General features: G+C 37.0%; 6 protein-coding genes and 1 pseudogene across 6 annotated transcripts; 5 read left to right on the top strand and 2 right to left on the bottom strand.

Annotated features, from left to right (window-relative positions):
* Positions 1-873: 873 nt before the first annotated feature.
* Positions 874-3,766, top strand: LOC100367958 (solute carrier organic anion transporter family member 4C1-like). Its single transcript, XM_006811855.2, has 5 exons — positions 874-1,582; positions 2,361-2,457; positions 2,906-3,027; positions 3,181-3,444; positions 3,564-3,766. Exons 1-5 carry the CDS (start codon positions 874-876, stop codon positions 3,764-3,766), a joined length of 1,395 nt encoding a protein of 464 aa, XP_006811918.2.
* A 2,646-nt stretch (positions 3,767-6,412) lies between these two features.
* LOC146734574 (uncharacterized) lies at positions 6,413-12,883 on the bottom strand. Its single transcript, XM_085507532.1, has one exon. The coding sequence runs from the start codon at positions 12,881-12,883 to the stop codon at positions 6,413-6,415; it is 6,471 nt and encodes a 2,156-aa protein (XP_085363658.1).
* A 13,120-nt stretch (positions 12,884-26,003) lies between these two features.
* Positions 26,004-31,090, top strand: LOC144354840 (solute carrier organic anion transporter family member 4C1-like; annotated as a pseudogene).
* Positions 31,091-35,700: 4,610 nt separating this feature from the next.
* On the top strand, positions 35,701-48,876 carry LOC100367651 (uncharacterized). Its single transcript, XM_085507531.1, is given in 18 exon segments — positions 35,701-36,406; positions 36,773-36,869; positions 37,971-38,092; positions 38,313-38,576; positions 38,678-38,891; positions 39,368-39,518; positions 40,838-41,013; positions 41,126-41,190; positions 41,356-41,671; positions 43,836-44,551; positions 45,351-45,447; positions 45,750-45,871; positions 46,629-46,895; positions 47,008-47,221; positions 47,557-47,707; positions 47,982-48,157; positions 48,269-48,333; positions 48,494-48,876. Coding segments are annotated over 18 exon segments (4,302 nt in total).
* A 5,954-nt stretch (positions 48,877-54,830) lies between these two features.
* LOC100367497 (solute carrier organic anion transporter family member 4C1-like) lies at positions 54,831-61,550 on the top strand. Its single transcript, XM_085507529.1, is given in 9 exon segments — positions 54,831-55,518; positions 55,856-55,952; positions 56,807-56,928; positions 57,076-57,339; positions 57,554-57,785; positions 58,581-58,731; positions 58,985-59,160; positions 60,321-60,385; positions 61,168-61,550. Coding segments are annotated over 9 exon segments (2,178 nt in total).
* A 5,001-nt stretch (positions 61,551-66,551) lies between these two features.
* LOC100367344 (solute carrier organic anion transporter family member 4C1-like) lies at positions 66,552-72,867 on the top strand. The gene is made up of 9 exons (XM_002731012.3): positions 66,552-67,221; positions 67,424-67,520; positions 67,796-67,917; positions 68,438-68,701; positions 68,953-69,151; positions 70,588-70,744; positions 70,841-71,013; positions 71,247-71,311; positions 72,169-72,867. The coding sequence occupies exons 1-9, from the start codon at positions 66,552-66,554 to the stop codon at positions 72,423-72,425; spliced, it is 2,004 nt and encodes a 667-aa protein (XP_002731058.1). The 3' UTR covers positions 72,426-72,867.
* Positions 72,868-73,352: 485 nt separating this feature from the next.
* On the bottom strand, positions 73,353-82,800 carry LOC100367193 (C-type mannose receptor 2-like). The gene is made up of 16 exons (XM_078010405.1): positions 82,729-82,800; positions 82,491-82,509; positions 81,891-82,254; positions 81,176-81,258; positions 80,448-80,498; positions 80,167-80,328; positions 79,332-79,373; positions 78,594-78,761; positions 77,471-77,600; positions 76,758-76,858; positions 76,437-76,616; positions 76,022-76,157; positions 75,171-75,445; positions 74,722-74,848; positions 73,599-73,621; positions 73,353-73,405 (listed from the first exon to the last, which is right to left on the bottom strand). Exons 1-16 carry the CDS (start codon positions 82,798-82,800, stop codon positions 73,353-73,355), a joined length of 1,986 nt encoding a protein of 661 aa, XP_077866531.1.
* Between the last annotated feature and the right edge of the window lie 39,096 nt (positions 82,801-121,896).

Here is a 121,896-nt window from a genome sequence, read left to right as displayed (position 1 = left end):
TTGTGAATTATATTTTGTAAGAGTGTGGGCATATTTGTGGTTTGGTCGCCTTTCCAAACCTTTATTACATACAGTTATGGCTCACCCCACCGTGGTTATCGGCATATTACATCTCCGGTGTCACGTAAACCTTGACATGCTTTGTGTTTGTATAATACATACATAATGTATATATAGCTTCAGCGAGTCGAATAGTGCGTCCTCCATTCGTTAGGTTTGCTTAAATGTGCAAATGTAATTTTATCATAAAATATACGTATATAACAGTAAACATTGAAGGCAAACTTTATTTAGCGGGTTCTTCATACAACAGAGGACGTAATAGCTTGCTCGATTCTTGTACGTGAGGACTGCAGCTACGGTTTTCACACATGCCGTTTTCACAAAAAGGGCGACATGACCGAGTCTTGTGCTGCTCGGAACGCGTGTCGGGAGTAGTGCGGAAGGCGCTACATTGTTTGTTGCACCTGTACGTGGCTGTCAAGGGTGTTTAACGCCTTGGACGTAAATCGCTTTGAATATAAATTAGAATGCGCTGCCACCGATATAAGACATGTCTTCCTTGAAGTTGCATTCATACTTTGGAAATATGTAATACTGTCAAACAACTTTTTAAAAACTAAACTAAAAATATGAATAAATTTAGTTTTTTGCCTACAAATATATATTATATTGTAGTAAAAGTAGATATTATTCCATAACCTCACAACACATTTCGTTCTGCAGTAATTGATGTTCTTATTCCGTAGACATACTATGCACTCGAGCTAATGTTTTATTTCTCCATTCACAATCCAAAACTCTTGTAGCGTATACAGTGGTCATGCTATTTTATTACTATGTATTCCCTTTCATCAGTTCCTCTCTATAACAATGTCTGAGACCGAGATGACGAGAAAAGATTCCGGTGAGAACAGAGACGACAATGTGGACAAGGGGAGTATTGACAAAAGCACACGTGGTTCTGTTTCTTCGGAAATAAGTAGCTTCCAGATTGAGACAGAATCTCTACTTTGTGGATGGCTCAGCCTGCGACCAAAATGTCTGCAACCCTGTGCGACTTCCAATTGGTTAACAGCGGTACTGGGAACTTTAATGTTCATACAGGGGTTTGCCATCAGCGGGATTTTGTACATGAGTTTATCGAGCATTGAGATTCGGTTCGGTTTTAGCAGCACGGCGATAGGCATCATAGCGGCCACATATGATGTTACCATTATGGTTCTCATTGGCTTCGTGTCGTACTTCGGAGCCACGAGAAATAAACCGAACATACTTGGCTTTGGAGCTGTGATCATGGGGTGTGGATCTTTAATGTGGGCTGTCCCACACTTCACCAGTGGCCTGTACGATTACGACGCTGCGTACGGAGACGAAGACACTCTATGCGTGCCTGGTAGAAATACTTCTAAAATAATACATGATTGCATAGAGGAAGGGGGCGAGGGAGACCTGTCATATTATTTTTTCGTCTTCCTATTCGCCCAGATACTCCATGGAATTGGTGCATCACCCATTTACACGGTTGGCTATGCATTTTCTGATGAGAATGCTTCACACAGAAAAGCGTCCTGGTACTTAGGTAATGTCACTAAATCTTTGAATCATGCCCTCACAATATTAAGTGTCAATAAACGGCTTTATTCCAGTAAACATGTCTAAAATTTATTATTCCGGTGACAGCCTATGAATATGCTAATAACATGTCACCCCTTACACCTATTAGACAGTTCAAATCGTGTTTAATTCCGACTTTTTTATAATTCTGGCTTAGTATTCAACACAGTACGGTATATGCAGTAACTATCTAAGTACATGATTTACATGATGAAGCCATGTCTGGTCTTAATTAATAATTTTTCATTTTGCTGATCCACAAACTGAAATAGACATGACAGAAACATGATTCTCCAATTTATTATTGTTAAGAATTTTGGTGGGTTTTTTTTCGTGGCGTGATACAATTCTCTTAAAATGGCGACCGTGTTTTTTAGTCTTACTTGTATATTGGGTGTTACACAATTTTACTGTGAATGTACTCTATTAGACCTGTCCTTATTATGGACTTAGCTGTAGATATTGAAATGCCATAGAAATTTAGTTTCAACGTATTTTTTGGATATGACACAAACACGTTACAGATTTGTTTTGCTGTTGTCACAAACTTGCCATTTCTGGCTAAAATTATATGTTGTACTTGGGTGTATGTGTCGAAACCACACTTAAAAACATGGTCATAAAAGTGGTCGGCGATTGTCATAATATACATCTATGGACAAAACAATTGTTTGTTTTTTCAACTACTTCACGCATGCTGTTTATTCCTTAATAGCATAATATTATTGTGATTACTCTTACAGGTATACTGAGTGCACTCTCAATATTTGGACCTACCATTGGATATCTGGTCGGTGCATACTTCCTCACTATTTATGTGGACCCACTACACCAAGACGAGTGAGTAACGTGTTTCTTTCCACTGGCACATGCAGCTGAGCAATAAATATTTATTTATTTATTTCTGACATTTCAACATTTTGTCTTCACTGAGGACAAACTCATTACACTTCACAGACCATAGAAACTTTCGTAAAGCATGCTACAACTAATAGTTGCTACGTGTACGCTGCGAGGCGTGGGCACGTCTAAGCTATAAGAAATGCCCGTGAGTTTAATATTTACAGGCATGTCTCATTTCGGCATGTCTCATTTCAGAGGCAGCGCCTTGTGATTCCAAAACAACAAACAATACATTCCTTGAGTGTGTGCTTGGCAAGCATTCCTACAGTCAGCGCACACATAATAAAAACACCACGCTATTAATTCCTCAGTTGTATCACGCATACCGCAACACTCTTCATAAAAAAAATACGAATTATGCTAATATAATATGCATTTATTATAGTGTGACGATTGATAATACAGATCCTGGTTGGGTTGGTGCCTGGTGGATCGGCTTCGTATTGTCATGGATTCTAGCCTGGCTCATAGCCATACCGATTGGGGCGTTTCCTCCAGAATTACCAGGTATACTATAAAAGTCATCCACTCATTAATATCAGCACGTAGGACTATAAATGCAACCACGTCATGCGAACAACCAATACATTTAACGTATTTATACACCGGTATATCACATTTTCTTTTTTCCTTTTTTTTCCTTTTTCCTGTTTCACCCAGGAACGAAAGACATTCAGAATGAGCGTCAGTCGCAGGCACACCACAGTGACGACGCCGAATTAGTACAAGCAAATACAGACTTTGGAAAAGGATGGAACGACCTGTGGCCATCAACTAAAATGCTTTTAAAGAACCCCTATTATTGTTTTATGACCATCAGTAAAACAGCTTTAACATTTGTGATAGTCGGGTTTCTTCCTTTTATCCTCAAGTTTATTGAAAACCAATTCGGCCTTACATCGTCACAGGCTGGTCTGATATTAGGTGAGTTCATTTTGACTATTGTCCCCCTATTGTAACACCAGTAGTGAGAGTGTAAACGTATTTCCCAACACGAAAAAAAAGTTTCGTGTATGGCGGTAATAACTTGTTTCATTTTTCAGCTGTGACGTCCATACCTGGCGCTGCTGGAGGAACTTTACTTGGTGGATGGATAATAAACAAGTTTAACTGGAAAGTCGTAGGCATGACGCGTTTCTATCTAGGTGCGTCGTTAATAACGACGTGTCTGTATCCAGTATTTTATCTACAGTGTCCGGAACAACAAGTAGCGGGCGTCATCACATCTTACAACAGTTCAGAGTAAGTTTTCTTATGTCTAATGTTTTCAAGGACAAAATGATAAACCGGAAGTGTAGCAGTCTTCAGGTGAGTTCTTCTTACTGGTTAAATATGCCACGTGATGACGAGCGCGAATTGTGTTGGTTTCGACTACTCAAAACTATCGTTGTTATCCCGTCAAGTCAAAACGCGGTGACACATAACAAAACTTAAATATCGAGATCACGTTGCGAGCGACAGAACCACCTGCACAAGCCCTTCAAATAGTGTGCCATTTTCTGCCGTAATTGCGCCATATCTTCTACTGATCCATGGTAACAGTGAAATCAATAACGGGAGAGAATAGAACGTTACTTACTTACGTTGGCGGCCAATATCGCTAATCAATATAGATGCTAAAATTGGTTCTCTTTGTATTGCAAAGCGGATGGAAAAGATTTTACCAAAACTTATTCACTATACACAATCAGCTTTCGTTAAGGGGAGGGACGTCACGGATTTAATTAGGTTAATTGAGGAGGTACTCCTTAGTACTGATGAGAATAATATCCCAGGTATTTTAGTTGCCATTGATTTTGAGAAGGCTTTCGATTCTTTAGAGTGGCCTTTTTTGTTTGATTGCCTGAAAACTTTTAATTTTGGTCCATCATTAATTCGTTGGGTGAAATCGTATTACTGTAACGTGGAAAGTTCGATTATCAATAATGGTTTTACCACGGGTTATTTTAAAGTTCAGAAGGGGGTCAGACAGGGAGACCCTTTGTCCCCTACATTGTTTATTCTGGCGCTGGAAGTGTTTTTAATCTCCATGCGGGCAAATCCAAATATTCAAGGTATTAAGTTGGGTGATGAACTTGTAACAGATGTAACATTTGCTGATGACCTATCATGTTTCCTGCAAGATGAATGTTCTGTAATACATTTGTTTAAGCTTTTGAATTGCTTCCAAAAAGTATCAGGGTTAAAAGTAAACACAGAAAAAACTGAAGCTCTTTGGCTTGGGCCCTGGAAAGGTCGAAAAGACACACCTTTTGGTATTAAATGGCCTAAGGAGCCAATCAAGATTGTTGGTGTTTATGTTTCCTATGATACAAATTGGGCTGCTACTTTAAATTACGCCAAGCCAATGGAAAATTTACAGTTAACCTTGAATCTGTGGAAGCAAAGAAATTTAACTTTAATTGGTAGAATACAGATTGTGAAGAGCTTTGCTATATCAAAGTTTGTGTATCTTATGAGAATGGTCTCTGTACCAAAGAAAGTTTTACTTGAGGTAAATAGAAAGTGTTTCAATTTTATTTGGCAAGGTCATGACCGGGTGGCCCGCAATGTTATGATTGCAGACATAGGAGAAGGTGGCTTGAAAGCCCCTGATATCTTTACAATGTACGATACATTTCGTATAATGTGGTTGAAAAGGTACTTTGACCCTTCAGTGACCCATGCATGGAAACAATTATTCTTAAAAAGGTTAAAGCCTGTTGGAGGCAACTTAATATTTAGTTGTAACTACGGACTTGAATATTTGAAAATCAACCTGTCCGAATTTTATCGTGAAGCCTTGGTAGCTTGGTCTACTCTTCAAAATTTAGATGTTAAAAATCAAATATCACATCATATAATTTGGAACAACAAGGATATCCTAATTGATAACAAATCTGTGTTTTTCCCTACAATTGCCAATAAGGGTATCAGTTGCATTGGTGATTTATTTCCAAATAACACACCTGTAGGCATCACAAGCTCCCACAGGTATTACAGTCTTACGCCACCAACTAGAAACGCGTACTCTGGTTATATCGTATATTTATTCCATATGGTCAATCGTTACGGAATCAAAACAAGTTAGTACATCTCCAGAATATGGTTCTAAAATATACAAAACAAAATAGGGAAACTATAATATTCGAAGTAAATCAAACAATTCTTATCATAAAATGTACAGTAAATTAAATATACATTTCTCTTAAAATGTGCAGAAAGTCGAGCGATACAACCAATAAATATACGGCAAATAAAATATGTAACAATAAATAACAATGCTAACTGAAATATTTGTCAACCATCTTGACGAGCCAAAGCACACATTGCATACCATGTGCTCTATTAAACGTGCAGCTGACCACATGTACGCAATGTGTTTGGGCACAAAAAATGGGTGGCAAATAGTACAAATAACAAAACAATTTTCAAGAAATAAGTCTTAACGAATACTAACGAATACTAACATTTACAGACTTGCAATAATAACCCAAAGTACGAGTGATAAAATCGAGTTCATACGAGTACTCAAACTTGTAACAAATCACTGCCAATAATTTCATGCCAATGATGCCAACAATGAAAAGAAAACCTTCCTTACCTCATTTAGTGGCACCTTCCCGGACCGGTGTACAAATGTTAGCAAACCTAGCAAGTTTCAGAAAACCCAATGCGGCAGGGCAATTCAGAGCAGACACAGAGACGTCTTCACTCTTCAGAAGCACATGCTGAACTGAAGACAATAGCCTGCCTAGCCCAGAGTTCACCACAGGTCAAACAGGTGAAACAAAGGAATCTAACTATGTAATCAATAACCAATCAGAGGGGAGGTTTGCACAACTTACACACCGCCCCCAAAAGGCGCACGTCACGAGGAGCCTTTCTAAATTTAAAGTTGCAGAACCGACAACTAATTGAATCGTGTACATGAAAAGAAAAAATCATTGTTCTGTTCAACAAAGGTTCCTTGTTCTATATTCTTCTTGTGATGTAGTCTTTTACTACGACGTGGCATCGAATGATCACATCCATCTACTTGTTCATGTATTTCCTTGGTGTCTTCTGCACCGATCTCTGCTGCTCTAGTTACTCCATCTTGTCTTTCCATCACAGTCTTGTGATCCTTGTTGCCTTCCAATAAACAGAGCTTGCGCACATCTCTCCGTAAACATTCAGTGGAAGTCTTCACAAGAACATGACGAGTTGTACCAAATCGATCAGCAAAGGTCTGTTCGACTTTTCCCAAAGGCCATTCACCTCGAGGAATATTTTCATTGACAACAAGTACCAAATCACCAATGGATAGGTTCCTTTTCGGCCTGCACCATTTCTGCCTTTCTTGTAGAGTTGGCAAGTACTCACGTACCCACAGTTTCCAAAACTCAGTTGCAAGATGTTGAGTTTCGGTTCTTCTTCTGTGATGACCATTTTCTTCTATGATTTCACTCACCGACGTACAAGGATTTGGGCGTAGCAAAAGTAAATTGTTTGGTGTGAGTGGTTCAAGATCATCTGGATCATCAGATAAATGTGTTAGTGGTCGATTATTAAGAATCTTCTTCACTTCTGTAGTGAAAGTGAGTAGCGTTTCATCATCCACTAACCTGTTCCCTAATAAAGATCGAAGAATCTTTCTTATCGAACGAATCATCCGTTCCCAGACTCCACCTGCATGACTTGCTGCTGGTGGATTAAAATGCCATTGAATATTTCTTCTGCTAAGTTTACCGTTAATAAAAGCTTGGTTCCATTTAGCAAGCATCTGTTTCAGCTCAGTCTCGGCTCCCCGGAAATTGGTACCATTATCACTGTAGAGATGTGTAGGTGGTCCACGCCGACTAATAAATCTCCACACAGATTGTATAAAGGAATCTGTGGATAAATCATGGGCCACTTCGATATGAACAGCCCGAATGGCCAGGCAGGTGAACACGCATCCATATCGTTTAATGGTACCTCTTCTGTACTTAACATACAGTGGTCCAAAATAATCTATCCCGACATGGGAGAATGGTGGCTCACCTGGTGTCACTCTAGCTGCAGGAAGTGGAGCCATTTTTTGATTCCCGGGTTGTGCATTCCATCGACGACACTTAATACACCTACCAATCACACGCTTTACAGTAGCTAGTCCATGAACAATGCAGAACTTCTGTCGTATCTCTGACAACACTTGGTTTGGGCCAACATGTCCTTGTTGTTCATGGTAATGTTGAACGATCAACTCAGTCACATGATGATTGCGAGGTAATATAATTGGATGTCTAGCTTGCTGACTAATGGGTGCGTTCACTAGTCGTCCTCCGACGTGTAGGACTCCATTTTCTAATTTAGGGTTTAACTTTCGCAGTGGACTGACATAACTTTCAGAGTCGGGTTTCTCACTCAGAATCTTTTGCGGTGAAGCAAACTCTCTTGGAAATGAACTTCGTTGGACAATTCTGCAAATGTCAGTGGTAGCAATGGAAAGTTCATGAACTGTTAACGGGCCTATTTTCAATAAGGCAGATCTTCTCAAGTACATCTTAAACCGGATGAGCCATGCAACACTCACTTGTAATTTATACCAAGAGGAGTATTGATGGAGCAAACGACTCCAAACATCTGTACCCATTGTATTGCACTGGGTAATGGTTGTTGCTTGGACCTTCCTTCTCAGCTCTTTGTCGTCACGATCAATTTCTGGTAGGTCAGTAGGTTGGCCTGGCCATTCTGATTCAGGTTGCCATAGAAATGCTGCACCATGGAACCATGTGGTTATTGCTGCCTCATTAGAACCATTCAATTTTATTCCTCGTGATGCATGGTCTGCTGGATTGAACTCTGAACTGACATGGTACCATTGTGATGGAGATGAAGCATCGTGAATAATCTGGAGGCGGTTAGAGACAAAGGTTTGGAATCGTGTTGCCATGTTGCGAATATATTGGATGACTATTGTTGAATCTGTCCAAAATAGGGTTCTCTGGATTGGGAGTTGAAGTTCATCTTGAATTTGTCTGCTGACCTTAACTGCAACTGTAGCTGCTGTTAGTTCAAGCCTCGGTACTGTCATGGCTTTGAGCGGAGCGACCCTGGACTTTCCCATCAGCAAACTGCAATGAATTGTACCATTTGTATCTATCAGCCGCAGGTAAGATGCAACCCCATAACCTCCTAAGGAGGCATCAGAGAAATTATGGAGTTCCACTGTTTGTATTTGACTGAAACCAGTTGGTTTGTAGCATCTAGGTATAGCTAGTGTCATCAAAGTAGGTAGTTTTTTCCTCCATTCTCTCCAATTCGACAGTTGATCTTCTGGTACCTTTTCATCCCATCCATATCCAACACGACATAATTTTTGTAAGATTCGTTTTGCCGGTAAAACTAAGGGGGCAGCGAATCCAAGTGGGTCATAGACTGAAGCCACGAATGATAACATCTCCCTGCGTGTCTCTTCTTTCAGTCTGTCGCCAATTCTGAAGTTAAAGGCATCCTTTTCAACATCCCATTGGATGCCAAGAGCTCTGTCAATCGGCAAGTTCTCCATATCTAGATTCATCACTGAAGAAGCACGCTCAGCTTCTGGGATCAGTGCTAAGATTTCCTGACAGTTGGATATCCATTTTGTTAGATGAAAACCTCCTTTAGCTAACATTTCAGGCAACAGTTTCACCAGTTCCTTGGCTTCTTCAACACTAGCAACAGACTTCAGACAATCATCGACGTAGAAGTTTCTATAAACAGTATCCACAATATGAGTGTCATAATTACTTCTGTTGTCATCTGCAGTTCTCTTCAGAGCATATGCTGCACAGCTTGGTGAAGATGTGGCACCAAATGGATGCACCAACATTTGATGATCGGCTGGATCTTTAGATAAATCTCCTTCCGGCCACCATAAGAATCTTAGTGCATCGCAGTCCGCCTTCTTCACCTTAACTTGATGGAACATTTGCTTGATGTCAGCGACAATGGCAACTGGCTCTTTTCGAAATTGAAGAAGTACTCCCACAAGGGTATTATTTAGATCAGGACCTTGCAGAAGCTGATCATTAAGAGATGTGCCTTGGTATTTGGCAGCGCAGTCAAAAACAACTCTCACCTTCTCTGGTTTATTCGAGTGGATTACTGGATGATGAGGTAAATACCAAGTAGAGCCAGACTTCGTTGCTGATGAATCCACATTGGGCATTCTTCTTGCATGACCCTGGGCGATGTAACCATCCAATGTGTCTTTATATTTCTTCATAAGTGCAGGATCTTTCAATAGACGCCTCTTCAGTAGCTTCAACCTCTTTAGAGCAGACCATTTGTTGTTGGGTAAGCAGGGATCATCATATCGCCAAGGAAGAGCCAGCTGGTAGTGACCCTCAATCAGACAAACTGAACTGTCCATGATCGCCTTTGCTCTTCTATCTTCCAGCGACATACATGCCTTGGTATCAAACAAGGACTCTGTGAAATCTGCATTGTACATGCGATGAAGCTGAGAAGTTATAGGTTCGAGACACTGAATTGGGGAATCAGAGTCCAAGACTTGGTCAACATTAATAAAATTGATGCTGTTACCTCCACGCTTCTTTCTGCCCATTGGTCCAATGAATGTCCAACCAAGTAGTGTTCGAATACCATATGGTTGCTTCCTTTCACCACGACGCTCCTCAAGAACCCAATGTGCCTCGGGGACATCGTTCCCAATGAGGAGAGTAACATCTTTAACTTCTATCTCTGGCAATTCTATATCATTCAGGTGAGACCATCCTTTTATATCCAACTTGGTCGGAATACTGTCAGCTGCTATCGGTAATCTATCCGTTGTCCAAACTTTATCCAGTCGCACACCATTGACCAAATTCAGACCTCTTACATCCATCTGTAATTCATGACCATTAATCTGCCTCTCTGCATTCAGTGTGGACAATGTATAATTGACAGGTTTACCTGTAATACCTAATTTATCAGCAAGGCTGTAAAGGCAGATAGACGAATCAGAACCACTGTCGAGAAATGCATAGGTTTCAATCTCTTGGCCTCCATCTACCCCACTGACACGAACAGGAATCACCTGCAAACTTATGCGTGGTTGATTGGCTTGTGTAGCACTACATTGCGCCTTGCTTCCAATGACATTACTATGTCTCTCATTTTGAGCTGTGGCGGGAGCTTTCAGATTACTGTTGCTGAATGTCTTGGGAGTTGCAGATGTTTGATATGCTGAGTCTGATGTTGCAGGATGAAGCAAAGGATGATGTCTTTTACCACAGCCTACGATAGGGCAAATACGGCCACTTCTACAATTCCTAGCCAAGTGAGGAGGTCTTGCTTCTAGGCAACAGTCACAGAGCCTGTGTTCCCTGATGAAGTCTTTTCTCTCTTGGAATGGTTTGAACGTAAATTTTCGACAATGTTCAAATGCATGGCTACCAATGCAAAACAGACAACCTCTCCTGCCATTAACTTCGATCATGGAAGTATCATCAGCACCAACATCATTGGAGGCAAACTTGGAAGGAAGATTTATGGGAGGCGTGTCAGCTACATGTGTAGCCAATGTAGTAGCTTTACTTGGCTTTTGTCTTGATCTGGCATTTGAAACTTTTTCTCCATCAGGCTTAGATCCTACCAATTTACCAAATCTTGTATTTGCAATTGCTGATCTGTTCTCCAGAAAGTGGGTAAGGTGCAGGAATTCAGGTTCAGTGCCCACACTGATCAACTTGCCAGCTTGCTTGGCCCAATCTGATTGCAAGTATGATGGTAACCGCCTAACCACCTTTTCCAGGGTATCCATTGAATTGATGTCAGCATGGAAATTCATTTGCTCAGAACTGAGGTGGCAATTCTTCATATCACGAGCCAATTTCTGAAGCTTATCCACTTCATATGCCTTTATCTGAGGGCCTTTCACCACTTTGTCAATTGTAGCATGCACTATGACGTGTTTCTGACCAAAGCTTGTAGAAAGGATCTTCCGGGCTTCTGTATATCCTCGCTCTGGAGGGAGAATTACACAGCTTCTGATTGCTTCCTTAGCTGCACCAGTACAGTGTTGGATAAGATATGATAGTTTGACAGTATCATCCTTGACTAATTGTTCTATGTTCACCTCAAAGTTTTTGATAAAGGTTGGATATGCGACTGGGTCACCATCGAAGGTATGAAACTCGTGTTTTGGTAGACTCAAGTTAATGGCTAATGCTTTGGTAGTCTCCAGCTGATTCTGCACAATGCATTCCATTGTCTTCTGTTGACTTTCTAACAGTTTCTGTAATTGGAACGTTTCAGAGAGAGCAGCACCATTACCTGACTTCTTAGTGGTCATCTGCTTCCCTATAGGCCCACCTCTGTCATCACGATATTGTTCGCTGGTACCATGTGCATTATCAACAAAGCTTTTATGTTGTGGACTTGACGCCCCTGTAGTCCTGAATTGACTATTGGCTGGACTGCACGACGGTATATACGATTGGAAATAATTGCTCATCATTTCTTGTTGGGTCTGCCTCTGCAAACCAGGGAGTATATCAGACTTCTGGTCAGATTCAATTTCTTCATCTATAAAGTCTACTTCTACCTTGGCTTGTCTTACCCGATTTTGAGCTTGCATAATTTCCATTTCTGCTTCCTGCTGCTCCCTCTCTTGACGCATCTGAAGCAGACGTTTTTCTGTTTCTTCTCGAAGCTGCAACTCTTTTATGCGTTGCTTTATCTGTTTTTCAACTTTGAGTTGGTCTAACTCACACCGGGCTAAAGCAAGTTTCCTCCTCGCTTCCCTAGACACACGACTTGTCTTTGTATTGGAGTTAGAACCTATTCTACCATCCTCAATATCCACATCCAAAAATTCTTCCTTGCCAGTATCCCATGGATTTGTCTTGTTTTCTTGTGGGAGTTGAGGCCAAGATGAAGTGTGAGAATCTACCGAGGCATTTGGCTCTGTGGTTAGAGTTGGCATGTGGACTTTCCTTTCCAAGAGAAATCCATGTTCCAATGCGTCTTCCATTTGGTCGTCAATCCTTTCCTTTGGGCCAGGAGACTCCATTGTTTTGAATACCCATTCTCTGTGTCTCTGATCAAAATACTCCTTTCTTTCAAGCTCAACCTCGTATTCACTTTCGACAGCACCTCTTGCCATTGGAGGTAGACACTGCATATATTCGCGACAAGTTTTTTTATACGAGTTGAATATTTTCTCAAGAGCACATCTTTTCTTGCTTACTTCTTGGTATGCTGCTTTTGTGGACATCATACTGTCTATCTCAGTGTAGACTCTGGTAAGATGACCGCCATATGAAGCTGTTGATTTCTTCAAACGATGTATCTTATCAAGTTGCATACTGGCTCGGTCCAGGTCGAATAACGTGTCCCTATTTTGCGAATATCTTTGATTCAGACTCATTTCCCCGTCTTGCACGGGTTTATGATCTAGGATATGACATTCACAGCACGATATTCACTTGACTGACAGCAGTATTACCAGTATGTACAAGGTATGAAGGCAACACAAAATTATTATCTTCAGCGAAGGTTAAATGAGAACTATGTAGGCATCACAAGCTCCCACAGGTATTACAGTCTTACGCCACCAACTAGAAACGCGTACTCTGGTTATATCGTATATTTATTCCATATGGTCAATCGTTACGGAATCAAAACAAGTTAGTACATCTCCAGAATATGGTTCTAAAATATACAAAACAAAATAGGGAAACTATAATATTCGAAGTAAATCAAACAATTCTTATCATAAAATGTACAGTAAATTAAATATACATTTCTCTTAAAATGTGCAGAAAGTCGAGCGATACAACCAATAAATATACGGCAAATAAAATATGTAACAATAAATAACAATGCTAACTGAAATATTTGTCAACCATCTTGACGAGCCAAAGCACACATTGCATACCATGTGCTCTATTAAACGTGCAGCTGACCACATGTACGCAATGTGTTTGGGCACAAAAAATGGGTGGCAAATAGTACAAATAACAAAACAATTTTCAAGAAATAAGTCTTAACGAATACTAACGAATACTAACATTTACAGACTTGCAATAATAACCCAAAGTACGAGTGATAAAATCGAGTTCATACGAGTACTCAAACTTGTAACAAATCACTGCCAATAATTTCATGCCAATGATGCCAACAATGAAAAGAAAACCTTCCTTACCTCATTTAGTGGCACCTTCCCGGACCGGTGTACAAATGTTAGCAAACCTAGCAAGTTTCAGAAAACCCAATGCGGCAGGGCAATTCAGAGCAGACACAGAGACGTCTTCACTCTTCAGAAGCACATGCTGAACTGAAGACAATAGCCTGCCTAGCCCAGAGTTCACCACAGGTCAAACAGGTGAAACAAAGGAATCTAACTATGTAATCAATAACCAATCAGAGGGGAGGTTTGCACAACTTACAACACCCGTTAGTATTGCTGTCTTATCTGCTAAACATAACCTAACCAGACTTGAAATATATCTTGTGGGTTGTGTTTTTAATGCAATTAAAAAAACCACGAGGGAAGCTTGGTCACATGTTTCCTATCCTATCCGAAGGTTTTCGTATGATTCAGTGCCAAATATTTGTATTGATGGTAAGAATATACTGGCATCAGTGCTAAGTAAAAATTGTATAAAAAATAACTTTCTTCGTGCAAAGACTATTCATCCAAATAGTTCAGAGTATTTTATAAAAGATTTTAAACTCAATTTTGCTGAAATGTCTAAATATTACGATTTACCATTTAGGACAGCAATCGACACGAAATCAAGAGAATTTCAATTTAAGTTACTACATAAAATTTTGTTTACTAATTATGATCTTTTTAAAATGAAATCATCAAAGGTTAGTAGTCCGAATTGTTCGTTCTGTCATCAGGAAACGGAAACTACTTACCATCTTTTTTATTATTGTAAATATACAAAAAAATGTTGGTTTGCCTTTAGTGATGTATTTAAAAACATCTTTGGTCCAGATGCTCTTTCCCTCAGGCAGATAATTTTAGGTTGTACTGATTTTTCAGTGTTGGCGAATTAATTGTTACTTTTAGGGAAGCAATATATTTATAATTGTAAAATGAGTAAGAGTCTACCGAGTGATGTATATTTTCATAAAGTGGTAACTGAAGCATGCGAGATTGAAAAGCATATAGCTATATCTAAAAACAAATTGGAATTACATTTACGGAAGTGGTCTATTATCTCTGATAGTGTGTAAATTTTGTTGATTTCAGTGTACTAGCAATTATTTTGTTTTTGTTTTATTTTTTTACTCTTGTTTGCTTGTTTTTGTCGTTTTGTATTATGTAATTATAGTTTACTGTAATGTTTGTAATCAAATGAAATAAAATTGTGTAAAGAGAAAAAAAAAGAACGTTACTTACAACGAGATCTTGGCCGCCATAAAACACCTCAACATAGTATCTTACACTAGTGCTAGTATTTATACAAACTTGATATTTTGCAAATAAAATTTCTTTTCAAGATGTCAGGGAATCATAATTTTTAGTGATTGAAATTCACTTCTTTAAATTATGCGTAAAGTACCATCTGATCAAGAAACTAAATTATGCATGAACGTGTTAGCACCGTGTTAGCATATCGTTGTGAACCTGTGCTTAACTGATATATACAAGCTTCCCTGACGCGCATGTCACATTCCCATATGTCATGGCATTGTAAGCCATTATAAGGTCGCCGCACTATTCATTGCTTCGCGATACCATGGCTCGGATGGGAATGTTCTCTTGATTTTATATGATTTACGATTTGTCATTAAATAGTTTGAATTGAATTCCCATTTCAATGAAAAACAAACACTTGAACAGATCCTCTTTATGACGACTCGAAGATAATCAGTAAAACAATTATTGTTTCAGTACGAGTGACCTTGACGTAATAAATCTTAATCATCCATGTAACTCTGTGTGTGGTTGTGCTGGTACTGAGACCTACGATCCAGTCTGTGGAACCAATAATCTGTTATATTTTGATGCATGCTATGCTGGTTGCCTGGATACCCCGGATGATGGAGAGGTAGGCATTATCAACATCGACACAGTAACCATATTATATCTTGTTAAGATCTCAAATCACTTGTTACATAGATCCTACATGCTATACATAAATCAATGTGCTTCATGGTTCTCAGCAAAATTAATGTAAATCTGTTTTTATACCATCTTCCGTTAATTAAAATATGAGGGCAAATGTCACGTAGCTGCTATATTAATCATTACTTAACTTAGTAGCCCATATCCAGTGTTGCTTTTAGTCTGTCTTGACTCCCAGAAGTGTCGGAAATAGACTATTCCGAGGTGTTTGAAAATAAAAGAGCAATATGGCCACCAAATCACGTGAGCGGAAGAGCTTATCCGAGAAGTTATCCGAGACAGAAAGTTACTAGACCTAGATCCTACAACAGTATGAATAATTGAGTATACCCAGGTGTATAAAATCCACGTCGGCGGGCGATACACTTGACCACTTGGGTTGATATCAGAATAGAATGACCCATGCAAGTTATTTATATGGGCTAATAGTTATTTTTATACATGTGTTTCTTAGACTTATTACAACTGCAGTTGCATCTTTTCGGAAAACGAAAGTGGTGACTCACCGGAAGCTGTATCTGGGAAGTGCACATACGATGATTGCTGGCAACTACCGGTGTTTATTGTAGGGTTTTTCTTCATTTTGCTGACAATGTTCTTGTTGATTGCTCCAAGTAATATTTTACCAATGAGGTCAGTGTGTAATGTTGCTCCGAATTATCTTAGTATGTTGATCACTAATGTTTCGATAAACGCCTGAAAAAGGTAAATTATAATTACAGGTGTAAGAAAGATACATATACGTTTTAAATTTCTTTAGGTGTGTACCAGATAAGCAAAGGTCACATGCCCTTGGACTTTGCTCGATCAGCTTCCGGCTTTTTGGTGAGTACATTGGCATCAGTTTAATCAAGAAGAAAATATGTAATTTGTCGTTTGTCCAGCAATTAATTATCACAATTGAATGTAATGTATGTCATATATTGAGGTAGTTGAGTGATTCATTTGTTTAACAGTGTTTAACTTAATCTAATTCCACAGGAGCTATTCCAGGGCCAATTGTGATGGGTATAGTGGTAGACAGTGCATGCGTAATGTGGCAAGAGGACTGTGGAGATACTGGCACATGCTGGATATATGATAACCACGGTTTTGCCATGAGATTCGTCGTTTTCGGAGCAGCTTTCACTGGCCTTGCTATGCTTTGCTCCCTGGGTGCTCTCTTGACCTACAAGCCTCCACCAGAGCCATCTAATGAAGAAAAGATCGATTCAACCAACACGGAACCCATATCGACTATTGGAAACTCAACAACAACCTTAGATAAACAAAAGGAGAGAAGCACAGTGTCACTTCTTGGATACACGAAAACAGATCCGAGTAATGAGATCAGCGGAACCATACTAGAAAACAAGATATAGCCTGAAAACTTGAAAAAAAAACAATTTTAATTGATAACAATGCTACGCGATTTTCCTTCATTAGAATCACATTTTTCACCCATATTTAGGATGATCGAACCTTTCTTGCTTCATTCAATTAATCACTCAGTCTGACATCAACACTCAACTTGGCGCAACTTGACAGATTCTTAAGTATTAAAACCCCTGATGCTTAAAAAATAGTCAATTATTTGACTGATTCATTTCAGTGAGTTTGACATTTTCTGTGCCTAATATTTTGCCAATGAACTGATAATAACTAAAATAGACCCCTTTTATTAAAAATGATGTTTACTACTGTATTATTTGTGATATGTAGATACTTTATGTTGATTCCTATCAAAATTGTTCATTTCTATTGAGGGTTTGATGTATATATTTTGTCATTTTGAGAACTGTTTCATAAACTTTTCGAAAAACAATTGCTTTGACGTTGATATTCCATCGACCAGCTCCGTTTTGAAAGTGTATCTGTTTATTGTCAACTTCTTTTAAACGGCCGGGCAGGATATTCCATGGCATTGGCTAAAGATTCTTTTTTAAATATACATTTCACTGACACGATGTCTGATTACAAGTTCAATACTAAACAAGTTTCCATTATCCAATAGTGAAGCTAGAAATATCGAAATTCTTGTGTTTTTGTGATATTTGCATTCGGTAAATTTACCAATCCTGAGCACTCCGATTAGTTTCCGAGTATATTACATTTCTATGTTATCCAGTTTATATTCGAGTACAAATTATTTATCTGTATCTGTAACGCTTTTCCTACCTATTTAGTGAGATTTTAATTTAATGTGAACCCAATAATGTACAAAGTTACCAAAAAAAACAACAACAATTAAAAGTAGATTAAAAGTCACAGTATTATCATGAACGGTACAGTGACCTCTATACAAAGTGAGATGTCCTTTGTTGTCGCTAAAGATAACCCTTGTCCCATGTCACTCCAGATATGTAGATACAGAGATTTGTAGTTAGTGCAGACATAATGAACAGACGAGTAATATTTGGTGTTTTGATTGCATGAGAAGTACTTCTTACAAACGAGACGAGGTTTCATTGAATTATTCCCCTCCCAAAATCCACTTGTTCAATTATTTGATTTGTATGAATGAGCCATTGAAAATTAGTCTGCGTACCTTATATCAATCTTTTGGTATTCACAATAACTTTGCGAACAAAAGTCACACACGAGGGAATTTACACCATCTGGCAACCACAAAGGGTAAAAATAAAAGTTGTCGGGTGAGAACTAAGATACTTACGGGCAACAAAGTGGGGGTAAATCATGAAGTAGCTATAATTTTATTACATAAGAATCTGTCAGACGAATGGTAAAATTTGGAATATTTGTAGATACCAGCCGCCACATTGATGAATAAGCAGAGTACTAATGTCGAGAATATTTAAAAAAACACACAAGAAAGCACTTGAATTGAAACCACCACGTCGAGGGCACACTTCATTGCAAGACAGTTAAACCACCTCTCATATGGCTGACCAACAAGACACACTTTGGTGTCTTATTGAGGGCACCATATACATATGCTCGTAATAACGACTATGATTACATTTAAAATCAGAGAATATATGTGTGGAAAAGCTCTTGGTAGAAAAAAAAGAAGCAAACACATATTACTGATATCACATACATAATATTTTCGAATAATTTTCGTATGAGCAACTGTAATATTAGTGGTGTCTAGTTGTTTTTGCTGCAGCAATGTGTAGCGGTAATTGGTCCACACAACGCAATGACTTTTGACCCATGTTAATTGGTAACCGACAAAGCGCAACATCTCTCTCCTACAACGTTGCGACTCTCTTTGTAATAACACATGTAATCACATTGTCAATATTTCACTCTTTGTCAGCAATTATCCAATACTAAATGTGGAGTCAGACAGATACATGTATAGTGTTATATAAATTTTCATGTTTACAAATATAATGTTTGGTATGGATATTCTAATTACATATGGATATTCAAAACTATTTGCATATGTAACATTACAGAATGAAATTTTCTTAAGTTATTTGCTTGTTTTACATATAGATGTCACCAGTAATTTCGCATAGTATAATTATTATTCGGCTTTTGGGAGTAGATAAGGCAATGTACATTGTTGTTTTATTATATTAAGTCTATATATTTCTTTTTTTTTTCATCTTTTGTGTATGTTTTCAAAAACATAATGCAATAGCCAATATTTGGTTGGTTGTTACCAAACGCTTCAGCGTGGTATTAAGAGTTTGTTTTCAGGCTTGGGTGGTACCATTGTGGAAAATGGTTGCACATATGGGGGGTAATTCCTGGAATTGCAATAGAGAGGGTTCAGGTCGAAATACATATATATAGTGTTTCCATGTTTCGTCTGATATTTCTGTGGTATTCTGCTGCTGTAAATAATGCAAGATTTGTTCCGAAATTCAGTGTGTTGTGTGCACTCCAGGGTTATTCGTTTTTTTGGTCAAAACACCCCTATTTTTTAATGGCAGAGTCGAATAGTTTCACTCCTACTGGGAAATCCGCATTGTTACTTGAATGAGAGCTAACTAAACACATTTTCCAGACCGGCGAAAGTGTATGCAACAGCCAATTTTAACAGCCTGTCACGTGATTTTAGTCTGAATGTCAACATCAAAAGAGGCTAGTCCATTTACGCAGGTATAACTGGGAATAGAATATGTGAGGGATTGTATCAACAGAGATGTGTATAATGAAAAGTAACATCTATCCTTCTTTTGCATCGCTGAGCATTTCTGTTTTAGTATACTGGTTTAAAAATGTTGAATTTGCATGATTTGCAATGTGTTTTTTTTACTGAAACTCCCCTATTGATCGAATCCCGGGTTTGAAAGAGAACGGCACACCACGTGATTCGTTTGAATACAATGGTGAAGGCACGCAAGCATGACCTACGTTGTCAGCAGTAGTCGCTGAGCTTCACGCTACAACTTCACTTGTGATGTTGCTTGTTAGCCGTGGATTGAATTAATCTTGATTACGGTTAAAATGTTGCTTATTTGGCGTTGGTGATCTTTATTTGGAACTGGGTAACGTCGCCAGCAGAAACCTCCTGGGATTTTGATGTTGATGGTTGCGCCTCCATGGCAATCGCTAATTTTACTGCGGGTGGATCTTCCAAGAGCCCTTCGGGGTTTATAAAACTCATTCAACATACATAAAGTTCTCTCAATCGTAGTAGTCCATGTGATGTACACCTAATATGCCAAACATGTTGCTGAACGATTTTGCCAATGAAAACAAGCCGGTTGGCGATCCACTCCACTAAAAAAAAAACTAGCAATATGTTTTCGGCTGTTGCCATGGTAGGACATGAACGTGAAGCTAACGTCGGTTTATAACTAAAACCGGGCACCGTATACAAAGTTCGCAAAAAAACATTCAGTCCTTAGAAGTCATTTTATTTTATTGCTAGGACGTATGCTGTTGTTAGGGATTGGTCAGTTACTTCGGCCTGGGGGTGGATCAGTAGGGGGTTACCCTGTTTTTGATTTTGCGAATGGGGGGGGGGATCACCCTGTTTTCCACAATTCACACACGCGCTTATTCATATATTTTTTTAAATTTTATTTCAGAACAATAGATTAAAAAGTTAATCGTACAAATGTGTTCTTAATAATAACTATTACCCATATTGCCTATAAATTTGTTGATGCAAAAAATGTTATAAGCTAAATATTTTGGGGTTGAAGTTGACAAATAACTAACAGATTATGCAATGCGGCAGAGCCCCATGCAATTATACAGTTAAGTTTTGAACACATCCCAAGTCCATGTGATATCAGATTATTTTATTTAAAGTCTGAAGTCACCATTGTATAAGATATTTACTGGATTTATCCAATTGTAGCTGGAGACGGAAAAACACAGCAATTAGTACAAAGAGCAGTGACAGTTTTTGTTCAGCAAATCAAAAAAGTTAAATGAATTCATGTATATAAATAAATATTTTTTTTGTTTTTTTTTTAACTTTTAAATATGCATATTTTGCTCTGTAAAATACCAAAATCCAACACAAATTTATACAAAAATCAAAGTGTCCTTTGTTTTCATAAGCACAGACTGTGCTTCAGGTGTAAAGCTTTCTCTGGTCTATAAGATATGAAAGATATATTAAATCCAAATTAGTTTTCAAACCGCCTAGATTCAAATCCTCTTTTCCTATCTTATAAGGGCGTTTATCAAGTGAGTACTCCACAGCTTTGTTTTTATTTACTATCTTTAGCAGCATAGATTTCCCTACTTCCTGCAGCCTTTTCTGTAGTCGGTTTTTGGCTTTATGCTTCCCCTCCCCTCCTAAGGTGACTGGTCTATTAAATGCAAACACTAAAAATTACGGCAAACCACGATATTTTCAATGCACGTCATACATTTTGTAATCATATCAGAGCCAAAACTGTTAATGTTTCTTTGTTTTTCGGGGGGGGGGGTCAGTATGTTTTAAAATATGAATGTTAGGGGGTCGCCCACTTTTTTGTTGTTGATAGGGGTGGGTCAACTGAGATTTACAGCTGACAAAATGGAATCTGCCGACCCCCCCCCAGGCCAGAGTAACTGAACAATCCCTTAAATTTATTATTTCCAACCGATAGTATTTTCTAGATTGCAGGCAGCATTTACAGTTCATTCAAAGTTCAAAGTTGCGTCGGGATTACGTTGATACACTGTAACAATGTCGGCGTCAGTGATCTCTTACCGGTGTGCAACGTAGCCAAAATAAAAGGCATGAATACAAGACTAGTGGGAGGTAATAAATTTGGGGTCGAAAGTATTCAAAAAACAGTTTTTGGCTGTTGCCATGGTAGCTGTGGACCAGGATTGTTTTGCCAATTAGTGACGGTACGACCTGCCTGTCAATTATAAACAAAATTAGCCAAGCCAAAAAAAATCTCAGTAAATTGTTGCCCACACTCAAGCGGATTAGAATGAGCTACGTCCATGCTTTTTAATCATAGAAATGTAGGGTGTGATACATTTGGCGTGAAGGTATTAAAAAATTCAGTTGTTGGCTGTTTCCATGGAAACGGTGGTCAGAATTTGTTTTCAGATTTTACCAATAGTAACTTTGTGCCCACACTCAAGCTGAGCAAAATGAGCTATGCCTGAGGTGTTGTATCCAAAATTTGTAGGAGATACATTTCCTGATAACTAGGGTGAAGGTGTGACCTACCTGCTAAGTTTGAGCGAAATCGGCCAAGCCAAACAAATCACAGAAGAATTAATACGTGAAAACACTAGAAATCACACACACACACACACACAGATACACAAAATTAAAGTGATTTTAAGGGCAATCCAAGTGGAGCGAATCGCCAATACAATGTTCATTTGCATATTGACCGTGAAAATACCAAAAACATCATTGCACGGGTGATATGCAAATTAGTTTTAGTCAAAATAAGTTACTGCTTAGAAGTACCATTACTGTTGTTCAAATTTCATTTCACTCGGCAAATATATTCATGTACCCAAACGTAAAGTATCGTACTTCTAAATATTGTGTATTTCTGCTATGTTTCGAAAAACGCTACTCTTGAACGGACTACTTTATTCGCTCTCAGACCTCATTTGCATATGGGGTGTGGAAGTACCGATTTTGATTTCAGGGACGAATCAAAATAAACTGCAGTATATATGTAATAATGTGGAATACTACCTTTCACTGTGAACATTTTTCCGCTAAAATAAATTCCAGTGAAAATGCCATTTCCCTCATACTCTATTGAGACTTGACACAGCACAGTGAAAATTTGATTCACACCGTATGCTTGAAAACTTTTCATCGAAAATAAATTAAGTGAAATTCTGTGTGATTTCATGAGAGTTGAAAATGAAAAAAATATATGACACCCAACCCTACCACTCCATACACAATGTAACCACACCTCAAAAACATCCTTTCACCAGTGTATTCTATTTGAATTCAGGAGAAATTTAAATAAACAAATTATATGACAACGAACTTAATTATAATTTCAACCTCTAGTTCAGCACTGATTAAATAAACTACCTCGTCTTTATGCCAACTTGAAGTTATTCAATGCCTACACCAGTGACTTCAAAATCTATGTTTCAATTCCAGGAATTTCACTTGCTATTAATTGTATGGGGGTGCCAGTCTTTTATTTTCTATTGTAATGTCAATTTCTTGTGATTACTCGGAAAATGAAGCTGTAACCACAGACCACAGTGCTGCAACTAAATCCTGGTATAAGCACCGGTTAGGCAGTCTTGAACTATGCATGTGAAGCCAGCTGAGAGGTATATCCAATCCTATAGATTTCTCATTGTTTGGTAACTATTTGCTGCAAATGCAACAAAAATCAATATAAAAATATTACCCACACAGCATTCTACAGGTTACTTGTTTGGAGAAGTGGTTGGTTAATTGGAGATTGAATAATAGAAACACCTCTATCATTGAACAAAACGTGATGTTCAGATAGAAGGTACAACAGGATTAATTTTTAAACAAACCACATGGGGTGTGATTCCAAGTGATCAGCTGGTCATGAACGTACCGTATCTCTCCATCAGCGCGTGTCCCACAGATTAAATAGATAAAGTGACTAATGTCGCACATCATGAAAATCTAATGTTACGTTCACACATCACTTGGAAGGTTGGGAAGAAGACTGAAATGTGTCTGCAAGATGGGAAAACTGCATTAGAAGATAGAAAAAGTAAACGAAAAGTCACAAAAGTAGTTGCAAGTTTAGAAAGTCACTTCAGAAGGGGGAACGAAAACAAAACCCACTGTAAAGTTAAAAAAAAAATTGAATACAAGAATGTTGCCTGAACTTTAATTATCTGCAAGGATGGGACAATTGCTTTTAAAGGCGTGACGTTGGTTCTTGAAAAATATCTGTAAATTGAAAAAAAAATGTGTATGGTAGGTTGGAAACTTTTGTTAAAAGTTACAATATTAAAGCTGTCTGAAAAGATTAAACTATAATTTTTTAAGGGGAAAAGGTTGTCTGGCAACTCACAAAAACGATCTGTTATGCTTGAAATGTCAATAGAAGATATGAAATGTTGTGTTGTCTGAAATATTGTGACAGCCAGCAATAATTTTCACAAATTCATCTTGCAACACGAGAAAGTAGCCTGAACGGTAAAGTAGCCATCCACAGGACATAAAAGGCGTGATGATTTTTGTGTTTTCTTTCTATATAGCTGTGGTATATTTTTTGAACCACACTTCAGGGATCGGAGTTTCACTAACAATAATACGGTTTCATCTGGTAAGAATCTGCATACAATTTGCTAAATCCTAGGAAACCCACATTTTAAAATAAACAACCTTAATTCAAAATAGGTCTTGTATACTGACTATCCCTAGTCACGCACGCGTGGATGACATACGTTTCTACACTCCCCTTGCATAAGAAACGAATATCACGTCAAATACAAACAATATAAAAGTAGGTGAGGTCGTGGTAGTACATTGCACGTAAAGGATCAAATAACCTCTGACCCATATACAGGAAAAGACGCCCTCAGCTGTTACTGGTGATAACGCTCGTCACGTGTCTAAACAAGACCACTGACACAACCAAGAAGACAACGTAGCAAATCCGGTGGCACTCCAGGTATGTAAATTTGATACTAAATCAATGGTTTGTGAACAATTTCGATACAATGAATGAACTTTTTAATCATACGACGTAAAAGATGATTTTTAACGAATGACACAAAAGTAACTTCATTAAATGAAGGACGGTTCATCGAAGGTATAACCCAAAGTCCGATTGTCCGCTGTTTGTAATTGATTACATGGGAGATTCCGCTGTTTTTTGTTTTTGTTTTGTCGGTTTTCTCTGGTATTTTTAATGTTAAAAACAGAGATTTGCAATGATATTTGTATCCAATTTGGAATCACCTGGCCCTCATGAAAAGAATGAATTAACCATGATTGGACAATTGAATTGCTGAGCCACACAATCGGGGTATCGTCGTTGAAGTTCGCCTGCGAAATCTGTAATGATGCTGCAACCATTCACACGGTTTGGCAATGTACGAGCTAACGAACATGCTTATCTGCGTGTCTATTACAGTAACGCATGTTATTCATCGTGCAAACCATGTGTTACTGAAATCATTGATGTCCTTCTAAAATTTGATGATGTATCAAGTAGCTTACAAGTGACATGATCACGATGCGCTTTTTGACTGCCAGTATGTGGTTATTGTGTTTCATAATGGTTTCCAAGAACGTTCTGGCATGCTCGAGTACGGAGCCTTGAATTAAGACTAAACATAGCTCAATGTAAATATTTTGACCTGGCACATGGTGAATTTAGCGCGCTCACAGTGAAACTTCATTGACAACTTTTATCTCAGTATTAAATGCTATTCATCATGTTGCGTCCTCGTCCTTTCTCGTGCCCACCACATAAATTTATAGGTCCATACGACTACTTGAACCAATTTGTTTTGAGTATAAATTACGGATATTTGTACATAAAAAGTCAACAATGTTCAGCTCAAACATCCCTCCTCCACACACATTTGCACAACGTTCGTTCGAATTTCATTTTGAGACAATCATTTCACACTAAGAGAATTGAGCTTGGTTTAATTCAGTCGATTAAAAACTTGGTAAGTAATGAGAAACCAACAGAATACTCTAATCGAATTATCGTTCACACCAAACTACTCGTGCAGAGGCAAAATAACGAGTTTTAAGAATGCTACAATGCAACTTAGAGCTGTAGAGTTCTACAGTAAACCTATTTATAATGATGTTCTTGTCATGTGCAGCAAATCTGAAATTCTAAAGAATATACCTAAAACATTAGTTTTCAGAAAAAGTAGTGAGCCCGATTTCATTCTGATAGAATTGATGATACATTATCGGCTCCAAATAGTTACACTTGATGAACGTCTCCATACGTACTGTACAATCATTTACTGATATATTCTAATTTCAGTTTGCTGCTGACAATGACTGAGACAGATACGACGAGAAAGAATTCCGGTCCTAAAAATGCAGATGTCAATATTGATAAAGGAAACTCCGGTAAAAGTCCACGTGGTTCTGTTTCTTTGGCTAACAACGGACGTCGAGATTGAGTTAAATTCGCTACTTTGTGGATGGCTTACCATACGGCCTCTATGGGTTCAACGCTTCAGAACATCTAACTGGCTAGTAGGGGTACTTGGAACATTAATGTTCATACAGGGCTTTGTCATCAACGGGATAGTGTATATCAGTTTATCAAGCATTGAAATCCGATTTGGACTCAGCAGCTTGGCTCTGGGTATCATCGTGGCCACTTACGATTTTACAGTCATGGTTCTCATTGTATTCGTCTCGTACTTCGGTGCCACGAGGAATAAACCCAGAGTACTTGGCATTGGAGCTGTAATCATGGGGTGCGGATCCTTAACGTGGGCTATCCCACACTTTACTACTGGTCTGTACGATTACGACTCTGCGTACGGGGACGAGGACACTCTCTGTGTGCCTGGTAGAAACACTTCACAAATAATAAGTGACTGCAAAGAAGAGGAGCGGGGAGACCTGTCATATTATTTTTTCGTTTTTCTCATTGCTCAGGTGCTCCATCGAATTGGTGCATCACCTATATATACGGTGGGATACGTATTTTCTGATGAGAATACATCCCACAGCAGATCGGCTTGGTTCTTAGGTAATGTCATAAACCATACATACGAATCAAATCGATGCAAACACATTATGTTAGCTGTTATTACTGCTTTGCGAGGCAATGCTTACTTCCAGTATTTTGTTGTGCGTGTTAGGAAAAGAATCCGTTTGAAAAATTTATTGTGATTTAGAATGTATTTTAAGTTTGCTGAAAACTTAGAAATCATTGTAATTGTTCGCCAGATACATTTATGAGTTTGTACATAAGTGGGCATAGGTTAAAGGGCGGTGATCGTCGTTGCGACCTATTCGATATGGGACTCATTGCGACGTATACTACGCGTGTAAAATACATTATTTATTTACACAAGCTTCGATCCTGCGCTTCGTGATAACCACCGCATTTTATGGTTTATATTCATCTACGGCTAAGCGCCCTCTGGAATGGCATACCCAGCGATAAAAATGAGTAATTAGGGACGACGTCAAAAGATCGATGTCGGATAAAAAACTTAATTCCTTTAGTTTTTTTCCAAACCCCCCTATCCCCCACTGAAACTTAATTGATAAATATTGGTCATGGCGTCAGACTACATTTACCATTAAATACAAATTGATAATCGGACAGTAGTATAGCATAGCAGTTGGTTGTCGGGTGGGTGTAAAAAGATTTTACAAATGCACCTCATTTGACGCACATATTTACACTCAAACCAAACCATTTTTCTGTTTTTTTCCCTTTTCGGTTATTTCTGTCCATGCTTGGATAGAAAAAAAACGAACTACAAATACTCCAAGACTTTTTTGACTTCGGTAAAAAATAAAATCGTTTTTGTAGGATGGAAACTTTTTGAGGTCAAAACCCCCCACTCCCAAACTAAAGGAAATAAGTTTTTTATCCGACATCGATCTTTTGACGTCGTCCCTTATCACAACCGATTTAAAACACAAAAATGAGTGTAATGTCAGAATAAATGACGTTCTTGGACACTGAACCCGAACAAACACTCGGTTAATATGCTGTTTATTCCCACAGGTATATTGAGTGCATGCTCCGTGTTTGGCCCTACCATTGGATTCCTGGTTGGTTCTTATTTTCTCACCAAGACGAGTAAGTAGGGTATTGCGTTCTATACATGTATTACAATATAATACACGCACATGAATACATATAATTATAGATGATCGGCAGCATTTAGCAATTGTATGTGTCAGACATGATACTTGCATGAAGGGACTATAAGTACTAATAAGTATAATATTGAAGTATGTTCCATCTCCTCAACTAACGGTCACCTATCAGCGAAACCCTGTATTCTCGGGTTGGCTGTAACTACTACTCATGGTGATAGGCTTCCCTGGTGAACTACCGACTCATATTTCAAACATATAGCATAAGAGGAACATACAATTTTTTTATAGTTTGACGATAGATAATTCAGATCCTAACTGGGTCGGTGCATGGTGAATTGGCTTTATATTGGGTTGGATCGCAGCATGGATCATAGCATCACCCACTGGCGCATTTCCTCCAGAATTACCAGGTGTAGTATACACGTCATCAAAGTTTAAGTATTCTCTCATGCAGCTGAAAAAAAGAAATTGCGTTGCGAATTCAATTAAAATTAAACTAAGGTTTTATGTTTTCTCCTAGGAACAAAACATATCCAGGATGAACGCCAGTCACAGGCCCACCACAATGACGACACTGAATTACTTCAAACAAGAGCCTCGTTCGGAGAAGGATGGAAAGACATGTGGCCAGCTACCAAAATGCTTTTCAAAAACCCGTTTTTCAATTTCGTACTCGTTAGTAAAACGGCTATGACATTTGTCTTGGTTGGATTACTTCCTTTTATTATTAAGTTCTTTGAGAATCAGTTTGGTCTAACAGCGTCTGAAGCTGGTCTGGTTATCGGTGAGTATAATTTGAGTTCGATTGCTCATGTTCGAATATTCTGAATAAGTTTCGTTTAACGGTGCGAATTATTTCCATTTTTCAAGGGTTGACAGCCTTGCCGAGCGCTGCTGGAGGAACTTTGCTCGGTTGATGGATCGTGAAGAAATTTAGCCTAAAAATCATAGGTGCAACAAGACTCTGTCTAGTTGCGGCAGTAGTGGTATTTTGTCTGTTCCCAATATTCATGCTGCAGTGTCCGGAACAACAAATAGCTGGAGTAATCGCATCACACAATAGTTCAGAGTAAGTTTGTTACGTGTGGTCCATTTGAATCAGTTGAATGGGGTATATCATATATTGACCTGTCTAAATTACTCCCCCCAGCCATGCTGGAAACGTAATGGGACATCAATACAAATCCCAGGTCAATTCATTAAACTGGTTTAATATACAAAATCAACTGTAAGCCTAGTTACCTCATTTTCTGAAAGAAGCAAATGTTGAACATAACGCTAACGCTAATATATATTGGCTGTATAATATTTTCAGCACGGGTGATATTGAAAAAGTCAACCTTAACCATCCATGTAATTGTATGTGTGGTTGTGCTGGTACTGAGACTTACGATCCAGTCTGTGGAACCAATAATCTGTTATATTTTGATGCGTGCTATGCTGGTTGCCTGGATACGCCGGATGGTGATGAGGGAATCCTTTCAAAAAATAATGAGGCTACATGAAGCGTTTTTTTTCCAGACATTTATATGCTCACCAGATAGCCCTAACACGGGATTCATAACAACTAGGATTTAAGTATAAAAAGTAAAAGTCTATTTCGTTTACTTAAACACAAACGAATGTGACTAAAAGAGACAGATGAAAACGACTATGACACTGATAAATCTATTCAAAAGTACGTGAATAATATGAGGTTATTTCGAGGATACCTCAAAGTATGCACGAAGACAGTACAGCTGTAGTATCGACCGACGCGCAGCGGAGGTCGATGCGCGGCGTACTGTCTGAGTATATTATTATACATATTTTCCTTCCAAGGACACATCATGGGAATGCCGAAATTCAAAATGTTTAGAACAGAATCAGTGAACTTCTTTGTGTGGAGTCCGGTCAACCTCTGGTGGCAGCCATGTCTGTGTTTATTATTAGAGAATGCTTACTCACGTAATCATATTCCATATTTGGAATTCGCATTTCCTAATATGGTAGGGTGAAAATACCCCGTAAAATTCCAGAAAATTACGGCACCTTGTAACTTATGGCGTTAGGGTGACATACGTATAATAATATTAACTAGGTTACAACTATTATCAGCACTTTTATATTCCATCAATACTGTTAGTAACATAACGCAATTCTGTCACCTTTTTTTTTATTAAGTACTCAGATGCATCTGAAAGACGTTGTCCTGAGATGCCTTGTTATTTGGCACTTTTACAGATGTAAAAATGTTATGTTAGCTTGTAAGTTTGGTTTAGTGACACGGACAAACTATATGAGTTGTGTCTAACCTAACACAATATAAATAGCAACCAATAACAGCCTAAGACTCATAATTCAGTGATATTGTACTTAAACATTTTCTACAAGAGGTAGTTTTATAATATATAATTAGGCGTACACCGAGTTATGTTTGAGTAACGAATTGTTGTTTATTGTTTGTATATACACTTTTTTCTTAGACATATTACAACTGCTCTTGCATTTCTTCTGACAACGGAAGTGCTGATTCACCGGAAGCTGTATCGGGAACGTGCGAAGCCGAATGTTGGCAACTTCCTGTGTTTATTGTAGGGTTCTTTATCATTTTGCTGATGGGTTTTCTGATGCTGGCTCCAAGTTCAATTCTGACTCTGAGGTGAGTATCTCTTTTATGATGTTGCCTTTCTTGCGGCGGATTACAAACATGTTTTTCTCTGGTAATTGTAGGAGTAAATGAATTAACTAATGCCGAATTCATTCTAAAATTGTCAGATGTGTACCAGATCGGCAGAGATCGCACGCGCTAGGAGTATCTTCAATTTGTTATCGATGTTTTGGTAAGTTATCATAACTAAGTTTGTACACAAACAACATATTCGATTAGACGTAGTTCTATAACACTGACGATGCGGTCTACCATTGCCACATGGTTGAGCTCATGTTCAAGACTGCAGTGTAATAAACACGCTGTATAACTCGATTTCACAGGATCAATTCCAGGACCAATTGTGATCGGTACAGTGATTGACAGTTTCTGTCTGGTGTGGCAAGAGGTCTGTGGCGATACGGGAATATGCTGGATCTACGATAACCACACGTTCGGGTTGAAATTTGTAACTGTTGGATTAGCCGTTGGCATAGCCGTACTTGCAATTATAGGATCTCTAATAGTGTACAAACCTCCACCAGAGACGTCGACGAAAGAACTTGTAAAGTCAGAACCGATATCGACCATGGAAAGAGAGGCAGCGTCAGCTATTTCAAGAGATAAGAGTACCGTATCGCTTCTTGGATTTAAACGAAAGGAACCAGAAAGTGACCATGCTCGTATACCCCGCGAATAGTTTTATATGAATTATTTTGTCAATGTCATTCTCTTTATATGGAAACCCATTTTGCATCGTAATTATACTCTATTCTGCTTTAGATTTATTTCAAATCTCAGTCCTGTTATGTGTCTCAGACTGGACCTTACTTCGAACGTGACAGATAATTAGTGCAACGTCTCAGATGAACCATTCAAAACATTGTAAAATGTCATGACTGGGTCGGTTATAAGTATTCAACACGTTCACTTGACCATGTATATATATAAATAGATTTGAAGAACTATTTTAGTAAATATTTTACTATACGGAAAGACATGTTATCAGTGACATGAATGAATGTCATATATTCACATATGAAATAGCATTGTATTTGACAGAAACATTATTAACGATTTTCAGTTTCCCATATTCCATAAGTAATGAAACATAACGATATGTTATATTGCATATATGTAGATTAATACCCATTATATGTAAATTATGAACTAAAATGTGGAGTGTTATGTTCTTTACATTATAGCAGCATGTACTCGTAAATTCTAAATAATAAAACATGTCATACATGAAAACACTACATTTTATTTACACCAATTTATAGATGTTTACTTGCGTCATGATATACATATGTCATATTGCAAATTTCCACGGGGTAAACATTTTGTTTCTTGGTCTACGTGTCGGAACTCAAAGGTAATTGAAATATTGCACTAGGCAATTAAACAAATTATTACTACGTCATCAACAGTATATAGGGTTTATTGCTAACCAATTAATGCAAACCATTATTGAACAATTCTTTGTGAGCTCTATTAAACTAATATCGATGAATAAAATAAGTCCAGTTGACAAACTTTAAATGAACTTGCCAATACACGTTCCGTAATTTACTTACAACCAACGAGATTAAAACCAGTGTGTATATGGTGATTTTTGTTAGACAGTATTTTTTCTGTCTGCACAAGAACAACAAGAAGGTAAAATTGTCGAAATACATAACAAATGAAATAAATCAAAGTAATACATATTATACAGTTCATTGAATCAAATATAATTAAAATAGGTATTTTCTATCAATAGATGGCTGCTCACCTATATAATCGGGAAAATATGGGCACACAAATTACATGTATTGTCGTGATTACATTGCGGCAATACCAAAAAACCGTCAGTCATAATAAATAATAATCTATTCTTGGTTTATCTATTGCTCTGTTTTTAGTTTGTAACTAAAATTTCTTTATGGCATTCCCAATCGGTAAAGTATTTTCCCGCTATACTTTAAACATACTTTCGAACGAGCAAATTCTTTCGTAACGGTTCGTAAAGTCGCTAAACCTAACGGTAATTGCCGTTATATCGTGTACCCAGCGCTGGTCAGGTGATCACACGTCTACGCTAAATTAATCACATGACATTGTTATGGAACGAACGCGCTCTAATGGAATGGCTTGAGCTAGGTCTATTCGTCGACAAATACATACACACGGCTTTATGTGGGTTATGATTTATATGCTATGTAAAACCGTCGTGAAAGTAAATGACAAATCAGTTGTTAACTTAGAACGAAAGCACGGGTGTGATGCTTCCACAAGTAGATTGATGGTTTGCTAAAATGTTAGGAGGGCGCTGATTGGTGTATTTCTATGCTACGGAATACTCCAATGAAGGTCTACTTTACCGCGGCTTTCTTATGGTAACCAACAGTACTTGACGTCATTATTTAGTTGTTAGACTGTCATTACTATTAAAACTATCAATTTGGTTTGAATTCAAGTGACGGGTTTATTTGTACTCGTTAAAATATCCTTTTTTGAATATCACAATAGCTAACCTCTTTGCTAATTAGAGAGGGATTATGACAAATCGATCTATTCGGAAGTAGTTTAAGTCTGACCAAAGCCTTTCAGTCATTGGAGCACGTTCCAATTTAGTTCTTAACACAGTTTTCACATGCGTTGTACTATACGTCACAAGGGACTCGTGTAATCAAACACAGTATTTCTATTTTATGACTATGATTACCGTAGAAAAAAGTTGAGAAGCTTTAGGTGACATGAAATGTAACAAATTTAATAAAACGAGATGTACGTTGGGTATATAGCAGCGATTCTTCAAAAAAATAACCTTTGACCATGGACACCCACGTCGCGACCTCAACTGAACCATAGCCATTGGTGACACTGAATATACACCGTTGGTATCTCTGATCTGTCTGCGATATTGCAGGTTTGTTACATTCTACTACTACTAATCATAATTTACGAGTGTTTTTGATTGTCTGGGGATTGATGAACAACGACGAAGTGCCCAAGTACTGTCAGGTGTTATGATTGGATGACACAGCGAGTCATTCCAACAAATGACATGCCCATATGACACGAATGAACTGTGTTTATCCGCTGTTGTTTTTAAAAGTGCAAACGAACTACAAAACCAGTCTGTCGACGCAGTATCTCCTTTAGATGTTACACCGTTGTTATTGTGTCTAAAACAGTTGCTTTCATATGATAATATAAAATGAGTGGTTTTAACCAGTAAATGCATGGTTTTATAGTGACTCGCGAGTTAATCTTTGACTAGATAGGGAAGTATATCTGTGTTGCCAAGCAACGCTGTCACCTTTTGGTAGGTTTCAAAACATAATTAACCCTAGTTAATTATTCATTGTGGGGGCGCAAAGCGTGGTTGTGATGCTTCGTACCTAAAAACAATACAGAATATAAATATGCTTTGTGTTCGCGCCGTGTCAGATTAAACAATAGAGGTGGCAAATACTGCATACAGCTCGTGCTACCAGATATACTTATTGTACTTTCCTAAACCGGAAAAGAAACAGAAAGCGAAATGTTAAAATGACCCTTACAAGCAAAAAACAACCAAAAGGAGCCATATATGTTTATTAAACGAATATAAAATCACACTTATCAATAACAAATAAATAAATATAAATACTAGTAGTCAGACACTGAAATTATATTTCGTAATTCGTCCGTGCCATCTCTTTACAATTACGTAACTTGAATAAAAAGTACGCAATCCTCAACAACCGCCTTGTTGCCATGCATTTCTGACAAGTGTTTGTAATGCTTACAGTGTATCTGACTTAGTAACCATTATGTCCATGTCGATAATTGTTATTATTGAATACTTTATTCTGTCATTCAATACATCGTGTTTTTTTTCCATGAACAAAGCAGGATTTAAACTTGAACTCCACACTAAATTTGAACTAAGAAAACATTGCATAATTGTTGTTGACCAATCATAGTGTTGTATTTTGTATCCAACTATATCACTTAATGTCGTTCGTGAGTACCAAATATAAGTTAGTTTGTTCCAAAAGTATTGCATAATTGATTGCTGATTAAGATAGAAGTTTCCAAGTGTTGTGTTTTTTTACCAAGTGCAAAATATTGTTTTTATTTATTCATTGGCCTGTTTGTATCGTTGGGTATGGTTGCTCGTCTCGTTTTAGGATAATTTAAACATTTCGTTTTCCGGTTCCGTTTTTCACTTTCGCAAAATATAATAATCAAGGATATTTCATCAGTGAACTTCCACTATTAGACTTATTAAACGAGTGTAGTTATTTTCATTAAATTACTGCACGAGTTTAATTAATCTGATACTGCATGATCACTGATTTAATCCTGTTTATCACATGTGTCCATTTTGCAGCCTCGAAAGGCTAACAAACTAACGCAGTTATCGTAATTAGTGAGCGCCTGTTCAATACATTCCAACGCGCCGTAGATCTTTTACATAAATGATCACCGAACGTGAACGCCGATTTTTGTTATGTCAGCCTAATGCGATTAAAAACTATAAATGTTTCGGAACGGTCACTATGTTTACTACTTCAGGGATACATTGGTAGCATAATTGCTTATTTGAAGTCAATTCAAAGCTGCAATCCGTCAAAAATATCGGCATTGGATATTGCTAAATCAAAGTCGGGGCTGGAGGAATTCGAAAAATGAGGTCGCAAATATACTGTACTTAATACCATGTACGCTTTTTACCTATCTGGAACTATCAACAATTTTCCAATTAATATACAAATTTAAAGTAAAAACCGAGAATATGAAAAAAAAAACAAAAAAAAAACGATCAAATTTGCAATCTACTAACTCAGGAATTCCAAATCCTTTTCCAATTGTTTTAGAATAAACATTCAATATCTTATGTCTATGAAATTCTCAAAATTAAATCAATACGTAAATAAAATGGCTGTGGTAAAAAACCGCCGCTCGTCATCTTTGAAGCAAGGTCCATCATTATATTGACCGGCCCTTGATATATTCCACATGACTATACAAACTGCCATATTTTGTAAAGGGTCATATAAAGAAGATTGTAAGTTGAAAATGAAAAGTAATATTTTGGTAAATATATTAAATAATCAGTATAGGATATTTTCTATTTTTCAGAATCGTCTTCATTAACGTACCAGGTTTGAATTTAAACAGATTTATCATAAAAAAAATACGATTATTCAGACATTCGTTTTTTTTTTCAAATACCTGTCTTAAATTTGAAGATGAACGGGGTTTATAGACAACAAACCGCATATTCAATCACCATATATATAATTCACGTTAACTTTATTTAGATCATCCTCAACAATGACTGAGACTGGGGTGACGAGAAGGGATTCTGATGGGAACGAAGACGACAATGTTGATAACAGGGACATTGAAAATGACCACCGTGGCTCTGTTTCATCGGAAATAAGTAAAACCGACACTGAGTTAAATTCATTTCTATGTGGGTGGTGCAGCCTGCGACCGACGTGGATGCAACGATTCAGGACGTCTAACTGGTTAGCGGGGATACTGTCATCTCTCATGTTTGTACAGGGATTTGCCATTATTGGGATTGTGTACATGAGTTTATCGAGCATTGAGATTCGATTCGGACTCAGCAGTTTGGCGATAGGTATTATCGTGGCAACATATGACTTGACAGTCACGTTGCTCATTGTATTCGTCTCGTACTTCGGTGCCACGAGGAATAAACCCAGACTACTTGGCATTGGTGCTGTGATCATGGGGTGTGGATCCTTAACGTGGGCTATCCCGCACTTCACTACTGGTTTGTACGATTACGATGCTGCGTATGGGGACGAGGACACTCTCTGTGTGCCTGGTAGAAACACTTCACAAATAATAAGTGACTGCAAGGAAGAGGAATGGGGAGACCTGTCATATTATTTTTTCGTCTTCGTATTTGCTCAAGTGCTTCATGGAATTGGTGCATCACCTATATATACAGTTGGATTCGCATTTGCCGATGAGAATGCTTCGCACAGAAGATCGGCCTGGTACTTAGGTAAACACACCATCCATCAATATATAAAACAAACATTAAGAGAAAGTGTGAGCTTAAAACACGTGGTTTGGTACGTGTTACAACTCTCATATATGAAATTGGGAGTGTGCTGTACCGTTGCATTGAATGCGTCAGCATAATAACAGTGTAAACGTATACAAAATATAAGCCTATAAAACGTTTTTTTTGAAAGATTGTACTTACATGCGAAACACACATTGTTATAGGGAACATATTTTTTATTACAACTCGTTTTTTTATGCACCATGTATATGAAAAAAATAGTATCAAACCCGGCTGTAGTAAGTCATATTTTGGAAGACTCGGGAAAAAAAATAACCAAATATATTGTGTATAATTCAACAGCTATTATGAGTACATGCTCCGTGTTTAGTCCTACGCTTGGATTTCTGGTTGGTTCATACTTCCTTACTATATATGTAGACCCACTGCACCAAGACGAGTAAGTAGGCTGTATATATTTTCAGGGAAGGTCGTTTTTATATTGTACTTGCTCCTGCGTTCTAAACGTGCATTCACTAGAGTTTGCCATAGAATTATTCGTGTTTTATTTTCCTCATCTGTCAGGTGAAGAATGAAAATTTGTGACAATGATTATCAGTTAACCACTGCATTATAATTACGAGGCAGTCAATAAGTAATGAATTATTTCCATTCCAACGACCAACAGTATAAGCTACCCAGACATTCGCACGATTCTGTGGCATGCATTGGCACGACTCGAGTGCCAGTGCGCAAACTAGTCGTAAACTGGCATGAAGTGTGCGTAAACCCGTCGTAACTGCGTGCCTTGTCGGGACGAGAACATTGAAATGTTCAAAATTTTGGTCGTGAACTATGCGCAAACTGTTCGTGACCTCGCCGTGAACTCGTCGGGGGGATGCGTGCCAGTGCGTGGCAGTGCGCGCCATGCCACGACTGTCACGAGCTGCCACGAATAGTTCACGAACAGCTCACGTCCGAATTGCGCAAACTCGTCGTGCCATGCGTAAACTATGGGTTAACCATGCGTGAACTCGTCGTGCCAGCTCGTGTCAATGCTGACACTGATGGGCACGCATTCGTGAACTATTCGTGAACTCGTCGTCAACTAGTGGTGTACTAGTCGTGAACAGTGCGGGAGCCTCCCAGTTCGTGCCCCAAAATGGCACGACTTGCCATTACCTAAATTGTGGCCAAAACTCGTGTCAGGGTGGATATAATCGTTGTGCGCGTTTATTCAGTCTGATTAAAATGGCATGGATGCCTATACTCTGCAGCTGGTCATCGATCGTCGGGATCAATTGCATCTAGACACATCTGAACATCTACTAAAAGCATGTTGCATTCGGATTCCAGAGGATCAGTCAACAATCAGAAATTGTGTTGCAGTTCATTTCGGATGAAACATCTTCTCTGGAAGGTGATTGGTTGCAACATCTATAAGTAGTTGGTCAGATGTGGCTGAAGTCTATAGTTTCAGCATCGATTAGAATTACAAGCGACTTGATCATCGTCTAATTACATAACATTTATTAAGCATAATGCGTATTTGTTTTTATAGTTTGACGATAGATAACTCGGATCCTAGCTGGGTTGGTGCGTGGTGGATCGGTTTCTTATTGGCATGGATCTTAGCATGGATGGTAGCCGCGCCGACTGGTGCATTTCCTCCCGAATTACCAGGTACTATTTCAACGTCCGTATACTTTACGGAGAATCATACCATAGAAAAATGCAATTTTAAAAATATGTAACAAATTATGTAATACCAAATTTGATGTTGAATATGCCTTAGTGGCCACCAAAATCCCGTTGAAAACGAGATTTGATTTCGCTGCTTAAATGGTATTGTTTTTATCAACGAGATTTGAGCAGCCATTAATGTCTAATCTGTTTTCTCCAGGAACCAAGCATATTCAACATGAACGCCAGTCACAGGCACACCACAATGACGACACTGAACTACTAAATACGAGGTCCTCCTTTGGGGAAGGATGGAAAGACATGTGGCCTGCTACAAAAATGCTTTTTAAAAACCCTTTCTATTGTTGCATCGTTGTCTATAAAACAGCCTTAACATTTATCGTATATGGATTCCTTCCTTTTATTGTGAAGTTCATTGAAAATCAGTTCGGTTTAACAGCGTCGGAAGCTGGTCTGCTTTTAGGTGAGAGTATTCGCAGTTTCGTATCGTCAGTTTATTTCAGTGCTTGTAATATTTGTAATATTATTTTAAATAATAATGTGATAAGTTCTTTTATTTCACAGCGGCGACGTCCATGCCTGGTGCTGCTGGGGGTACGTTACTGGGAGGATGGGTTATAAAGAAATTCAATTTAAAAGTCATAGGAACCACGCGATTCTGCATATTTGCGACGATCGTGACGATGTGCCTCTTTCCAATATTTCTTTTACAATGTCCAGAACAACAAATAGCTGGGGTAGTTACATCGTACAACAGTTCAGAGTAAGTATGTTTGTTGTCAACTATGTATTTTTTGAAACTTTTGAAAAAATTGATGTCTTCAAACTTGAACAGAAAATGTTATGCAAAAGATTTGTAATATTTGTAATTTAATCAATATTCTCTACGGAAACATAATTTTGAGAATGTTTCATGGCAATATTTCAAAAGGCGGTGGTCGTCGCGTCGCGCATGTGCGACATTTGTGTTGATAAACAATGATTTCCCCACAATCCAATGCGCTCTTCAAAAGGAAATCACGAGTACGTGTTTTGATCAAGACGCAACGTACACTAATTACCTCTGGTGACTTCTTCGATACCTCCCAATCACCAAAGAAATTACATAGCTCAGCAACGTCTCAGTTTGTACTCGTTGGTCTGTGCAACAGTCAAAGTCGCCATGTTTGTTCACATGAGTCCCATATCTTGCGCATGCGTGGCGCGACGACCACCACCCTTTTAAATCAACATTACAATTGTTTTCAGTACGAGTGATCTTGACGAAGTCAATCTTAACCATCCATGTAACTCTGTGTGCGGTTGTGCTGGTACTGAGACATTTGATCCAGTCTGTGGAACCAATAATCTGCTATATTTTGATGCGTGCTATGCCGGTTGCCTGGATACGCCGGATGGTGGAGAGGTAGGTACATCATGAGACGTGGCATCCGACCGTGATATTATATCACAAATAACATAATAAAAATTAAAAAAAATATTAAGACATATACAAAGAATAATAGAAAACTCTCGTAATATAAAAAACAATTAGAGGTTAAATGAATCGAGGGCAAGCTGTAGCGATAACTATTTTTTACATTTCTCTACGTAATGACGTGATAATCGAAACGCACCACAAAATACCCTGTTTTAGAACTCCATTCTATCATATTAATGATATTAACGCACAATAATTTCTCACGAGCAAAGTTGTTTAGAGTTCTTCAACTAACTAACTAACTAACTAACTATTCCATCTGCCCTTTTGGTGGTTTGATTCCTTCAACAATGTACTTTGTTTAACAGGATCAGCCCAAATTCGTTCGATTAATATCGACAACTTGCCCCAAAATTGAACATGGCAAAAGATGTGTCTAGCACCATGCAAAAAATAAGAAGAGGCAGAAAAACAATGCATTAAATCACAAATCAGTAAAACCGTACATTCAATTTATGAATACAGTAAACAAAGTAGAACGTATCTCATGTATAGACTCAGTCTGGTGGTCGGGAAATAACATTTTCTTACATCATCTTTTAGTCGTACAATATAATTATAGGCAAGCAAATAACACCGAATAAACGGCAAGGTAAAGACTATGTCTAATTATAGTAAACACGTATTGCGTGCGTGACTCGAACCGGCGCTCGCGTACGGCACCTAATCGCCTAGCTTCACGCCACTACACGTCTTCCCCTCGGCCACCGGGCATCCCCAATAAAGGATGCTTAATAACCGAGCTTATTACGTGCAGAGAACATGAAACCAGTCCACGCGATCCGCGCCACACAGCGTGGCCAGAATGCGGCAAAGGCCTTCAGATCTGGCTGTAGTAGGGTGGTGAAAGTAATGGTACAGCATTGTAACAGTGAATAAGTACTGAGAAATAATTTTAAACTCATAGTTGCTGTCGACATAGGAAGTAAAGTAAGCAAATAACACCGAATAAACGGCAAGGTAAAGACTATGTCTAATTATAGTAAACACGTACTGCGTGCGTGACTCGAACCGGCGCTCGCGTACGGCACCTAGCATATTGTGAACATATACCCACGCAGCACACACAATTTACTACGCAACACAAACTGTCTTCCAATAGATGGTTCGCAATAGTGTGTTTAAAACGTAAACATACATTTACTAGATTGACATGCAAATCCCAAGTTGGTATTGCGTATTTAATGTACTTTTAATATAGACTTTCATTCACTAAAATGTATTGATACTTTGTCTACCTACAGACGTATTATAACTGCAGTTGCATCTCGTCGGACGCGGGAAGTGTCGACTCACCGGAAGCTGTATCCGGCAAATGTGAAGTCGAATGCTGGCAACTTCCGGTGTTTGCTGTAGGGTTTTTTATCATTCTACTGCTAGCATTCCTTATACTGACTCCAAGTACAATTTTGACTATGAGGTCAGTTCACGTTTCTTCGTATTCATCTGCATAGGTATTTTTTCTGTTTAATATGTAATACCGATAATCGTAGACTGATCTAATAATGTATGGCATCCTACAATATTTCTAGGTGTGTACCAGATCAGCAGAGGTCACATGCCCTCGGTATATCTTCCATCATATGTCGGTGTCTTGGTAAGTACATTGATACTATCGAGATGTCATTTGGACGAAACGTGTATCACTTAATTTTACTCAGTATCAATCTTTTTAGTTGAACATATTCTCTAAACTCGAAACAATCACAACATCATAATGTTTTAACTGACTGCATTCATATATCACAATTCCGTTACACAGGGGCAATCCCAGGACCAATTCTGATTGGTGCAGCGATTGACAGTTCGTGCCTTGTATGGCAAGAGGTCTGCGGCGATACCGGGACTTGTTGGATCTACGATAACCACACGTTTGGTTTGAAATTCGTTGTTATAGGCACAGTAGTTGCCGGCATTGGCCTCATTGGTTGTATTGTTGCCCTTCTAGTCTATAAACCTCCACCCGAGGAAATTATTAATGACCAAATCGACTCAACAAGTACAAATCCGGTATCGACTATGGCAAATGAGACAACGTCTGCTATCAAAAAAGAGACAAGCACCGCATCACTACTAGGGTACAATCGACAAGACCATAATGATGAAATCGACATCACCGATAACTTACCTGAAAACAACATATAACCAATGTTCGCAATATATGTACTGTTTATTCTATATATTGATAATGTGTTTCGTAATATATGTATTTTTTATCCTTTTTCACGAGATTCTTATTATTTTTGGTTACATGAAACAGAGTTGGTTACCTAAATAAATAAACAGACATATCGCTACATTTTAGCGACTTTGGCTAACTGACCAAATATATATTACATATTTTGTCGATGCCTATGTGTTCCTGCGCCTTGACATATCCATTATTAAACACATAACTTGTAGATTCTGGATGATAAACTGGACGCCCCAGCGTCATACATACATGAAAACAATATATAGTACAGATATGTGTACCATATATTTCACTGTGTGTCGGAATATACGTAATACTCTGTAAGACAGAGTCGAGTTATGTCGCTTTTTGAAACCTAGTTGTTCTTTCATCATTATCACTGAGCCTGAAATCGACATTGATTCAACTCGTCATCCAAGCTATTCAAAATATAGAGCATATTAGGACAACCATTTAAATAATTCAGAATGTCTTTAATACCCAGAAATTGTTTCTTCCTGTGGCGGGACACAGTGATTTGAGTGAAAAATATTACATAAATAAGAATAAATCAACAGGTAATTATCATGGCAAGATTTAAGATTTAAAAAAACAATTCATAAAAAATAAATATATAATCAGGAAACTACTAACATGCGGTAACTCTTGTTGAACCCTGCCTAAGCACAAAATGACATGATTACATAACTATAGAATTGGCTTCAAACCAAATGACCGACTGAGAAAATAACTTGTATATTTATGGTCAGTTTCCTTCACGTTTAATATATATTTTCACAACAAGACTAAATAGTCGAAAATAGCAAATATAAATTTGAACTAAAATCTGAAATATAGATTAGGACGAATGTGGCGATGTCCTAGCTGGATTTGTGACACTGGGTGAAAGCGTCATAATAGTTAAAGTGCAAGTTCAAATTTACTGTAAGCAAACAATGACTTCACGTGTAAACATCGCATGGAGCTCATATATCAAACTCGACATTTTAATTTAATCATGATACATACCCGTTGAAATCGCTCATGATATTCAGAAACTTCAAAAATTCTGTAACTCACAGTGCACAGCAAATACAAACAGATTGAAATGAAATAAATAGCTAGTTGTACAATAAAGATTGTTCACATTAACCTTTGGTCATATGACTCGCGTGGTGTTCTCGATTGGCAAGATACGGGTAACGTGTCCAAACATAGGCTTTGGTGATACTGAATATACACCGTTGCTATTTCTCGCCACTCTGTGGTACTACAGGTTTGTAAACGCTATATTTTACAATTAATTATATTACTGACCTATGGCTGTGTTTGACAGCCTGGCGGAGGGAGGGAGGGGGGGTAATGACAACGACGAGGGAAATACAGTCAAGTGTCATATTTGAAGGATTTATGCAGCGAGTAACTCCCACTGTTACCATGTCCGCTATTGTATAGATAAACTGATTTATCTGCTGAATATGTTGCTGAATTTAAAATCAAACTAGTGAATCAGTCTGTCACTATTATGTCTTCTTGCGGATATGGCAGCCAAGTAATGAAATAAGGCACTGTTGTTAATGAGTCTAAAAATGGGATTGTTATAAATCGTATGACTACCTTGGCCTTACCCCATCATCAAATGATTAGTTTTACCAGACAATCTGACGGTTTTATTGTGATATACAAGTTAATTTAGATAACGTGGCGTGTTTGTTTTGACAGATAATTCGTTCATAGTGTAAGAGGTGGAAGAAATACTAAAGCAGAAGATGCATTAATAACGGAGACGGAATAACGTACACATCTTGATTCGTCACCATGACATTAATTAATATTTAGTTCGAACGCAATATCACAATAAAGTGAAAAACACGATCTTTTTGATTTTCCGTGATTTCATAAAACTAAAGATACACATATACGTTATACATATATATGTCTGTGACATAAAAAAATCACTATTAATGGCCCATTTTTTTTCAAATACCGCTATTAAAATTTAAGACGATGTACATATGTAAATATACCATCAATCGCTAATGAATAAATTTTGTTTTCACTCCCTATAGTTCGTCGCTAATAATGTCAAATACAGAGATGACAAGAAAAGATTGTGATGAAAATGAAGATGCCAATGGAGTTAACAGACCCATCGACAAATCTACAGATGGTTCTGTTTCTTCCAAAATAAGTAACATCGATATTGATACAGAATCTCTTCTGTGTGGATGGTTCAGCTTACGTCCGTTATGGATACAGCGCTTCAGTACTCCTAACTGGTTAGCGGGGATAATGTCATCTCTTACGTTTGTACACGGATTTGCCATTATTGGGATCGTGTACATGAGTTTATCGAGCATAGAGATACGATTCGGGCTTAGCAGCACGGCTATAGGCATCATCGTGGCCACGTATGACTTGACACACATGGTGCTCGTTGTATTCGTCTCGTACTTCGGTGCCACGAGGAATAAACCCAGAGTACTTGGAATGGGAGCTGTGATCATGGGGTGCGGATCCTTAACGTGGGCTATCCCACACTTCACTACTGGTCTGTACGATTACGATGCTGCGTACGGGGACGAGGACACTCTCTGTGTGCCCGGTAGAAACACTTCTCGCTTAAGTGACTGTGAGGATGATGATTGGGGAGATCTGTCAAATTATGCCTTTGTTTTTATATTCGCCCAAGTACTCCATGGAATTGGTGCATCACCCATTTATACCGTTGGATTTGCATTTGCTGATGAGAATGCGTCACATAGAAGATCGGCCTGGTACTTAGGTAAACACACTATGCATCTGTACCTAAACTCAGCTTCGTAACGTAATTCATATTATCGATGGTGATGCCAACCGAAGATGGAGCTCTTCAATATCAATATCCATCTAAACACTCAGAGCCACACTTCTGGAATACTTTAAGTGAATGCAGTTATAATAAGAATCCTGTTTGGCATTCACGTTTACCTTAAACCCTAATCGGGTCGAGCAGGTCACATTGATAACACAAGTGTACTGTGAATGCTTAGTAATTATTTTCTTGGAATTCTATCTTTGGATGTCCTTTAGTCCTCATATACATAGGCATTGTACTTGTAGCTTGTACTTGTAGTTATGTATGCGAACATACACACATACTGTGTTCTTGACATTTTGTCCTGAAAATATAACTTTGAATTAGTAAAGGGCATGAAGTAATGTTATAATAGCTTCATGCATTGATTCTGTAATGTGAACTATCCCATTGAGATTGGGTCTTAGACGGTAAATAATATAGTCTAACTTTACAGATTCAATACATGAGTCAATATAAATTTTTAATTAGTCACGAAGAGCACTTATTTATTTACCTGATTCCTTACACTATAAATTCGGTTCTCTTAATGTTCGATGTACCCAATGATCACAGATCAAATTAGAGTTTATAAACAAATATAAACAAATAATTAATTTAGTATTGAACTTACATGGTAAATACAGTAACTTAATTATGTATAGTAACTAGTAATGATTTGTCGTAATGTCGTATTGTTATGACGTATTTGGAAATAATCACCAAATTATCTATTTATATTTTAAAGCTATAATGAGCACATCTTCTGTTATTGGACCTTCTGTTGGATTTCTTGTCGGTTCATACTTCCTAACAATCTATGTAGATGTACTACACCAAGACGAGTGAGTAGAGTGTTTCTTCTTGTTGCTGTTGTCATCGTATGCTCATTAGTGTTAGCCACAGCTATATTCCTCACATGTGTTACATGGCTGTGTAAGCATGACGATATCTGGAAACGATACCTAATTGATGCATACACCCGCCCGCATTATTTATCCGATTGTCTGAAATTATGTACGAGACAGCTGGGGAACAAGATAATAAGAATAGATTAGACGTATACCGGCGATTGGAATTAAACTGGCTGGGCCATCATACACATAATATCAGCTTATAGTATAATAATGTATTATTATTAATATAGTTTAACGATAGATAATTCGGATCCTAGCTGGGTTGGTGCGTGGTGGATCGGTTTCTTACTGGCATGGATCTTAGCATGGATGGTAGCTGCTCCGATAGGTGCTTTTCCTCCCGAATTGCCAGGTATAATATAAAGTATGTCAGTATGTTTTAAATATCATTATCATGAGTACAAATTGTTATTGATTTTGTTTCTTTTGTTTGTTTTTTTTCCGCGGATTGTTGTCCGACTATAACTTACACAATCTGAGACTTGATCTACACAACAACAATTTGATTAGTCATATGGTTTGACGGCAAATTTGTAATGGTGTTAAACCATAATTACCGTTTTGGGCCTTTTTCCGATTTTTGTTATTGTCTCATCACTGGCATGGTGCCTACATGTCAAACGAATGGAAGATATAGCGATCTTGAAACAAACTTACCGCAATGACGGGGAATTTTAGGCATCTATGTACTAAGCACATTTGCATTTTCAAATCTTTCGTTTTGCCACCGTTTTGCATAAATTGAAAGCATACTAATTTTAAAAATAGATATATTAATTCCACATTCCATTACTTTGGAAACTTTTAATTGTTGGTATAGCCTCTATTTAATAGTGTAAATGATTGTAAGGCATGTGACAATAATTAACATTTTGTCGGCCAATTTGTATTTACTCCAAACATTTTGTAAAATATCAATATTGATTTCTTACGGGATTTTGTCGTAGTTTGGTACGTTACATTGCTTAGTAGTGTGAATAAAAACGTATTGAAATTTGTCCCGTTATGCTGGATTAACGAAAATTAACATATCCATTGAAATAATATCTATACTAGAGTCACAATAACAAATAATTAAATTATATTGTTGTTGTGTTCTGTTTCCATAGGAACCAAGCATATCCAGCATAGACGCCAATCACAGGCACACCACAATCGTGACGACGTCGAACTCTTAAGGGAAAGTTCATCTTTCGGAGAAGGGTGGAAAGACTTGTGGCCCGCCACTAAAATGCTTTTTAAAAACCCATTTTATTGTTGCATCACTATCTATAGATCCGCTTTGACATTCGTCATTTTTGGATTCCTTCCTTTCATTGTCAAGTTCATTGAAAATCAGTTCGGTCTAACAGCGTCCGAAGCTGGTCTGGTTTTAGGTAAGAGAATGCGTGGTTTAAACGTTTGATATTTATACATTATATGCATGTGTCAGTTTTTCACCAGTGATTGTTATTTTTATAAAGTGTGATAGTTTCGTTAATGTTTCAGCTGTGACGTCCATATCTGGCGCTTCTGGGGGAACTTTACTGGGTGGCTGGATCATAAAAAAATTCAACTTAAAAGTCATAGGAACCACACGATTCTGTTTACTAGCGACGATCGTGACGATGTGCCTCTTTCCAATATTTCTTTTGCAATGTCCAGAACAACAAATAGCTGGGGTGGTTACATCGTACAACAGTTCAGAGTAAGTATTTTTTTTTTTTGTGGGCCAATGGAATTTCTGGAAGAACAGAAAATGATATATTAATGACAAATGACGACAAAACAAATTTTACAATTTCAGCGATCTTGATTACGGTGCGTCATAATGAAATCATAGAAGAATTTCCTTGCTAGAGGGTGTGACCTAATATCTGATAGATTCTGATACTACACCCAAGAAATGGCACACCTCTAGTGGTAATTCATTGAACGTGTGGGTAATTGCTTGTCATGTTTTCCAAATCGTACAAAAAATGGTTAAAATATGTGATTTTGTATACGACTATATCAAATTATATGCTTCACACTAAATTACAATTATTTCAGTACGAGTGATATTGACGAGGTCAACCTTATCCACCCGTGTAACTATGTGTGTGGTTGTGCTGGTACTGAAACTTACGATCCAGTCTGTGGAACCAATAATCTGCTATATTTTGATGCGTGCTATGCTGGTTGCCTGGATACCCCGGATGATGGTGAGGTAGGAACATCATATGGCGCGGCGACCTAACGATACATTGAGTGGCTCAATGTGTTACTTCACTATACCACACTACCCGTCTGAGGACAGACGTTTCGAAACAGCGTGTAATAAATGAGAATATAAAGTGATGAGATAAAAATGCGAATCCCGAAAAAAAAAACTAATTTATTATCCAAGCTCGTATCTTAACCAATATATTGCTCGCACATTTAGTGCATGTTGTTTTTCACTAATTTAAAATCTATTTCTAACTGGCTCACCTCCCTGTTAGACGTATTACAACTGCAGTTGCATCTCATCGAACACGGAAAGTTCCCACACACCAGAAGCCGTATCCGGGAAGTGCGAAGTCGAATGCTGGCAACTTCCGGTGTTTACTGTAGGATTATTTCTCATTCTACTAATGGCATTCCTTATACTGACTCCAAGTACAATTTTGACTATGAGGTCAGTTCACGTTTTCTTATATTCATCTGAATAGATGTTCTTCTGTTTAATATGTAATACCGATAACCTTAGACTGATCTAACAATTTATGTCACCCATCAATATTTCTAGATGTGTACCAGATCAGCAGAGGTCACATGCCCTGGGCATATCTTCCATCATAACTCGGTGTCTTGGTAAGTAAATTAAGATTATCGAGAGTTCTCATGGTTAATATATGCAGCTTTTTAATTCAGCATAAATATTTTTAATTGAATGTGTCTCATGGACGTGAAAAACAAAATACCGTACTGACTGAAGTGCTATACTTACAACTATGACAATTCCTTCACACAGGGGCAGTCCCAGGCCCAATTTTGATTGGTGCAGCGATTGACAGTTCGTGCCTTGTATGGCAAGAGGTCTGCGGCGATACCGGGACTTGCTGGATCTACGATAACCACACGTTTGGTTTGAAATTCGTTGTTATTGGCATAGTAGTTGCTGGTATTGCTTTATTTGTATGTATAGTTGCTCTTTTAGTCTATAAAGCTCCACCCGATACGCAGATTGCTGACAACATCGACTCAACCAGTACAGAACCGGTATCAACGATGGCAAATGAGACAACGGCTGCTATCAAAAAAGAGACAAGCACCGTATCACTTCTTGGATACACACGAAACAATTTGAATGATGAAATTGATATCACCGATAACATACCTGGAAATAGCTTATAACTCATTTTTGCAATTTATGTACTTTATTTTTTATTTTCAAATATAATTTAATGATTGTTCATTTTGATTTAGTACAATCGCATACTCATCCGGGGATATAAAATATGATGTGCACAGGGAATTCCATACGACCACGTGATCTCAGATGATTGACAATCCAATCGGAGGTCAACGTCTAAACGGGAAGAGTTAATACGTAGGGTTCGATGAAGTGTCAAATAGATATATTCTCTATTTTTGGGGAAAAGTTGTATTTTCTTTCGTAGAATAAATTAATTTTGATATCCTCTTGAAAATCACAAGTAGGATATCTTCAAATATAATATGCAGGTACCTTTCAAAAAGATAATGTGAATATTTTGCAATGCTTTGTGGGAATGATGTAAATGCAACGAAACTATCTAAATTGGATACGTGCATTAAATATTAATTTTTAATCATGTAAATCAGTGCAAAATACTTCAAATAAAAAGACTGGTGCATGCACTCTTTCCATGATTGAAATGATGTCTCCGAACATATTTTCATACAGAAAACATTTTTTTTTATAAAAAGAAAAGCACTGAAAAATATTTATTTAAATGTATTAAAGAAAACAGATAGATTTTAATAAAACAAAAAAAGATAAAATGAAAACCAATTTACAAAAATAAGAAAAGATCTTACAAAAATTAACGCAAGATAGTTTAAATTAAATTATATTAAATTCAGTTAAATGTATAAAAAATAGTTTTGCGATATTTGGCGCGTTGTTGTGCATTTATTTTGCTTATGAGGATATTTACTTTAAGACGTTGGCAATAACAAAACACAAACACCACATGAAACATTTTTTTTATTTTCTAAATGCTACTGGATTACAATATAGAAATATTTACCCGGGCGGAGGTCGATATACAAATTTGTCCGAAGAGAACATTGTTGACCGAGTCGGAGCCGATCAATATTTGTATTATTTTACCGAATAAAACATTTTGTAAATATAACAACATATTTCCGGTTAAAGCGAAGGAGTCGTCACCTGCCCATGCGTCAGATGGCCATAGCGTGTCTTTGTTTACAAACAAGCGTCTACCCATGAGCCTTTGCGTTTAGCGTGTATTGTTATCGTCGCTTGGGTCTCAATTCCCGCGCGTGCGCAGGTGACGACCCCCTCGCTTTAAATGAACAACTTAATCAACCCTAGACGTATGTACGATATACAACGAGTAATACAATTACCTTGATGAAATAAAGAGAAGCACTATATACCTCGGTATACGACGGACGTCAACAAATCCAGGTACACCGCGCGAGATTCAAGCACTTTGTTTTTAATAACACCAAGTGCGAACCAATAGGGTGAGATAACGATCACATCAAATGTCCAGATACACCAATCATACATAGTCTGTTGAACGTTAATTGACTTGATAACCCAACGACCTTGCGAGGCGTCCTCTGTTTGTATCGAAGATAACACTGGTCATGTGCCAAAACATAATAAGACCGAGTAGAGAACGTTACTATATATGTGGCCGGTCGACAAAACCCAAGGTATGTTCATCTTATATAACCATGGTAATTATATTTGGCCGTTTGATTTGTTGAAGGAACTATGTGAAGCGTTATATAATGACAGATGTGTTGATGGGGGTTGGGCAGCGAGTAAGTTCGAAATGTTGTTTGATTGACCCATTTCAATGTATGACCCACACTGCTGTATTCGTGAATGTGTAACCACAGGGACTGGACAAGTAGTCTACTGAGATTGTGTCAGTCTTCTGCGAAGAATTCAGGCCAGCTGCTCTTAATAGAAACAAACCTATTTTCTAAATCATTTCGAAGGTGTAGTTCGTATGACAATCCCCGTATCCTACATAAAACACATGGCAATGACGATGTCAAAAATAGTGACTGACAGTGTACTGATCACGTGACAATGCTTTGCCTATACCCGCAACGCGCCTTTGCCAGAGAAGGAGGCCAATTCACACCTAATACAATGACCGTTTCCCGATCGGGGATAGAGGGAATGTGTGCGTAATCAATATTTGTTTATGTTATGGCTACACGGCCCTATTGTAAAAAAAAAAGTTACATGACCCTGACATATGACAGATTTATTATGATATACGGTTTGATGATAATCTGACAATCAGTGAATGTCATTGTTATCTGGCAAGTACAGCGAGGCTACGTTACAAATTAGCTACTATGGCGGTGGGTGGGTGGGGGGGTATTGTGACGCTGCTTCTTCTACAGACGTGCTAGTGTGTACCAGGTGAATTGTCTTAGTGCCGCCGTCGCCACCTTTTATCAGTTAAATGTGACGCCCATTCTTTTAATGCACAGCTGTTGCATTCAAGTTGTCGATGCTCATCCACATCACGTGGCAATGGCTCGTGTAAGTGAATAAAACTAAATTTAGAAAAAATCTCTGGATTATAAGGGTATATGAGGCATCCAACATTTGCATCATCACGTGAAGCACTAGATGATTTGCGTGTTGTTTTACGAAAACTACGCTATGTGTATCAGTCACGTTCAAATCTGACTGCACCCGGCGCGGGCGTCACGCAGAGCATGTATGAATTTCATGCGAACTAACAATGTATTTTTACACGTGATCGCGTGGGTCTCGTTTCGAACGCAGGGCGTCTTGTGTCGCATGGCGCTCTACTATAAAACGTATTTAGATTCATAATATTTTATACGCACCTATGCACTCTGAAATGTGCTTCTGGTTCAGGAAACCATGGTGATGACAGATTTGAATTCTTATATGTGTTGTAGATCAAAAAGTATCGGTTAGATACACCATGGAAGGTACTATCACGGGGGTAAATCTTCTCTCTCGGGGTCTCCACACTTGTCAGGGGGGAAACTCGTCTCGTCTCTCTATCTCGTCCCCTTGAGGTACGGGATCGGGAAAGTCACTTAAACTTTACAGTCAAATAAGGCACACACAACCAAATACGTTTCAGCTCTCGTCTTAGTCGGTCAATCGAGCACTCTATCAGACACAGCGCCCTGGGGAAAAGTCCCCAAGACTCTCACAAGGCTGAACCAAGACTCGCCCAAGACTGGACTCTCTCAAGGCTCGCCCCTGGACTGGACTCTTTCTCAGACTGGACTCGACTGCCCAAGGCTGCGTCTGTCGTGGAGTATTCGCCAAGACCAACTCAAACTCTCTTTATTCATTTTCAAAACTCTAACCAATTACAAAGCAGTAAAAAGACTCTAAGGCGTAAACTTCAATCATAAAGCCAATCAAACTAAGTACTGAATACGTCATATCTTTTGATGAATCGTTCACTACATTAATAACTACGGATACCAACTGTCAGAATGAGTAGTCTAAAAAGCGGCGGCTATCTGGTAATTAGTTCCAAATCACTGAGCCAAGTTCCGTCCAAAATTTCAAATAGGCCTACACGATGACAGACATAACACAGCAATTCGCTAATAATCAGTTAATTAAGTCGGTTAACAGATACGCGAAAACAAATTCATGACACATCCCTTCACCCAAACTGAGATATGCCTCTCGGCATTGCACGTTCATAAATCAAAGATACCGTCAGCCACTCATCGTCATAGGGTTAAATACAATACTAAGAAAAGGAATAAATCAAAAAGAGTAAAACACACTAATTAAGTACAATGATTATAAAGTCTAAATACGATGGTTATAAAGTCTCAAATATCAACGGTTATACATCAAAAAAAGGGAAAGGCTACCAATCGACTCACTTTTCTCAAAACGGTTCGCTGAGGTGACCCTTCGCTGCACTGTCTCCGTTACTAAGGTTACAAACTCTATATCAAAAGGTCAAAAAAACTAAGGCGTGGCGGTGTAACCATGTGATCAGCCAATCGCTGCAGTCGACAGCATGATCACGTGATTACCAGGGATGCGTCTCTCGGTTAAAGCATTGCAAAGCGGTAACTAATAAACAATGAATAAAAAGTTATTAATCAAACTCCTTTCATATACGCTTATAAACTTCAACTGAACTCAAAAGTCGTTAATCTAAACAAAAGTCATACGGCGTGGTAACGGAATGCAAAGACAATGTCGCTTCCATAACACATTACTCCTCTGGCAAAAAGACGGGAAAGGCTAAAACGATAGAAACTACTGAATTACATATAATCCTGTCGATCATGAACAAAAGCTTGCGATATCAAACAATACGCATATAAGCGCACCAAACTCCTATCTCAAAAAAACATTAAAAAACGTTACAAAGGCGCTCTCAACTCAAAAAAGCGTCAGAAGTATTCCGGAAAACAACACATAAACAACAACAACTCTTAAAACGTCGATATCTCTGTACATCGACAAATCTCAAAACTCTGAAAAAAAACACGTGGGGGCATCATTCCTCCCATCATATTCCGTACTCATGAACTCATTAAAACTCCATAAAACATCACAAAACTCATAACACTGTGTTGCAAATACTTGTCCACTGAAACGCGCTTAAATCGTTATAAAGGACCTCGAACGTCACTAAATATCATTTCAAAACACAAAGATCTGGGCGCCTACATACATACAATTCAACATCACAAAAAAAAAACGGTAAAAACAATAGAAAAAGCAAGCAATACATTACATTACTGAACAATAGGGTTAGGGTTCTGGAAAAGAGTTCAACGTCCTTGAGTTATACAGTGTCAGTTACAGTGTCCAACGAGCGGTTCTCTAAGCAATACACAGATAGCTAAAGTCAAAGTCTATAAGCGTCTCTTCTCTTGTCGCGTTAGTCCGGGTCGTTCTTTTTCTTCATCTTCTTGTCTTTAATGTCGCTCAATTCTTAATTATACAGTCCTATACGATACGCGTCCTTCAGAAGGGGTTCAGAAGTCTTCATCTCTTCAGCGTTGTACATCGGTGTCGTTCGGGTAAAGTCGTTAGTCGTCAAAAACAGTTTCGTCTCTGCCATGGAGCCAGTTAGTTCGGTTCACAAGAAAGACACATCTTCGCCATTTCACTTCTCTTCACAGGATGTCAATGTGTGTTAAACACCTGCCCGGGTTCATCCAAAACGTATCACGGGGGTAAATCTTCTCTCTCGGGGTCTCCACACTTGTCAGGGGGGAAACTCGTCTTGTCTCTCTATCTCGTCCCCTTGAGGTACGGGATCGGGAAAGTCACTTAAACTTTACAGTCAAATAAGGCACGCACAACGAAATACGTTTCAGCTCTCGTCTTAGTCGGTCAATCGAGCACTCTATCAGACACAGCGCCCTGGGGAAAAGTCCCCAAGACTCTCACAAGGCTGAACCAAGACTCGCCCAAGACTGGACTATCTCAAGGCTCGCCCCTGGACTGGACTCTCTCTCAGACTGGACTCGACTGCCCAAGGCTGCGTCTGTCGTGGAGTATTCGACAAGACCAACTCGAACTCTCTTTATTCATTTTCAAAACTCTAACCAATTACAAAGCAGTAAAAAGACTCTAAGGCGTAAACTTCAATCATAAAGCCAATCAAACTAAGTACTGAATACGTCATATCTTTTGATTAATCGTTCACTACATTAATAACTACGGATACCAACTGTCAGAATGAGTAGTCTAAAAAGCGGCGGCTATCTGGTAATTAGTTCCAAATCACTGAGCCAAGTTCCGTCCAAAATTTCAAATAGGCCTACACGATGACAGACATAACACAGCAATTTGCTAATAATCAGTTAATTAAGTCGGTTAACAGATACGCGATAACAAATTCATGACAGTACTAACGGATGCACAGCTGTAGTAAAACGATTTATAAAGACACGGCACGGTCTTGAGTAACCGTGGACAAACATACAGTAAATAAAATAGCGTGAAGCAAACACAAAGTCAGTATAAATTGTCTGGTTTGCATATTTTTAAATTAGGTTTTGTGACAGTCTCACTAATAATATATATATTTTGTATCCCCCTTTTCAGTCCCTCACTAACAATGTCTGAGACCGAGATGACGAGAAAGGATTCCGGTGAGAACAGAGACGACAATGCGGACAAGGGGAGTATTGACAAAGGCACACGTGGTTCTGTTTCTTCGGAAATAAGTAGCTTCCAGATTGAGACAGAATCTCTACTTTGTGGATGGCTTAGCCTGCGACCGTCATGGATGCAACGCTTCAGCACCCCTAACTGGCTCGCGGGGATGCTGTCATCGCTCATGTTTGTACAGGGACTCGCCGTCAATGGGTTTGTGTACATGAGTATATCAAGCATTGAGATCCGGTTTGGTCTTAGTAGCACGGCGACGGGCGTCATCGTGAGCGCTTATGATTTGACAGTCATGCTGCTCATTGTATTCGTCTCGTACTTTGGTGCCACGAGGAATAAACCCAGACTACTTGGCATTGGTGCTGTAATCATGGGGTGTGGATCCTTAACGTGGGCTATTCCGCACTTCACTACTGGTCTATACGATTACGACTCTGCGTACGGGGACGAGGACACTCTCTGTGTGCCTGGTAGGAACATTTCGCACTTAAGTGACTGTGAGGATGATGAGTGGGGAGATCTGTCAAATTATGCCTTTGTTTTTATATTCGCCCAAGTTCTCCATGGAATTGGTGCATCGCCTATTTATACCGTTGGATATGCATTTGCTGATGAAAATGCGACCCACAGACAAGCAGCCTGGTACTTAGGTAATGCCCGTACACCTTACTTGCAACGTATTGAATCAGTACTAAATGACACGAGCAGATATATCGCAGTCAACACTTTCGAATATGTTGCGCCCTCTAGCGACTGGGTTGTGCGCTCTAGCAATATAAATGTGTGTGTAGTCGTATTCCGTTCACTAGCAGGATAAAAAGATTTTGTATAAAAACTAATAATTAAAAAATTACGTTAACTTTGCGTCACAGATTTAATTTTTCGCTAGACGAAAGGTAATTCGTGAATGTGAAAGTATCTCTATTTTTCATTTTTGTAAAATATAGATAATACTTATGGTTGCTAAATCTTACTTCTACATTACAGGTATAATGAATGCGTGTTCTGTGTTTGGTCCTACTGTTGGATTTCTTCTTGGTGCATACTTCCTCACTATTTATGTAGACCCACTACACCAAGACGAGTGAGTAGGGTGATACGCAATATACGTGTATTTTAATAGACGACGTGCTGGTTTCAGTATCACGTGATCCGTGTGTCGCAATAGTACTTATCATAAAATGAAGCCTCGTTCGAAGCTAGTAGTTACAGTGATCACATGCATCATGATTCAACTTCGAACTAGACTACAATTTGCTGACGTAAGCAAAACGCACACAAACAACCCGCAGAATTATATTTCTACTTGACACGCCAACAGGTACACGCGCCGGCACGTGCCCCCCCCCCCGTCAGACCGGTTTTTAATTTCACAGTTTTTCGTTAAGTATTTAATAACGACTATCAACTTACTATTCTGATTATGCGAGCAAGAAAAAAAAATCCTTGTATGATACATTGAAACACGTGATAATACTATTTACATTAAGCGCAGATACTCTGTGGTAAATTGTACAAAATGATATCAATTAATAAAATCGGTCAGCTACGTGATAACATTTACATTGAGTAACTCGAATAATATCAGTAATAATGTTACGTGATGCGTATAGACTGTCCACCGGTCACGAATTTTGAAAATATTGGAAGTGCGGAAGAAATCAGACACACCGAAATTGGATTAATTGGAATTGGAAATCAATCATTATTCTAATTACGAATGTGTGAGTTTGTTCTTTGAATTACAGAGATGATTAAGGGGGTCGTTGTAGATGATAGTCTTCCCATGGACCACCCATAGCACGTGACGTTTGCATAAATCTGCATGGGTAATTGTAATACTAGCATGATAACTAGGCGTTAAGAGGGAGTTATCTCTCCACTCCGTTTTCTGTTGAACATATGTACAGTTATTCAGTTTAATGCCATTTATTATAGTTTGACGATAGATAACTCGGATCCTAGCTGGGTTGGTGCGTGGTGGATCGGTTTCTTATTGACATGGATCTTAGCATGGATGGTAGCTGGTCCAATAGGTGCATTTCCTCCAGAGTTACCAGGTATTTCTATAAACGTCATCTAATTGTAAATACCTCTACATACAACCATATACTAACTGCAGTTGATTATCGGGTTCCATTGAATTCCATTGAATGCGCAATAACCTCTCGAATGTTCACCTTGATCTGTTCTCTACGCATGCGCAGGAACTAAAGATATTCAGCATGAGCGCCAGTCACAAGCACACCACAATGACGACGCTGAATTACTAAAGACTAAAGCGTCCTTTGGTGAAGGATGGAAAGACATGTGGCCAGCAACTAAAATGCTTTTCAAAAACCCTGTCTATGATTTCATGGCTCTTAGTAAGACGGCCATGGTGTTTATTGTTGTTGGATTTCTTCCTTTTATTATCAAGTTCCTCGAAAATCAATTCGGTCTAACATCGTCTGAAGCTGGTCTGGTTTTAGGTGAGTTTGATTCTTGAAAAAATAACCACATATATAATTATAGTTTTTTTTCTACACGTTAAGTAAATAAAAAAAACTATTATTGAAGCCCCTCGCTCGTTCGTCACGCACCACGCTGATTGGCTGATATAAGCGGGTATCTTAACAAACCGCCGTGCAAGCATTCACCTTGCTTAGAGCTGTGGCGCTTTCATATAATATCTTTCATTTTCAGCGGCGACGTCCATGCCTGGAGCTGCAGGAGGTACTTTACTAGGTGGATGGATGGTGAAGAAATTCAACTTGAAAATAAAAGGCACTGCAAGAATCTGTTTATTTGCTTCCTTCATTACAATGTGTCTGTTTCCAATATTTATTCTCCAGTGTCCGCAACAACAAATAGCAGGAGTCATTACGTCGTACAACTCATCAGAGTAAGTTTTCTGTTCATAAACAATTATATTGTAGTGGTACGAGAACATTAAAAAATACGTATTTGCAGCCAAGAAGAAACACCATGCTAACTCCAAATAAGTCTCTCCCTTCAAAGTCGAGCCATTCTGTGTCGAGCCATGACGTCGAGCCATTCTGTGGCGTGAATAGGTAACATAAGGCCCGTTGACTGCGTCAGATTTTGTTTTGATCTGATTTTGACAATTGTCTATACAAAATTAGTTCTTTGATCGAAATTACTTTCATCCATGTGCGTAAATAGGTAATTTTGACGGGTATAGAAAATGCCATCGTAGAGGGCGCAACTGCCAATGCTTGAGGTTTCATGTAGCAAATCTTTAGCGCCCTCGCCGACGGATCGGTTCATACATATAAGTGTTCCCATGCGCCTTTTGTTTAACCACACAGGGAACATATTCAAATTACTGTAAGATTATGATAACATATGTAAAAACGATCGTACATGCGCGTTCGAATGAATGCAGGCCCAACTTGATTGATGAACATTAGTAAGGTTTTCTTATATGACCGGGCCATTTCTTACCCGATAACAGTGGGGGGGTCGGGTGGGTTATAGGTTGGTCCTCGAGTGATGCGTGATTAGATCTAAAGCGTTCCTTCTCACCTGATCCTGACCGTGTCGTCTGATATGCATATTCCACTTCGGCCATTGGATTTTAAACGCGTTACTTATGTCACATGGAACTCATTTCGAACTGAAATCTTTGCGGCGAGTCAGTATCGTGCATAAACATGTTAGAAATACTTATTTACGATTAAACAATTAATTAAAATTATTTCAGCACGAGTGATCTTGACGAAGTTAACCTTAACCACCTATGTAACTCTGTGTGTGGTTGTGCTGGCACAGAGACTTACGATCCAGTCTGTGGAACCAATAATTTGCTATATTTTGATGCATGCTATGCTGGTTGCCTGGATACCCCGGATGCTGGAGAGGTAGGTGATGTCAAAATCATGTGACATTACATAACATGACGTGAAAACCAATTTATATATTGACCTGCGATAATATAAGAGTTTTAATAAATGCGATAGTAGTAATTTATAGAATAGCCATGTGTAAACTCAGTTTAAAATAAACATTTATTTTGGGTTGGGTGTCACGTGATATGTTGTAGCCTATCTCAGTTACCCACTGAATAGTTTGCCAATTATATTCAATTGTTTTCAATGTAAACCTTTCTTTTAGACTTATTACAACTGCAGTTGCATCTCCTCGGAGAGCGGGAGCGCTGACTCACCGGAAGCTGTATCTGGGCCGTGCGAAGTCGAATGCTGGCAACTTCCGGTGTTTGCTGTAGGATTCTTTTTAATTATGCTGCTTGGGTTCACCATGATGGCTCCAAGTTCAATTTTGACGATGAGGTCAGTACTCATTGTTATCTTGATACTTTCATTATTAATGTCTGTTGTTTCCTAAATAAGTGTTCCAAATGTTGACGTAAGGTTGTCGAATTGTGCATGTTTGTTCAGGTTAGTGCCTGGGTGAAATTATATCTCTAAGTTGAAGTTACTATGGTCACATGGGTTGAGCAATTTATATAACAATTATTATTTATATTATTATTTATATGAATCCAAATTATAAGATGGATGGGTTGTGCCTTGGTGTTGAGGAGAGAGACATAGATGGAGTAAAAACACTGAGTGGGTGGTGATGCCAGACTTTGGTTGTGAGGGCATCAATTGAACATCGAAAAATTCTCTCACTAAGTGAAAGTGTCTGTAGATGTAGATCCATATACTTGACCAAAATGTGTCAATGTTGACAACACTGGGAAAGTGACCCACAGTTTACAGCGGGTATATGTGGCATTACCCTTCCCAGATCGATGAACACTTCCTACTAACACAGTCCCTCTATCTAGAGGTACTAACTAACTACTAGTATACCACGACACTGTCACGCATGCGTTGTGGAATACAGAACTACCTGAAGCATGCGCACTGTGTACATATGCTAATAACTTTAACGAGAGTGTGACATCGACATATATCATGACTATTATTTTAGGGTGCAATTATAAATGAATCATTTATTATGAATCCCCGCAAGTACATATTTTGAGCCTTGATTCTCACCCTGTCTATCGTGGTTATTTGAAGACTGTACACGTGTTCTACCATACTAAACTGGTCAACAGATTTAACAAGTTCTGCCGCTCCTTATAATATAATTCTACCACTAAAGACTTCGAAACTATACAGCATATGCATATTGCTAAAACCTTTCAAGAAATTGACATTTAATTTAATTTAAGTGCAATGACAGTTTTTCATTATTATATTATACAATAAAGAAGTTCTCTCCTATAATACCTTGCATATATGCGTAGTAATAAGCACAGTAGTGCAACATTTGAATTCGGCGTGAATTGTCATATTTTTTTTTTACAAATTTTTTACAATTGATATGCTTATGTTCGATCCTTTTAACTCAAGAACGTCTAAAAACAGACTGTAATACTTATTATGTTAATTAACAATTTCATTTTAGCTAAATTAATTTGCGACTTAATTTGTAGGTGTGTACCAGACCAGCAAAGATCCCATGCCCTTGGAGTTACTTCGATTATATATCGTTGTTTTGGTAGGTACATAATAAAATTAAGGTTTGTAGCCACAAAATAGTTTTGCGATCAATATTTTACAGAAAACAAATTGACCAGAAACTTGACCTTATTTATATTGGCATTATACACAACATCGGGCAGAATACCGTTACAATTTGTTGTATGCACTCATTGTCTGAACTTCGGCCGTTGCATGTGTCAATGGCGTGGCGTTTTTTATTGTCACTGTATTAAAGAAACAGACAAGGCTGACAACATTATATTCTCATATGAAAGAGCACGGTGAATGTAAGAACATGCAATTTACAGTTTTTTTATATCACTTTTCTTTCCTTAGAATTTCAACTTTTCATCAGTTTATGTAGTCCACCATTTTGATTATTCAGCGAAGGATTATGGGTAAAGTATGACTGTTGTTAGACATTGGGAAAATGTCACCCATAATCCTTTGCTGGGAAATTAAGATGGCAGACTACATAATTCAGATGAAAATTAGATTATCTAGAGAATGAAGATGATATAAAAAAAAATGTAAATTGCATTCTCCTACATTTGTGGAGCTCTTTCATCTGGGAGCATTGTGTCATTTGTCTTGACTTTTCCTTTAACTGTGGTTGGCGCCTTGCATGGTAATTCCCCTATATAATAAAAACGTGCTGTTAACATAGCGACAGTGTTGAAAACTTGATACACGCGTCTCAATCATACTTGTTTGGAACATGCAAAGAACAATATATTTCGTTCAGGCTTTTTTTGGCTGTATAGTAAACTATAATGTTGTATATATTCGATATCACAGGATCAATTCCAGGACCAATTGTGATTGGTGCAGTGATTGACAGTTCCTGTCTGGTGTGGCAAGAAGTTTGTGGCGATACCGGAACATGCTGGATCTACGATAACCACACGTTTGGTTTGAAATTTGTTGTTATCGGCGTAGCAGGTAGTGCAATTTCCACAATCGCCTGTCTATGTGCTTTGTTAGCCTACAAACCGCCACCAGAGCCATCTTTGGATGAAAAACCTGACCAGGGAGACAAAGAGCCGGTATCGACTATGGAAAATGAGACAACGTCTGCTATAAAACGGGAGACCAGCACCGTTTCTCTTCTGGGGTACACGCGCAAAGACCCGGATGATGGCATTGACATAACTGAGGTCATACCTGAAAACAATATCTAGTCGACGCTTTCATTATAATGTACAATATATCCTCATTATGTATTATACTTGATAGTAAAGATTACATTTTATAAGATGTTAGGATTTTAAACCTTCAAATATTTTATATCATGATGGTGTGTTCTTAGTATATCAGGTCTATACATGGAATACGGTGCGGTAAACATGTCTGCAATTTACAAGGCCCCAAGGCTAGCCAGCAACTGCGCATCGTGATCTGCGCATGCCATTTTTTAATTATGGTCACCTAGAAATGAATTCCATAATTTCAACCCTTACTAAGTTACTTCTCGTCGACTTTTCTGTGATTTGTTGTGAATTTCAAGAAATTTTATTTGTTTAACAAAGCCATTTTGAAATTATTTCAAGTTATAAATATTGTATTCCTGCTTTGTTTTTCAGAATCGAACGTCTCGATGGCCAATAAATCACGTGACGTAATGATCAGTTACGTCATTTAAAACAGATGATATTGTTCTTTTCTAATATACTGTATTACGATGACCGATCGCCTTGAATTGCTGTCGTTTGGGGCACAGCAAACAGCCATTTTGAAATAATATTTCCATACCTTCACTGAGCTACTTTATCTTTGATTTGAAAAATGAACAGATCACGTCCCTACTGGGACCAGTGCTGATATCACGCCCAGTTTATTAGATTGTTTCCAAGTTAAATAATTATTGACGATGTTTTTGACGAACCCACATAAACTGCTGAAATTTAATTATTTATACAAATTACTTACAAATAAGTCCGAATGATATTTGGCTTGAATCAGTAAAGTATGGCGGACATTACTTCTCAATATGGGCAGTCTTTTTAACAGGTCTCTTACTCCAAATTAGTCTATTCGCGCATAGTTATTGCCAGCCAACGGCTTTCCTCTTCGCGTTTTTTTTTCTTCTGAAAAACAATGCCGGAAGGGGGCGCTCTTCGAAGAAGTCAGCGTTCAGATCCGTCTGCGGCGTTTTTGTTGTTGCCAAGTACAGATTTCCTGTGGATCTGGGCAGCTATTGATTAGACACTTCTGACTGGCTGCTTTTTTTTTTAGAATAACTGAATGTTTTATTTACCTCTATTTTGTACGAGTTAAACTGGGCAACATGTATGTTTCTCGTGAGCAATTGCACACACATATTCAGGTTTTAGTAGAATATTTCAATTAGTGTCCAATTCTTTCAAACCATGGAACAGTAGACGCGATGGCAGCACAGTCCTAGTAGAGTGACTGTGATGGACGGCAACAATTCGAGCCCTGTGTACACAGAAAACCTGGCTACTACACTAAACCAGTAAAAACACACAATAAACAATGGAACACCTCTATTAATTAAAGGGGAACCGCTCAATTCCATGGATTGCACCAAAGAATCATGGGACACTATTGTTTATGTTGTTTACAATGTTAATCTATCTTTTGTTATCCATTGTTATTTTAATCCAGAAAGCATATTTGTTGTAAAATTAATCTTAACTGGAAGGTGCCCCTTTAACTTACTGAACAATGTACAGTGATTCACCCGATCGAACGCTTTAGATGCGTCCATAAAACAAGCAAATGGTGGCACTTATAAAATTTTACAATTTCCTTCAGTACAAAAATACACATATCTGTTGAGTGCCTGCTCTTGAAGCCAAATTGATAGTCACTGGTATAAATCTCAGACAACTGATAATATTTGTTGTCTGAGGTTTTACACCAGTGCGCGGTTTGTCATTCGACACTCATAATCTGAACGAATCTCTCGCAATATTGTGACAATCGCGAACTTAATCATTCCACCCAGGAACTAATGTATCCGTCCTAGTATTAGATTTAGGCACAGTCCTTCTATAGAGGGAGACTGTGAATTAGACTGCTGCAATGATGTCACTATACTAGTATGTAATTTACATAACTCCTCAGTATGGTTGTTATTAATACAGTTCGGATTACAACAGCTTAGCGCATCCTTAGGGAGTTCGAGATTACTCACTAAATGACCTGATGTTAAACGACATTGGTTCAGGTCCTTTACAGTCGTTTGTTTTTCAATTAGGAAGAGTCACGTGTTCAGTGCATTTCTAAAATAAACTAGGCCTGTCAACTCGATTGTCATGCTCATCGGAAAAGAATCAGAAGACAAAACATAGAATTACATTTTAAACAAATAGCGAAACAGTAATGTATAGTTTCAAGATTTCTTTCTTTGCAGTCGTGGTTGACCGACTAAAGTGCATTATTATGCTAGACACATAATTACTTTGTTATACACGACCTGCTTTAAAGGGTAAATATGACATGTGACACGCTCATTTGCATAGACACTCGTGATTTCATAAGGCGTTGGAAATGGTCTATGCCTATGCCGGAGAACAAAATCATGGCCACTCTATACTTGATTTCGGGGTTTCGGGCAATTGGTGTTTGAACCAATACACGCTGTATAATGAAAATGGCAGGTAGTTGCTGAACAACCGTCTACGTCACGGTCGGAGTGTGTGTCACTGTCCAATACCATTCCCTCTCAGATAGCTACTGTTTAAAACATATACGAGGCTACTGTCTGACGTGTAGTGTGAAGAAAGATACGTACTGGCTAGGACAGACAATTCATGCGTTGTTTTGAACTGACGTCACAGATGTGTGTGAGTGGCGGGTTGCTATAACAATGACATCATCTATCGTAACAACATTACATTACAGACTATAGAAATACGCATTGAACGTGGATTACACTAATTAGTGAACTGTATTTTAAAGTGCCTGTGAAATGGCTGCTATTTTCACGCCTAAAATTATCCATTGATACATAAATATTATTAATTTTTATGTTTCTAAGCATAAATATTTGTTTTTAAGTGAAAACATGTGTTTTAAACTCAGTCTACGGAAATTTTGTTTGTGTATTTTAAAACGAGGCTCCTCATTAGCTTCTCGTTTGCATACAGAAATTCCCCTTGTGACGTCAGAAGAGGAAGTCGCTGGGCAGCTTGCATTGCCGATACGTGTAAATAAGGCAAATTTCTTGTGCTGTTTTTCTCGTCTTTGACTAAATTGCCACTTATGCATTTGTTCGTCGAGGAAGAGTGGACCACAATGAACACATAGTATCAAGTTTGTTGCTTGGCGTTGAGTCAGATGCGAAATATGTCCGGTCTGGTGTAGCTAGTCACCGTGGTCGTCACCGTCACCGGAGCACGTTTGTACACTGTCGCTGGACTCCGGCATTGGACAAAATCAAATTTGACGGCTGAATGGTCTTGTTATTTAGCAGGTTACTAGACACTATTGATTTATAAAATAGAGAAATAATTAAAAAAAACGACAAAACACAGTTACTAAATAAATGGCTGCCGCGTTGTAACGGTTGAACGCGTCGGGTCATGAGGGGGACAAGTGCGTGAATGGCGGCGTTTAATTGGATAACAAAAATAATTGAGAGCGACTCATATACAGACAAATTCAGAGTGGATTTAGCGTGATTTTCATGATAATGGCATCATATTAAAGAAATACATTGACAGCTCAAGCCCGGATTCTTATTCCGTAAATTATTACGCCGATCAAGCTGCAAGTAAAGGCAACAACGTTTAACCATCATAAAAGTTTGTTGTGAAAACAACTTCTTAAAATTCGCTCTCTCAAAAATAAAATAAAATAGACAAAAGAAACGCCGATTAAAAAATGTATATAGTTTAAAAGTACAGTTGTACGTTGAATGACACAGTGATATAAAAGTACGGCCCAGGGGTATGGCTTCCTCTCATATTTTTGCATTTGGTGGCGCACTTTCGGCGAGAATCAGAAATCCGGAAACAGTCGACCGTTTCAGGATAGGTGGGCGTGGCTACAGCACGGGAAATATCTCAAATTTACTTGGATACGAGTAATCATTTTCAGCAAAAAAATCAATAATTGCCCATTTCAGTGGGGCACAGATCTGAAATGGGAAGCGTGTGGGTGGGCATTGCACAGGCACTTTAAATGTCGCGTTCCTTTTATTTCGCAGGTCGTAACAACGTGGTGATGCATTTCTGCTGGTATTCTGATGTACCAGTGAATAATCGCAGAGTGAGTGAGAAATCATGGTTAACAACAGCTTTGACCTATGCGCATGCGCAGATGGCCAGTTTTGAATGAATAGAAACTCGATAAAGCATTGCCTGTGTGTGTATATTTTAATAAACAAATAAATAAATAAATAAATAAATAAATAAATAAATAAATAAATAAATAAATAAATAAATAAATAAATAAATAAATAAATAAATAAATAAATAAATAAATAAATAAATAAATAAATAAATAAATAAATGTTACTGGCATCGGAATATCGGTCTGTAGTTTTATGGTTCGAAACGCGATCGTCTAGCTTATATTGCTACAAACATGATCCGGGTGCAATTCGCAGGCCATTCGAATGTGCCTGAAATAGTGTTTTAATAGTCGATGTAGCCAAAAAAAGCCGTGGCGGCACATGTACAATATTGAATTTGGCTGTCAGATGCTTTAGACAAACATCATTGGTACTGTACTTACGGTACCTTATTCGCCTCTATTTAATTTTCAAACGGTGTATAGGTTGTAAAAGTAGCATGTTTAGTAACTTTTAGAAAATGGCTGAGTCAAAAATTAAATTTAAACTCGTTTTAGCCATGTTGACTTATTCTATCATCATAATTTTTAAAACTACCTAAAATTCAATTATAAAGTTAATAACGATGTGAGAGACAATGTAAATAATGTGCGTCGTGAAGGTAAAGTACATGGATTCATTTGGTAATGATGTATGAGGCGAGAACAAGAGTGACAATGTGCGTCACAATCACGATCTCAATTGGGACGAATACCCGCATAGTGTCCTCTTGCCCGGATGTTATTAATAGCCGCATGCTGACTAAACATTGAATCAGATGTGGAGCAGTCACTGATCAGACAGCGCCATACCGACAAGGCGTCCGAACCCTTCCGAATCAGACTTGATTTACACAGAGCCGGCAAGACCTACGGGAACCATGACTGTTAAATCGAACAACCTAAAATATTACGGAATGAACGGAGAAATCTCAAACAAATGTGGGGACAAAGACGATGTCGAAACAGACACGGATAATGCTGACGGCACGTTATGTGGATGGTTTCATATACGACCGACGTGGTTGCAGTATTTCAATACCGCATCTTGGTTGGCAGCGACGCTGGGGGTGTTAATGTTCGTGCAGGGACTAGCTATCAATGGATTTGTGTACATTAATATATCTACCATCGAGACGCGGTACAATTTGTCGAGTACAGCCACGGGTGTGATAGTCAGTAGTTACGATGTCACCGTGAGTGTTCTTATAGTGTTTGTTTCATACTTTGGAGCGACGCGAAACAAACCCCTCATACTAGGGTCAGGTGCTGTTATCATGGGACTCGGTTCGCTTGTCTGGGCATTACCGCAATTCACGACGGGGTTATACGAATACGACAGCGGACATGAAGGAGACGGTTTGTGCCACCTTGACGGAAACAGCACAGATGCGACCGATTGTACCAAAGAACAAGAAACATTGTCCTATTATTTCTTCGTGTTTGTATTTGCTCAGATATTATACGGCATTGGCGCCTCTCCCATCTATACTGTCGGCTATGCGTACATTGACGAGAACACCACACACGCCAAGTCAGCTTGGTATATGGGTGAGACATGCATACTGTAACTATTTCACCCGCACGCTTGTGTCCGCACAGAAGGTCACTTATTTCGATGTCATATCTATGCGGGTACAAGGAAACGCATGTGCGTGTTTTTAGAATCAATTTCCTTCAATAGAAATCATTGTTCAGTGGCGGTGTTTAAAACGCAGGATTATACTTTTCATACTAATTTATTTCATTGCAGCGTTATTGAGTGCTTGTTCAGTATTTGGTCCCACTACCGGATTTCTTCTCGGTGCTGTGTTTCTCACAATTTACGTAGACGTAGGATATCAGGACAGGTAGGTACACTGCGATGTAGTTTGATGTTTATCAATACGTGCTATCACGACACCAGATTGTAAATAGATGGCGCCGGTGAGAAGACGAATATAACGTGTTATAAGTGCATGATCTCAGCTCTTACAACATCCTTTTCATAAAGAGGGCGCCCTTGCGAAATAAATCTCACCTAATTGTTTTCATCCCGAAGAAGGTTGCATCTAGACTGTGCTGTGCAGTTCCTAATAATTTTGAAGTTGCGTAATATCGTGGGCTAATTGTTTTTACCCCACAGTGTAACCATAACATCATCAGATCCAAGTTGGGTTGGCGCCTGGTGGATCGGATTTCTCATTGCTTGGGTGCTGGCATGGCTGATAGCGCCACCAATGGCGGCATTCCCACCGGAACTACCAGGTAATTACCCCCAGCGAGCTCATTTTCTGTTTAATTTTTGGAGATATTTTGCAGTGAATACTACTAGCTGTCTTTGAATTTCTTGTAGGAAATAAAATGTTTTTTTTTCTAGTTTGATTTCGATGTGTTTGATGCATGTTTTTTTCCACACTGGGTCATTGGAAAACATTATGATCTGCGACGAAACAAGACATAATTCTCTCGATGAAATAATGCATTTAACCTACTAGTATTTGAATCAACGGTATATATACATACTTCGCCTTGCGACTATTACCTGAGCAACTCTTAACTATGTTCCATACTGAAACAACGACTGTCTGATGTGTATACGAACAACCATGGTCCAGCGTGTTAGTAATAGCAAACAAACACGAAAAGTCAAAAGTTCAACTATGTTGTTTCATTTCACATGGATGCCTCCGTGTCATTATTTTTCACGTCACGTTCAACGCATGTCACCCTTCAACTTGACTGGATTGATTCCGTTTCACACTTGCATCACCTTTACCAATAACAGGGGCACGCGCTTTTCAACATGAACGTGGCTCCGAGGCCCACTATAATGAAGACAGCGAATTACTGAAGACGAGGGCAGATTTTGGACGAGGATGGAAGGACTTGTGGCCAGCCACGAAAATGCTTTTCAAGAACCCATTCTACGTATTCACTACAATCTCTAAATGTGCCATGGCTTTCGTCGTTGGTGGCCTTCTACCATTCATAACCAAATTCATCGAGAACCAATTTGGACTGACGTCATCGGAAGCTGCCCTTGTTCTTGGTAAGTTATCCTAGTATATCTCATTATGATGTTAATATTTTGAAAGTAGACGATGAACTCAAAGCGAGAGGGACGTCACCGGCGCACGCGCGGTAATTGTGTTTCAAGCGATGATAACAACACACGTTAAAACGCAAATGCTCATGGGTAGAGGCATGCGCAGGTGACATCTTACTAAGCATGTATATATCACCATTATAAAATAAACATGGCTTCAGTAGAAACAAATAACTTAAATAAATTATTTACAGCTGTGACAGCACTGCCCGGAGCTGCTGGTGGAACCTTATTTGGTGGTTGGTTTGTAAAGAAGGCCCGACTAACTGTTAGAGGAATCGGAATACAGTGTTTCTTGGTCACAGCGATTGCGATCTGTCTGGTGCCCGTCTTTCTACTGCAATGCCCCCAGCAGAGCATCGCCGGTGTCACTGCGTCCTACAACGTATCGGAGTAAGTACATGTCAAGCTACTATGTAGTTCCGGGGGGGGGGGGGCAATACATAGAACTTGCCTACTGGGGACGTGCCCCTGAAATGAATCTCGTTTTTTAGATTTTAGGTATAAGTATCAGTCTTATTTCTGGTCAAGATAGGTATAAATATCGGTAATATTTTTCCGATTTGTTATAAATAACCTGAACATTGTGTTAATATGCCCTTATGTAAGTGACAGAGGTGTTTCTATGGTCAAAATACATATTTTAATAAATTAATATACAGTGCAACTGTTGGCTTCTATTTGGAATAACTGTTTTATTTGTAATAAACAGAAATGACAGAAATTGTACTTTGATATAAATATGGGTATAGATTTTGCCACTATCCAGGTATAAAAATTGTCACACCTTTGAGCACTCAGGGGCACCTCCCCACCCAGCTATGTATCAAATGCCCCGGGATGTAGTTATTCTTTGCACATATCAAATTCAATAGAAGATCACTTCGTTACCAACGAATATCTTCATGATTTGTTTCTAGCCCGAAGTCTGGGCGGCGTACCACTATATATACAGGCTACAATGCGTCAGTCAAACGCCTAGCTGCGACATCAGTAACAAATCTCATTGCACGTGGCACGCTATTGGACGTAGATTTGATTGGTTGAAAGAAAATGCCGTCAACGACAAACAATTATACAACTGCACAACGAAACCATTTCCTTCATCTTTATACTACAATTGAATGAGTCAATCAACGAGCGCCGCGCACAACGAAAACGTTATAATGTTAGTCAATCAGCCGTTTCGGTTTGAATTTTGAAATTTATAAATATTTATAACGATAAATGAAACGGAAAGATTTTACATCATCTAAAAACGCGCGCCACATGACGTGTGTATGGCGTTTACAAACGAGTTATTACTGCCGCCCTGATAAGGCGTCAGTGAAATGGCGTGTAGCGAGTTGAACGCCGCCTAGATTTCTTTTAGATTTAGATTTCTGAGATTTTGCATACACATTAGGCCAGACTGTTATTATCACTTGTTTCGCGAACCCGCCGAATGAACAGCGTAATTTCTCGCGCCCGCCGACTTGTAAGTGCAAAAAATTGCTAAAAAAAAAACTTATTTTTATCTTCATTTTTTTCCGCCCGCCGCATAACAAACCCAAGTTGCATTTTCGTGGGAGTATCATGATCAAGGTACCGAAGTCTCGCGCAGATGAGAAACAAGGTTATACATGGAATAACATTTGATTTCATTTCTTCTCTCCGATCAATGATTTCACTTACAATTCTTTGAGAATCACACAAATCTAATGAAGAAAAAGAATTAATTTAATTTGTCTCCGCCTTCCTCAAAAAATTGCCTTATAAAAACCCGAGAAACAAGGAATAAAAAAGTCTGGCCTTACCAAACTTTTAACATCTATGTCTGTCCCCACCAGCTCGAGTCCAGTGACAGAAGTCAATATTGAAAACGCCTGTAACATTGACTGTGGTTGTCACGGAACAGAAACGTACGACCCAATATGCGGGGAGAATGATATGGTATATTTCGACTCTTGTCATGCCGGTTGTATGGACACATCTGACGACGGAGAGGTAATATACACGTGCCGCATTGTGCATATGCAAATTTCATTTCAACAACATTCAAACGGACACAATCTAACAAATCGGCTCGTTTTATGTGTCTAGGTGTATTATAACTGCACTTGTATCGATACTGGTGATGGTTCAAGTTCGTCACAAGCTGTTTCAGGGACGTGTAGCGTATATTGCTGGCAGCTACTTGCGTTCGCACTTGGCTTCTTCGTAATCCTCTTCCTGGGATTTTCATTGTATGCTCCAATGTCGTTATTAGCTCTGAGGTAGGTACCGTGTTTTAACATTGTTACAAATGAATAAAATTAAATTTAACGCAATAATTGCGAAAAACATATATAACATTCATACATTGTTGTTCAATATTGCATATGCATTTATTGATAGTGATTTATCTTAAACGGAATACAATAAACACAATAGTATACAATGATAAATACTTTTGTCAATTTCTGATTGCGCTATCTATAATTGACATGCCATCACTGCGTGATTTCAGGTGTGTCCCCTACCAGCAGAGGGCGCATGCGCTGGGTATATCATCGATATTGTACCGATGTTTAGGTAAGTTAGCTCATGCACTTTAATTTTTTTAGGTACATGAATTTGTTGCGTGATTTACAGTTCCACGAAATATACCTTTCATAGATTGTTGGCACTCTTACTGTGAAAATATAACGGCTATAGCATGTAATAGACCTTTGTGTAGTAAGACAACAGCTTATTGACAATTGGACAAATTTATTGAAACACTGATACAGTCATGACAATGATCGACTTACTGTATATACATTCAGAATTCGGGCGGGAAGAGTATGAATTACATTGTTATAATTGGTCAATTAAGATGCATTATGATTGGCTACTTTTTACATCCGGTCATATTTGATTGGTTACACAATTGCATGTATGATTAGATGATAGGCTGAATGTCATCGTCTGTAATTGGTTTTATAGTGGAGACATGTGATTGGGTAAGAGATTGAAGGTCGTATCCGAGAATGTCACCAAACTCGGTGGTTTTGATTTCCAACAACCTTAGACGTAACTGGCCGTCGAGGTTTCGTTCAACACGATAGAACCACGAGATATGTTATGCCCTTCAAACAGTGTTCCATTCTTGACGTCATCGCGTCCATATTTTCATTGACTTATCTAACTATATAGTATTTAAAAAAAACACAGATACAACGACGGAAGGTAATGCAACATCTTTTAAAGAGCAAAACTAAATTACATCGCTATCTCGCACTACATGGGATCTCGGGGATCATTTGCATCGGAGGCATATTTGGGCAATGCGTCATTTCAAATATGACACGAGTTAAATTGACTGTAGTAACAATACCTATAGACATTTTTTTCTATTCCCCATTTATGCAAATACGTACTTGAGTTTTGTTTTTTTCATTTATTTTCAGGATCCGTCCCAGGACCAATCGTCTTCGGTGCTGTTATAGACAGTTCATGTCTTGTATGGCAGGAACAGTGCGGGAAAACCGGCTCCTGTTGGATCTATGATAACCATATGTTTGCAGTCAAAATCGTTGTTCTTAGTGCCATAGGGTGTGGCATCGCATCACTCGCGTACGCTCTTGCTGTGTGCACATATAGGCCGCCTCCCGATACAGAGATAGAGACAGAGACAGAGACAGAAGATGATAGTCGATGTGAATGAATTCCAAATACTGTGACTACATGATTAAACTGATGTACATGAAGTTATAAATCCAAGCCCATGTCTGCTTAGAGCCCTGCATTATTTTTTTCTAAACTGAATTTGGAATGCGTGTGTTGAATATTGTCATAATTTCGGAATTATGCCACAATATAATATCTATACACTTCGTTCTTCAGCTGATGAGAGTTTCATGCTCAAATAACTTCAAGAGTTTGTGCGCATTAAATATGTGTTTTCACACTAATGTACTTGGTGTGAATCTCTTGAAAAGAAGGACTTTTGTTTTCAGAAAATGATACACGTGTGTGTAGGCTTAATTAAAAGCAAAACCAAGTGAACAAAACAGTATATTATACATAAACAAGGCATCAGCATAATTTACCACAACCAACATTATCATAAAAATACTTATTAAAAGTTATGCAGAGTGCTCCAAAAACTCATTTTTGTACTTTCCCGGTAATTTGTGTGCTCCACTTGTGTTCGAGATTTTAAGTTACAGTGTTAACAATTTAATTTAAAATTTAAAAAAAACAACAACAATACATTGTATTATGGTTGCTAGTTCCCGAACATGTGTACCTAGCTAGACATTCTAGTTATGAATCAATAGCTCATCTTATTGTTTGAGATTCGCAACATTACGTAATTCGGGTAGGTACATTTCATCAAATGTGATTCACATGACGGAACGTTTGTAAGTTCGTTTGAAGCAAAAACGTGGATATATTCAAAATTTGTCGATTACCTGAATGTTCTTTATAGCTGTACTTAGTTACGAAGTATTCAAACATGATGCCATGCGTGATGTTTCCGAGAAACAATCACATTTTTTACACATCTATAATTTGAATGAAAATAACACAATTGTATATTGCATCAATAAAATATTTATTAATCATTAATACACGTTGGGTAGAATAATTACATCATATCCACGTATCCATTGGACAGCTCGTCTTTAGTTAGTAACCATGCTGTAATGTAAACAATATACAGAACAGTTAAACGCATCGGCAGAGTAATAAGCACCGTGTAGTACACGTGTAAATTCACAATACAACATACGACAGTATAGCACAACGTACCAGGGGTGAAACAAGATGGAGATAGGGGGTCTTTTCAGGTTAGAGGGGAGGTGTCGCCAAATACATGCAACTACATTCATACCTTGGTAGCTGTAAGTTCCATACCTATAATTATACCAATGAGTGTTCATAAATGTCGGATTTATATCAAACGCAAATTTTTATATAAAAACATTTCGAATAAAATGATTACAATATATACTTCCATATCATGCGAAATGCATACGCAATACATGCAAAATATTGTATATGATATTAAATAACTCGATATTTTTGCAGCCAAAACAGATAAAATGTTTTTGAAAGAATCCAAAGCGACATCCTATCCACTGCACCACAGAGAAATTCAACGGTTCAGATATTATAACTTAAATTCACGCTACACAAATATACGATATTGCCCGGTGAACCGACAAAATATTTCCAACACATGAAGATGTTGACAAACGATATTTAAGGTGAAAAATGGACTTTGTTGTTTGGTACTCCATACTTTTGAAAACAAAAATCTTAAATTGATAAGACATCAACAATGTGAGCAATTGAATGATTTGGTAAAACAAAACCTAATTATGATCCGACCTATACCTAGTGCTAATATCATGATAGATAATGGAACGCTTATAGTAAACAATCACGGATTTCAGTTTCTACGCAGTATGCACTATTAAATCAAACTGACGAGCTTACCGTGACGTCATAGTGTAGATTATTCAAGGTCAAATTCACAAACATAATAACGCCATACATTACAATAACTGGCTTCCCACTTAGAAAAAGATGACGGAAATCCATTTCCTCTGTGACATGTAGAAATATCACATAGATTAAAACAAATGATTGTAGTTTATATCACACTGTTGTATTTGACATTATAAATTCAATCTATTATTCAATTCGCAATCAGTAACAGGGTTATTTTGTTTCATTCCAAATTCCCTGAAAACAAGCTATTTCAACATGGTGGCAAATACAATCTATATATCTAATATTGCTCCTAAAATAATAAGTTTACCAAACTTTTCCTCATAATTGAGTTTTGGAGTTTTAGCTAAAAACACAGTAGCGAAACCAACTCATAAATATATTCAGGAAGTTTCTGTTTCAATCCAGGCTCTAAGCACGTTATCAAAGTGCATCAAAGAGTCTCTCCAATGATAAATTAGCATGACGTTAATTCAATTGCTGTTTCATGCAATAATTACCTGATATACGCGCAAGGATATCCGATCCAAGGATTACTTGAAAAGTTATTATAAGTCAGTCTCGTTCCATCTAGGTTTGTGAATACACTCCCGGGTGCTTCTCTCTTAATACCAATCCAATATCCACCTGATAATAATAGATACATAATGAATGTAGAAACACTGTTTGGCGAATTGTTTTTATATTGATTTTGAAATTGTTAATGTTTTTATAATGAAATAAGTATTTATAGTTAATATATGACTATATTTAACCAGCATATTTCAATTGTCTATAAGCGACGTTTTGATTGGTCAAACGCGTGTTTTCATATATGCTAGCCAATGACAAATATACGTATACATTGGGGTTTCATGATTAGAAGTAGAAACTAAACGTGAATAATAAATATATTATTGGACAGTTGTATACTAAAACTTCTTGGCAATGGCAACAATGATATACATACGATATGTCCAATCCGATAGCCCGATTTTGTTTGCGATATCTTCCTGGTCATCTGCGCTAGGAACGGATGCGAGATCGCCGCCTCTTTCGTGACACCGCCCTCTGGCTGTTTCCCAGTCAGTTGCATCATGGTAGACACGGTACCTGCCCGTCTGCCCCTCGTCGTTATAGTCTTGCTCATCGTCTGGTTCAGCGAGAAACTCGCACACAAAAGCCTGACGAGATGAACAAGAGACAGTTCTCCAGTAGTAAGGCCAATAAACTCCTTTCTTCGTCCTGTAAAATAACGAAAAAATGATTTCAGTCTGTGCATCCTACACCAGGCTGGTTGTTTATTATATCTCACTGCGGACTGGCGAGATTTCACAGGATGCACTGTTGTGTTCACGATGTTAGTAATATGCACTGCGCCTAAAAACACAACTCGCTCTACACTCATTCTACGTGTCTTCTGAATCATGATTCTAATATCGCCTTTTCCGATCATTTTCATCTGCTTGATCAATTTGAGATGTAATGCCACCAATGTATGTCTCATAGTTTAACGTTTGTCTACAGCAATATTTATCCTTGAGCTAATAAACAGTCGGTTAAATTTGTGTTCCGGTTATCAAAAAGTAAACCATCAATATATTTATGAATTAGTGAAAAATTACCCTAGATCTGTCTCAGGCGACATAAAATTTCGCCCGCTGTCAAATTATAACTTCAAACAGTTTGGCATTGTATTGGCCTTAAACACGTCTAAAAATTAAAATCGAGTATTCAGTCTGTGACCAGAAGGAATTTAAAGTTGTTCATCAAAATCCATATCGTTCTACGCATCAGGCAAATAAAATTAATCTTATTTACCAAACGGATGTACATTCGTAATGTTGTGGCTCAGAGAATATCCCCACCGACGGCCAGACTAGGTATGTCTGTTCATCTCCGTTCAAATCTTTGAAGACGCCCCCAGCGCCTCGACGTACCCCAATCCAGAAAAAGTCTTGTAACAAAAAAACATATTAATGTAAATTCCGATGTTGCTATTATTAAACCAAACATTTGAGATATACCATGCATATTGAGATCCAACTTCTGGAATGGATACATGGGTACAGAAATGAAGACACTCCATAACATCTGTCAGTGTCTCAATACATGTTGTGTGCATTCGGCATAAGTACAACTTATCTTCTAAATACAGTTATCAGAAGGTGGCTAGTCTGAAACCGTGCGAGAAACAGATGCATATACGAGGGTTATAGGTTATGAAGACACTTACCAGACACCGTGTAAATGCCATCTTCAAGAAGTACCGGTACCAACTGTGCATATGCAGCTTCATCGGGGACCGAGGCAAGGTCTCCACCATTTTCGATGCAAAATGACCTAGCTGAATTCCAACTTTTAGGTTCTAAATAAGCCTTGTAATATCTCTCTTCGGGCACCACGGTGTCTCGTTCTTATTTGTCAATAAAACCAGAACGTATTCGTACATAAAGTAGGCATATGTCGGAGACGCATGGTGATAATGTATAGACAGAAATCGACAAAAATTAATAGACAGGCATATTACAGTGTGAAGACAAATACGTAGTCTTACCGTCGACGTCATATTGACAGGCAATTGTCAATCTGTCATTACAAGGTCGATTCCTCCATTTTCCAAACGATGGAAGCCAAGCAGCTGCAATGCCACCCACGCTGCGAAATGTATAAATTACCCACTGTAAAATACGTCTTTTTAGCTAGCATGTCATTTTTGCTAATTTAGCTAACCTGTAATTTCGCTAATTCAAGATGTCGCTAATTTAGAATAAAGTGTATTCTCGCAATGAGATTGTTGGCATTTTAGCTAAATTAAGATTTTGTTTATTTATGTGTTGAGTCAAACTCGCAAAAATGGCAAGTAGCTATTTCAAAGTGTTTTACAGTGTATCCACAAAATGTGTTGTAGAATAAGTTGATGTTTATTTCAATGCTGGAACAGCAATACTATGGTAGCGAAATATCAACTCAAAAGTAATTCCGAGCTCTATCATTTTACAATGAGTATATTCTATCGAATCATCGCATTTTCTGTGTACCTTGGAAATGAGAAGTATACTAGTATCCTGAATGTGTACCTCGTGTTTCTATCTCTATGACCAGTATATTTGTATGTTTGACGGAGTGACGTCATTCTATAATATATACCACATTTACTATACATAACCACGAGGCAATCTCACCCAGTATATGGCAATATCGAATCATTGCGCGTGATAATCTGAAGCGATTATACAAAACTTAAAATTTATAAAATATGCTATTTACAATATCCAAACGCAGTCATCGTCTTCGCTATCAGGATAGCCATCGTCCCAGTTAGTATACGTCAGCGGAGACCCATCTGCATTTGCCCATGTTCTATCCAGCATTCGATGAATTCCAGTGAAATATCCAACTTTGAAACAATAGAAATTAGTTAATGAATTAAATGTGTTTACTCCTATTGTAGATGTGTACAGTGCGTAATCTTGACTCAGACGTACGCAAAACTTTACAGTGGTTTTTGGTGATCCATTACAATTAAGTCATAAATCAAATAAATCCTCGTTTTTGAAATATTTGTATTTATCCGGGTTCGATTTTCCTGAATTTATTTCCCGGGATGTTTTCATGACAACATAATACCAAACAGTTTCATTGTCATGATTTTCTGACATGCAGTCGTAAAACAGATTTGCTATACTTCGAATCTCACTAGTGTGCTTGGATGTCTTAATAATAGGCGCACATATACAATGTTGATGACCACGTGGTAAATGTATGGATAGTTTGTGAAAATTAGTTACCCGCGCATCTATCATGTGATAGAAGGAATGAGTTGACTTATTGATTACTATAGCTTATAATACTGACATTTTATTCCTATAGTACAACTTCCTTCAATTACATTATAAGTCAATTTATTTTAAAAAAAGATACAGAATTAACTGTATGCCTAATTTATTTAGTATAGGTCTACTATTGAATTTTCATAAGCAACAGTTGCAACGTTTCGATATTCAATCTCGGTTTAGTGTAACAATATTATTCCGCACTCCGATCCTCTCAATTAACGGAAAACCTTTAATTAAACGCAAAAAAACAACGATGGTGTCGTCAAAACACAACGCAGAATCTCACCGATGTCAAACCAAATGCTTCATTGACTTTTAAACTGAATAATATCATATTATTTGCGTAAACGCAAACCTCACCAAATGCTAATTATATGTTCTGACGTTATACGATTATCAAATATTATTCGTAGACCCGGTTGATACGAGTTACACCAGGTTCTAATAACCTCGTTCCCACGGTATCGTTCTTTTACCCATGATTCTTAGAATAATGCAAATCATTTACTGCAACAACACTGAGCAGCGATCGTTGAGTCGTCGAAGATACCTACCAGTTCGAACATGTTCCGTGTCAGTCAGAATTTTAATTTCTAGGTCTCGCTGGGCCTCTGCATTTGGAATGGATACACTGTATCCTCCGTGTTCCGCACATTTAGATATTGTTGTATCCCAATCGTAGCTACCCCAGTGTGCCCAGTATGTCGATTTCACTTCTTCCTCTGTGAATAAATTTAAAAAATATACTATAATTGGTAGTTAATATTATAATACTGTGTGAAATTAATTTGAAAATCAGGGCAACACTTACCAATTATATAGTTATTATTAAAGAGCGGCGGTCGTCGCGCAGAGCATCTTCGAATTTAAAGCAAATAAACATTGTATTTGTGTAGCGCTGTGTCCTTCGCTATGAGTCGTAGTCGTATATCAAACAGAACGCGATGTAACGACCACCGCCCTTTAAATAGGAGCAACTCGTCATCAAATGTGTTTCGAAACTATTTTCACTTATCTGAATGGTGAAATCTCAATGACTAACAAATGCCGACCTCTCCTAATATATCTGACTAGTCCGTATGTCAAAGGCTATCCATCTTAAGAATTTACAACATTTCATAACATGTTCATAACTGTACATATCCAGGTATTATTCAAAATAGAGAATTATCCGGTCGTCAAAAAAGTAAACCCTTCTGAACAATCACAACAATCGGTCCTTCCAGCTGACGGAGAGATAAACCACTCCCGGCAAAAAAATGGTCTGCGTAGTGAAGAAAATAATAATTTACCTGGCTCAGTCGTTACAGGTGGAATCACTGTTGGTATACCCTCTGAATTAAAAAACAAAACAAAACAAAACAGAAATGTGTTTATGGATAATAAAAATTGACACGCCCAAAATTTGCTTTGTTGAACTTCAATTCATTCAATTGACAATATGCATCTATGGAATATGATACAATCACAAAATTGAATTAAATTTCACAATGTTATACTGCGACAAAAAATATGGAATCACCGTATTCGCAAACATAAGGTCCTTCCAAAGTACATCTGTTATTGAACCACCTTCCAAAAAGTGACAGTCGGGATGTGCTGTCGGATAAAAAAAAAACAGCACAAAATATATACTTATATATACATATAAGATTAAGTGCCTTTGTATAATTATCGAACCAATAATACACTGCGTTATTTAGTTTGAAAAAAAATGCAATACATACTAGACCGCTACACAGAGACGGTCACTGCTGTCAACAGGATTATGGGCAGCCCAATTTGTATATGTTTGCTCAGTAACATTCAGACTCCTGTATCCGTTCTCTTCAGCGAGTCGTCGCACTCCAACCCAGAATGCATCTGCAATGCATGTGTCACAGATGAACATTAGTACGAATTACAATTCCTTATAACATATGCTATTAATATCAATAACATCATAGCAGTCATATGCATTGTGGATGTGTAATTCATTTCTAGAATGAAGTTTGCAAACACGTATGACGTGCGGTACATATCAGGGTGTTAGTGAGTTCAGACCTCGTTACTTCAGAAAATTAGCAAATCTGAAAAGCAGTTTCAGTATAAAATGAGATCCAATTGGGAAATTATCCAATTACATACGTTCCTCCGTGTGATCTCCAGCACTGACAATTTCCTCCATCACTTTCTGATGAGCACTAATGTCTGGTAGCGATGCCAACTCCCCACCGTCCTCCACGCACGCATCTTTTGCGTCCTGCCAATTCAGATCTATGTAGAAAGCCCGGTATATCCTTTGCCTGTCTAAATCCAGAAATTTAAAGGGTTCATTAAAATATCTCATGGTAATACTCTGCTGCCAAATATTGTGAAAACATTGAAATCAATTAGTGTGTCCAGGAAAGACAAAAAGAGAAATGTACCTGGTACACTTTCAGGTAGGACAGCTTCCTGTGGCGCCGCAGACGTAATAACTGAAAAACAATGAAAAAGCATACAAAAGAATTATGTAATATTTAAATAATATGATTATGTAAATTACGGACGTTCACAGCAACAACTCCCTCTAACCAAAATACATATGAAGGACGTAATTAAAAAGTAGTCATAACTACTGGTACAATTTGTGAAATGAACACGTAAATATACTTCATTCGAAAAAAAAAAGATATTCTATTTTGAGGATAAATACACATTTTTTCAAGTTGTCCTTGAAATAACCCCAGCTAAATTGTCTTCTAAGTCAATCAATGAATCGAAATATATATAAATCGATAGAAAAATCTCAAAACATATATACAAGTTCACTGAACCTGCGCACATGGAATATTTGTCATAGGTAACACATGCAACTGCATGTAACTGCATCACACACACTGTTTAATTAGTCGATATGTTATAATACTTACGTTGTTCCGTTGTCGGTGATACGGCTTGTTACGTGTGAAAGAATAAAGATACATAATGTTTCATTTACGATAACTGAAATTGAAACTAGAAATCATAGGCCAATATCGATATTATTAGTTTAACTATCGATTATATTCACAACAAATGACTTTCAAATCACATATACAACAACGTGAGAAAATGTTGAATAACGGAAACAATATTATGTTGCATCAATATTTTTTTCAGAGCATAAACTTACCAGTATATTCACAAATGAAGGATTTAAGCTTCCAACAATAGTCATCGTCGAAATTCCATACTGAGTTTTTGGCCGGACGGTTCCTGGATGATAAATATAACATCAAATACAATTGTGATTGCACGCAAATTGAAAAAGAATATATTTATCGCAGTAATAACGTTTGTATTATTAAGAGTGCCGTATGGTAATGATTGTAGAAATTAACGAACATTTTTTTTATTACAGGATATTCAAGATTTTTTTTAAGCTTACGGAATACGATAACAAACGGAATATATCGTCCTCTTGATAATTTGTGAAATTATTGTCCAACGAATCACAAGTTTATAAAACAAATCAAATTGTAATTCTCTGGGAATCTGGACAAAATCGACAAAAAGGAAACGCGCGCGACTGTGCGCGTACAATGATAGATAACGTAAAGATGACCTCAGATGCTGATCAAAGTTACGGAAGTAGCTGCCGCAACAAACATAAACATATATCGGTGACGTTCAACATTATATACTATGTTTTATGATATGGGGTCTGAAGTAACACCTGTCTATACTGTGTTTGAAATAAGCATGTTATAAATGCAAAATGTGTAATGAATGATTCTACTCCGGAAGTACTATGACACCGAAATGAGAATGTATATCATTCCATCTATTATTACATTGCTACGATGTTATCAATTATACAGCGCGAATTGTACGTGATGAAAGCTTACCATAGCTGGACACAATCCTGTCCATTGATATCCTGTTTAACCGTATTGCTTGGTTGTGTTATTATCCTCCTTCCACGTTTCTCAGAATGCCACCCATCGGCATAGGTTAAAGGAGTACCGTCGATCAGCTGAAATACGCCCTCCTCCTCTATGTCATTCGTACCAGTCCAGTAACCATTGCCACCGGGATTCTCTATATTTGGATGTGAGTTGATGTATTGTCTGATCTTCTTGTGTAGGGATGCTGAATCAATGTTGAGTAGTTGCCCTCCGTCCTCGGCACATATATCTCTAGCTACACTCCATTCCTCACGTGTTGAATGGAAGAATTTAAAACAATCATTGGTTGTTGCATCACATGCTTCTGTAGGTGAAAACAGTAATAACCAAAACGTATTTACTGCCTTACGAATGCGCAACACATCTGTAGAACGATTTCCAATCACTATATTCAATACTACCAACTACAAACAGTTTTTTCAAATTTACATTTGTTACGAAGTTATAATAAAAAATCTTCGTAGTTGGTCATATCCTATGACGTATACGAGTAATTCACGATGTGTACATGTATTGGTGAATGAATCAGAATAAACTCACCGTCTCCCGCTTCGTTTGCCTGGAAATATAGAAGATAGAACACATAGCGTAATATGTGTTCAGGATGATCACTTCCGGGGTTGCATTAGAATTCTCTACACACATTGCTCTGGTTGATTTGAAACACGTGCAGTTTAATCTAACATTGTTTTCCGATGTATATATAAACAGGTCATTGATATCAATATGTAATGCTCATAGATTGCATTCAGTTTCAATTAAAGACCATCTTACTCACCTCAACCAGATCGTCCCCATTAACAGATGTGTGCCCCATGGCAAAGATCAGAATTACAAAGATGACGTTCATGGTGGTAATGACAGCTGTGAACCCTTACGGAGACAAATAAAATATGTACAACAACTCATGCGAATATCGAAAATCAGACAAATTATGGCGCTAATACAATCAAAACTAAGTAATAGTGTGACACCCAGTGATATGTAATAGTTACATCAATATAACTACGTGTCTAGTAATTGGCCAATTGTTTAATTTTGAAACGGATGTACATGGCACGAAGAATGTATCAGCGCAGAAATGAAATATACACATTGATATGTACAACCTTGGGTGTGAATTCGCCCTACTGAACAACACGCAATGCCTCACAAGGAAACAGCTTTTGGCCTTGTTCGTTCAGCAGGCGTCCACATCTACTAGATAGGAGTGTACGGCCGGAATGTCCCGTACATATAATATGCACAGGGAAACGCTCTGTATTTCGTAGCTATCTGGGAAGCTCCGATTAATAAATGACACTGGCAACTAAAATAATTACACATCCAAGGAGCCGAAAAGGTGTAAAAGGCACAATCATGATTTAAAATAGAAATCAAATCAACTGGTGTCGAATTACTGCAGCTTTTTCTAAATTGATTTCAAGATGAATCATCGGAATCCTTTTTAACCAATAATGTGATTAATATAATCAAAGCTCAAATTAACATGTGTAGATGATATATAATTTTAAAATGTGTATTTACTGAAATATGGCTGCATGGTGAATTTCTAAAGAGATCGTTAACTAAATTTGTTTTACTTACTTGTTTCGCTCTGAAGTGTGACTGACACTCGTTGTCTGTAATGCTCTTCTTTTATTACCGGTCATCTAGCCTGTTAAATTCATAGGTCGTCAACAAATTATTAACGACGTGTTATGCGATGAACCCCCAGCACTCGGTACATATAAGTTTCAATTTTCAACTCCATCTTGTGTGTGTGTGAATGAATGAAATGGTACGAATATGCTGACGTACTCGACATTATAACTATTGATAAAATGCAGCCATCTGCCATGACATGCAAGCGTATGGGTGAGTTAATTATTTGTGGTTCGTCGTTTCTGAATGGTTAAACGTTCTATTATTATCCTTTCTCGAGCTGCTGAATTGAAAATTTTGTTAAAATTTGTTTATGCTTATTCTTGCTCAGTGACATATACTGTCAGAATAATTCTGCTCTATGCCACAAACGCTTCGTGAAATTATTTGTAAATAGTTCCGAAGCATTATGTAAAAAATACAGATCACACATTTCTTCGATTGTCTCCCCTAACCGAAAAAGACAACGAGCTCCGAATTCAAATGATATAGATAACTGTCCTTGAAAGAGCATGGCTAACTGAATATCTATATTGCCTTCTGAGTGACCCTTGATACATTCATCTGAAGCGAAGCTGTGTGGATTATAGTACCACAGGGGTCACCGTATTATATACTAATTACCTTTGAAAACCCTAATTTATTTTACAAGGTTGGTTCTATGGAAATTAGCAGGTTGTAAAATTTAACATGGAATGACACTGTTCACACAATACAGATAAAAGACAAACAAGCGACCAGCGCCTTCAATGTGGCGAACTAATGTAAGAATGCTGAGATACTCAACTATCAATTAACTCTAAGCACGATTGAATTAATTATGGTAGTGAGATGAGTAATACCAGACTTTAATCGACCAATGAAGAAATCATGTCGATCATATAAAAAAATAGGTGATGTAACGTCACAATTTTCAAAACAATTCCCAGAGCTTCTGCTTCAGAATGCACGTTCATACTTACAGTTTAACGTTACTTTGTACAATTCTATTGTTCGTGTCATTTCAATTCGTCTCAGTGAATCGTGGATTTAAAAAAAAAATATGACAAAAATTGCAGGTAATATGGAAAGACAACATGTGACCTTTATTCATTCTGTATATATATATATATATATGCAACAAATGTTGGTGATTCTTACGTCACACACATATATTCGTGTGTAATTGTACCTTTTCGCATGTATATTTCTATTGTTAGTACTTATAAAAAATTCCATTCTTTTTAAATTAATAGATAGATATGTCAGTGCTTCATAATTTTTTTCTATAAGAGGTATCGGAAATATGAACTGCTTTCGCAGGGCGACTTGTAACATTACATTCTTGAAATGGGGCTGCCTAACTTTATGTGTTCCCGTTAAGATGAGGTCATCACCTAAAAATGCCGACGCTGCAACCGATTCACCTCTAACATATTTGTAATAGACGTACTTGGGAAACATGTGCCTGACGTATGGTCGCTGAACATTTACGTTGTATCAAACAAAAGCTACAGAATAGCACCTCTAGCGTTCATTTGTGGTTTTCATTCTAAACACTTTGATAAATTATCTTTCTAATATGCTTATTTATAGCCTATTTATTCGTTATCATATTTATGCTAATTAATATCAGCATACATGGTGCAATATCAAACTGACGATGACGGCGAACAAGTGTTTTGGTAGTTAGCCAGTAGTTACGTGCCAAATCAGAAATACTATTAAGCCTGACGAGGAAAAAGTTGGAAATAAATGTGTATTGCATATATTGTTACAGTTTATGACTCAAAACACTATTCAAAGTTGAAGTATTTTCAGTCCGTTGACAAAAACCGATTGCCTTATCATTGAACAACATTCTGCATGCCCGTAGTTAGGGGGCTTTGGGGAGTTCAGAAGCGCGCTCGAAGGTCCGTTTTTTAATGCACAATATTTTTCTAAAGGCGGAGTAATTAAAATCTGGAGGCCATTTCATAACGGATATACTCAACCTTTCGTTTTCATCTAATAAAATATTGTCTGAAGCAGTTATGTGAGTGTCTCTGATTTTTCCTTTGAAATCTTCTAAAAAAACGCAGGAAATGCCATTTCAGACAGCAAAAGTAAAAATATCCCTCTAAGCAAAATCTAGGCTACGGACGTGTTCTGAAGATGCTTTTTAATGATTAAGCATTCTCGCTTCCATAATTTGTGACACAAACAAACAAAATGGCGCCACCCATTGGCCAAAAGTGCAGCGTTTTCAAACTTTTAGGGTATAAAGATTTCTTCCAAACCAAGACTTCAATTCTTCCTAAAGAGCTCACTTCACTTTCGGCTATTGACGTATGAACATTTTTGTTCGACATATTTGATTCTCCCAAACAAGTAGTTTTTTTTTACTGTTGTCTTAGTTATGCCATTTCTTTGAAATATGTCATGTTGCATCTCTCAACTGAAAATCTTCAGGAAGGGGAAAACGAGTTTAAATTAGTCATGTGATTATTTCGACACCATCTATACTTTTCCAGTAACAATTACCAAACGTTTGGGCATTTGTTTTTCATGAATGCTTCAAATGATCAACTTAATATTTTGTATGTATGGCCGCAGCTTCTCAAGGGAAAAATGAAACAATTTCGATTGGTTGGTTTGGTCGCTATTTTGGTTTTCTCGCAAAATGACCACAATTTTGGGCATTTATTTCCCATTAGTGCTTCAACCAATCAACTAGATATTTTGTATAAAATGTTTATGGCTAAAGCTTCTGAAAATAAAATAAAATAGTTTTGGTCGGTCACCTGGTTTGGCAGACCGTAATTTGGTGTATTTCTTTCTCATGAATATTTACCCCGTAAACTTGATATTTAGCATATAAAATATGTCAGACCAAAGCTTCTCCAGGGAAAAATAAAATACTAACTGATAGACTTGATATTTTGTATATAGCATGTATGGCTGAAGCTTATTATGAAAAGGAAAAGATCTGTCACATTGTTTTGCCGCCATCTTGGATTTTCAGCAAAAATGGGCACAATTTGGAGCATGTGTGTCTCATGAATGTTTCAACCAATCTACTGGCTGTTTTGCGTGGAGCAGACGGCGGAGGAGGTTGCGTCGTCTCCAGACTTGTGTGCTCATCTAAAAGTGTACGAACTAGTCGAAGCTAGAGATGTCAATCAGGAAATTATGGAATTTGTATATGTTTCTTGTATATTAAATTTACATATCTTATGCAATCGTTTGCAAGAGTGTGTCGGCGTCACTGATACTGGAAATGTATATATATCCATTCTAACATTATATAATACATGACACTGCTACATTGATTTAAAAGATAATATTGATTTGTGAATTGTATTATATCTTCATTGTGGTAGATTTATATGCATTGTGTGTTGGGTTGCGACGACCCAGTGAAGATAGATTCAAAAGTTCGAACGTAACAGATTAAACATATACGAAGTAGACTCCCCATAATCTCGTAAGCATTATTGCGTAGCTGTCGAGTGAGAGAGTCACATCTCTTCTCAAAACATTTTTAATAACTGTCACTTATTGTGAGGTAGCTCACTGTAGCATGTACCACTAGTGGGTTATTTGTTCGTGAATACAGTGTTTATAGGTTTTGAAACGATTTAAAATGTGATTGTGTCACACTGTTCCGAGTGCGTGGAAGAACTTAATAAGCTGACCATTAGTGTTGATTGATCGGACCTTCGAACTGTAATCGTATACTAAATATAATTACAACCATTTTTTCTGCGTTGTGGAGACATAAACAGTTATCCCACGTGCCTGAGAACAATGTGTCAATATGACAAATTTGTTCCGCAATGTGTAGCAAATAATAACAATATTCGTTTTCGTACACAGTTCAGTTTGATTTCACTGTAATATTTACTAAGCCATGTAAAACTATTATTATATAACACACACCATCTTTAGCTTTTTCGCAGTGTAAACAATGCGTACTGGTCCCTGATACCGTAAGTTCAAGTAGGCCGACGCAAAAGTGCCACAAACAGATAGTTATCCGTTTTTGATGAGAAGCAGAAATAAATGAGCAAATTCCTGACGGGTGATTGTTGGACATATTTACCAATCTCAACTACAGTGAGTTTAAACATATTAATAAAACATGTAAATAGTGTTTTTTTTTATTTCAGTGGTCTTTTCTACCCCTTCCTGTATAATTCATTGTTCTTCTTGACAACCTTTGCTACCTATTTACACAATGGCATAACCCGCATATTAATGATTCTTATCAGTCAATTTACTTGGTTAAACTGTATAACGTGATTATTGTCACCGCCAATTGCCAGCTCTGTATATATTATATATAGACAATATATAACCGATGTTACGAACGACCCCAATAAATAATTGAGTAAGATAGTAGCAGTAATTACTCACACACAAAAAACACAAACTCATGTATAATTATACTTGGGATAATTTTAATGTTCTGCTAAAATACAATTCATTATTACAACGTAGTCACATGATTGATATGTTTGCAGAATATGTCCGCAAAAAAGTTATTTTTTATCCGTTGATTTCGATTAAACCATATCCTGAAAACAATAAGACCGTAAGAAACACGAGTTATATAAAAGTCGTTTCCATACTTAAATACGATTTTCATTCACAAGCTTAATACACAAGTCGAAATAACAATTTTAAATATTGCAATTTTTGCTTAATGGTTTATTTTGCTATACCATGCTGACATAAGGCCACAGCATAATAGAAATAATATAGAAAACAATTCGCAGTAAAATAGACTTGATTTATTGGTAGTCAACCTTATACGGACTATTGTATTACGATGGTAACTGAGTAAGATAACAATATTGCATTACAATACACTGTTCACCAGCCAGATAATGTGTACAATAGAATAATGTACAAATTTTATTTTACAACATGATCAAATTAATGCGGAAGATGCGATTACTGTTCATATCGGGAATGCATTTGACGCTAAAATTGAACATATTATAAATATTATAATAATCAACATAGTAGTATTAGTTGGCTCACCATTTAATCCACACATAAATACATCTGAGCATAGGTACATGGTGTGTCATCCAATTTCCATTTCTTGTTATGGTACCTGTGAATGGAAATAACGAAAATAAGCACGATGCTCATATAAGCTAAGGTACCGGAACAAATAGCCAGATTGTTTGCCTTGTCCCGCACTCCGTAGTAAGTATCAACATGAAATAAGAATTCATGCTAGATACAATGTTAAAAGTGGAAATATACAAATCATAGAATCTTATGGAGAAACATGAGCAATTTAGCTGGTAGTACGACCATGTAGTTTTAGTAAGTGCGTTCATGTCGGCTATCGTTTCAAAGGTCTCATTCGCTAAAATGGTAGAATAGAAGCCAGGGAACGCCATGGAGCTTTGATTACGTTGGAAAAGAACAGAATAGCAAACCACGATGGTGACCAAGAGTTATGGGATTTAGCAAGTGGTTATGACAAAAATCTGGCAACGTTCCTAATCGAGACGATAATTACTCTGACGAGGAAACAGCTGAAAATCAACTATCGTAGTAGAACACCTACCAAAAACAACAAGCATCCATGACCGATTGTGCTTTATGGTCGTATTTTGAAATAAAAATCTTAGCAATCGATTGTTTTCATTCACAATTGACACTCAATTATTCGAATTAATTCATACCAATGTAAAAAGGTAAATAAAAGTTCGGTTTCATAGCACTTTTCAGTGTAATTCTTTTCGCGCAGTACAGCAGGATACACCTAATGACTTAAAAAAAAAACGTATCACCCGTGACCTTAGATAAAATAGTGCCGCAATAATGCACACTTTGAATATTTAAGTACTTAATATCCTGAATGCGCCTGTCACGATAATAACTGAGTGTCATATATAAAAGTGAAATGCTATAAAATTCTACGACGTGTTTACAAACGTCAATAATTGCCAAGTCACGATTGCGTTATATATTAATCCGCGCCTCACAGCTTTCATGCCAGAAGTCAGTCGTATGAGTTCATTCAATCCTTATTTACGCTTTATTGAAGCTGTTGCATTATGATAAAGGGAGGTAATTTGCTGCAAACAAGAAAATATCGCGTTATATATCTCGTTTCCTTATTCTCACTCCTACAATGCAAGAATTCGTGAGAACACCGAACATAAATCATGTGGCATTTTTCTGTTGGCGGCGAATAGCCTCTTTATATTAAATACTGCCAAATATGAAATGTGCGCCCCATGTTTACTTCGTCACAATCACAAAATAAAAGTCTCACTCACCACAAATGGAGGCAGCCACCGCTTCCATTTGGCTCATTAGCATGAAACAGTGAATGATCAACAGCCATCGATGTGCCATCACTGAAGGTAATTGTACTGCCAGCTATAGTACCATCAACCCAGAAATTGACATAATCTTCATTCGCGAAAAGCGCATTCACTGCCAAGTCCAAACTGGAGTGATCGAATACTTTGTATGGTGATGAACACTGGGTACTTCCAGGAAGCTCTTTCTCCGTACTTATTACAATCCCAACTGTAAGAAATATTGTTATAAGTATCCTACCATCTCATACGCTTTCGTTATATATGTAACTTCACATATATCACAAGTTACTTAAAATAGGTAAGGGTTCATCTGTACTTCAAAAGAATTATCGAGATCATTTCTGTACGAAAATGAAAATAAAACCATAAAACTGATTCATTTCAATAGAAATAACATAAATGGTATGGTATGTAATTGAAGTAGTTTACTTTACCAGGGACAGATACATTAAGTTGTCCAATGGACAGGAAACACATTTTTAATTTCAACCTCTGGTTAGTCAGTAAAATAACTTACTGGTGTGAATAGCAACTTATTTATTAAACTACAATTACAATAGTATGCCTCTCTTACCTAATTCTGTTATTGGGACTGAAAAATAAATAGAAAAAAACATGTTGAATACAAAGAACACTTATTTGTTTAAACAGTAACAAATAATTCATTACTTAATATCAAGCGATAAAAAAGATATAATATTGAGTTGGTTTACAATTGCTGTACAATATAAGATGTTAATATTTTTAAATCTTGTTCAATTTAGTTCTGTGTATGGTATAATCGCCTACAATATAGAATACTTAACACGTTACCATTGTGGGGTTACAACTGAATTTGCGATAAAAACTATGACAATAACTATCGAAAAGAATACTATATTCCATATCTAATCAAGTAATAAACATGATAAATGTCTGTAAAAAGTGCACATAATTCTAGTTTCACTTAACCCGAACATAGGAACATCTGAGCATAGGTACATGGCGTATCATCTAATTTCCATTCACTGTTATGGAACCTGTGAAATGAAAGACACATGTCGTGTTTGTTGAAATGTAATGAGAAGTATTCACTGGCTGTTGCAAGTGTGGAACATTCCATAGTTGATGGATTGAATCACGGTATAAATTGCAACGGGACTACCTTACTTTAATAAGGTTAATCTACAAAATAAATCGGACGCAAAGTCGCACAGTATAGTCGACTCACCACAAATGAAGGCAGCCACCACTTCCGTTGGGCTCATTAGCATGAAACAGTGAATGGTCAACAGCCATCGACGTGCCATCACTGAAGGTGATTGTACTGCCAGCAATAGTGCCATCTACCCAGAAATTAACATACACTTCGTTAGCGATAAGCGCGTTTAATGCCAAGTCCAAACTAGCATAATTGAAAACTTTGTAATGTGATGCACATTGAGTGGTGCCAGGTAGTGCTTTAAAGGTGCTGATCACGGGTCCATCTGTAAGAAAATCAAATATTTACATGAGAATCTCGCCTTGCTTAAACGTTGTGTTATAGTCTAGAGTTGATAACAAATAGACAGACGGCATGACTAGGCCAGGAACAATAATTGCATTAAATTAAGTATACATATTATTCACATTTCCTAATTTGCATATTTTTTTGCGAATATATATCAAATTATTGTCATTGTATACCATCTAATCTAATCAGTGAATAGTTTGTTTGACTACTTCTAGGAAGTGCTTTTTCTGGCCCAGCTGTGAAAAAGGAAGTAAACAAAACTGTGATTCAGAAGTTTGTATTGCAAAAACGTGATGTTAAGTTAACAACAAGTCGGTGGAAATATCATAGATCTTCGAATGACTACTGTAATTAAATACTTAACATAAATACCTGTCGCAAAATGATAAATTCAGCGAATTAGATACATATAACGTGCACCTTACATAAGATGTTATTTTTTTAAATATATATAATGTCATTGGTATTCGATACCAGATTTAGGAATGTCAAACATTTGAGAATAAAATTAAAAAAAGATACACTTAAATATGTCTGTTGATTGAATGTTGTTTTCATCAAATTTAACAAAAAATGCGATTTAAATTCCTAGTATATTTGTTACAATGCTAACAATACGTCCCTATAAATAAAATTTCAATATTTAAATTAGTACTTATACATAAGATACACATTCTCACCAGATTGGATTGGTGTGGGTAAAGCGGTTGTAGCGATTGGTGTAGCTGCTGTTATCTTTTTGACTGAAAGCAAAATGAATATATGTTAAATGAAGCACAACATATATTTTCGTTACCATTTTTATAAATAACTTATAAAATATTAAATAAAGAATGATTGACAAATAGAATATGAAATACGAAGTTGACCACAACAAGAATCAATTCATAGTCGATTTGATAAGTGTTTACCGGTAGTATTTACAGACGACACCGGTCAAAAAGTGTCTCCCATTGCTAGTATGGCTTTGCACAAGAACACTAAAATGCAATGAATAACTGATACAGTTACGTACTTTATTGAACTACACTGTAACACATTGTACAAACCGACTAAAAAAGACATATTGACCTCGGAGTTCGTTTGTTCGGAGTTCGACAAAAAAGTAAGTCATTTTAATATTTATCAAAATGATTGTAAATCAGGCAGTGAATTAGATACGGCAGTGGAAATGCATCATCTGGTGTATAAAGTAAATGCAATTTGAAATCAGTTCTTAGGAATTGCCAATAGTGTCAAACACCTGACAATATGATGTTTAGCGGCACCGACAAATAAGTAAATGCTTACCTCCATACACATCCCTGTAGTCTATACATTCATCACAATCACAGTGAGCTGGTGAATCACCGCATTCCTTCGAAGGAGAGCAGCAAGGTGTGGTATTATAAGGATCACATTCAGCTGGGTTGACCCCGTTCGTTCCTCGGTAAAGTGGACCACAATGGCCGTCCGCTCGCCACGAAACGCGGTCATCAGCCACATTAATAGTCGCTTGAAGTATTTCTAACGGTGCAGTGTCAGACGCAGTATTCAGAGATTCTCGCACATCGGTTGTTGTTGTAGTAGTAGTCTGGTCAAAATGCACAACAGCATCGACGCCTATGCTACCAGGATAAAAACCAAGGATTTCAATACCATAGTAATCTGCGCTTTCTATACCAAGGACTGAGTTGATCTGTGAGTATGAAATCATTTCCACATGAGTAAGAAGAAAAACAATTGTTAACGTTTACAGTTACTGACATTTATTTCAATTACGAGAATACCAAATATCTTGTGCCGAATAAAACTCGTGGTCAACCTAAACTCGTCTCTACTGGTTAGCACTCTCGCCTCTAATCTTCTCATGATGTTTTACAGCAACAACAACAATAACAACTACTCTGCGAATACTGAAAACGCTCTAGGAAAGTGTAAATATGTAAATTACTCTACCCACGATTTGCATGGCCAATACATACCCAATCACTAACCAACTCCGAGAGTGTGAGATATTCATTCGATGCTGGATCGACATAAACATCACTGTAGGTGGCCGTGACTCCATTTACTGACGTGAACACGAAAGTAACAAAGTACGATGTTGATGCTGATGAAGGCAAACAATAACAGAAACAGTATACTTTAGGTAACTATTACTGTAACAGTATATGATATTGGATTTGTTTGTATGTGACGCACTATACAACCCCACCCGAAACACACCTACTTACGTTTGCATTCTCCATCGTGTTCATAAAATCCACTTTCGCAGGTTAGAGCTAAAACAAGTATAACAACAACATATTCAATTGAAATAAAATACAAAACAATGGATCAGTATCGAAAGTCAACGGGAAAATACATGCCCATAAACAAATACTACCACAACCAAACTACGTCAAACAGTTCTTTAAATACATGATACGGTTCACAACCAAGGTGGTATAACGTGTTTCGCAACAAGTACGAACATTCAGCTCTGCATTTGGCCCCCGTCGTACATCATTATCATTATTTGGCCCCCAAGTCGTCAATGAAAACTTTCTATTTGGAAACCTGATGCCCCTAAGATCAAATTGTGTTTGAGTTTCTATCATATTTAAACATAAGCTCCTTATATCTATCAAAAGCCTCTGAATACCCCATCAACGTTGGTACCACATTACTGCCTATTATACAAATATACGATTGGAGTGACTATTGGTTTCTATAATAGACAAAACTCACCAACATATTCGCAAATAAACGATTTCGGTTTCCAACAATAGTCATCGTCAAATCTCCACGCTGGATTTTTTGTCGGACGCTTCCTGGAAAACAAAAACAAATATGACTTTTAAAATATAACTAACATTTTCGGCGTGTTAAACATGACTAGAACAATGTTTTAACATTAGTTGAAAACTCACCATATCTGAACACAGTCTTGTCCATCAGTGTCCTGTTTAACTGTGTTGCTAGGTTGTTTTACTATTCGATTTCCGCGTTTTTCGGAATGCCATCCATCGTCGTATGTGAACGGAGTACATTCATTTAGTTGAAATTTACCTTCTTCCTCTATATCATTTGCACCCGTCCAGTAACCTTTGCCCTTTGGACTCTGAATACCCGGATGTAGGTTGATGTATTGTCTGATCTTTTTGTGAAGGATTAATGAATCGATGACGAGTAGTTGTCCTCCGTCCTCGGCACATATATCTCTAGCTACACTCCACTCCTCCCGAGATGCATGGAAGAACTTAAAACAGACATTACCTGTGACATCACACGCTTCTAATTGGTAAAACACAAATACAAACATAATTAGTGTGGAATTTTGTTCTTTGTTTTATTTGTTCAACTAAACAGTACTTGAAATGAGGTTCATCTTTAAAACGTTCTCATTTATAACTTTATATTCAATTATTTAATGCATATCATGGCGGTGTCAGTCTTGTCTTTCGAGTTTCAGATATAGAACACAATAATCAAAATCGGGACAATGTTACTAGTAAATTCTACAACTGTCGCAATTTTGACATATTGTGAAGACCACAATACTATGTCTTCAAAATACATTTGAAGCAGACAAAATAGTTAGTAGATGCACATGGTCAACACATGGTTATTTGCATAACCGTTGCTATGAGACGCTTTTAATGCCGACATGAATTGTTGCAGAATATTTTAAAATTTAATATCTTGATCTAGATGTGCACTTCTTGTGATCCTTCGTACCAAAAATCACCTATAAAGAGAATTATAATTTACTTACCGTCTCCAGCTTCATTTGCCTAGAAATAAAGAACTCGTAAATATATATTAAGTATTAAGTAATATGACTATAACGCAAGAAATTCATTTCAGGGGAAGGGTTTTACTAGAACATTTTGCATATGCGATATTTTAAATTCACATTATTTTCAATAAAATCGTTAAGCTAACTGAATCATATGAGACACCATTATGCAACCCCGTATTTATGGGGAATGTTAACCGATATACGACATTGTGAATGTCTTCTGACTTGCAAACGGGTATTTAATTGAACACATTCTGTGAGTCACATTACTTTCATTTATATGGAATATACTTTGCAACTTTGCTAGTCATGGAAAGAGAGAGAGTTCTTCTTCAATCATTGAAAATATTATCGTCAGCGGAATTCACATGTAATCAAGAACATTACGTAGAATCTTTCACATTAGAGCAATTTTAGAGTAATCAGAGATATTCTGCAGACACACGTATTTGAATGATGCTTTCAATTAAAAGACGTTCAAAATATACTTTGGTACAATCATAACCATACACGTATACATGTAGCGTACACGACTCACTTTAAACACTATTTCATCAATACTGGACTCACCTCAAGCAGATCATCAGCATGAACACGTGTACAAATCAGGACAGCAGCGACCACCAAGGCAATGATGGCATTCATGATAGCAATATCAGAATTCTAATCCCTGGAGGGATAAAGGAATAAGTTTTATTGGGTATTTGGTGGTACCAGAATAGTTCGATTTAGGACAAGCACATAGAATTCTCTCAGATAATAACTATGTGGTTCACCTTGTCACACGTATTCAATGATAATTATATGTAGCGTCAGGTTAAATCCTGTGTGTTGCGTTTTGGTTGATGGGTTAAAGTTACAAAAAAATTAATGAAATTGAATGTATTAATACGGTGCTTGAAACACATATATAACAAAGAACGATATTTAACATATAACTCGAACCATGAAGAGGAAACGCTCCCTATTTCCCGCTTCTCAAATGCACTGCCAACACAGTTTAAAATTTCATACAAGTAATACGCAACAATCAACTGACAACATTTACCTTTGACAAAATTTACCGATTTCGTTCCGTTGTAAGACAGTTTAAGCTTGCTGTTGGTTGTATTCACGTGTTCTTGCTTTCCTTTTTTATATGTCACCTCAGAATGTAGATAAAAGAATCAATTATTTGCTGGCCAAAGTACATTTTAACTCTCAAGACATCGTTTTCGTTTGTGAACATTAATTGAATTTGATCGAACATGCGGACAAACTGTAGTTCAATACCACTGACTAACATCAGCCAGCTGTCGTGACATACACACGCATGGTAAATTTAATTACTTTTAATTCTTCTCATGTAAATAGTTAAACGATCATTATCAGATATTTTTTTTTCTGATCTGGATATTTTAGTTAACTTATAACTTAATTAAGTGTAGCCATATGTGACTCTCCACATGTCAAATAATTATTTAGTTAATTGCAATAGCAAGGGCTTTTTAGATGGTGTGTTTTAATGTATTTTGTGGTCATGTGTTCATTTCCAATTTTCAAAAGCAGTATTTATCCAAGTGTAGTGTAACAACGGCCCAAGTGGCTGTCAAATATGCCATGTCCACCCTCCTTCTCTTCCCATTCCTCTTTCCCTACTACTGTTACTGGTCAACCCCTTACTTGATGCAACTATGTACATTAATGAATTCATGAATTAATTACATCCGAAATTGAGTATTTTTAATTACTATTTGATACTTCTAGGAGTTTTTTATGTCTGTGCATAGTAAAACTAAAATTCCCCAAAAATCAAGCGAAATATTGTTCAAAATCTATAACAAATTAAATTAAAAGATTCAGTGGAAATATTATAAAATAAATTAAATAGAGATAGAATGTGTATTTTTGTATATAGAAAACTTATATAATGATGTGAGGTCTGCATTTTTTTTCATATTTTATTTGTGAAAAACTGGTGTTTTCAAGACTGCAAACAATGAAACACTAGGCAAGTCTCATATGTATCTTTTCTTGCTTGATTGTGAAAAGACATGATTCAGCGACTAACCCTTATTTCTTTCAAATATTAAAATTTCTTTTATTTAGGAAGGTTCTTCTGCATAAATAGAACAGATGTAATCAATTAATTTTCATATTTTATTTTAATTTGAAGACTAGATTAATTTACTAGCTGGAAAAATGTATTTCAAAGAAATTATCTTGCGACTAGTCTGGTAGCGCAATTGGCGCAAGTTATAGGTCCCGTATCATTCAGTTTTGAGGTAAGTGAATTGTAATGATTCATTACTTTAATGCCTCACTCGATGTTCACTGCTTGTAGTGTAGTGTAGTATGGTGTAGTGTAGTGTGGTGTGGTGTGCACAGTAGAGATGTGGTGTGGTGTGTTGTGGTATAGTGTGGTGTGGTGTGGTGTGTTTCTTGTGGTGTGTTTTGGTGTGATGAAATATGGTGTAATATGGTATGCTATGTTGTGGTATGGTGTGGTGTGATCTGATGTGGTGTGTGGTGATATGATGCGATGCGACATGATGTAATATGATGTGATGCTATGTGGTGTGATGCGATGTGATGTGATGCTATGTGATGTGATGCGATGTGATGTGATGCGATGCGATGCGATGTGATGTGATGTGATGTGATGTGATGTGATGTGATGTGATGTGATGTGATGCGATGTGATGCAATGTGATGCGATGCGATGAGATGTGATGCGATGCGATGTTGTGTTTCTTGTGGTGTGTTTTGGTGTGATGTAATATGGTGTGGTGCGTTGTGGTATGTTGTGGTATGGTGTGGTGTGATCTGATGTGGTGTGTGATGTAGTGTAGCGTGCTGTGATGTGGTGTGTGTGTGCTGTGTTGTGGCTTAATGTGAAGCGGTGTGATGTGATGTGATGTGATGCGATGCGATGCGATGCGAAGCGATGCGATGCGATGCGATGCGATGCGATGCGATGTGATGCGATGTGATATGATTAATGTGATGTGATGCGATGGGATGCGATGTGATGCGATGTGATGTAGTGCGATGCGATGCGATGCGATGCGATGTGATGTGATGTGATGTGATGTAATGTTATGTGATGTGATGTGATGTGATGCGATGTTGTGTTTCTTGTGGTGTGTTTTGGTGTGATGTAATATGGTGTGGTGCGTTGTGGTATGTTGTGGTATGGTGTGGTGTGATCTGATGTGGTGTGTGATATAGTGTGCTGTGATGTGGTGCGATGCGATGCGATATGATTAATGTGATTTGGTGCGATGGGATGCGATGTGATGTGGTGCGATGCGATGTGATGTGATGATATGTGATGCGATGCGATGTGATGCGATGTGATGTGATATGATTAATGTGATGTGATGCGATGGGATGCGATGTGATGCGATGTGATGTGGTACGATGCGATGCCATGTGATGTGATGTGATGTGATGTGATATGATGTGATGTGATGTGATGTGATGTGATGTGATGTGATGTGATGCGATGTTGTGTTTCTTGTGGTGTGTTTTGGTGTGATGTAATATGGTGTGGTGCGTTGTGGTATGTTGTGGTATGGTTTGGTGTGATCTGATGTGGTGTGTGATGTAGTGTGCTGTGATGTGGTGTGTGTGTATGTTGTGTTGTGGTGTAATGTGAAGCGGTGTAATGTGATGTGATGCAATGTGATATGATGTGATGTGACGTGATATGATGTGATGTGATGCGATGTGATGCGATGTGATGTGATGTGTTGTGATGCGATGTGGTGTGATGCGATGTGATGTGATGTGGTGCGAAGTGGTGTGGTGTGATGTGATGTGTTGTGATTCGATGCGATGCCATGCGATGTGATGTGATGTGATGTGATGTGATGTGATGCTATGCGATGCGATGCGATGTGATGCGATGTGTTGTGGTGCGATGCGATGCGATGCGATGTGATGTGATGCGATGCGATGCGATGCGATGCGATGCGATGTGATGTGATGTGATGTGATGTGATGTGATGCGATGCGATGCGATGTGATGTGATGTGATGTGATGTGATGTGATGTGATGCGATGTGATGCAATGTGATGCGATGCGATGAGATGTGATGCGATGCGATGTTGTGTTTCTTGTGGTGTGTTTTGGTGTGATATAATATGGTGTGGTGCGTTGTGGTATGTTGTGGTATGGTGTGGTGTGATCTGATGTGGTGTGTGATGTAGTGTAGCGTGCTGTGATGTGGTGTGTGTGTGCTGTGTTGTGGCTTAATGTGAAGCGGTGTGATGTGATGTGATGTGATGCGATGCGATGCGATGCGATGCGATGCGATGCGATGTGATATGATTAATGTGATGTGATGCGATGGGATGCGATGTGATGCGATGTGATGTAGTGTGATGCGATGCGATGCGATGCGATGCGATGCGATGCGATGCGATGCGATGTGATGTGATGTGATGTGATGTGATGTGATGTGATGTGATGTGATGTGCCGTGTGCATCTATTGGCTAAGCTTGTTGTACATACATTGACATGAGTATAGGATCCATTAATGCTGTAGGGTTTATTGGGGGCGGAGGAATTCATGTTTTCAATAACTGGTTGTAATATGATATCTCGTTGTTTTCAGGATGCAGCCTGATATTTGTTGCTTTCTTGGTTGTTCAATTATGAAAACAATATTTGTGGTGGGTGGAACATGTGTTGACTGGTTGATGGGTCATTATTTAGGCACCCTGTAACTTGGAATGGTATGATCCCGATCAAAAATTGGTATGATGGTGTCCTCCTGAAGATGATTTCTGTTCATGTATTACTGCTGTAGATTCTGTGAACCAGCAACTGAATATAATGTTGGGGAATAACAAGTACGCTGAACAAGATTTATTAATTATTGCTGGCATTATTTAAATTTGAATTGGGAGCAAACTGTGACACCACATCTAGTGGTTTTAAATATTGTTATGCTTCTAAAATAAATTCTTAAAATGTCTCGAAATAGATTTAAATATAAGGATATTGATTGTAAAATATTAAGATGAAATAGTGCCCAACAAAGTAATTTGTATGATAACAGTCGAGTAATATTGACACTCGCGATCTTAGTTGTGGTGTAATATAATGGGCTTTTGAGATAGTGTATTTTAATGTATTTTGTGGTCATTTGTTCATTTTCAATTTTCAAAAGCAGAATTCATCGAAGTGTATTGTTACAACGGCCCAAATGACTATCAAATACGCCATGTCCTCCCTCCCCTCTTTCTCTCTCTGTCTCTTCTATTGTTACTGGTCTACCCCTTATTTGATGCAACTATGTACATTGGTGAATTTATGAATTAATTACATCTGTAATTGAATGTTTTTAAATTACTATGTTTTAGTATACATGTACAAGTAAAAATTCAAATTATATAGCAAATAAATTTTAAAGAGTTCAGTAAAAATATTGTGAAATAAACTGAACTAAATAGAGATAGTACGTGTATTTTTGTACGTTGGAGACTTGGCTAGCGCATTCAATTTTATTGATGTGAGGTCTCCAGCTTTTTTTTTTCATTTTTTATTTGTGAAAAAAATGGTGTTTTTATGACTGCAAACAATAACACACCTAGAATGCAAGGCTAGTTCACTTACATGTCTCTTCTCATCGTCCAAATCGCACGGTTTGTTGGTGCCGACTCATTGCCGGCTTCACCAACCTAGGCGGGATCAGCCTGGGTAAACGCGTAATTTATGTTAAACAATTGGCCGAGTTTGATTGGATGAGCCTGTAAGGTAAATAACAAAATGTCAGAAATGGCGATGCAGCACGCTCACTTCAAAATTGTTCTAGTGACCGTGCGTGTGTAGAGTGTGTTTAGGTTGTTTTCTAAACCCAAAAAACCGGCGCTACATTTTTCATCAATTTTCCCACAATTTGTGTGGCATACTTCGTCAGCAAAATGACAAATATTTATGTCTACCATGTTTAACAAAGTAATGGAACTGTCAACTCTACTGAAAATCTCTACTCGACTGATCATTCAAGAGTAAAGCCTCAATTATTGGCTGTTTATTTTTGTCGTATCCTCCTTACTTGTCGTTAGAAGCGCACACTGTAGTGTTTCAATGTGCCAAGGGTTAGTCTGAAGAGGTGATTCGAAACAAATGTTCTTTGGCTGGTGAAGTTGGTCTCTTCTCTTCATGTGTGAAAGTACATGGTTCAGTGACTAACTTCAAATATTAGAATTTTTTGTAAGGGGTGGGGGGGTAGAACAGATACGGTAATAGAGTACTTTTAAGTACTAAAAAAAAAGTTTTAAAACACATAACTACATGAATATTGAAATTCACTGCACCAATGAGCATTCATTACAAACTTTGCAAATTAACATATTAATTAAAATTGAAACGTACAGGTTTAAGTGTTACATAATAATGCCTTTGATCTGTTTCGGCATGATGATACAAGTTCATTTCTTTTGTTAAGGTAGCGGGACTATTATTTGCATACTTGTTTTCATCTTCTAATTGTGACTAAATGACTACAAATAGACCCGCCAGACTTCAAGCTTTTCACAAGTGTATTTTGCATGCCCGTATCTGCATTCTACGACGCGTTACTCAATCAAAGGTGAAACATTACTTTTTCTGTAAAAAAAATAATTACGCATTTATGTTGGCGGTAAGAAGTATTTTTTTTCACTTTTCCTAGTTGTTCAATAGTCTGGTAAATTGAATGTGTCTGGTCAGTTTTATTCAAGCAACGCATTTTAAAAAATAGTGTGCTAAATTTCAATTACTGTTTTAGTCGCATTGCCCCCAACTCAAACCGCAACTTGTTGGTAAATAATCGATGAAATAGTTTGTCTGGACACATTCAAGTTCCTCTCATTGTCACCTTAAAGCTGTGAAAATTTGGTGTTAATCCGACGACAATAAGTAGACGTTATTTTTTGTTAAAGACTTTGTATTTTGAAAAACATAAACTCCTAGAAAACGTCCATGAAGTAACAGCAAAGATTTTCAAGCTTGTTTATCGGCACAATCAATTTATTTTCCCATCAAGGTCTGTTTTAACATGTGTAGGGACATCCAAATGTGTAAGGCTATTGGAAACCAAAAAATAAAGGAATGGGATAGCTATAATTGGATAAATTCGGCATATGAAAACACCAAAATCAATGATTTTTTTCAGTGGCTGTGTGACCTTGTGTCTGACACATTCATATGCAAATGACTAATCTGTGAAACAAACAGGGGCGGAGACAAACCACTCAAATGTTTGGAAACACTCATTGTGTGTCAGATAGCTACTGATAACACATCCTAACATTGCTTTGTCTTGAGTTTATCTTTGAAACTTATAGGCACACAGATTAAACCTGTGTTGTTGATTTTGGAAAACACTACTGAGGCTGCCTTGCTTTCCTTCAGAAAATCTACATTTTAACCAACTTACATGACATTCTATGTTATGTTGACTTATCATATGAAAGTTTATAGTGCATTTCATCAATTAATAAATAAATGTGAAAATCATAATTTTCAACACAAATAATAGTCTCGCTACCTTAAGTGTAGAGTGGTGGGGTCTAAATATTATGATTTTTTTTAATCATAAAATACAGCGTTTTGCATATATAATATATATGTAATTGAGCAACATTCTTAGACAGGGCAATACATCAAATTATATACATATACTCATTAGAACATTAAACATAGGGCTGCAGAATACACTGCATTTGAAGTGAAAACAACTCCTAACTGCACAAACGCAATGCCGAAACCACAACCTTTCGTCATATTTTTGATAATTCATTACTGTTGGGATTTTGTGAATTTTGCGAATCAAACAATGTGGAATGAATCAACGTCTATAGAAAAACTCTAGCAACAGGTAAATCACATGCGTATTTACAATTCCAGAAAAAAGGGACAATTGATTCAGGGAGTGATACATAGACTTCCTAGAGACGAATCAAGTAATGATGCCAGGTGAATTGAAAATCGGTAAAACAATTATATTTGACATCAGTGATCAGCGATTTATCCATGCTCGACTATAACAGATCTACTGTGATATACCCCAGGCCGGCGTGACAGGAATTTGGAATTGTGGTGTGGGACGTTTATGAAGTTATGATCATTTCTATCATAATTCTGTTAGGTAGAAGACCATGCAGCATTGTCACGTTTAATATATCAAGATATGAAGCAGCAAGTCATGTTTGTTTGTTTGTTTGTTTGTTTTTAACTGTCAGTTTTGAAGAATACATAGCTGGAAAATCACCATTAAACTTTGTATTTTTATGGAATTAACATCACCCGTATATCTGATTGTGATTTTTCACAGAATCCAGAGTCATGATGTTTCATTCTAACGGCTAAATTTAAAAATTTGAAGAAACTCTGCTTCATATGCATGTAGAAATAAATCGGCTAGCCAATGATTTGATGAAATATATGCTGTCAATAAGTAATTAAAGCATATACTGATATCAAACTGATAATGAAAGACCTCTTTAGATTTTATACTATTCGAATTAAGTTTTATTGTAACTACGAACAATGTATTCATATCTAAGAAAAGCATTCTTCCGTACAAAATATGATTAATTATATTTCTCAATCGTAATTTCATTTTCTCGTGTGACATTGTAGTGTATAATGTGGTAAAATCAAGTGTTTTAAGCGTTGCATCTTTCTAATCGTCTGTAATCCAGAAGTAAATTGGAATTAAGCAATATTTACGTATGATTGATGCCACTTAGTGTTATAATATCTTCCCAGCCAATTAATAACTGCACATATTATAGGTGTCAATGTTTCATACTCATAGTGCATATTTAAACAGCAGAAATCAGGACATTTAGATTTTCTATGTAATTCAGAAATTTAGTGCAGACTACAGTAGAGGACGATGAATATAAAAATCGCTGGTCGCCGAGGGTGTAAAATAACAAGTATGGAGTACCGACCAGCGTCCTCTGTATTACATGGAACGGTTTGGTAACAAGTTCCCTGATTGGATACTGTTAGTAAGATCGGCGAGACGCCAAGAACAGTGACCAATGACGGAATGCGTAGCATACGAGCTGAACCTACAAAGTGAGCAGGCTCATAGGCCCTGATATATGGAAGTTGTGGGACCACTATCGACATCAACACGTGCCCGCGCGTGTGGAACAATTGGAGGTTTGCCGCTGGAGTAAACATAATATAATTATTCATATTACGCAGTGAGGTTCAAAATTCAATTTTATTTGCTTTCCATCTACTTGCCATTCGTACAATCATCGAACGATAGGTATGGCAACCTAGGTGGCTCACAACATGGTATTTTTTAAAACCATATTTACAATTCATTTATATTTTGAAAATTATTTTATAATTCCTTTTCAACCATTTAATAATCGATTTTTAAACCCCACTTTCGTTTTTGAGATCTGCTTTTGATTAAAAAAAATTGTTTAAATCCATTTTTGTTTTCAAAATCCATTTTCGTTTTCAAAATCCGTTTTCATTTTTAAAATACATTTTCGTTTTTGTTGACTTTTGAACTATAGGTGAATATGTATTTTGCACTTGGAAGCACATTTTTTATCAGATTTTACTGAAAATCAATGTTGTTAAAAAAGGGATTATAAAATAAAAATGAGTTTTCAAAATGTAAATGAATTGTATAAAATGCCATGATGCGAGTCACCTCATAGTAGGGAATTAGTTTTGAGATACGCTCACTAATTTATCATGCTACTATAAACACTATAAAATATGCAATCTCTGTTCTGTGTGTGTTAAGATTTTTCACACTCGTGTTTGATACTAAATCTCTAACTCGTTAGAGGAATCTAATCGAACGTTAAGAAGCTCCAACCATTGTTCCCATGAGATATACTATTCTGCACGCTATGATATGGTAGTTTACCGTGGTGAGAATTGCAGGTTACAATGTGGTCACTTGATCCGTCCTCTGTAATGGTATAACCACATGAAACCATCTGCATTTCAGATTTTTGAGCTAGTAACTTTAACACTTACCCCCAAGACGTTAGTTTAACCAATTATTAGAGAGATGTCTTACCATGCAAGGAACGGCAAAAAATATTCCGATTTCGAAATCCTTATATATTTCGGGGAGTAGCTCTGATTTTGCAACGTATTTCATTCAAAATATGCAAATAAGATGTTCGATAGGCGCCATCGTCATGTGTTTATTAGAACATTTTAGTGTTTGGCCGTGGCACTATTGTTTTCAAATATAATGGACAATTCGAAAACGAAATTTTATTTTCGAACTATAACTATAATACGTGACATGACGTGGAAAAAATAGGCTTTCTGAAAGATGATATATCAATGTCGGTAAATATATATGTGACCACGAGAACAATTATATTGCTCTTCTCATATCAAATGGCGCGAATCATCATAGTATGACGTTGAACATCGCGATTCTTTTTATTTACTCGACTTTTCATACGTCACAGTCCGAACTACTTTAGTCTGCTGCGTCATATAAAACTCACGCAAAGAAAACGTGCCAAGCTAGTTATATTGTCAGTTCACACAAATGTTAACGTCATCACCTTTCAAATATGTTTACGGCTATATTAATAATCTATTGTATGGTAATTTATTGGAGTTGTTTGTTATGGTCGTCCAAGTGTTTCAAAAATGGCTAGATTAAATCGAGGACGCTATTTTTATTTTGTGCACGATAAAACTCATTTGGGTATGCTGAATTTGTATTCGACAACGCTAAATTTTCATTGGTGCACGCTAAATTTTCATTGGTATGAGTTAAAATTATCGAACATGCTAAGCTCCATTGGTAACGTTAATAATATGGCTCCAGCTAAACTTGGATTCGATAGTGCTGAAAAAATCGAGAGCGCTAACAAAAATCGATAGCGCTAACAAAAATTCGATAGCGATAGAAATTTTCTAGGGAGCTAATTATTGCACATAAAGTTAAGGTGTCTCAATCTTTAACCCGGAAATAATATTTGTAAATCTAATCATTGTGCTGCCACAAGTGGCGCTGCTCGTCTTGTTGGGCCATTGTTTGCAGCGCGCGTTTCTGAATGGAGCCGATTTTGAAAGAACTTGGGATGGGATCTCTCCTATCCCATTTTATTAAGGAAGAGGTAAGGGAATGTCGATTTTTTTACTAGTTACTAGTTATACTTTACGTATCAGGCGTAATTTCGTTTTGGTCACGAGCGAAAGAACTGCGTACAGAAGAACTGTCCGGACATCGGGACAAGATGTACGTTGTTTCTGTTACAGTCACTTGTTACCTATAACATGGAGCTAGAAAGCTCCATGCCTATAACAAGTCTTTTATTAACAATCGGAGGTCCGTACAGCCCCTACTACGCATAAAAATAGACTATAGTCCGATTGTTAATAAAAGACTTGTTATAGGAAACAAGTGACTGTGCTTTCTGTGTTTTTGAAGCAGACGTGTATAATCCCAATTTTAGTCACGGCGATTCCGATGAGAGTAGAATTATAATCAAAATGTTATTATTTTTACCAGATTTTAACTCATCAAAAACAAATAATTTCTTTAATTTAAAAGTATTAACGACTGACATGGGCACGGTTTTTCTGTAGATTTAGACTGTTGTTTTTAATTTACATTATCAAACAAGGGGTGTCAACAGTCAATGTCATAAAGCTGGCGATGTTATAAATGCCTCATTAATATACATTTTTATAAATCTGAATGAATGGTAGCAATCATATTCAAAATCAAAATGAGGTGCAGTTAACTCGCTCATTGTAATTGATGAGTGGTTTGATTTTCCATGGTGATTTAACCCCTTCCCTCCAAATAAACTGTTTGTTGAGTAATCATGACTTTTGGGGTATTTCAATACCAGTATTTCAATAAACAATATTATTGTTCAACTATATTTATTTACCTCACACAGATACATAAATACAACAAGTCATTGTCAATGGCATAGTTCCTGTCATGTTTTTAGTGACTGTCAAACAATGAAAAGCATAGTCAGATTATGTTTAAATATTGGGATAGTATTTAGCATATTAAAACAATGCTTGATCAATAATCAACGTGCACACTGTGGTGCCATCAAACGTGCCTAAAATACAGTTGATGACATGTTCAAATTTTGCAATTTTATCCACTGACAAGGCTGGAATGGTTGATTTTAACCAGTAACACATGCAAAAACATGTAAATGCTTCTTGCATTTCTCAAAAGTTTGCCAACTTTCTTTCAGAAGGAAGATTTCAGGACTTGCACCCATTTGAAGGGAGTCAAAAATTCATCATAAAAATTTTAGATACGAAATAAGTATAGATATGAAATAAAGTCACAAACATCATTCAGTCATGCTCTACTTTAATTTTCAGCTAGTTCACAAAACTAGAAATAAAGAGTACTACTTAGGATGCTGAGATGTTTGATGCAGTTATATTGCAATACATTACGTTTAATACAAAATTTTATTTACAGATAACCCCAGAAATGGTGTCTTCATTGACAGCCGACGACTGGCTAAAGATTGGGGTTACCATCGGAAAAAGATTAAAAATTATTGAGAGGTGTAGAGCTTTTGTAGGTGGGTGATCTTCATTCTTGTCAATCAACTGTGCAAGGCAATGGACTGTTTACATTGAAACTGGTCTGAATTATGTATTCTTCTCTGACAACTTTGATAATTTTTCTCTAGAAAATGAAGAAAAAGGAGAAATTGAAAGAGAAGTTTCAAATATATTTAGAAGACGAGAGTCTGTGTCATGCCGTGCAACAGAAGCAGGTTTGATGGCCAATAAAGCCATTGATAAATTAAAGTGTAGTTTTGAAAGTGGTGTAAAAAGAAAGAAAGGCTTCCGTAAAGGCAGAGACAAAATCATCTCAGCCCCCAAAAAGTTTGCATCTGTGAAAGAAGAGCAGAAGCGTCTTATTGCATTAGCATGTCCAGTAGACACAGATGATGATGATGACTATGATAGAAAAGTGACCGAAGACAAAATATTATTTGATGGAATGATGGTGTTTAAACATGATTTTAGTGAATCTGAAATCAGGGAGGAAATAGTTGAGCAACTGAGATTGAAATGTAATTCATTTACAGATTTTTCTTGTGTTGTTTCCTCTGATTTTTCCTTCACACGTGTAATTAACCGCAAAATACGTACTATTGATGGACACCCAAAGCTAGATGGTAAAGGTATCACCAAAGTATATCCCACTGGCAGTGTGTATGTGCAACTAAAGAAGGATTTCAGGGTTTTCAGTGTAAGGAAATATACCAGTAGTTTTTATAATATATCTCTGTATAGATTAATTTCATGCAGTGTAGATTGTTATGTACCAATTATAATAACAAATACAATGTCATAATGACAATTTGTATTGCCACTGATTTTTTTTCTGTGCATGTGTTTTTTCAGATAAACAGTGATGAGGAAGAACAACCTGATGGGAACAAAAAGATGAATGACGAGCAGATAAATGAGATAGTGGTTAGTGTGTTATATTGGTTTGACATAGTTAATTAATATGTATGCTATTATAAGTTAATAGCATCTAAGATGTAAGAATTCTAAAGTCACTAATTACTTTTGTTCATGTTCATGTTTATTGGATTTCATCATACATGTTTATGTTTGTACCGGTAGAAGCCACATAGTCAGTCTGAAACATCTACTATCGACCCATCTACATCTACTGATACTTCTGGTACATCTGTTATCCCTTGTGCTTCTGGCATCCCTGGTCCATCTGTCATTCCTGGTCCATCTGCTATGCCTGGTACACCTGCTGTACCTGATGCATCTGCTATACCTGTCATACTTGGTACATCTGCCATACCTGGTACATCTGCTCTACCTGGTACATCCGCTTTACTTAGTACATCTGCTCTACCTGGTACATCTGCTCTACCTGGTACATCTGCTCTACCTGGTACATCTGCCATACCTGGTACATCTGCCATACCTTGTACATCTGCTCCACCTGGTACATCTGCTCTACCTGGTACATCTGCCATACCTGGTACATCTGCTCTAACTGGTTCATCTGCTCTACCTGGTACATCTTCCCTACTTGGTACATCTGCCATACCTGGTACATCTGCTCTAACTTGTACATCTGCCATACCTGGTACATCTGCTCTAACTGGTACATCTGCTCTACCTGGTACATCTGCTCTACCTGGTACATCTGCCCTATCTGCTCTAACTGGTACATCTGCTCTAACTGGTACATCTGCTCTAACTGGTACATCTGTCATACCTGGTACATCTGCCATGTTTGGTACATCTGTCATACCTGGTACAACTGCCATACATTGTACATCTGCTCCACCTGGTACATCTGCTATACCTGGTACATCTGCCATACCTGGTACATCTGCCATACCTGGTACAACTGCCATACCTGGTACATCTGCCATACCTGGTACATCTGCTCCACCTGGTACATCTGCTATACCTGGTACATCTGCCATACCTGGTACAACTGCCATACCTGGTACTTCTGATATGCCTGATCCATTTATATCGCAGGTATTTATCTATACTATATTGATATAGTACATAATTTATTTATTGTTAGCCAGTATTTAAGTACATATAAAAACTAGTACATGAAAGTATGCATGTATAAAACTAAGTGTCTGATCATGTTGTCCATTTTAGTAGCCTTGGTGATAGAAATTGCTTCCTTGTCCACTTACAATTATCACATGAGAGCCAGCTGTCTACAACTTTTAGAAGAACTATTGTTGGGCTTGACTAACCAATAATCACATAGCTCTTTATTGCTATGTTCACACGGCCATTTTTGCTGGCTCGATAAATGCTGTTATGTGAACGTAGCATATATTGTGATACAATGTGTGTTCATTTCTGCTAAGAAAATTCAGAAATTAAGCCTGTTTTAAAGCTGTAGTTTGTGAGTCAATTTTGGATAAAGCCAGTGGTTGTTTCTGGCTACTAGTACATTATTTGCTTGATAACTGGAAGTCAGAAGGTAAATATCCATCTCTTCTATCTTAGGAAAAATTGTTGACATTAAATAGTGCATTTCCAGATATGCCAATAATGAAGATCAGGAAATTACTTGAGGATCAACGGGGAGACGTGGACAGAGTGGCAAATTTCTTGTTAGATGTGACAAGTAAGTGGATAACCCATAAAAAAAATTCAGGATACCGTAACCTGGCAAACAACATATTGTCAGTCAGGTTATAACTTAGGTTGTATTTTCTCTGTGGTCAGTTTGGAAATAATAAATCAAACAACATGTTTGTTCATGAGAAGGCCTATAGACCATGTTTATTTTGAGTTTAGCAACCTAGCCATAGTATGTGCCAGTGGAAGTGAGTCACAAATTTTGGCTGTGTCTGCTGTAAATTTGACAGATTATTTCTATTATAAACTCCTGTTGAGAGTCAAGTACTTTCGATCTAAACAAGTGAAGTTGCATCTGCCAACATGCTTTAGTTTTGTTTGTGGTTGTTGTATCATGTACTTCTATTTTGTAGCCTCTGGTGAAGTTCCTGATATTGTAGTTTCTGATGATAGTGATGATGATATTGATCACTATGGGACAGTGAATATGAAACTTGCAGGTATGTTTTTTTTGACACACCTATTAAATGCAGTGTTTTATTTGCATGATTCATCAATACTAGTATTTGTTTGTTGAAACATGATTACTAGGTGTTGATTTTATCTAAACCCTTTCAACTGTTGGGATTTATGAATGTAACAGTGCAACATCTGGTTGGAATACACATAATATGTATATCATGGATTGTGCCTCTGGTGTCAATGAGTGTACTCATGAATGTAACCTGAATGTAATTGAATTTTATTGAAAGTCTGTGCTAAGATTCTTCATTAGAGTGTTCTCTAAACATTCTAAAAATAATTTGCAATGAATTGATAGCTCAAAACTCGGTAGGAGGATAAGTGAACATGTCAAATTTAGAGCAAGCAGAAATGTCAATATCATGATACTAGTAATTCATTTATTTCCAATACATTTAAAACATATTTGAGCTTTCTTTAAAATCTAATTTCCAATATTTATATCAAAATATTGTATCAGCCTTGTTGATGGCCATGTTAGTGTAACACACATTGTAATGGTCACTATCTAAGTTTTGATAGATTGAGTGCATGATGTTCAACTCCATATGACTTTAACCAGAGTTAGTAATCATTGTTTTAAAATTGAAACAGACATAAACAGATTGTAGTTAATTCTAGAATATGTGATCAATGTACACAAAACAAAAATGAAGATGAAAACACTCTCTTATGAATTGCCCAGCATAGTGTTATTACACATAATATGTTCCTGCAAATATACTAGCACTATGTCACTGTACAGTAACATTTAACAGTATTTTAACAGTATTGGTACATTGTTTTATTTATTTCAGATGACCCAATACAGGCATTATCATTTTACAGGCGAATTCAGAAAGATGACAAAGCTAAATCAACCAAATTTTTGATTGAAAGAGATGATGAGGATATTGATATAAACCTAATAAGCCTATACAAAGGATCCATAAATATGTCATCCCCATTGAAGGTTCGGTTTGTAGGTAAGTTAAGATATCCCATTATTCAGTTTCAAAAGGTATTGCAAATTGTGTTGATTGTTTTCATTTCATTTCATTCGTATTTGATATTCACTACATTTTTTGTCTTGTATCAATGTTTTTAATAGGTGAATTGGGAGTTGGACTTGGCCCTTTGAGAGAATTGTTTGACATTCTGAGTGATCGATTATCACATGGGTTTCATTTGCCTGATTTATTGACAGGTTAGTTCCACAGTATAGGCACACTGCTAATTAATGATACGTGAATGGAACAGAAAGTTAATTCTAAGTAATTTACAGACAGGTACAAACAAAGTTCGTAATCGCAATACAAATACAAAATCTTGAAAATGTTTTGGCCATTATTTATATTGAAAAAGGTTTTGGTTCAATTCCATACTCAATTAGTTATTTTTTTCAAATGTTTTAATTAATTTTTAAGGCTTGTTTGGGTAAATTTTGAGACTGGGTCTTTATAAGAAACTCACAATGCACTAGCATACAACATACGATACCGATACAACTGGTCAATTTGGTACTGAGGACCTGACTGATAGATAAAGTGAAAAAATTAGTTCAACATTTCAACACAGATAGCAAAAAGCTGGTTTTAATCTAAGAATTGTGACTCTGATTCTTGCTGGAAGGGGGACACTATGGTACCAATTTTTCTCAAAATTGGAATTGAACTTTGACCTACTTTTACATGTCTCAGAATCCCAAAAAAATTAGACATAGTGTTTACATGGCCAGATATTTTTCTGAAGTTTTCTGAAAAGCCTTTTTAAAGCTTTCTTTGAGATTATAGATTGACAGTTGTACATGTACATGTTGTAATATGTAGATTAATCTGCAATTAGTTTATGGTGTTTCTAAAAGTACTGATTATAACATAGCACAATGTCTGTAAGTGTAAGTAAGTAAATCTTTATTGCTATCGTATCCCATTTGAGATCTTGACATAAAATACAATAAAGTCAGATACATGTAATAAAAAAGAAAGAAAAAAACAAATAAAAGGAAATACTAAAAATACTGTAAATAAATTAAGTAAATACATATCTCAAAATAAGAAATAGTAAATGAATAATTGTAATACAATGCATAATGTAAATAAATTTAAATTTGTGTGTTTTTGAGGCAGCTGGTACTGAAGTTATTGTTTGATTTTCTGCTCTCTAAGCATAAAGCAAGTAATATGTTTTGAGATGTCTTTAATTATGTGATCGTTTTTATTATTTAAGATGTTTATTAATGTCTCTCCATGCATTTTATGTTTAGTAAAAAGGCTGGTTCTTTCTTTGTCATATAGCTGGCATGTAAACAGGAAATGTTTCTCATCTTCAATTTCTCCATGATCACAAACAGGGCATTTTCTATCAGAGATGGAGATGTTTTTGTATCTGCCTGATTCGATCTGTAAACGGTGGGCACTTACTCTAAGTTTAGTCATTGCAGCACGATATAGTGGATTTTTAATTATTTGGAGGTATTTCTCAAAAGAAAAATCAGTTTTTATTTCTCTGTATGTTCTCAATTTGTTTTTGTGATGCACGCCCTTATCATCATCAAACATGCATTCTTTACTTTTTTTCTGGAATTGCATTTTAAGTTTTTCTGTAATGTTTTCAATAACATCATTTCTGTATTTAATTTGTCAATCTTTCCAGATATTACTTTTCACACCAGATACCCAGTTTTGAGTGCCAGAGTCATGCATCTTTATACATGTACCTAGCTTGTATGCTTCGTATACTAATGTATTTTCAGGCATTTCTTGAACTCTCATCCAATATTTGATCAATTGTTTTATACCCTGTATTGTAAGAGGGTACCTCCCTAATTCAATTAAACATGGCAAGTTTGTGGCTCTGCTGTTCACATTCAATAAAAACTGGTATGGAGTTTTCCATGGGTGTTGTCAAATTCCAGAGCTGTTTTGTGTGTGCAATAATATCACTATCTGTATGGTGATTTCATTCTCTTTTAGGTGTTAGTAAAACACGCCTTTTTGATGGTCAGGACAACCATCTGGTTCCAACGACTAACTCAGCAGTTCTTGAGAATGAAATTATGAAAGTCACTGGCAGGATGATTGGCCACGGAATTTTAAATGGTTTGCCCATTGTATATGGTATATCACCAGCGATAACTAGCTATATGATTAATGGTGATTGTGGTACAAATATATGCATCGATGATGTACCAGACTTGGCTGTTCGTGAAATCATAATTGCGGTATGCAACTTATTCTTTTTTGTAAGACAAGATGAATTCCTTTTTTCAGCTCCGCTCTGAACGAAGTTGAGCGGAGCTTGTAGTATTACTGATTGCCAGTTGGCGGCGACGTCGTCGTCAACTTTACATTTTCAACTTCTTAAAAACAAAATATATAGCTGTGAAAGTTTCTAGGAAGGTTCCTTGGGTGGTTCTCTCTCAGATTTGTTCATTTCATGTCAAAATCTTAAATTCTCAATTTTTGGTGAATATTTTTGTTATTTTTGGTAAAAAGTGATATTTTCATCTACTTGTTAAAAACCGCAAGTCTGATTGTTTTGATAATATATATATATATAGGTACCTCAGGTAGACCTCTCTCAGATTTGTTCATTTTGTGAAGATATCGTTCTTCAGTTATCTGGTTTTGATAAAAAGTTATATTTTTCGAATTTTTGTTGAAAACAGCAAGTCAGACTGCTTTACTATACATATTGTTCATTTTCTAATGATATCTTCGGTTCTGAAATTGAAATGTTCATTGATAACAGCGGAGCTATCTCAGCCGACAGTTTGCTAGTTTTTGTGAAAAGTTTATATTGATATTATTATGAAAAAATATCTTGTTGTTACCCTTATTAGATGATTGATGAGGCTGACATGCCAACTAAAGTTATACCTGATGAATTAAGAGTGAGATGTCAACCACTGCTTGATCAGGCATCTTTACCGTTTATGTGTAAAAATAATATAGCATGGATTATTCACAGATTGCTTGTTCACCAGGTATGTATGTTGCCAGTTGTTAGTTGATTTGTCAGTAAATCAGCGATGAATCATTGATCAGTTGTGTGTGTAAAGTATGGATTCAAGTGTTATAGTGCCTCGGGGTAGTTGTTACTTTTGGTGAGTAAACAGTGCAAGTCATGCATTAAGCGAGTATGATGATGGACAGAACCCAAATATACATGGACTAATAAGCAGACCTGACATTCTTTCTACCAAGTTCTGTATACAAACATTGGTGAAGAAATAAAAAAAATGCTACATAATATTCCTTATCTAATCAGCAATACGTTATATTTTTAAGGTAATTGACAGCAGATTGGTTTCCATAAATCAACTAAAAGATGGAATGCAAGAAGTAAGGTTGATTACATTTTTAAAAAACAATTCATCAGCCTTAAAACTGGTATTTCCATCAATTTCTTGTAAAGCTGTAAATACAGATGATATTTTGGCCTTGATAATGTATGAAGAAGAAGAACTAGAAATGAAGGGGATCTTTGAGAAGTTTTTAAGAGGTTTGTTCTTCAATTGTTGAATTTTTTACTCCCATGTGTGTATGTGTGTGTCTCTGTATGTATGTGTGTCTGCTGTTCTACTAATATCTCAAGAACCATACACCGGTTTTTGATGAAACTTGGTATATAAATGCCCTGAAATTATGCACAGATTTTATTACTTTGGGGTGAAAATCCCTGCATATTAATTACATAATTTGCATGATAATTAACTAATTTTTAGCTCTCACATGACTGTTCCACTGATATTTTGAGTACTGATCATCACATTTCAATGAATCTATGCAGACACCAATTAGTTTTTGGTAAATATTTATGCATAATAATCATTTAATTTGCATAATTAACCAATTTTCAACTTTCATACTAATTATTCCATCCCAATGCCACTTGGTACAAAGATGCTCTATATAGAAACCTGATTAGTTTTGGGCTCAAATCTGTTCATATTAATTCTCCAATTAGCATAATAATTCATAATTTTTTGGTTCTAATCACATTTCAATAAAACTTGGTTACATTGTGCAGACCTTGTTAGTTTTACACTCAAATCATTTCATATTAATTTTCTGATGTGCATAATTAGTTTTTCAGCTTTTCCATCAACATCTCAAGTACAAGTAATTTCAAATTCATTTTTAATGTGCCTCTATTGCTCTCAGCATGTGAGTTTTTTCAAAGATTTCTTTGATTTCATGTACGTCATCATGCAGTTTGGGCCAAATAAAAGCCAAATAATATATATCAAAAATATATCCCAAACTTGATGGTTTGAAATTTTGGAGCTGATAGACAATTCTATGATAAAGTGAGCCAAACATGGTTCAAACCATGACTTTCATATTGGTTGGGATGGCCATACAGATTCAAATGATTGAAAAATAGATTTGTCATGTAACTTGCATGTAATAGTCTTTTTGTCGAACTGTTCACAACCCCATGTTTATTAATGTTGTAATTTACTGACATTGTGTGTATCCTTGTTTGTTGTTGCAGACAAGAATTGCGATTTGAAGCAACTTGTACGATTTTGGACAGGCTGGTCCATGCTACCATTGGATGATTCATTATATGTCAACTTCCATAAAGAACGATTTCCAAAGTCAGCAACATGTCTAAATACACTGACATTGCCAGTTACATCAGATTATGAGCAATTCAAATCGATTATGTTGTTGGCCATAAGAGAGACCAATTTTGGTTTAATTTAACTTAGTGTTGCAAAATTATTCGGGATATTCAATTGTTTTCTGTCAGTTACTATCTTGCAGATGTGTCTTAGTCACAAAAAGCTAACAACAATTTCATTTACACATCATTTTTTTTGACTTGAATAAATAATATGGCTGATTAGTTACCATGTTAAAAGTTGTGTTAAATAAAATTGAGATAAATATATTTCACATGTCTTTGTTTTTGTTTGACTGTGTGTATACATACAAGCATGCCTGAAGCTATGAGACTCCTTTCACAGAAAGAAATTAAAAGTTATGTAATACAGAAAATAACAGTACTAGTGATTCTGTTTATAATAAAACATTTGTTAAAAAAAAAAAAAAAACTTTAAAACTACCATACTAGTATATAAATATAAAATTCATGAAGCTCCAAAAATGAAGAAATACAATACCAGTACTATTTGGGAAATACTGTTCCACTAATGGCCACTGGTCACGAGAAAAGAAAGACTGCTGACACACCTAATTACAATACAAAGACCACATGCAAATGTGTTGAAGAGGTCATTATTATGACGATGTATTGTCAAGTGGGGCTAAATCCGAATAAACTTGATTAGTTTCTGGTTGAATTCAATGCATATAAATTACCTTAATTGCATATAAATTAACTGATTTTAATTATCTTCACTTTTCACAGATTTCAATGAAACTTGGTATATAGATGTTTTGGGATAATACAGTGTTAATTAGTTTTTGTTTAAAACCCATGTATAATAATGACCATTTTTTTAATATACTATTAAATAGATTTCAATGGTGCTTGGTACATGGATTTAATGGGATAATGCACAGACCTGATTAGTTTTGGGTTGAAATACATGAATATAAACCTAATTGGCATATAAATTAGCCAGTAGTAAAATTAATATTTTAACCAACAGCTCAACCACTCATCAGATTCAATGAAACTTGATACATGTAGAAGCGTAAGGATAAGCCATATAAATGTTCAGTTTAGGGTTAAATTTTGTCCTTACTGATTACCTAATTTGCATAAATTAATCAATTTAGTGGTGCTCCAAATATTTCGAGTACCTTTCATCAAATTTTATTAAAACTAGGTACATAGGTGCTTTTAGTTAATCCACAGATCTGATTGAAACCATGGATATTAATTACCTGTTATTAGTTTCCTGTTTGTTTCTTAATATGTATAACTGTAATGTACTAAGTACTGTTGTAGATAGGGACATGCAAACAGTGCTATAATTCTGACAAGATATATAACCAAAATATTAAGTCATCATATATGGTCATTTTTTCATTAAATATTCATAATTGTTAAACCATGGTAATATGAGAAGCACATAAATAATGGGCAAAGACAAATTTTTGGTAAAAATAAATATATTTCAATGATTTCATGCAATAAACACAATGCTTTATGTGTTATGAAAATGTGTTACTAATATAGTAATAAATACAGTAATCTTTATTCATGCCTCCAAATACCTTCAAAGCTACCTTTGATTTTATATGCACATGAGAAGCACCAAATGCAAAGTATAGAAACCCTAAGGTTGAAAATATTTCCAACGGAAGTTCACTACAGAATGGTGAGCAAATGGTTCTTCACTCTCAAATATATATCTTTTCCATAACAGTCACTGACATCAGTTGGATCAAAATTGTCAGTTAGATCATTAATTTGTTCTTCTGTAAGTGGCAGGTCTATTTCCGGTATTGCAATATCTCCCTCATCAAATGTATTTGGCCCTGGTCCGTTTCGATCTACTCCATACATGCATCCATCAGCATCGTGATCAATATTCCAAAATGAAGAAACGCCCGTCTGCTGAGAGTTAGCTGACGACACCATACCTGCAGACCACATCTGATTTGGAGAAAGATTATGTTCAGTACGTAAAGCATGACAGTTCCAACCAGCTGCCCATTCACTCAACATGTTGTTAATTCTGGGTAAATAAACATAGTGTAGAGCATAGACATCAATCTGGGAAGCTGGATCCAAGTCATGGGTTCCTTCCATATCATAAAATAACCAATAAAATGTGTGTACAACATGGGTAAATACGTCCCGCCATAATCTCTCAATTCTTTGGTTGTGTACACTACGGCCAGCAATGTGGCTACCTCTACCAACACCTCTCTCTCTTACCATCATTCGTGCAACTTCAACATTTTCCAGACCTTTGTCTGATCGAACACATGATGGCATTCCATACTTGTCAATAGATTCTCTGAAAAGATTAGCAACAGTTTCTGCTCTATTGTTGGAAGCACAGCTTAAATAGGTTATCATTCTTGAATACCCATCAATGCCACCATGAATGACTAACCTCCATCGAATAAGTGCATGGTGGCCATCAATATGCCACAGCGCATTAGGCCCAGGCACAGAATATTGTCTTCTACGAATTACAGTCATTCGTCTAAGTGCAACATTAACTGGACTGACTGTAACCATGGCATGTCTGATCCTTTCCCTCTGTATATGTAGCCCTCTGCTTTTGAGAACACCTTTCAGCATAACCAGTCCAGAGTTTGGATACTCGTGCACCAGTTCTTCCATTACATCCTCTAACTCAGCATCTGTGATGTTACTGTATTTCAACTGACATATGCCAAACTCTTGACATCTTCGCCACAGCGTGGTACGACTACAAAGCAACATTTTTGAAATTGTACTCAGAGAAAAACCAATTCCAAACAAGCTTTCTATCTGGGCTTTATCAATATCTAGCCTTGGTCTTCCCCTGTCTCTTTGGTTTGAACTTTCATCCAAAACTACATTAACTGGACCAATTGCATTTTGATTGGCACGTGTCATCTTCTGAAAACTATTTTCCCAGAATTCTACAAAATACAGCAAGCTTCTAGATAAGGTTTCCCATGATGGTAATATATCAGGACTAGATTCAATGGGTAGTCGTTCAATTATTAGATCACAAGTCTCCAGCATGCAATACAACCTATTTAGAATAAAAAATAGAAAACACAATATTTCATTGACAATTGATCTGCTTATAAAAGCATAACATACATGTATGTAATCCAGTGATAATTAGTGTATTATTTAATATAAATTATGTGATATAAGGATCTGTGCTCTAAAGATCTACTGAGATCATAGGAATTGAAGCAAATCTACTGTGTTTACAATACAACTCACTGTACCAAGATTGATATCAGTTTGACATACAAACCAAACATGTAGGAAATAGTTCTGACATAATTATTTTGGTTAGTTGATACAACAAAAAAACAAAAAAAACATTGTGGTTCCTATGACACACTTTTCAAAAATATAATTGAACTCTGGTGATCTTGCCCTTTATCATAGTTTGTTTCAATATGAATATGCATTGTCATAATTAATTTTGAATACAAACAAGTTTTAGGATTGAAACAGCAGTGGGAAAGCAGTCTACAAAATCATGTTGATTGATGTAAATATCTTACAAAAAAACATTGGTGTCTAATTATTTTAAGAGACATCATTTCTAGCTTTATTCAAAGTAATTCAAATGCCTCATCTGAGTCTCAGAAAAAAAGTGCTGCATTTAGACATGAATAGATTCGTAAAACATGCAAGATAACAGAAAATCTTAGCTGGCTTTCGCTCAAGTATTTTGTATAAGCGTCTGTCAAAAATTCACTGAGACAAATATGAACTGCCTTATTATATTTATTATGTGACTACTGCATTATTTGAAAAGTAAAAAAAAACCTACAATAATAACTATCATGTTGCAAGTTCTGCTTTGTATGCAAATCAACTATAATAGTTGTAGTGATTGGATTACTAGTACATAGACAGTATATGGTTAATCAGAGTTGACATAGTATATGACAATGGACAGATGTTGAATTGCCAAGGAATGGAATAGTTAGTTGGTGTCCAGTGGAGAGAAAAGTCAACAGTACTGTCGCCTCCTGAGAATCTATATCTTCAAACACTGCAATCTTTGTTTTTGAAGTGCATTCTTAAATCAGTATTATAAAAGCTCTATCATTCTGTTCTAATAGCTGAAACAAATTCCTGTGAATTTTGATTTTCAAAATTTATATACTATATTTATATACAAAAATATGTTTTGTCGAATGAACTGTAACAGAATATATATATTTTTGAGTACAATTTTCTTTTCAAGATGTGGATGCAACGTTCTGCTTTTTATGTGTTTTTATGTATTGTTTTTGTTTTGATAACTTTGGACTAAACAGATTTTCCGGTGGCTTCAGATCTTGATCAAAAGTTTGGCATCCAATTCATAGGAGTGGTTATATCGATTATCTGACATCTTGTTTCTGTTAAAATTTTACTGGTAGATTTGCAAATGTGTATCACTATGGCATTGAAACCTAGTCTAGTATTCCATGAGATTTGGGAGATACATTACCAACGATATTATTACAAGATAAATGATTTGCTTCATTAAGCACATACAACAATGCATATCTCCTACTGGGAAAACTGACCTTTGACCTTTGGTCAAATCTGATGATATTTAGTTTGTTGTGATCAGCAGAAACAAAGCGACTGTAGTTCCACTTTAATGGATCATATATAGAGAATAACAATTAGCTAATTAAAAACACTGAAATCATTGAAATGTGATTTGTAATGAAAACGCATAATGATAATGCATGAAACCATCAGCGAAAATATTCAAAAAAAAGTTTTTTTTCAAAAATAATTTATTTGTTCTTTAAACCAGCCTATGTGTTGGAATTTTAGGAGGTGACTAGATGGAAAAGTCAAAATTCTCAACAAGGACCAATCAGATTTGCAGATCAATGATGTAATATGGAAAATATGATGATTAAATGTCACTGCAAGATGCATGTGATAACAAAAGTCATCCAATAATTATTCACTGGACCTTTAGTTTAGATATAAACAGCTTTTATTATATAATAGGCATCTATTATCTAAATTGAATCTGTAAGTTCATGGCTAAGTTGTTTTATAAACCTTTGTGAATCATTGTCATCTTTAGTCACCATCTGGAAAATAGATCTGTCTGTTTCTTCCAATAACTGGATTAGTCATACTTTACATCGTACACACATAAATGATATTAGTGTAAGAATTCTCCACGGTACTGTATCCAAGTGAGGGTACGATAATATACTGTTATTATTACATGAACATCTTCTCTACCTTGAAATATGGTTTTCAACCACAATTGCACCTACTTCTCCTTCATGCGAGTTCATTAACCTCAATGTTTCGGCGACAGTGGACAACATTTCGTCAAGCAGTCTTTCATCTGCCATGATAATGAAATCGATCGTTTTGATAAAAAGTAGTTTTCCCCGATCTCTTCATTATACTTCCGCGTTAAAGATTGAGACACCTTAACTTTGTGTGCAATATTTAGCTCCCTAGAAAATTTCTATCGCTATCGATTTTTTGTTAGCGCTATCGATTTTTGTTAGCG

The sequence above is a fragment of the Saccoglossus kowalevskii genome, chromosome 14, assembly GCF_978046115.1.
Source record: "Saccoglossus kowalevskii chromosome 14, keSacKowa6.1, whole genome shotgun sequence".
Lineage (NCBI taxonomy): Eukaryota > Metazoa > Hemichordata > Enteropneusta > Harrimaniidae > Saccoglossus > Saccoglossus kowalevskii.
This window is presented reverse-complemented; position numbering and strand designations above follow the sequence as displayed.

Bases quoted from the DNA above. Each gene is read 5' to 3' on its own strand.
- LOC100367958 (XM_006811855.2), top strand. From the start codon at position 874: ATGTCTGAGACCGAGATGACGAGAAAAGATTCCGGTGAGAACAGAGAC. The intron at 2,458-2,905 runs GTGAGTAACGTG...CATTTATTATAG, and splicing joins GACCCACTACACCAAGACGA to TGTGACGATTGATAATACAG. The intron at 3,028-3,180 runs GTATACTATAAA...TGTTTCACCCAG, and splicing joins GTTTCCTCCAGAATTACCAG to GAACGAAAGACATTCAGAAT.
- LOC146734574 (XM_085507532.1), bottom strand. From the start codon at position 12,883: ATGAGTCTGAATCAAAGATATTCGCAAAATAGGGACACGTTATTCGAC.
- LOC100367344 (XM_002731012.3), top strand. From the start codon at position 66,552: ATGACTGTTAAATCGAACAACCTAAAATATTACGGAATGAACGGAGAA. The intron at 69,152-70,587 runs GTAAGTACATGT...TGTCCCCACCAG, and splicing joins GCGTCCTACAACGTATCGGA to CTCGAGTCCAGTGACAGAAG. The intron at 70,745-70,840 runs GTAATATACACG...TTATGTGTCTAG, and splicing joins ACACATCTGACGACGGAGAG to GTGTATTATAACTGCACTTG.
- LOC100367193 (XM_078010405.1), bottom strand. From the start codon at position 82,800: ATGAACGTCATCTTTGTAATTCTGATCTTTGCCATGGGGCACACATCT. The intron at 80,499-81,175 runs GTAAGTTTATGC...ATTGTTTTTCAG, and splicing joins CTTCATTTGTGAATATACTG to TTATTACGTCTGCGGCGCCA. The intron at 78,762-79,331 runs GTAAATTATTAT...ATTTATTCACAG, and splicing joins ACCTGTAACGACTGAGCCAG to AGGAAGAAGTGAAATCGACA.